The sequence below is a fragment of the Anopheles nili genome, chromosome 2 (genome assembly GCF_943737925.1).
Source record: "Anopheles nili chromosome 2, idAnoNiliSN_F5_01, whole genome shotgun sequence".
Classification (NCBI taxonomy): domain Eukaryota; kingdom Metazoa; phylum Arthropoda; class Insecta; order Diptera; family Culicidae; genus Anopheles; species Anopheles nili.
In genome coordinates this window covers 36,509,846-36,651,078 of record NC_071291.1, presented here as the reverse complement: position 1 = coordinate 36,651,078, position 141,233 = coordinate 36,509,846, and the positions used below count along the sequence as shown (strand labels likewise).

At 47.7% G+C, this 141,233-nt stretch overlaps 12 protein-coding genes across 13 annotated transcripts; 6 read left to right on the top strand and 6 right to left on the bottom strand.

The window, feature by feature from the left end:
- The first annotated feature begins 27,581 nt into the window (after positions 1-27,581).
- On the top strand, positions 27,582-48,682 carry LOC128731454 (alpha-mannosidase 2). The gene is made up of 6 exons (XM_053824578.1): positions 27,582-27,781; positions 39,711-40,029; positions 43,693-43,785; positions 43,900-44,094; positions 45,444-45,555; positions 45,631-48,682. The coding sequence occupies exons 1-6, from the start codon at positions 27,582-27,584 to the stop codon at positions 48,534-48,536; spliced, it is 3,825 nt and encodes a 1,274-aa protein (XP_053680553.1). The 3' UTR covers positions 48,537-48,682.
- Positions 48,683-52,619: 3,937 nt separating this feature from the next.
- On the top strand, positions 52,620-54,282 carry LOC128730274 (electron transfer flavoprotein subunit alpha, mitochondrial). 2 transcript variants are annotated; one of them, XM_053823311.1, is made up of 2 exons: positions 52,620-52,760; positions 52,997-54,282. In XM_053823311.1, exons 1-2 carry the CDS (start codon positions 52,716-52,718, stop codon positions 53,948-53,950), a joined length of 999 nt encoding a protein of 332 aa, XP_053679286.1. In that variant the 5' UTR covers positions 52,620-52,715; the 3' UTR covers positions 53,951-54,282. The 2 variants fall into 2 exon arrangements, with proteins under 2 accessions (XP_053679286.1, XP_053679288.1); XM_053823313.1 differs by having other exon boundaries at positions 52,716-52,754.
- Positions 54,194-55,048, bottom strand: LOC128730275 (putative inner dynein arm light chain, axonemal). The gene is made up of 2 exons (XM_053823314.1): positions 54,335-55,048; positions 54,194-54,229 (listed from the first exon to the last, which is right to left on the bottom strand). The coding sequence occupies exons 1-2, from the start codon at positions 55,046-55,048 to the stop codon at positions 54,194-54,196; spliced, it is 750 nt and encodes a 249-aa protein (XP_053679289.1).
- A 661-nt stretch (positions 55,049-55,709) lies between these two features.
- On the top strand, positions 55,710-56,865 carry LOC128732083 (DNA excision repair protein ERCC-1). Its single transcript, XM_053825246.1, has one exon. The coding sequence runs from the start codon at positions 55,710-55,712 to the stop codon at positions 56,481-56,483; it is 774 nt and encodes a 257-aa protein (XP_053681221.1). The 3' UTR covers positions 56,484-56,865.
- A 953-nt stretch (positions 56,866-57,818) lies between these two features.
- LOC128721409 (RNA helicase aquarius) lies at positions 57,819-97,098 on the bottom strand. Its single transcript, XM_053815161.1, has 5 exons — positions 97,018-97,098; positions 96,122-96,940; positions 61,206-61,746; positions 58,388-61,137; positions 57,819-58,318 (listed from the first exon to the last, which is right to left on the bottom strand). The coding sequence occupies exons 1-5, from the start codon at positions 97,096-97,098 to the stop codon at positions 57,911-57,913; spliced, it is 4,599 nt and encodes a 1,532-aa protein (XP_053671136.1). The 3' UTR covers positions 57,819-57,910.
- LOC128721411 (G-protein coupled receptor Mth2-like) lies at positions 74,657-79,964 on the top strand. The gene is made up of 6 exons (XM_053815163.1): positions 74,657-75,356; positions 75,478-75,776; positions 78,424-78,502; positions 78,595-78,740; positions 78,875-79,297; positions 79,394-79,964. The coding sequence occupies exons 1-6, from the start codon at positions 75,055-75,057 to the stop codon at positions 79,429-79,431; spliced, it is 1,287 nt and encodes a 428-aa protein (XP_053671138.1). The 5' UTR covers positions 74,657-75,054; the 3' UTR covers positions 79,432-79,964.
- On the top strand, positions 91,521-95,030 carry LOC128721410 (probable G-protein coupled receptor Mth-like 5). The gene is made up of 3 exons (XM_053815162.1): positions 91,521-91,755; positions 93,647-93,774; positions 93,855-95,030. The coding sequence occupies exons 1-3, from the start codon at positions 91,590-91,592 to the stop codon at positions 95,028-95,030; spliced, it is 1,470 nt and encodes a 489-aa protein (XP_053671137.1). The 5' UTR covers positions 91,521-91,589.
- Positions 97,099-97,714: 616 nt separating the features above from the next.
- LOC128731220 (cysteine protease ATG4D) lies at positions 97,715-100,308 on the bottom strand. The gene is made up of 4 exons (XM_053824325.1): positions 99,294-100,308; positions 98,884-99,183; positions 98,628-98,824; positions 97,715-98,554 (listed from the first exon to the last, which is right to left on the bottom strand). Exons 1-4 carry the CDS (start codon positions 100,306-100,308, stop codon positions 98,285-98,287), a joined length of 1,782 nt encoding a protein of 593 aa, XP_053680300.1. The 3' UTR covers positions 97,715-98,284.
- Positions 100,309-101,016: 708 nt separating this feature from the next.
- LOC128722311 (HSPB1-associated protein 1) lies at positions 101,017-102,333 on the bottom strand. Its single transcript, XM_053816096.1, has 3 exons — positions 101,638-102,333; positions 101,472-101,582; positions 101,017-101,403 (listed from the first exon to the last, which is right to left on the bottom strand). Exons 1-3 carry the CDS (start codon positions 102,331-102,333, stop codon positions 101,017-101,019), a joined length of 1,194 nt encoding a protein of 397 aa, XP_053672071.1.
- Positions 102,334-103,224: 891 nt separating this feature from the next.
- Positions 103,225-105,848, bottom strand: LOC128722295 (ionotropic receptor 40a). Its single transcript, XM_053816095.1, has 6 exons — positions 105,830-105,848; positions 105,151-105,758; positions 104,311-105,064; positions 103,738-104,233; positions 103,399-103,655; positions 103,225-103,331 (listed from the first exon to the last, which is right to left on the bottom strand). Exons 1-6 carry the CDS (start codon positions 105,846-105,848, stop codon positions 103,225-103,227), a joined length of 2,241 nt encoding a protein of 746 aa, XP_053672070.1.
- A 525-nt stretch (positions 105,849-106,373) lies between these two features.
- LOC128731642 (alpha-mannosidase 2) lies at positions 106,374-110,613 on the bottom strand. Its single transcript, XM_053824773.1, has 5 exons — positions 110,488-110,613; positions 110,317-110,421; positions 108,372-110,247; positions 107,198-108,297; positions 106,374-107,139 (listed from the first exon to the last, which is right to left on the bottom strand). The coding sequence occupies exons 1-5, from the start codon at positions 110,611-110,613 to the stop codon at positions 106,993-106,995; spliced, it is 3,354 nt and encodes a 1,117-aa protein (XP_053680748.1). The 3' UTR covers positions 106,374-106,992.
- Positions 110,614-112,250: 1,637 nt separating this feature from the next.
- LOC128722279 (ubiquitin carboxyl-terminal hydrolase puf) lies at positions 112,251-130,731 on the top strand. Its single transcript, XM_053816094.1, has 18 exons — positions 112,251-112,293; positions 112,481-114,325; positions 114,394-114,451; positions 114,533-115,460; positions 115,544-119,719; positions 119,937-120,911; positions 121,009-122,522; positions 122,593-122,716; positions 122,791-122,978; positions 123,078-123,348; positions 123,413-124,270; positions 124,353-124,543; positions 124,745-125,717; positions 125,785-125,999; positions 126,101-126,224; positions 126,300-126,507; positions 126,590-127,707; positions 130,579-130,731. Exons 1-18 carry the CDS (start codon positions 112,251-112,253, stop codon positions 130,729-130,731), a joined length of 13,962 nt encoding a protein of 4,653 aa, XP_053672069.1.
- The last annotated feature ends 10,502 nt before the right edge of the window (positions 130,732-141,233 follow it).

The window sequence follows — 141,233 nt, the reverse complement described above, 5'->3', positions numbered from 1 at the left end:
AATGCTTCGCCTTGATTCGATGCATATGCTTGCTGAACGTTACGTAAACGAGAGTCTACGTGATTAATTGGTTGTATATCAATATATTTATCGAGCGAACATAAAGTACCTGTCATCGGGCTTGCTTTTTTACGATCTGGATTGCATTAAGAATAACTCCACAGTGGTGTTTTTTTTTTGCTCAACACTGTTAAAGGTGGCAGAAATGTTCGTGGCTTGCGAACAGCCAAAGATAAATATGGAGGAATAAAATTAGCGAGCACTCTTCCGCCGGCGTGTCTCGAAATAACTGATTGGTTCGTTCAAATTCATCGCCTGTCGCGCCCCGACGGAGAAGCGGTTGATGATCAAACATATTTCCCTCAATTCCCGTCCACGATTCCGGGGGTCCATCCGTCAAAGCTGGGACGTTGTTTTTATTTTATTCCATTCCTTACGCCGAATGTGGTGACGAGGACATACGGAAGAGTCTGCTGGCGCCTTGGTTTGTGTTCCGTCCCGGTACGAAAAGCGGTATAAATTAACTGCAAAATAAATCTGTTTACCTGTCGTCGGGGTGTGGCAAGGGACGACCGCCGATTCCCGCCCGTCACGCCAATCGATCCGTCCCGGGAAAATTCACTTCAACGTGCGACTCAGCGCACCGGAAAGGGTTCCATTTTCTAATCTCACTGCCGGCACGAGGAGCCCGCGAGGACGACGGCCTCGTGGGAGACCCAAACTTTCGTTTTTTTTTTATTACTGTTGTTGTTTCGTCACGCTCCGTTGCCGACGATGAGCACAAACGGGGGAAAAGAGGATGTTTATCTTTTTTGCTTTTATTTTTCAATATTATTTTCGGTTCCCGCGGCCGGCCATGGTGTGGAATTTTCTCGGTGAGCGATTTTCCCATTTTTCCATCCCGAGCGCCACATCATCAATTTTCGTTATATTTCAATCTAGCCGAACGTGCTATCGCAAAAGAATTGGAGTTTATGCAAAGTGCGATTTTTCTGAATCTGTGTTTCTAGAAAAGTTTTTTTTCCAATTTTTCTCCCACGGGCGAGTGAAACGAAACGCCACCCAGAAATTGCTCCTCGGTGATGGCAACGAGAGCTCAAAAATCAAACCATTCTCACAACCGAAGCGGGTGAGAATCTGTAAAACAGCTAGTAAAACTAATACAACATTTTGTGAACCAACAAACGTTATCGCATGATGGAAATAGGAAATCGCTTTAAACTACCCTTACAGTGGTTCACGCTCACTAAACACGACACTGACAGGATGTAGTGTTCACAAATCAGGCAGGGAACGAATATATTCGTTTCAGATTTACATCCTGACATCCCGCCGGAGCTGCCGATGGCATGACGCGCGCGTGTGTGTGTGTGTGTGGAAGGAAAATCAATTGGAAACCCTCTCAATTTGCTGTGCTAATATTATGGCTGCGTTTCGATTGTAGAAAGGAGATTAAATTTTACCTTCCGCTACTAGGCTACCGTTCGCTCGAAAACCTGAGCGTCCCCGGGAGATAGTGACGGAGGGAAAATCGCGCATTTTCGAAAACACGTCATTCAATGTCAGCTCTCCCCACACCTGGCGGGCAATTCGTCCTTTTCGCCGTCTTCGATCGCGTGGGCGCTTTGTGTGGAATGCGAAACGGATAGACGAAGAAGCAAAAAAAAAAAATAAACGCAGAGCGTGTCCTTTTCATAACTCGATGCGATCCAACCAGTCGCCACGGGAAATCGTGTTTGTGTATGGCTGCGTTGTAAATACATCCAGATGTTGCGATAGACTTTCGAGCCGGCAGAACCGGTTGATGTCGTTGCGTCCTGTGAAGTTTCATTCAGTTAAACTTGCGTGCGTTCGATCTCGTGTGCGGGGATTACCAAAGGAGTTGAAACCCTGCAGTTAACCGAACCGAACGGATGGAACTGTTACGCACGGCTTCCAGGTGGTGCTACATTCCATGGACCAACGATGGAAATTCTGACAAAAGCGCTTCGACGACATTCCGCCGTCAGCTATTGCCAGTCTAATGGTTCCCAAAAAGCCCGTGCGGCTTGTGGCGCTTGGGTTTTTAATTTTTCCCGTTCACCGCGTGTCGATGAAAGCTCCCAGCTTAAGCATCCACGGTGCATCGGTGGCGTAAGGACAAAAGCCCACCCCTAGAGCCGACTCAACCCTTAAATCTGCCACCGGATATCCTAGCCGCTGGGAGGTGTGAGCTCGGAATTGAAATTCAAATCGGATAAAATTTTAATTAATCGATGTAAATTTAATCCCTCCGAATTTAAAGTGTTATTTCTCACCCCGGCCGGCATCCCCCAGGTGGATGCGCCCTGGGGCTTCTGGTGCCGTAACTGTCTGCCACACCGGCCAGTTGGGGTTTGTGAGCCCCCTTCGGGCCGAGGCGAAGGTCCATTTATCTCCGCACACACCGCCGGTGTGGCGAAACGGTTGGTGAATGTGTTTATTTATGGCATGGAATTAGAACCATCTGGCCGTGGCGGGAGAAAGTCCATCGGCGGTCCACCCGGTGGTCCAAAACCGCGCCGGCATTCGAACGAACGCTGAAGAATGTAAGGATTAGTGAGTGCAGCAGCAGCAGCAGCAGCACAGGAACAATGGCATATGCGGCTCGGCTCGGCTTGACGAACATTTCGTCCATCGGTGGCGATATTTCGTGGCGCTCGTGTGAGTGTGGATTAAATTTATGTAAATGCCTGCACCGGAAGCGGGAGAGGCCTTTGGCGAATATTGGCGCCACCATTGGCAGACCCGGTGTCCGATGTGTTTGACCTTTTGCTGACTCCAATTCGCCGTAGGTGTACCCGGGGTGTGCGCTTGATGAATAGTCTAGTCCTGATCAGCGAGCTCATGTGGTCGAAGATGAGGCAGAGCACATACAGCGTACTCTCTTGTCGTACCCTTGCGGCTGATTTATTGAGATCGAGATGCGCTTCAGCCCAAAGAAAAAGGGTACAGCATATATGAACTAAACCGGACAGCACTGTATCATCTTTTGGGGTTGAGCTTAAATTCTTAATCCCTGTTCTTTCGAGCCCGCACCGACCATGTGGATGTAAATCTCCTCAAACACCGCCCATGTTTCGGGGTTCGTTCATGAAATATGCACTCCGTGAGTGAAATACAATCATCGTGTATGCTTTCACGGTCGTGTTGCGCTGTCAGTATCGTACCGTATCCTCGCGTAAGTACGTACTTATGAGATACGCGTCGATAAATAACCATACGGCTTCCCTGGAAACGCCACAATATGGAAGCATCGCTCACAAGCTCACAAGACATCAAGGCGCGTTTCCTCGTTGCGGTGGAGACGTGCTTTATTAGATAAGGTGAATCCGAACGGAAATACGCTGGTCGGGATCTCATAAATCTACGGTCGCGCTAGGTGATGTGAAACCACCGATAGCATCAGCAAGTCGGGCCCTCCGACGGCACCACTCTCGGCCTGAATGCCGGAATTTATCAATCATACACGGCGTGCGGCACTCGCATAAAGGTTTACCAACGAGCGCACCGAAGCGAAACCTTCCTAAGAAGGCTCAAGAGTCGACTTCAACCGTCCACCCAGGGCCCAAATCCCTTAGTCCCAAATCAATTCTCATTTCTGCAAATACTCGAAATGATAAAATTTGCTTTGCATCAATCACCGGTAGGGTTTGGGCCTTTATTTTTTGGTTCTTTCAGTGCTTGCATTTTTTGCTCCATTCAAAAACATCGTTCGTTTGCGTCCTCCGAAATCGAACTGCAGGTGGTTAAAAGTTAGTTCCCAACAAGTGTGCTATACCGTTTTTTTTTTCGTTTGTGCTTTCACCGTCAAGTCGTTTGCAAGCTAGCGATCGTCAAAGCTCAAAGCTGTAGCTAAAGCTCTCGCAATTTTCATCCCCTGAAGGGAGACACGTGACGACGCCTTTCAGTGACATTGTTCGACCTATAAACGAGTTTTCAGCGTTAACGAAGGATGAGAGTGCGCCAGACTAGAGTCTAAAGACAGTTTTTTTTCGGTTTTAACCGCTCGGCAAGCCACCGAAGATCCCGGTGTGCGAATGGTATAATCTTTGGAAGTGTGTGCATTCCTTGCTTTCATAATATTTTTTATTCATTTTTATTCTTCCACGTCCAGTGTACGCTTGGCCATCGGACCCCCGGAAAAGGGTAAAGTACATAAAAGAGTATGAAATGAAAATCTCATTCGATTTTCTCGTACCCAGCCGCGTGGCGTGTGTGTGCGTGTGGATCGGGGAAGAAAATCGCCCCAGTCGCCCGAGGGTCCGTGTGTGCAGGCAAATAATCAATGATTTTGTTAATATTACATCTTGCCTCGATCTCTGCGATCCGCTCGACCGCCTTTCCTCGTGGCACCGAGCCACTCGTGTGGGCCAATGGAATGAATAAAACAGTCCACTTTCTCAAGTGACTTCAAGTCGACTCCAGTCGAAGGTCTTTCATAGGGCAGCAAGTAAGCCGCAAAGAAAGAAAAAATAACCAAGAAGCTCAAAAATACTCCACCGGGAGAACCAGTATCACACTGAACCACTTGAGAACTCTCAACTCTTGCGCGGGAAAACGACAAAAAAAAACCGGAACGGATGCAAAAGCACTAAAGAAAACCGAGGAGAAATCGTCGCTTTCGGAAGAAATTTAAACTTGCTTCCGTCGGCAACCGGCTGCGGCTTTTGTCGGCTGAAAATGATATGCAAATTAAAATCCTGACCCCGATGCTGTACCTTTCGTACTCTTTTTTTTTTTCTACGCGTCTCGCTCTCTCGCATAGTCGCATTAGCCATTTGGGTAAGTTCATCGTCCTTCCGGGAGGTTCCGTGAACGTGATGCTTGCGGGACAATTTCTGCGAGCAAATCCAACCTCAACGAGTTGGTCCACTTGTCCGACGGGTCGTCTCGAAGGATACAACCCAGGGGGCTTCGCGATGCTGCCGGATCTTACCGGAAGGAACATAGCATCACGTCTTCATCGCCCGCGCATCCATCCAATCATGCCGTCCCGAAACCGAGGAAGCATCTGCCCGAAGACGGGGACGAAATAAGCGCATAACTTTGGCTTACATTTTCCCGCGCCCCATGGGGCGCTTCAGCTTCGGCGAAACAAATTAAAAATGCTTGACCTTAGCCGGGGCAATCCTTCCCAAAAAAAAAGAGCACTGTTTGAGGCAATCCCTTCCCCGGAACACGCGTTTGCTGCAAAGAGGGAATTTCATGTTGCGAAATAGTTCGGCATCATCCTTCTCGTCCGTCGCTCCCGGTGGAATTGCAATTGAAGATGTAATAAAATTTGCAACCACTCGTAACGGTAATGCCACGATTTCGGTCTTTGAGCGGTTGGTCATCATCTCCATACGCTACTATATTGTGCCCTTGCGGATATTTCAAGATGAGCAAACAGCGAACAGCGTTGTCACAATGCTACGAATCGTTGTATCCATCTCCACAGAGGCTCCACAAATCTGCAATGATACAAACCCGCTCCCGGACAAGGGCGGTGGTCTTCTGCACCTTTAAGATCGCGCTCTGTGCCTGTCGGTTTTTCCGTTTTTGGTTGCTTTTCTTTTTGCGCTTTAATTTTGTCCCCCGTGAATCTCATTTATAGGTGGCATCATTTGCTTCTGGTTGAATGATGAGGAATGCGGCAACCCTGGTATGGGACGCTTGGTCGTGAATTGCGCCTACCGAGACGCGCTTGCATTCCACCATCGAATCCACCGTGTCCCCATGGTTTGGGCTTCCGAGGGCAGATAATTTGTCTGCTTCGTGTAGCAGTTGCTGCTGTTTCTGCAAATTGGGCTCGCGACGAGCATCCCGTAGGCTTCTCGAGCGAATCGAGCGCTTCAGGCGCTGATCAACGCTCAGGTTCGCGCGATCTGCGGTCTTTCCGAGAAATCCCCATCGTCGTCATCGTCGTCGTCGTCATCATCGTCGACGCAACAACTCACGGAACGCCACAGAACGGAAGGAATTAAAACAAACAGACACACGTACGCGCGCGCGCAATACGCAGCGAGAAACAAAGAAACAAACAAACAAAACGCAACGGCTACCAACGGCACGAACGCAGCAGTAGCAAATTCTCGAAATTGCTACCGAAATTTTTCAGAGTAATCAACGAGCTCAGAAGCCCCGCACGTTCGCTCACCATGGCCATAACACCACGGGTCCTTTCTGTCAACCACGCGAGCTTGACAAACGCACTCTCATCAAAGCAACCCGAGCCACATATAGCTGTCAATGGTGATCACATCATCAGCCACGGGGCGGATGCCGGTGCATGTGCATATGCCCGTTTGCAATTTGGGTGATTGGCGATGCGATCAAAGTTTGCCATCTCGGCAATTCGGTCTCACCCCGTACGGCCCCGATTGGCATCCGTCTGTTTTGGGGGCAAACGTCGAAAGCTCGCGAATGCCACGTTTGGCAGAAGGGTTTCATTTCAATTGCGATCGCGCACTCGCATGTGGTCACATCAGATGAGCTGTCCCATTGGCTCTCGGCACCCGTTAATGGGTCTCCCTGGTTTCCGGTGCATCGTTGTATGCACCTCCTTGCACATTCCCAACCAGGTCCATGTCCACTTGCAAAAGACGAAGCTGGAGCTGCCGTTCCAAACAATTTCAACATTACGTGCAGGTGGTTGCACGTTTTCGGTGTGTTTTCGGAGCTCTTGGGAGTCTGTTTGCTTGCAGGCTCGCATTCGCGCACTCACTCTGGAGGTGGTTTCCATTCTAAGTGTGTGTGTGTGTGTGTTTAACGCTCACCACGGATGCCTGAAACTTGTTCAGTCACCACCGACGGTGGCGACCTGTTCTAGTTGCATCGGTTACTTCTCACACTTCGGCGTGATATTGCGCTCGATTTGTCGGTCGAAAGTGAGTGAGCGTTAGAGGTAAGAACAATTTGGGACCCATTTTCATTGAGGCAACAATGCTACTGGAGCTTCTTCCGTTTTGCTGCCGCACGATTGGACACCATTATTTGTCCGACCGAACGACGCAGCTCCCCGTGTCGGTTCTAACGGTCCTGCACCAGGTCACGGGTCAAAGCTAACCCACCACATTTTCGGGCGCTTTATGTGCTAGTGACCTACCGTAGAGCCTGGGAAATCGCCTGACAGTGGTACTGTTCATCGACCCGACGGCTGCAACCGGAAGCGTGGAAGAACGCATGGTTCCTGAGTTTCGCCGGTGATAGGTGAAGAATTTATGGTGTGCTGTTTTGTCGCTAGCGTCGTGTTCGCCCCGCAAAGATCCACGATGGGGAAAGGACATAAAACTTCATGATGGCGGCGAGGGCACGATTTGGCGACGTGTTTCTCTCACGTGTTAATTGTGAAATCGTGTACCCTCAATTGTTCCTGCCAACGATTGCGTCGTAACCGGGTGGAACCATTCGGCAAATTAGAACTAATGTCTATTCATTTGAGTGTGCCTTTACATTGTAGCCTATTGGACGGCAGGACTTTGAAACAAATAGGCTTTGAATGTGTGCCTGGCATAAAATAACGCTAGTGACGTGTGAAACAGACCTTAATAAGAAAATTAAATTTTCGTTCCGTATCAAGCACATTACCAATGCTTGTATTTCGATGTTTGTATTATGGCTATACTATCCGCTGGCTTGACATTCTTTGAGCTGAGTCAACTATTCTCAGAGCTTTTACAGTACACAACGGAAGGAAACAATGGTCGTGCCCCATACAAACACTAACACGAAAAAGGTGCAAACGGCTCTACAAAGCAGGGAAAAGTCTACACAACACCGTGTGACCTTGTGTCGGGGTAGGAAGCATAACAAGCTACCACAATTACCCACATTTAGCAATTGTTCGTTCAACACTGTGGCCTTTGCAGAAGCGCCTCACAGAGGCGAGAGATACACTGTTACGGTGTAAGATGGGGCGCAGCAGCCTCAACAATGCAACGGAGCATGGCAGTGGAGCCTCTTCTAAACACACTTGCTGACGTGTGTGCTGATGCATATGGGTCGGAAAACATTCGTACAAAAGATCGGCACCATCCTCGGTTCATTTTCCCGCTTTTCTTGCCGTTCATCGTGTCTGTCCTGTCCTGTACGTGGTACTGGTTGTGAATATTCCCACTCCTACCGGTACATTTCTACCGTTGGTAATTATTCTTTGCTATGTTCCAAACGCTCGGCTTCTTTCTTTTCATTGACTATGGATTTTGAACTAATAAAAATTTTGAATAAGTTTTTTTTTGCTCCTCATATCCTGCCTCCTTGTGTAAGAAGGTTTACGTGTTTGCCAAAACTCTGTTATTCGCATCAACATCATACGGCATTTCGTTGCAGGTAGCACGGAAGTAAAATATCTTTGAAATAGCTGTTTGATTGATGTCTTTTTTGTTTCGCGTGAATTTCGAATATGAACGTGGAAATAGGACTTGACCCATCGACGCAATGAACATCGTTCTGTTGCCCCGATTACTATTGCCGTATTTTTGGCGCTCTATAATGCGCGCAACTTTCGCCACCATTTCCTGTGAAAAGCTGATTCAGATATACGGCCAGTTTTATGGCCGCCTGACAAATGTCGCATAAAACCATCCTGCGTATTGCGCGAGCAGGTATCACCAGCAGGTCCAGCGTACGAGGTCGCAAATGAATCAAACCTTGGCACTGAAGCCGCGTTCGGGCGCGTTTCGTCCTGTCATATTGGAAAAAAAATATATACATACATGTATGCTACGTGTGTAAGAGTCGCTGCGCGCGTGCCCACTTCCACCTTGCGACACGTTTTCCACGGTCTGCCCCATCAGAAAATAGCGCCAGTCGCGTACGAAAAACTAAACAACAACATTAAGCCAAAAATAGCGAACCGGCTAATATTAGAGCGTCGGTGCGGCATCGGAAGCGCGTTCTCCGCGTCGTCAAACGCGTCGACGCGGCCGTCGTCGCTGGCGGACGAATTAGTTCTTATGCTAACCTCTTCTGCTTCTCATCATCATCGTCAACATCGGTCTCTCCCGCCCGTTTTGGGCGGTGGGGTGGCTGGAAGCACTGAAACAAGTGGAAAGCGGTAGACACGGAAAACGAACCGAAACATGTGTCATCTTTTTCGGGGTGGTTTTTCGGGGGTGCTGTCTGGATTTATCTTCCCGGGTGACTTTTATGAGCGTTGGACGCATCGAGTGGGCCACTTCTTTGCTGTGCACCTTTTTCGCGGCTCTCGAATTGTGCACCCACCTCCCACCGTCCACCCCTCCCCCCTTTACCACCGGCCAGGTGAGAGCGAGCTGTTGGGAAATCTGGTAGAATTTCCCAATCTACTTATATACGCTTACGCCATTAGCTTGCAGTCCACCCAAGCCACCCTGATCCAGCCCTTTTGCCCTCGGATGCGAACTAGCGCGTTTTTCTCGCCCACCACCAAAGCCGTCCTCATGGTAGGGCGCGGACCCGTGTTTACTCTGGCGTGACCGCTTTCAGAACGAACGAAGATTTGACCAAGATTGTGTGCCTTATCATTCCGGCTCATTTGTGGGTGCGCTTTCGCCACACCGAGCGCGCCCGGAGACGGTCGTTTGATTCCGTTCCGGATGAACCGTAACCACCCGGGGAGTCGGGATTTGTGGCTCGAGCGACGTTTGCTGGCATTTTGCTTTTTACGGATTTACGGCGCGCGCGCGCGGTCCATTTTCGGCTCGAAGCGGATTTTGGAAGCATTTCCCAGCGCCCCTTTTGCTGCTGGTGGGCTTTTATTTATTCTGCTCTGAAAGTTCTCTCCGAAAGCGAGCGAGCGACGGTGAAAGTTCGTCTGCTAATCATCGCTGCTAGCAGCGGCGGAACACAAATGGAAATTATCTTTTAAGCTAAGTAAGTGAATGCTAGCGTCCTTTCCGTGAGGACCGTGAAGTGATCGGAAAACCCAAGAAAAACGCCGCGAAAAGCTGCCGTTCTTTCGTCGATAACCCCGGCATCAGCCACCTGACCACGGGCAATCCACGGAAAGCGGATTCCGAATCCCAAAGGACAACACATTTGCGACGGATCTACATTTTTGGCACACTTCTTGGGCGTGTGTGCGGCCGAGTCGCGAGCAAAAAAACCCGCCGCCAAAAGCGACGGTGTGCAGATGTGCATTCGGTGATGTCGCAAGACCCGAGTTCGAGACCCATTGGCCGCAAGGGCGAACAAATTTCAATTTGGCCACCGGCCAGCCAGTAATCTACGAACCCGGGCGACGTCCAGCTCTCCGACAACCCGCTCGATACAATCCTGCAAAACCCCGCAATCATCCACACTGCGTACAACCCAGTACCAGAGGCAAACCACAGGGCGACTTTGCCTACCGGCGGTATTTATCATCGAACTCGACACGGACGGGCGAGCTTGTCCGCGTCTGGCAAAATTCAATCTGCTCTCTGGCACACTCTGACCAACCTGTCACTTGTGGGGGTGACAACCGCATGCCCACGCCACGCCATCTCACCTCACCCCAAGGAGGCACACCGCTACCCGATGACGTCAAACCGGGCTGAACCAATTACATCCATGCGCTGCCATGTGTCTCAGCAGAATCAGCAGGTGTCTCGTCCGGTGGCCTCTGCTGCTCGAGGAATTGAATTCGAGACCACGAGCATCGCCTGTAGGCGAAGTTTTGCTCTGTCTGTCCGGCAGCGACATCCTCCATTTCCCGTGCTCCAAACCGTTCGTCCTTCCGTCGGGGGGGTGGTGAGTAAAACTTACCAACTTCTGCAAAGTGCCGTCCGCCTCTGCCGATCCAGCCGTCCAGTGGATCCAGTGGTGTACCGGCCCCGGCTAAGGACAATCTTGAGAGACAAAATCTAATTATAATTCATCCACGCGGGAGTAATTACGGCTCGGCTCCACGGGGACATCCTCTCGGCTGTCGATGCGGGGAAAGAATAAACCATCGTCCTCCGGGTGTTTCCGTTCCCGTGATTGGCCGCACGGTACGGTAGCCATTGGGGTGGTGGGGTGCAGAAGGAGGTTAACTTTCCTTTCCTTTCCGATGGGCACACCGGTATGCTGAAGGATGGCGAGCATAATTTGTTTTTAAATGAAAATTTATTTCCATTATCGCGCACACCGACGTACCGATCGAACGGGCAACTGAATTATCGGACAGTGGGATTAATACAAAACTGGGAAAAAAAGCACACACACACACACAGGTCAACTATCTTCCTAGCTACTACTAGCTGCAACTGAAACGCGCCAAGGACATTGCTCCCTAGCGACGGATGAAAATCAATTTTAAGTTTTCCGTGCGATCTCATCCATCGCCGGCAATTATGCGGTACTGTTTGGACTTGTTTGTTGCATTTTTTTTTTTGCATGGATGTGAACGAGGACGAGAAAACCTCCGCCTACCTGCGACATTCCGGTATCGGAATCCTTCCTACGAGAGTTCGCTTTCTTCGTCGCTCGGTTCGTAGCGCCATCGAACGTTTTGTCGCCTGTTCAGGAGCATAAGTGGTGGAAAATTTATTCTCAACCCCGAGCCGACATTCCGTACCCCGGTCACGTCGTTGGATTCGTTGGAAAACGGGTGTGACGCTCGGTTTTCTCTCTTTCTCTCTCTCGCTCTCTCTCTCACTCTCTCGCAGGACGGCCAGGACTTTCCCAGGGCCACCCCAGGGGACCTCCCGGAGGCTAGTGAAAAGCAATAAAATCCTAAATTAAAGGATGACATTTTCATTTCATTTGCATTTTCTTTCAATAAACGGCACCACGCTGGTGTGAAAAACCTCGCGCAGCAAGACGCGAACAATGTGCCCAGACCTGCACCGCAGCGCGCCAAAGAACGCTCCGGATAACAACGTATGCGAGGAGACGCTTTCGAAGCTGCATCGCTGACGACCGGCAAGACAATTGGCACATCAACGATAACGCCCCAAGCGTGGGGCGACATTTTTGCATCGGCATTACTTTCCATACCGCTGGGTGCCTTTTTTTGCGTTCGTTTGCCACCGATTTCGATCGCTTTTCGTTCCGTTTGACGCAACGAACCTTCGCCTTCGATAATCGTTCGCGCTGCGGGCGTTTTAAATCTTGTCCCACCTGTCGTGTGCTGCGGCTACGTCACATTCCCGTGGGGCCACCGTTTTTCCATCGTGAATCGGTCTCACCCTCCCCCAGCGGGATATGCAAAATGGTGGCCAGTCCGTCCGATGCCGACGACCCCGGGGGTGAGTTGAAAATTGAATTAGCAAAGCGAAACCGGCCGGCAAAGTGCTCGTGTCACGTTCGTTCGATCGTCATGTTAGGCGAGAAGGCGTTTAAAAAAAACACCCGAAGAGAGACAGCCGAAAAAAACGCGGTAAAAATTAAGAAAATCAAACAAGCCTGAAGCGAGAGAAGCAAATTTATTTGAGACTAATTCGTTGGAAAGAAACCCGATACGCATGCATATGCGGGTGGGGGTTTTCCAGCTGCACGAGCAGCCTCAGTCGTTGCTTCCAGATTTTTCGATGAAAGCTTACGACGGAAGCTGATTCTAGGAACAGCTTGGGCGTAACACGAAGCTGAAAAGCCCGTTTGCAGAGGACCCACCGACCGATGGCGATGGTGCAGGCGGCATTTATAATGAAATCAACCAATCGCCATAAAATGGGATTCCTCGTCAAAGCGCCGTGGGCAAGGAATTTTTTTTTTCGCACGGTTTCCCACGCGGCAATCGGCGGTACCTTCGGAAACGGCACCATCGACCGCTCAGAGGGGGTTTTTATTTGAATTCCCTCCCGAACCATTGCGCACGTAACACGCGGGGGCAGTAGGTGTGAAGTAATTTTCGCTAACGAATTCCATTTTGTTCTTTCCCGAGCTTGATGCTATTTCATCATTTCGGTACGTACCATGCTCGTGTTTGAAATGTGATAACTTTTGCACAACATCGGCAAGATTTGCGAGAACCGATGATGGTTTTTAGGGAAATTTACACAACCCTATGATTTTCGCGTCCATCGCCCATGTGTATTCAGACTTCCGAGGCCTTCCGAAAGGGAAAACGCGTCTCGAAAAACAATTTGTCCATCGGTACTGGGTCCGTATCACTTTTCATTCGTCCAAAAAACCACCGCTCCGAGGAGGGAAGAAACCGTAAGCAAACCCAGGGCAGATTAAATCCCGCCCGCTTGCGTACACGGCATTCGTGCCCTTCTAATTCGGTTAGAGAGAAAGGATCCCCAAGTTAATGGCAATGGGCGTATAATTAGATTTCGTTCTCAAATAACTCACCCGAGCTCCCCAGAGTCGGGGTAGCCAAGGGTTTGATTCGCTCACGGTTCAGGATGGGCGAGAAAGAAGAATCCCTCTATCGGTTTGGCCAACTGGCCTGGCCCAAGACGGCTACCTGCAGTAGAAGTCTGCTTCCGGTGTGCTTGTTTGGATTTTCCCACCAGTCAGTGCCACCATCGTAAGGCGCTTTATGGGAGGCGCATTGTGGCTCAACACCCATCCACCATCGATGATGCATCATTCCATCGAAGGGTGTTTGCTATGCTCTTATGCTCGCAGCCTCACCATGCATATCGGCATTTCTCGGCACAAATTGAACCCGCAAAGACCACCCGATCGATCGTCCCAAACTTCCAGACCGAACCGTTCAGCACCGAAGCACACTCAAGCCACACGCGCATTGGAGGCTTCGAGGGCACGATAATGAACGGTGATACTCGTTCGTTATACTGCCAGCTATTTCATAACTGCGTCGACCTGCGTCAAGACCAGGTGCAGCGGTTTCGGCTCGAACGAGACGCTCCAACAGCTTATTCCTTCCTCGGCATCGATGGAAACGATGGGTGGTTTGTTGGAATCTGTGATACGTGTCAGACGTGGTGGAAAAAAATTGTGCAACGTACCCATTGCTGAAGGTAGATCGATAAAAGCACAAATCATCTCATGTGGATAATGTGTGACTTTTGAAGGATGAAAGAGCTTTAACATACAACGTTAGATGAGTGCAAAATGCTATTAGTTTTTCTTTTCCATTCCGACAACCAATGCCATGTAAAGTATAGGAATTCTGTGGAATCCAACTAAATCCTGTTATCCTTCATGAGCGCCACCATACTAAGCCCACTTTTGCCCGTACCTTTCGTAGACAACCTGCCATCGGCATTTAGCCTACCGTCGTCGACGACCTACTGCAAGCAGAATAACAGAAAAAAAAGAATCTCTGCCCTGCTCCGAGGCACTTTTTGTGAGCAGCTTCCTTTGAGCAAAAAGGACAACTTTTTTTTTTTTTTTAACTTGCCGTTGCTCAATCCAACCATCGGTCGGTCGTGCATAACGATGAAAAGGAATTTCTGATGCCCCGTTCTATTACTTCAAAGTGCAAACATTGGAACGCGCGTCATCGTCGTCGTCCAACGGCAGTGGCAATCCCGGTACAAGCGTGCCAATCGCGCTCTCGCAGGAACCAAGCGCGGCCATGTGTCGGGAGAACTGTCATCCCCCCGCGGTCGTCTGCCGACCGACCTGGTGGGGGGTTGCATACTTCATTCTCACGTGTGAGCATACTTCAAAATCGCCCACTCTTCGCACGCACGGCTCAAGTCTCAACATATTTTCCCACCCACCACCAGCCTGGTCGGGTTTCCCAGGCCGGAACGTCGACGAAAATTGTTTTATTTTCGCAACACACAAACACACACACACACACACACAAGCTGGTGTGTGTGTGTGTGTGTGTGTGTGTGTGTGTGTGTGAAAGTGGGTCCTTCCTCCGGCCTGTTTTTGCGTCACTCGCGAGCACCGTGGCACACGTCCGATGTCTTTCGGCGGCCGTTTACACATCCGGCCGTGAAAAATAACGAATGCACGTCGACAAAAAAGCAATCTGTCGTCCGATGCGGCCTTTCGGGTGTTTCGAAAAAGGGGAAGGAAAGCCGTCGGGCATGACGCCAGACGGGTGAGAGGGAGATGGCATCAATTTTACAGCACACCGTTGGTGCGTCTGAGCAGGTCGTCGGGAAAAAAGGGAGCATGTCGTGGGCGTGTGCTTATTAGAGCATATTTCATACCAATTATGATTGGAGCTGGTGCGTGGCGAATTATTTGTTAAAGTATCGTAAACTGTTATGGTGAGCCTGATTTAAATTTAAATTGATCTACGCTCTGCGTCCGTCCGACGAGCGATTGGCGGTTGTGTTCCTTTTTTTTTTTGTTCTTTCTAAAAAAGCATTCTCACCCCACCCACAGCAAATCCTGATCAGGTCTACTGATTTACCGTGCCACGGTGGTCGACCATTTTGGGAAACCAAAACCCATCGGTAATGCATTGCATTAAAGTTAATAAAATTTCTTCGATTACCCGGGGCTCGACGTGACGACGACGCCCGGAAGCTGAAACTTTCGACGGAAGAAACCCCCGGCCCCGAGAGACACCGGCAACCGAAGAACAACCGAGAGGAGGAAAGCGAACCAATAGGGCAGGTTTACGTAACCGAATCGCCATCCACTTTTCAAACCACCACGGACGCCATTTCCGCGCCATTCGGGACGCGCTCCATTTCTTTCAATTCGATTTCAATTAGGAAAATGTCAACGGCAAGATGGGCGAAAGAGATTAAGCCAAACAAAGCGCAACGCGAGCCGAATGACAAAAGGCGAATCACGGGCAGCGTGTGAGGGAAAGTGCCGGCTGGAGATCTCGGGAAATCCAAGAAACACGAAAGCAAACTAGAAAAGGGTGTAAGCAGCAGAGAGAGCAAACACGTCGTAAAACTTGTTACAGCAGCACCGAGCGTGGAGATGCGCCTTCCGGTTTTGCGCACGGACAGTCGAGATGTACCGGCCGGTGCGGGATGGCTCGAGTTTTCTTTCGCTTCGTTGTTTTTATCCTGCCCCCCGAGGTTCTGCCTCAAGTCGCCTCAAGTGTCTGTCCGGCTGCGTTCGTTCGATAGTGTTATGCAAATGTTCGCCACCTTTCGCTGCCACCGCGAGCCACTCGAAAAGAAGGAATGGCGAAGATGAATGGCGGGGAGTGCTTGTAGTTGTAGAAGACGGGGGTAAAAAGGGCCGCTCGCGTTCTAGGCATTTGCCCTTAAAAGGCGAAACCGGCGGTTACACGATATCACGCCGATGACAACGATAATGATAAAAGGATGATGATGCGACTGTCGCCATAATATCAACCGCAACTGACATCACCTTGGTATCGTGTGCTGGCGCTTCTTCTTCTTCTTCTTCTTCTTCTTCTTCTTCTTGGTGCAGGTTCGCCGCTGCCATCGAAGGACGCCTCCGAGAGGTAGCTTAAATTTTATTCCTTTTCCTCCCCGGCAGCCAGCCAGCCAGCCAGCCGGCACAGATAGTCTCGGGAAAGCGAACGCGCGCGCGCCACCGCCCACGGGTAATCGATTTCATTCGCTTCTTATCTGGGCGAGTCGGTTTTATGTGCGTTCTTTTTTTTTTTTGCTTTCTTTCTTTCTTCTCTCTTTTTTCGCCTCCACCATCCAGGCGATTGCGATTGCTTCAAAGACGGGCGGAGCATAAACACCACGAACCAAGTGCGCCCCGGGACGAGATCCGTGCCGTGGGTTCAGATGGCGAGATTGCTCTGGCAAGCCGTTGCCGTTGCCCGGTGCGGGGGAACGTAAAACAGGGGCGGGGGGTTGGCGAGTGCTTTTCGGGAAACCTTCACGGGAAATCCCGCTCGCCCGTCCACCCACCGTCCGTGGTGGAAAGCGTGTTGGTTGTCTCGTGTGAGGGGTTGTGTTTGCTCGCGATCGCCCTAAGAGCCCTTGCCAACAAACCCCTAACCGACCCGGGGTGGCTTTACGCCGCACGGGTATTGTTACATTTTGTCTATCGGAAGCGGGGGTGGTGGGGGGTGGGGGGGTGGGTGGGATCGGTAGGGAACGGAAGCACATTCGCCTGATGACACCATACATTGTTGATGGAGACGCCTGGTCCAAGTCACTTTCCATCCTCCCGACCGGGGGGGCCCGAGTGGATGGAAGAAATTTAAAAAGTAATAAAAATTTATTTCTTACTCAACCTCCCCCATCCTCCCTCTTTCCCTCCATCGCCGGCCACCTACGCCAGTGGCGAGTGAGATTTTGATTCGTTTTCATGACTTCACTGTTACGTGATTCCCATTCAATATTAATCTGATTTTTATTTGTGCGCTCCAGGTGCGGTTTGAAGAGGTGATTGGGGCAGGGGGCCGAACCACCCGGTGGAGAGGTGAGCTCTTCCATGGTTGAGTTTTCGTTGCGTAGGTTTCAATTCAAGCGGCGCCCACCGAGAGCATCCAGCTATCGCGACGGTACGACGAAAAGTAATAATATCGCCCTCGTGTGCCCTTTGGCTAACCTTCTTCTGTTTCGTTCTGCTGTGTGCGCGTTTATCTAGCTGAAGCTTCTCGCGTTTAGCACCCTCTTCCCTGTTGTTTGTTTCGAAAACCTTCCCGTAATTGAGCGGAAGAGAGAGAGAGAGAGAGAGAGAAACGATGAAATAAAACATACTGAATGCGCCTCCATCAAATGGTTAGCCAGCGGAAACGGATCGGAAAAATCTGCGCCCCGATCCGTTGCATTTCCGTTGCGTTGTAAATGCTCGCGCACCAATAGCGGAAAATAGCGCCAATTTGGTTGTGTGCATTCGCGAGAGGGCACAAAAAACCAATCCACCCACATGGGACAATTCGGGATGTGGCTAGCAATTGTTTGACCATCGATGACCCAACCGGCGTGGGTGGCGCAACTGTGCATATATGTCATTCGTTTAAACGCATTTGTTGGCCACGTGTAGAGAGAGAGAGAGAGAGAGAGAGAGAGAGAGCGAAAGAAGGACAATGCGGGAACACTCTAGCTGACCGATGCTCCTCGGGGGGCATTAGTTGCCATTGGCTTTTTTTTTGTTGGGGAGGGGATGGTCGCAAATTGGTTTAAATCTAAATTTGAGCTGACTTTTATTGCCCACTATGGTCGCCGATTTGCCCGCGTGGTCACCGGCCCGTATCCGGTGGCTCGCCCATTAAAATCAATTTAGCAAAGAGCTTTTGCCGTTCGTCCTCCGAGCCAGCAGGCCACCAACGGGGTCAGGTTGGTCGATCCGGTGGAACGAAAAAAAAAAAAGCGAAACGGTCCCGATGCAGCCCACTCAGTGCGGAAATAAAAGCGCCCTTTTTGCAGCCTCCCAACCACAAGACAAACAGCATCGATAGCGCGCCGGTCGTCCGGTGAGAGCTTCGGGGAATCGAACGGTTTCTGTTCATCCTGACTATCGTTTTCTTTTTTTTTCTCGTGTGCTCCTTTGACGAAGGACGTTCGCCGGGATGTGTGCCGTACGATGATGATTTCTGTGTTCCGGTAAACGAAACCTGCGGCTAACCCTCGATGGGTGCTGGTGTAAGACAGCGCGCAAAGGTAATCAAAGGATACGGAAGGAGGACCCCGCCATGCCTTCGTGTCGCTGGTGAAACGCTTGGCGAGGCAAAATGTGGGAGCAAACGCGCAGATTAGCGTCTCTCTCTCTCTCTCTCACACGTGTTTGCCGGTGTTTTCCACGTGGTACCGGTGGTTGTACCGGTAAAGATGCGGTCGCATTCGGGTGGGCTTGTAATTCAATTACACTTACCACAAGATACGGTGTGGACCGTGTGGAACCGGATGTAACGTGATAATGGGAAGCTTTATGGCTAACCATCGGTGGTGTTGCAAGCCGGGTGTGGGCTTGGTGAGGCACAGAGAGAAGCACAAAAAAAGCCAGCCGACCGTCGAATTCGCCAGCACAAGTAGCGTGATAATGAACATGTAATGATGGGTTAACGTGCCCCGTCGGATAACCGGAACACGGAATGCGGGGAGGTTGACGGTTTTTTTTTATCTTTCCGCTCGATGAGGCGGTTAATGGAAAAAACCCCTTTTTTGTGTCTGCAAAAATATCGCGTGCAGATGTGTTTTTAATTGAATGTCATATAATTAATTGCTTCACTGTTTCCACGCTGCATCTTGATATCGCAAATATGTATTGGTAGCTTACATAAAGCTACAAGTACATATGGAATAGCATTTATATAACTCCATAGCAAATTCCTGTAAAAACCAATGCTCTAACAAGCTGCTATAAGTTGATTTAGACGAATGCAATAACTTATCGATTTCTTAAACATAGCTTGACATAATGATGATAATTATCGATCTTAGTATGAGTATTATAATGAAAAACCAGCATTCATGCAAGCATTTCATTAATCCTGCTAATTAGTTTTACCGAATAGAGCAAAAAGCCCGGTTTATAAGAATTCGCTGAATGGTGGATCATAACTGAACGGTCGGGGAGCACAGGACCCATGTTAATTATTATGTTCAATTCATCATCCGATTCACTACAAAAATATCTAATTATCCACACGATGCTCAACAAAAAGGGCTTCATTCGTTCGTGGAAAACACGTGATAGCACGAATCCTTAATCCTTTGCCGTTCAGCCAGCGTTACATACCGTGCGCACGCTGGCAGGACCATTTTGCGCCATTTGCGGAAAATACATAAAGCCTACAAATACATTCGCTACCTTATTCAATATTCAAACTGGATTCACATGCATAGCATAGCCGTCGGTGTACCCGTGGTCGGTTGCGATTAACTCACCCGTTCGGTACGCACTGCACTATGCGTTTATCGTCAACGTTAACCGTGCAACCGGGTGCAATCACAGTCCGCTTAACATTATGGAACAGCACACACATTATGCCAGGCTCATTCGCACGCGGTGCAATTACCATCACCCAAACCCCAAACGTTCACGGACACGGCGAGACAATGTCACCGGTTGACAATGCGGATCGTTTGCTCCATATCTGTCAATGCATACTAAAGCCAACCGGCTGGCGTTGTCAGCGCCGGATCGACCGCTGATGCTGGCCGCAAATCTAGAAATGTCAATAATCTGTTCCACCCAGCTTATCAAGATCTGAAGCTAGCTCACCGTCAGCCCATGCGCCAACCCCATGCGCCAATATCATCTCCTGCCCGGTGGGTGAATTTTAATGAGCGCGTCAATTTCGAGTCACCAGAACACAATCGACGTCCTAATCGTGGGATCGAGATCGTGCCGCCGCTTATGCTTGATTTAACAGCAATTATGCTGCGCTGCCATGTGCCCGTCTGTCTGACCGCCACCGGTGCGCTACAAAAGGAGCCCGGGCGCGTCCGTAACCTGTACCGCGGAAAATCGATCCAGCAGCGTGAATGCAATTTTCCGCCTTCGGATATGAAGTTGTCGTCGGGTTTCTTCTGGCCGTCTCCGGTTCCCGGGGGGGCCGGTTTGGATGAATAATAACTTGCCAAGCGCCGCACGGATGCATCCCCCCGCATCCGCAATTGTGCATTTGGCAAACGAAATTAAATATCAATCAATTGCCGGATTCCGGAATCCGCACCGTCTCGTCGATTTTCCGACGGCGGTTTCGTGACTGACGTGGCTTAGCGAATCGCTGCGACGGAAGACAATTTCCTCTTGTCACGCACGGGTGCTCTCGAGGGAAAACGTTGGGGTTTTTCATCGGGGTGCAGCGAAATAACCCATTTCATCGATTGCTGGCCCGCCCGATGAATGCCCGCGTCTACGCATGGCATCAACCGCACGGTGAGGTTTTAAAGCAATCGTAACTGACGCTTCGAACGCGAATTTCAAATTCGAATTTATGATATCACAGCAAGCCATGCGCGCCGAATTTCGCACGACCTGTCAAACGGATCGAAATTCCGTTTTCCGGTACGCGTTGGAGCGAGTAAACAACGTTGGATCGAAAAAATAATGCAAACCCGGTTCGTGGATCCGTCTCCATTGATCGAAAGACGAGATTTCGTGTTCCCAATTTTTACTCGACGACAACTCTCGCTCATGCCGACAGCTCTGTTAGACCGTCGTCTGCCGACAAACGGTTCCGTCCTAGGTACGGATGCCTCGCTGGAACGCGGAACGAGTGCACCATGGTGAACCGATGCAATTCACGACCCGGTTTCGATTGGCCAATTTGTGCAGCCCGGCTAATGATCTTTTAATCGGCCAACCCCTAGCCAAGCTGCTCCGGCTGCGAGCCACGGCGTGGGTGAGAACATTGATCGGTTGAATCGATCACGATGCCAAGGATTTTCTCGATGGCGTGCCGGCGGATGCCGGCGAACGGGATTCGCTCGTTTGTTTTCCGTCGTGCCGTGAGAAACCGACGCAGTGCGCAAAAACAATCGCAATGAATCGATTTGTCGGTTTCCAGGTTAAGTGGGAATGGAAATCCCAGCCACTGAGTGGGGTTGAAAAACTCGGCGTGATCAAATCAGGGCAATGCGATGGAGCCGTTTCTGTGATGGGTCCACGAGCTAGCAAATGTCCGCACCGCATGTCGAATGTCGTTCAAAGCAAGCATGTTAAAGCATGCTGTTCCGATGTTGAGTGACAATCGAACTGGAATGCATGTGAAATAGATGAAACATACTTTGTGGTTGTATAAATTGTCGTTCCTGTTCATTTTTTTTAAGCGTATAATCGCCGATTTCTTGATTTTTGTTCTTGCATAATGTTTATGCATAATTAAACTACGCGTGTCTTTGCAATAAATTTATTATCAAAAATCATTCCTGCATAAACTTCCTTCTGAATGCAAATTTACTTACACTTTTAAAGCATTCATTAAGTGACTATTTTATGGAAACTCTGGGGACACTCGTTTTGCAGCAGCTTGTTTTTTTCGCATATCAATGTTGCGATAAATCTCTAAAATCAGATGCATCACTTCTCACCGAAAGGAGTTGATTCCACACACCGTTAATCAAAAGAAGGTTTAAAAAAAACAGCTATTTATATATCCTCACCATTCCGGCGATGTTGCTAAGCAGACACATTCTCATCCGCGAGCAGCTTACAATTGCTTTATTACCTCGGTTATTTCACCCATAAATCAGAGTGGCTATCTTTTATCGCACTCATCAGCATAATCGAGTGCGGCCCATCGTATGCTTCCATCACTCATCAACCACGGGTCGTGCTCGTGGCCCACCGGTCCTGGCAACAAAAAAAAAGAAAAACACACTCGCTAAACTGAACTTCGCCTCGCACTTGCATTCACGTGATGATCGGCCACGTTCTGGCCGCCGAATGCCGCCTGCCCAGCTCGTCCTACCGGCGACATTTAATTAGAGCATCGCAGTGGGTCCGTGGCGTCGCGGCATAAATCATGGTTAGACGGGTATGCTCCTCGCGGTCGACCCAGCTTTGCGGTCTCTCGGCGGGTGCAGCAGCGTTGCGCAGGTGAACCGCCGGATTTGGGTGTGAGGCCGGAGTGGTCGCACGATAAGAATAGCCGCAATAGAGGAGGGATTGGTCCCTCCGGATGGCGTGTGAACGCGCCAATGCACAACTGTGTGGCCATACCATCAGGTTGGTGCAGAACGTCGCTGACATTCGCCAACTGCGGCGTGTCTCGCGGCTCCACCGGTGCAGCAATTCAGTGAATTCATACAATTGCTTTAATAATAGAACCAGGCACACCGTCGAATGGGCCGACGATGAAGAAGCGTATGCTCACTTGATGGCATTTGCTCGAAGTTGGGCTTCTTTGAATTCTCATGAAAAAACACATCGACTCACCTCATAAACAGCTCTTCAACTAGCTGTGAGTAATAGGGGCGATCGGAGGTGCACTAACCGCGAAAGGACGACCGCAGAAACGAAGTGATTACGGCCAAAAAAAATGCCAACCGCAGCAGTCACAAATCGGCAAGAGACCAACCTTTCGGGCTCATCAGAAGCTCGTAAGCCTGGGGGCCACGGTCTAGCAGATTGGCAGATGATAAAAGTACTAATGAAGCATTCAGAACTCTCTATTCCGGCACGATAAAGCCCGGAGTTAAATAGAGATGCTCATTAAGATTTAACCATGTCGGGAAGGACACTACATATCCACTCTGTTGGTGGTTTACGCTCAACTGTTGATGTAACTTGATGTGTTTTGAAACTTGGCTGTTTGATGCTGCTCTAAACCACACCTCAAACTAAGATAAATTAATGTGCTTTATGTTTAATTGCATTTAATCTTCCAAATGCATATACACACGCATCAGGAAGCCTCAGAAGTGTGAGCATTCTGTCGTGAGCCTAAGCTCGTGAAGTAAGCCAATGAGCAAAAGTTTCGTCCCGCGGTTTTCCATAAATCAATTTAAACTATGCTTTTCGCGCTGAACTGTTCCAAACCGGCCATGTCAAACAGCTGAACCCGGAGACAATTGAATTTTTCACACGATTTAGAACAAACGTTCGGCTTTGCGCTCACTAGCAATTGGACCGTTCGCCATTGAGCACGTAGCACGTCCGTTGCTTCATCGCGTTTCACAACGAGTCCTCCATTTGCATTTTATGCTCCGCTCGCAAATGCCTCGGCTCCCCCCAAAGGTTTGCTTTTCGTTCTGAACATGGAGGAGTGGGAAAGGACAACATGGTACCTTTTAGCTCGGCGCAACGAGCATAAAAAATAAATAAATAAAAAAACCCTCCCGGGCCGAGCGCGGCGGGCCAAGGGATCTGTTTCGGGTCGAAACCGTGACCGAAGCCAAAAACCTCAAAAACAAGGACCGATATATCTGGCGGAGGAGCGCACGGCGACAGCAAAAAGAACGGCACCGGTCTTGAGCACGGCAGCCGGCTGCTGCTTATGAATTTTAATTAACCGACGAACCCCGGGACAAAGGTTCAAAAATTAGTATTAATTAGCGAAGCCGATTGTGGAGCGATTGTTGTACGTGCGGTGCATAGGTTTGCGTTGGCAGAAAACGGATCCTTTCTCGGTAGAACCAGCAGCCAGCCAGCCAGCCCTGCTCGACAAGAAGGAGTGTTGTTTCTTCTTCCGGGGATTTCGTCCTCTCGCTTCCCATTACTCGTTCAACCGTTGCCGACTGAGGTTTTGGTTTCTCTCTGTCTCTCCCCGTCGGTTGCAATGTCAAAGGGTCAGCAAGCGTGCGCGGGCCGCGTCCAGCAGGAGATGAATAATTGACAATCATCTCGCAACAAGCAACATGTTAAACACAGAGATTTAGGTTGGATTCCGCCAACCCCAGTGCCAGGGAGTCCCCCTTTTGCTCTACGCCGGTATGCAATCATTTAATGAATTACAGCTTGATCAGACGCATGAGTCTTACATCATGCCAACCGCAACCTCATGCAAGCGGCTCGAACGGAACTTAGGAGAGTTCTGCGAGGTTCCGGTTGAGGTCCAATAGACTCGATACAAGGGGTGCTGATTAGCACGCAATTGTTCACCGGAACTGGCGATCTGGTGGTGCTCGTTGTGGGGAAGATTTATCAAAGCCTGCTTAGTCTGTGTTTACTACCACCAGGCTACATACACACACACACACACCTGCCTGGGTGCGTAGGCGTTGCGTTTGACGGCCAAGTACAAAAGCCGATTGAAACGTGATGGGTGAAAACTCGAGACGCTCGATGTGGTCAGTCCCCTCGGTTCTGGGACCGTTCCGTTTACTGTAGTGGCTTTCGGCGGAGGCAATCTAATAACGTGATCCCTTTCGAGTAGGGCTGGTTAGGTAGATGTGGGAGTAAGTTTACTCATGATTCAGGTTTCTTGCGCTGGTGGTCTTTAGCCGTGCGTGCGGAAGCAAATACGCATTTTGGCGTATAGCTAGGGATTGGCATATGAAACCATATTCCATACTGTTTATTAGCTTCTCTTTCCGAACAGGTGAGAAGGAGGATGAGAAACGTCGAAAACTCCGCTAGTGTGCTCTTTTACTACGAACACAAACGTTGCTTTTCCAGAGCATATTTCCTTTTTCATAGTATTATTCATTACATTGCAATCATTATATGATTGCAAGTTTGTTTGAAATACACATTTTAATTAATCAACGATACACATTTTTTTACCAGCTCGATAAATCTATCTTGGCTCAATCCACCTACATGTGATAACAAATTAATCCCGAGACCATTGCAGCGAACAGTTCAATTGCAATGCGTCTCCATGGCAACGTCCGCTCGGTAGCAATCATTTCGAACGCTGTGGGGCGAAAACAATCGACCACGTTCTACACACGTTCACATGTGTCCCATGCCGAGATGACAAGATACCACCGCCTGTGATGCGATGTTGACATCGTGTTCGCGAGAAAATGCATTCGCACCCACGCCAGGTGTAGTGGGTGTTTGCGAAAGCTGCCCGCCATTGCAGGTGGGATTGAAAACTGCAATATTTGTCGTGTCGTCTCATCGCCGGAATGCACCGAATTGGCTGCTCGAGTTAATAGCTTATGCATGCGCACGGATGCGTGCACGAATCACAAACTCTAGGGCTACTTCACGACACGTCAATCACGTGCGCGGGCGTATGGAGAATGTGCTCCTGGGGTAGGTTTTACAATATACTTCCAATTGAGTGTGCCAACCGTCACCGTGCGCGCGCCGTACGGGATGGGATGTCCGCCGTCGAAACGTACCCATTCAATCTATTTTCCCGATTGAGTTAACGAATGGATAAACAAATTGATTCGCGAGCCACCCTGGGGGGGGAGGTGAGCGTTGATCGGCTGTCCAGTTTCCAGTGGTCTTTCATATCGCGGTTTGGACAGTGCCGTGTGCTTTTATTGTGCTGTTGAGGATTCGAACGCATTTGGTGCGTTTTTTTGCCATTCGAAATGGGTTCTATGCATGCACAAATCGGTTGATTGCAACTCACTCATGGCATCACGTAATAGGTTAGGTGCTAGCATTCGGGCCAGTTTAAATATGAATTCCTAATTTCAGATATTTCTTTCAATTTCAATTTTCAAATTAGAGTTTGCATTAAATCAAGCACAAAATTGAGCACAATTCTGTAAAAAGTATCTAAACTATATTTGCAATTCAAACGTTCAAAGCAACCATTGGGGAATGTTTTGTGTTGCTGTTCTCCCCTTTCGATGAAGAAGGACAAACCAAATCATGCTCAGTTAATACCAACCCTCACTTTGCTGTATGGTAACAATTGAATGCATTTCGTACTCGGCTCAACCTTTATCACGAATACTTCGAATGATAATAGTGTGGAAGAAAATCTGCGTTGCAAAAAAATCAACACCTCCACCATATAGCATTAGTTCTTAAATACATCAAGTTGTTGCCCAACAAGTACGTAAATGGTTCCCTTTTATTGCTTGCTATTTGAAGTGCACCGCAAACCGGTGTCACAGTGTCGATGCAGAAAAATTGCCCACCATACCTCGAAGCTGGGATATTGATTTTTGATTGCAAAAAATGTCACATTTTTCGAGCACATCTACCACCGCCTCATGGCGGCATCGAGATCGAAATGATACGTAATTTGAAATCATCCTTTCCCGCTGCTTACTCATGTCGAAAACCCCATTTTGTCTCGCCTTTGACCGTTGTTGCTTTGCAAAGTGCAGCACTCTGCTTGTGCTTTTCGGCGAAGAGAACAACCCACGCGGAGCAGCGCTCAGCAGGATGCATCTGGAGCTGCGCGTGATGCAAGAAGGAAAAAATCATATATATATTCATGATTATGCAGTTTTGCGAATCCCGCTGCTAGAAAAGATCACACCAGGAGCCGCATCCCACGTCCACCGAGGGCGGTACCTTTTTGTGGTGCTGGTAAACCCAGGCGCACGGGTCGGTACGAAGTGAAGTGATCCTACGGAGCCACTCAAACCGATCCCTCATAAACCGGAATCCCACGCTGGTATCTGTTCAAGCTCAGCAGCATTCCCGTGGCTGTGCATTCGGTGAATCGGTATCATTACGTTTGCCAGCTCCCGCCCTAAGCTGACAATCGCAAACCAACTCTCGCCGGTTTGCAGAATGCACCCAAATTACCTTCAGCCAGTCGGCAAATACCACGGGCTGACCTTGATAGAGGTTATGAATGCGGCAGACGACGCGGCGGGAGATGCACAGCGGGAGAGAAACAAGCAACCAGCAAAAAAAATATGGACATTTCATTTATCTCTCGCATGTTTCCTCTTTTGCAGGTCAGCACCATCAGCAGCACCGAGGTGATTCGCGATCTTCGCCCTGCAAAAGGTTCCATCCGTGAGGCAGCAGGATTGTTATGACGAAGGCGCCCAGAAACGTTTCTCAAACACGCACTCGGCAGCCCCCCGTCGGGTCATGAGCCAGGACAGCAGGACGAATCGAACAAGGATCTCAAACCAGACATCACCGTCCAAGTGTAGTTTAATTTGTCGTTACGTTAAGTGTCACGTTTGCCTCCCCACGACGAGGCGGTTTTAATCTCTGTTGGTGCACGCGCGTCGTCGTGAACGAGTAAAGCGCTCGCTGTGGTGCGATGTGATCGGTGATTGTCGAAATTCCGAACGCGGAAGCAAGGACGACGACGACGACGGCTCGACGCGGCAACCGCACGTGCACCGATTAAAGCGTGCGAAAGCTTTATGTGCTCGAGAAGCTGTAAAACGGACTTGGATTAGAAAAGGCAGCGGTAGGTGCGTAGTGCGTGAGTGCACGTGGTAGAAGAAGCAGCACCAGGTGGACCCGATCGGGACAAGTGGTCCATTCGTCCGGACGTAAAGCTCCCCTAACAAAGCTCCACGACGCCAGCAATGACGGTGAAGCTGTTCCGGCGCGGTTCACCGCGATGCATCGGGTTGCTGTCCGCGTTCGTGACGATACTGCTCTGCCTGTACTACATTTCCATGGGTCAACCATCACCGGCTGGATCCGGCCCATCGGCTCCCACGGGGATGGATGGCAAGGACACACCCGGTGCGCTAGCAGGAGGCGGTCCGGCTCACCACAAACGGTGAGTGAGAGTTAAGCCCCGAAGGACTAAAACGCTAACCCGGAGCGAAATCGCGACACAGTCAGAGTCAGTATGTGCTCACGACTTTATGATCCGGTATCGCGGCATGGGCGAATTCTATTCGTCCATTCGATTCTCGATCGGAGCCTACGATGGCCATCATTTTTATCATCACAGAAAGCGAATTTATACCACCAGGGTGCCATAGGCCACAGGGGGTTTCGTCGGTTCGCCAGTAGCCTCGAGATTTCAGCGTGCGATGGCTTCGAAACCCGCTCTTGCGTGCCGGCATCGATCCAACGGTCCTCAGTCGGCTTCCTTCGGTCGGGTGCGGGTCAAAGTTTTATGTTTTATTGGAGGACCACTCTGACTGGCTGGAAGCTGAGAACGGGTCGAGTAGCGGGCGTGCAAGAGGCTTCCACTGAGGCACCCCGAGAAATCGCCGCAGAGTTATGGGAGCCAATTTGGGATTATGGCAGCTCGTGCTTAAGTCGAAATTGTATGACTTTTTGGAATTGATTTTGCTGGCTGGGACGGGTTTGGAGTTTGAGTTTGTGCGTCTTCCTGTCGGACTTCCGTGACTCCGAGTGGGTTCGTTGTGTATTTAGTGAGTCCTGAACCATACAACCGGCACCACTGGGGACTGGGGACGCACATATTGCAGTCATAAAAGTGATACTAACGATCGTTCCCGGATGGCATATTACCACCGTTCAGGGGTGGTTGTGTAATTCAAATGAATGTAACGGCATTGTAGCATGGCGCTTGTAGTCCGGCGAAGCCATTGTTGACAATTTCTGATAAGATTGTCCAACATGACAGCATTTACGGGATTGGAAAGTTGACAATTTACCGACGTGCGGTGACATTAAACAAGTTTAAATTCCACTTCTAGAAACCCCCTTTTCGGTGTGAAGGAATATGACACACAGACACACACTCGTTGATTTGGAAGCATGCGTTGTCAATCAAACATTCTGCCCGCAAAACGTTGTTCTGTTGCATTCGAGTAGAACCGCCCATCTGATAGCAACACCGTTGAGGTTTATCGGATGAAAAAGTGAGGATAAAAAGGGGGTTTTTGTAACTGTGGCAATATTGGAATAGATTGCTCATGCATTCCGTGCACATGGATCAATTTGTTGATTAAATTAAATGGAAGATCAAAAGTGAACATGGAAACAGGCAACGCATAATAATTGTGTTTGATCCGAGTGCCCCCAATCGCAAATGCATTCCTATGGATTATGATATCAGAGCTTATGAGCTGACTCGTGCTATGAAATCGTATAGATAAGGAGGATTTTTCTGTTTCAAACTGTAAATTTAAATACGCCTTTTTTGCCACGCAACCATGAGCCGTCCCGTACAAAAGTAAATGTTTGCCATAAAGCAAGGCCTACATAGATCGGGGTGTTGCCGATAAAAGGGTTGTTTTGTGGCCCCATCAACGGTGGCATTAGACGGCCCCCGCTTGGAAGCAACAATTCGCACCGTACACCAACCGTAAGCAATTCCGGATAAACGGTGCCACGAGATTTATCGCGTCACCAGCCCAGAAGCACCGTATACTTCTTGGGCGCAAAATCTCGGGCACGCGACACCAGACGCTACCCCATTACCCTGACGCGCCGTAATGTGGCTTTTCCGGCCTTTTCCCCGCCTTTGTTTTGCCTTCTCGCGTTTGCGTGAAGGAAACATCACGTAAATCACGTTAAAATTAACCGACTAACGCCTACCACACCGGGACCGGGACCGGGAAAGGGGGCGTAATACGCCCGGAAGCGGAATTTCCTCAGCACCCGGCGGGAACAATTATGAAACGCACACCCGAACGCTCGAACGAACGGCCAAAATAAAAGTGCGACTAAATTGTCACATCGGCACACGGAACTTTGGCCATAATTTTCGGCCATTCCTTCCGGTGCCGGCTAGGTTTTGCACCATTAACTGTCGATACCCTGCAGCCCCTTTCCGAGCAGCAACGAGTGGGGGAAACGACTGGCCTACATTAAGGTAGCGCTTCCTTCCGGTCCTTTTGCCGTTTGCGATGCGCGTTTGCTAATGTCATATTTTTGGGCTCTTCGAAAGTGCTACAACTTCATAGCGTTCTATAGCAGCGCCAGGGTGGCGTCGGCGGTGGCGTTATATTTCAGCACGGAATCGATCGTCCTTCATTGTGGACGCGAGATCCGGAGGGAGGTGGCAGTACTGGGCGGTTCTAGCATGCCTGGATATGTCTGTGTGTGTCTATGGTGCGATGGCAAACCATACATTATCCTCTCGGCCCTCCGGTAATGCCCGCGGCAATGGTTCACCCACCTCGTGCTGGTGTCCTGGAAATGCTTAGGCAGCGGCGTAATGTGAGTGTGTGAGACTAGCGTGTGTTGCGGGTTGGACGATGGCGCAAGCAAGCCTTTATCTAGGAGCAATAAAAAAAATCGCATAAAGCGAGATATAAGTGAGCATAAATATTCCCGTACCGTTCCAACACACTCGCGTACCATGTAACGTACCGCCGGCAGAGGTCCTTCGTTGGGCCACAGGATCGAGGCTCGTTACACATTAAACACGATGTGTCCATGGTTCTGCGTCGGGGAAGCAGCTACTTCGGTGCGAATGGTGGCTAATGTGGAAAGTTCCACAACGCCCCACAAATGCGCCATTTTTCAGCGCAATGCACGTGAGCGGCTCTAATCGATGGCGGTGAAATCTCGAATCCTTTCCCACCGTGTGGCGTTATTTGCGAAAAACCCTCTGGATGGTTTGAGGTAGTTGTGGATGGCTCAGGCACGCACGATAGCCGGGTTATTCTGTGCCGTAACAAACGCCGGCATTTAAAGTAATTTGTTTAGTTTACATGATGAGGTTTTGTGCTCTTTGTGCTATCGCATCGGTGAAGTACAAATTCGTACCGTTTTAATTGAAATTCTCAAACTCATGCGCTTTTAATCCATGATGTAATGATTTTTCAATCGAACTGATTTCCCCATCATTCATCGTGTCAGTGTTTGTTTTTTTTAAATTAACTGCTTCTCAATTGAAAAGTTCGTTTCCTCGTGAGAAGTGCGCTTGAATTGTTTAATCTAAAACGAAGCTAAAAATACAAAAGAAACTCTTTGCCTTGTTTCAGCTTATTTTTATGTTTTTTAACCTGTGACAAATAGTACGTACACGAGGCAGCTTTGCGAGTGGTCGTTGTAGGTGCTTTAATAGCTCCAAATCGCCTGTCCTGCATAAACTTTATCTTCCCACGAGTACGACGCTAATGTCCTAGCGCTTCTAAGTATAAGGCTGAGCTGAGTGATGCCCCAAGCGAATTCCCGGATTGCATCCAGGATATGCGATTGATTTTTAACAACGTTCGTCCTTTTCCTTTCTCTATTTGCCATGTTTTCTCTCTCTCTCTCTCTCTCTCTCTCTCGTTTTCTTTCCTTTCTTACTCAAACTTACTTGCCCAGCTTCCCATGGGCCATGCGAGGAGTAGCCGTGGAAAGCCGTTTCACTCGAATGGGACAAGAGCGTACCGAAGCAATTTTTCCTCCGAGCAATCCTCCCCTGGGGAAAGTCACATTTTTCTTTTCGTTCTTCCCGTTTGCGAACCCAAAATGGGATCCTAGAAAGGGGCGGCAGGCGCGCTTGTTACGTGTTAGCTTTGCTTGGGTGGCTTTCGATTGGTTTCCACTCGACGGAAGTAAACTTTCTTCGGGCGCACATTTGCGTCAGACCCGCCGGGAAGAGGCTCTGAAATGGGACGCGTTTCGAACCCAGCCCGACTCGCCTCGCCTCATCCGAAGCACCCGATTTCAGGGCATTCGAGGAAAGTAAAAATAAACAAATTGTTTGATAGGCAATTACGCGAACAACTGCGGATGACCACGAAGGACGAAAGGGTTTGGCCGGGTTGCCTCTTACTCGCCCACTGGTCCGTCGGACCAGTTTTTTGTAGTGGTTAGACTTAATTTATTGGTGCATGAACAAGCGCCGCAGCCTCAGCTCAGTGAGAGCCCAGAGCCGTGTTTATAAGATCATTTATTTCCTGCTCTATAAATAAAACCGTAAGCTCTCGGCGTTGGCTGTGGCTTTTATTGAGATTAATTTCAATCGCCACCGCCTTCGACGCGGTCGTAAAATTAGAACCCCGCGGTTCATTGAAAAACGATTTTCATATTTCGCCTTCTATCCACGATAAAGTATGAATCTGGGGACGGTTTCTGGCCCCGTCGCTTTTTAATTACTTTTCCGAGCGTCCTGATGAACAGCTACGACGCTAGGCGGAACTTTCCACCCTGGCTTTGTGCTTTCTGCGAAACATCGCTTGAGCGCACCAAAGAAAGCTCGGACGTGGAAAAGGCGTAAGAAACCAGCCCGCGTTCTGTTTGATGGCGTGGCATGGTGGTGTGGTTGTTTGCTTTAAAAACTTTTCCCGATTTCCGTCGCTGATGAAGTGTGCTTGCTTGCGTAGCGTGTGCATCGCAGCCAAAGGCAGTGCCTTTTTCGACGATCATCACCACCCGTTCGGTGCTTTGATGTTTGGTGGAAACGGAATTTCGCATACCGGCTTCGTCCGACCGACTTGCACTTGGCTTTCGAGTGGCCATCTTTCTTTTTTATCCTGCTGCTGCTGCTGTTGTTGTTGATGGTTCCCCAGCGCACCATTTCAACCGGTGGCCAGTGGTGGCTTGTCGTTCTCGGCTCGGTTAGCAATTTGTGCTATTTGGGAAGAAAATGCCACCCCCTCAAAAAGCCGGCTTCCGTGCGGGAGTTGACATGTGGTAATGTAATTACGGATTGCAAGCGAAACTGCACCCGGACAGCTAGCGTGTTGTCACCCGAACTGCTGTTGGCCAACCTCCGGATTATGCAGATTCGATCTAATCCGATTGCAAGCAGCCAGCCAAGTCAGGGAAAAGTGACGCCAGTAGCATCGCGTCAGGCAACACCGTAACATTCTCCGATCGGAGCGGACTAACTCGAGCGCATCTCGGTTTGGCTTTGCTGGAAAATCCTACCCAAAGCCAGCCGCACGATGGCTTCTGCCGGCCGGAAAGTCTTCCGGTTTCTTGAATTTGTGGTGCACCGACATGCTGCAAGTGAGTGTTCGGTTGGACGACGTTTTGCCCACCGATGCCACCGGACGACGCGTGGTATTGCGAGGTGAGATTCCCGTGCTCCAAGCATCCATCCGGTCAGAGCGGTACATTTGCATCAGTATCGATTTCGATGTGGAGCCTGCACTTTGCCCCGTCTTGAAGGGTGCTTTCCCTTGCCGGAACAAGGTGCTAAGGGCGGATAAGTAGGCGCATGTAAATTAGATTCCTTTTTTTCTTGGCACGTGTGTGCGAGCGCTTTATTGCACATTTTCTGTGTAGCTTGATTTATGCGCATTTTGATTCCGTTCGCTACACCTCGTATCTAACACCTTTGAAATGCCGCAGTGCTATTTTCGGGAAGCGAACATTTTTTTTTGCCCCATCACACCCAATTGGGAGAAGATTTGCGAAAAAAAAAAGGTGTTGCACCTTCGCACTTCGTTCCCTAGCAACCTTCGTCAATTTCGATAGAAATCTCGCACTTTTCCATTCGCCTCCTGCGATACAGCTTTTCTGCGCGCGAGGGAACAATGCGAAGCAGAATGAGAATGTACGCTCGGTTGTTCATCACCCGAAGAAGGAGCAGCATTTGCCGAATCTCGTTTGCGCCCATGCACATCGAACGGAATTGGAAGGAAATTCGACGATCACTCGTGACGACGGCACTACTGTCATTGGTTGACGACGACCTGTCATTGACACATCCTACTAAGTGGTGCGTTTCCTCGCGACAAACTGCGGCGACACCGAACGAATGGATCCGCATTGTGGAGCAAATTGGGTTACACACGCTGGTTGAACTCGCCACCGCCTGGCGCTTGGGTGTACTTTTGCTTTTCCTTCATTTCTCCTTCCATGTCTCTGAGGTGCCAGGACCACATTTAAAGCCAGCGCTCGGATGACATCCCACTGGAATTCTGCTCACTTCCGTTCAGCTTTCGAACACCACCAGCGTCGCAAATCGTCGACCATTGTGTGGCACAATGGGCGGTATTTAGTGCACTCGTACCCTAGCGTGTTCCTATCGACAACGGACCTTCGAACGCGGACCGATGCCCTCGCACACGTTGACCATGTGGCGTAATTCTTCCTCGGAGAGTTCGGTGGCTGCTCCCTCAGCGATGTGTGCAATTTGCTGGAAGAAACTTGGCAGCTCGGATCTTGCCAGCGGTGCCTTCCGGTGCGTGCCCAAATGGCTCCCTCGACTTCCGCAATCGAACCAGCGCTATTCGTGTATCGTTTTCACAAACGAAAGAAGCAGCTCAGCTCATGGGGACATCCCATTATGGGACACACGTTCCCGCTTCGGTCGTACATCTCCCACTCGGACGCTAATGGATGGCAAAACGGCGACACAAACTCGGTCACCAGCGCATCACCGACACCGGACGTCGACGGAGCTTGGTTGTGTCAAATAGGACAGCATACATGGCGCAAGGAGGATACAAAAAAATGGCAGAATCATATCCCCAACACCCATGCGTTCGCTGGTGGGCAATTGGATTAGTCCAGTGGCGGAGTTCTCACGGGATCAACCGACTCTTGCTCTCTGGCTCTATCGCTCTCTCTCTCTCTACCATCTCGCAGGACTCCATCGAGGGAAGGAAAAACTCCACGTCACGGTTGCTGCTGTTTGTGTGGCGTGATAGATTCGATTAAACCGGGGTTCCACCGAACGAGCCACCCACGATCACGTGCGAACGGAACAGAGCCAATGCTTCGCAGCCCAATTGCGAGTGTGTGTGCTTGCGCCTAATGAGGTTAGGCGTCACAGACGAGCCACATCCTTTGCTGCAGTTTACGGGTGCGGTTAAATAAGTTACCCGTAGTTGACGCGGCACGAGCCGATGCCGGGCATTGAGGTTAATTATCGGTCAGTTCATAAACATTCTCCCCGCTGCGCAAACATAATAAGCCGGCGAAGGAGGAAAAATAAAACCTCTTTCGAAGCCGGGTGGATATTATTGCGAGAAACGTGCTTGATTTGGTGCGGTAAAGAAAGCTTCCTTCGATTTTGGGGAAGGCGAAATCAAACTTTTGTTGCCGTTACGGGGGATAAAAATCACTCAAAATGCCGTTCCATTTCAATATTGAATAGGTTTTCTAGTTATCTTGAAACACTCTTGGCCATGGAAATTGCAACATCACATATACAAAGGCTCACAACAATATAGTTTTGTTCCGTAGAGCTCAAATGCAAAAAAAAATGAAGGCTACGTGAATAAAAGCCCGCCCGCCAGATGAGCAATGGCGCGAAAGTAACCTCGAAAAGATGCAAATTGTTGTCAACCGGGCGTATCAGCAGCAAACGAGACAACGAGGTTGCGCAACACGTCTCAAAGGAGCTCGCCCAAATCGTCCCCAGGAGATTGGTCGTCTCAGTTACGGCAGCTGAGCGACGTTGCCTAAATCGTGCCGACGATTGAACCTTTTTTATTGCCATCGCTCACTGTCACGTGCTTTCGCCGGGCGTACCGCGTGTCCCGCATGCGATTGAGCCGCATTTGCGCCGATTGACGCCGACAGCCGTAAAGGCACCGGAATCGTTCACATAAACACGCACGCACTCGCGTCATTCCCATGGCTGGCGGCACGTCGTCAGTTCCGCGGCGATGGAGGCGCCTGGTTGCTGACTGTTGACGTGGAATATATGACGCTTTTGGTGCGCGGTTTGAGACCGACCAGGCGGAAACTGCAATCGACGAAACACGGCGAAATTCATTCCCAACCCTGCCCCGAACACCATCAACCTTCAACCCGCGTACCAAAGCCCTCGACTTGGGGCATTGTTTGTGACTCTCCGTAGGGCCGTTACAGCTCGGTATTCGAGCGCGTTTCGATCCCGCCCGCGTGCACCCCGGGGCTGTCGGCTTTTTCGCACCGAAACACGCCGGTGCTTTATTTTCCCCACAAGATATTGAAAATTCACAATTTACCAATTCCCGCTCGAACGGAAAAATCATTCAACAATAAATAAGCGACCGAAAGCATGAGAAGCGCATGAGAGCGAATGGGTCGAAGCAAAAAAGGAAAAAGCACAGCCAACTACGTGGAAAGACGTGTGAGCAGTGTGGAAAAAGCGCAACAGACAGAGAGATAGAGAGAGAGAGAGCGCGAAAGTACCGAAGGGACGCTACGATTGTCTGTACACGGGCCTGCTGTTTTATGTTTCGCCTGCGGTCGCCCTCGTAAGTCATCGGCAAAGCGAGCATCCTTTCGCTCCTGGCCAACAGTTTCTCGTCGCCCCAGGGCGTTTTGGTCTGATCGTTCACCTTTTATAGCGTCTCTCTTTCTCTCTCTCTCTCTCTCATGCGCATACACACACACGCTTGTAATGGTATGTGATTTTATTCGAACGAAACACAAAAATGGAACCGTCCCCAAAGGAAAAACTCACGCCTCCGGAACCCGAGACACACGCTCAGTGCGATTAATAGTGTGCTACACGCGCGCAATTGATGGCTACCGGAAGGGTTGCCTACACGCGCCCCCAAAATTGCATCCTTCGACCTATCGACGTCTAGAGCGGCAATAAAAGTCAAGCGCGGCAACAATGACTCCGCAAAACCGAATGGAATGGCGACAAAAAACAGTATTCGAAAACTATTGTAAAAGTGTAGAATTTCGCCGGCTGGAGCATTTATATTTTCATCCTGCGCGGGGGTGTCCCCGACGACGCGAAATGGCCCATTCCGCGCGGGCGCACGCTTGTAACGATGCCGGTGGTCCTTTGCCGATCCATATATTTTCGCATCATTAAACGCTCATAATAAAATTTCGAATAAAGAAAAGCCCACGATAAAGTGGGCGGCAGTGGGCAGATAAAATGGAAAACACACTCCATGCTGGCCGGAGGGTGCGCGGGTGCCCCTTTTTTGCCAATCCTCCTACCCCCCGAGCGGTCAACAAATGACAGATTGCGGCACGGAATGTGACCGAAAAGGCGATTTTCCACGGATGGTCTCCCATCGAAGGACGGGCCCGATGTTATTTCAGCTGTGGGCCAGTATCGGTGATGGGTCTATTTTTTGTTTTCTTTCGTATGGTTTTTTTTTTGTGTTTTGAATCGGCTTTTACGACCCATTTTCCGCCCGCTGTCCGTCAGTTGGCGAGTGTTTGGTTTAAAAAAAAAAGGACTCCAATACAACTACGACCTTCTGCACATCGATCACGAGGCTTCAGCCGGTGGAATTTCGGTTGGAAAATTTACCCCCCGAAAATAGGTACGCTTTCTTTGTAATGAGAAATTGTCTGCCATTTCCGCCCGTGGCGTTGCCGTCGATTCAATTTTGCGATGACTTCCTGGCACGATCTTTACTCAGCGGCACTGCTGCTACTTTGTGCTCGGAACGGCCAAATTGCAAACATCAAACAACTTCAAATCAGACCCCTAGAAAGGGGAGGGGGCGCATAATGCGTGCTAATTTATTTTTCATACGCCCGCTCGTCCGCTGCTAATAAATCTCAATAATCCTTATCAGCCGACCTCTGGAGCCGGCCGTTTATCCGGCAATCATAACGAGAAAAGCCCTTATGTCACGGAAACCCAGCAGAAACCCCTAGCCGGGTGAAAGTTTCACAAAAGAGTGTGATGTGTGTGTGAGAGAGAGAGCAAAACAAGCAGGGAACATACGGTCGATGTGTAGGAAGTTGGAGCAAACAAACAAACGAAACGAAACAAAAAAAAAAAGGTGCAACACTCAAACCAAACCGGCGCGTAAGAAAAGTTGAGAGGAAAGTCATCACCGAAACGGAGCGAAGCGAAGGGTCGACATCCAGGGCGAAAGTTTATGAAATTTTATGGAATGTCATCAAAAATTACTGTCCAACGGGGAGGCGCGGAGGCGTTTGTTCTTTCTCCAAAGGTTGGTGTTCCGTGCGGAAACCCACCCTACCTTTCTCTCTCTCTCTCTCGCTTCCCTTCCGAGGGTAAAAGGGAAGCGCGAAAGTTTTGTTTGCAGCGCTTCCAAGCTCAACCGGTCAGCAGCAGCAGTCAGGTTGATAGAATTGATAGTGCAGAATAACGAGATGAAACCGGCCGGCGGGACTCGACTCGACCCGGGTTCGGGTGATGGAGTTTTTTTTTCTTTATGTTTTGTGTTTTAGTTTTTTTTTGGGCCCGGTGAAAGTTATAACACCTTTCGGCGAGTGGCGAATTTCGGAGCGAGCGGTAGATATATAAACCCTAGACCCCAAAACGAGCGTAGACCGTTTTCCCAGCCAGTGGGGCAGTCACGAGCGACACACGAGGCAACGGAAATAGAAGATACCTCGAAGGAGATAGAAGCGCTTTAAGTACCGCATCAGCCGGACGGTGAATGCTACATGATTAATAAACCCGCGTAGATGTATCGGGCTCCAATGCGGACGCTGCTCCTGGAATTTCCTGAGCACTGTCAGACGCTACGACAGTAAAGTGTTGGTAAAATTATGCGTGTTTTTATGCTTTCAATTTTGCCGCATTTGACCCGCGTGCTTGATGGTTCAACAATCCTTTGAAACATCGTCCCACACGTCCCACGACACAAAGGGTCCCACGAACCGGGTGCAATATTTCGCAGCATGATTGGGGTTTTTTTTTTGTTTTCCGAACATTTCCCAATACTCCCCCATTTTCCAGTGTGCTTTGTGAAGCTGGTGTTACTACACCCACTACTGTTGTTGAGTACGTAGACTGCGTTTCGCTTGCATCCGTCCAGGGCATCCCTGTGAAAAGTTGCGCTAAAGTGGGAAATAATGTTCCACACTACCCGGCAACAACAAAAAAAGATTGAAAAGAAAGAAGACACGTAGCAAAACTACAACACAATCAACAACAATGGCCATCCGGACCGTCGTCGGTGTAGAAGTGAAAATTAATTCATGACCTTCCATTTGAGCGGCCTCTACGGCTTCGCCAAGTGCGTCCCTCGGTTCGCAAAGCGGGCATGTCCTTCAGTTTGAAGTGTCCGTAGCTTTCCCCGGGCACCAAAAGTTACCCAGCGTTCGGAAACGTTCGTGGAAAGGCCTTTCCCACACGGGTACGTAGGCGTGTGGCTGAGGTCAGCTCTTCGAAATGGAGGCAAATGTTCAGCCTCGAGTGGCTTCTGATACGGCTTTGGCCGCTGTGACAGAGGACAAGAGCACACAACAATCAAACGCCGGCGTTGGAGGCCGAGTGCGAAACAAAAATTGCAACCCACCCTAGTGGTGGCCGTGGGCCAGAGGAACGAAGCTCATGCATAGAACCCCGAGCACTTGTGGACGCTTGCAACCGACCAACGGTTCCAATGAATAGTTTTATGAAAGTGACTGCGTTCGCTTGTGGCGCCACCCTTTTCGGATGCCAATAATATGCAAATCATTGCGCTTACTTGCTGGTTCTGGTCGGCAAACAGAAGGACACCTCCCACTCGCTTTTCTACACACATCACCACAGACACCCGCACACAGTTGTAATTACGCCGGAGAGAATGAAATTTGAATATTGGCATCCCGAAGCCATGGTTAACTTCCGCTCGCTCGCTCGCTGGGTCGAACAAATGACCAGGGCAAATAATAATGAAATAACATTGTTTTCCCGACGCCATTCCTCCTCCCCCCCCCCACCACCTCGCCCGATACGCGGGTTAGGGGTTGTCAATTTGCATCCAACATCCTCCCACGCCACCCGGTCAGTCGTGATGCTTTTCTGTGTAATTCGCAGTTCATCAGCACAGCACAGAAGAGATCCGTCCGGTTTGTTCTATCCTGATCGTTTGTGTGTTTTTCTCTCTCTCTCTCTCTCCCTCTCTCTCTCTCGCTCTCTCTCTTTCTATGTACCCGGCACCTGGCGCCTCCATCGGACAATCGTGCAGCTCGAACGGATCGGGAGCGCAACATACGGCCCCGAACGCCAACCACTCCTGGCACAGCTGGCTTCGGAGCAGCCTGAACTCGATCGGTGGTGGACCGGAAGCGGGTCGTCGTCTGCGCGTGGGCGATCGGCTCGGTGATGGTGCCCGTGGAGGCAGTGATTCCGGGGTCGACGCGGACGACAGTGGTGGAACCGAGGGTGACGAGGGCGGTGGTGGTCCTTTGCCGCGTTTTGGTAGCCGATGGGATGAATGTGCCGCACTGGAAGAAGCACCCACCGACATCACCACCGTGGACGAGTATGGGAAATTCGATTTCCAGGTAAGCCAGCGCCTCCGGTGATTGGAAATTGTCCCTTAATCACCTCGCTTTCTTATTAGTCCGCTCATTCCCGCCCGGGTGGGTGGGAGTCGTGCGCAAACGTACGCGTACCATCGCACACCGAGCTGCAAATATGCAAATATCATCGTGGCTGTGGGGAAGAAAGCTTGGTTAAGCCGAGAGCTGGGAAATATTCATATATGCGCATAAAGCACGTAGCAACGGAGCTCTCGGAAACGAATGCACGGAAAGACGGCGAGCTTGGGTGTGTCATCTTCATCATTACTTTCTTGCCGTCGTACGTTTGAACTCGGTTTTCATCCCACCAGCCGATCAGCGTGATTAGGCAGCGTGGTTTAGAGAATTTCGATGCCCGGGTTTTTTTACCTCCCCCAAAAGGATGGGTGAAATCGTCTCGAAAGGGGAGATAAGAGCGAATAAAAAAAGGGGGAATTTGAAAACTTTTGGGTAGAAATACTCGTTTTCTGTAACTGATTGCAGCAGTGATTGGACAATTTGCTTGCATACGTTACTCGGCTGTACGGCTGTAAGCTCGGCTGAAAACAACCACACAATTTCTACAGAACTCACTGCGTTAATTACGTTAATTACACCACCCACATCCATTCCGTTTACTGACAGGACTTGATACCTTGTTGCATCGCAATCATCTTTCGCAACATTCCAGTACAAAACCTCCTGCAACAAACACAGTAGAATATTTTCATTAAATTGTAGCTATTTTTTTTCAATTTAATTGAAAGCCACTCTTCCGGATTGTTTCGTATAGCGTCACGGCATTGTGATCGAGCAGAATCGACGGTACAATAGCTACACACACTCGCTCATCAGACAGAGTGTTTGAGCGTTTTGTATCGCATGAAAACGTATGAAAGTCAAACTGAAACCGCCCAATAGTTCAAGCTGGAATGCGCAACGTAGAAACGAACAGAAATATAACAGACACGAATCGAGTGAACGTTGCAGGAAAAGTTTGAAAATGTTTATTTTTCTTTCGGAAACAAAAAAACCATGTCGAAAAAATAAATAACATAAATTGAAAACTCCGCCAAAGCAAGCATCTCGGCACTGCTTCTGAGCCAATTAGTGTTCGCATAGATTTGAGAGGTCCGCTTTTTTGGTCTGACCTCCAGTTCCAGCGTATTCAAGGTCATTTTAGTGCGCTCTCTTTCTCGCTGAAGTACTTCGTTAGTTACTTGGGGGGTAATATGTAGAAAAGAGGCGTCCGAGAATAGGAAAAGCGTGCCAAGACCTCTAACGTTGCGCACTCACATCCCTTGCCACTTGGTTATCTGATAGCGAGTACGGTAGTGAAGTGATTTCAAATGGAAAGCAAAAACTAGTCCACACTCAGAGTAAAGTCAACTATTCACTTACCATCGGCAGCTTTCGTTGCCGTTTCGCTCTCTCTCGCTCTGCACCAGAGTGCTTTCGTAGAGGGATAACCACAACCTGCTGACTGCGGCGTTGTGGTTTTTCGGACTCAACGGGCGCGTTAGCCACACAGGGTGCACTATTTTTAACCCCCCGGAGAACATCCGGGAAAGCTCCCTCCACCGGCCACGGGTCCCAAGTGTTGGGCTCTAGATCACGCGAGGGTTTCACAAACCGCCCGATCTACTGGCCCGTTGACTTGCAGCGCTTCAACCGAGGAGCATACTGTGGTCCTCGCAACCGGCGAGCTTGTACTCTCTTAACGGCCACAATTGCCGTGTTCGCGTACGGGTATTACGGTTGTACTTTTCCACGATAAAAAATAACATTCAACCGCGAGCGACGAGTGGAGTGGTACGTGGACATGTACGGGATCGTTTATTTTTCTGCGTTTATATTTTTGTTTCCGGTGCTCACACTCAGTGTTAAGGGGGGCAAAAGAATGAATCGTATTATGTGTGTGTGTGTGTAATTTTTTTTTTGTTAACCTGGAACTGACCCTAGAGAAAACATCCATTTCAAGCATTACAATACTCGAATTTACACTCGCGATGGCTACCGTTGGTATGTTATTATTTAATGCGAACGAACAAATTATTCAATACCAGTAACGCTGGTAATGCTAATAACGCTATAACGCACCTTTATTCAAGTTACATCAATCACCTGCCGAAACTTGCCTCAGGGTTTTGGCTATTTTTAGCGACTTCCAAGCCTTCTGCGATCTTCACCCTTCACTAGTACATCGTCTCTGACAACTATCTAATCTTAACGTCCGGGAGAGGAACAAATCGCCAACAAAGCAATTTTTTCGGACATTAGGGAGCCTAAATCCCCTACCGGATCTTCGGCACGGGCATCCGGTTTAGTGAAAAATTCAAGCCAAGCACATGGGCCTAACTGACGTGGGGTGTTAACATGATGTATCCACCGGACGCCAGTTTTTGATCGAAACTCATTTATCTCAAGTGAGTCCTCGGAAGGGAGGCTGTTTTGGTGCGGGTTGGTTTGCTATTTATACCGGTGGTAAATAATTTAATTCCTTAATCAGAAGGTAGAAGGCTATTATTCGCAATTTTATGCTCAGCAATGTGTGTTAACGTGTTTAAAACAACACTTGTATAATGATGGTGTTTTGTGTTTGCTTTAAAATGGTTTAAAAGAACGTATATATTTAAAACGTTTGAAGCAAAATAACAACGAGCGATAAAGCATAGCTCGTCGGTATGCAAAAGTGAGCAGGAAATTTGTTCCCCGGCGATTATACATCAAATTATATGCGCAAGCTTATCTAAATGATAATCGCAACCACCGAGCGACCTAAATGCTTTCACCGGTGGGATCATCCCCGTTCATCGCATTCAAATAAGGATAATGTTGTGGCCGCGTCGTTATTTACACGCCCGGTGATGTTCGACATAAATCAGCAAGATTGTTACAGTTAGTTCGCTCCCTGCCCGGAGACCCGGAATGACTGACAATCGTTCCCGTGATTGACTGCCGTGAGAAGCCATCGTGTAATTGCGCACTTTTCAGCAAACTACAACCATGCGTACCGTGGGGATGAGCTTTGAAATTGGTCGATTACCAGCCTGCTTGTCCCATTTGAATCCTTCCCCATTTTGTTTGGGCAGCTCTGTGCGTGTGTGTATGCATACATGATCCCTAATAGCAACCCGTGTGGGTGGGGTTTGAGGCTGGCGATTCTGATCGCTTGCTAATTACTGGACACGTTTCGAGTACTATTACATCGGTAAATCATGAACACACGGCCACAGGCAATAATGGCCATAAAACAGGTTAAATGGTTTGCGACCGTTTAACTGGCAATCTGCATTCCAACACGAGGCCTAACTATCGAATGGGTGCGTGAATTTCCACAAGTCGATGCGGCTCCAAGTGAAATCAGGTTAATTATTTGGACGGTTCTCTAAATCAATTTGGCTGTTTGATTCGGATAACGAATATTGCATGTTCTTTCGCGCGCTATTTTTTCAATGTAGTGCGGAGGATATATTCCAAAAAATAAACTATTTCAATATTGCACCCAAAACTTCTCAACTGTAAAACGTTACTTTATTGCTAATTTTACAACTTTACCATTGAACAACGTATACAAAATTCTTTCCTCCAAAGGTGCTGCTCGTTGCTGCTCATCTAATCACTTTTATTTGGTATTTTCTTTCCATTTTTGCTACACATGCCCAGCCCGAGTGGATGAAAACCAAAGAGTACTGGGACAAAGATTTCGAAACTCACTACGAGAAGCTGCAAAAGGACCCCAAAAGACCCCCGCTGAAGGTAAGCAAACAGTCGCCGAAAACGAACCGCATCTCCCTGGGTTCGTGTTGTGAACGTGATTTTTCAACGCTAATTCCCGTGCAATTTTATCCCCCCTCGCTCTCTCTCCGACAGATCGTGGTCGTGCCGCATTCGCATAATGATCCAGGATGGCTGAAAACGTTCGTCAACTACTTCCAGTCGGATTCGCGCCAAATTCTGAACCTAGCCGTGACGAAAATGCCCGAGTACGGCAACATGTCCTTCATCTGGAGCGAGATTAGCTTCCTGCAGCTGTGGTGGGACCAGGCGCATCCAACTAAGCAACGGGTAAGGGATCGTCTCTCCCTCTTTCTCTCTCTATCACTTCATCTCTTGTCTTTCCGACTCCCAGACCAGCCCCAGTATATGGAGGCGAGGGAATTTCCCAGGGCTAATTATATACGGTGGGCCACACGCCGTGAAAGCTAGCTAGGTCGTACCACGAATGCAGCTACAACAAAAAAGTGACCTACATTATCCCAACCTTATCATATTCATGATTGCAATCTCTCCCACCGTGGATGCTTGCGAAACGCGCTTCTAGCTAGCGACAATATTGACAACAACCTGCGGAGCTTACTGCACCGGGTACGGCATGGGAAAATCATTGCCTGCCCACGCATTTGCAGCATGCACGCCGGTTCTCGCCGGTAGTTACGAAGCAAAAACACAAACCTTTACACCACACAGATAATTGATTAGTATGCACACTTGTGTTTGAACGCTCCCCCCGGTGGTTTTATCCATTTGGTGGCGGAAAAAGTTGCCACCCGATGGTAACTGGCGTCAGCAGTGGCCCAGTGGTCCGGGACGGGAATCACCGTATGATGTGAATGATCTGCCGAGGGTGCACAATAAATTGTGTGCCTGAGGTAATTCTCGGGTGGGTACTAACAAACCATTTCATCAAATGACGAGGATATCCCCGTCGGAGAAGCCCGAATGATGCCAGTTTGATGGAAATTCTGTTATTGAATCAAAATGAAAGTTTAAACTCTTTTTTCCTCAGACCTTCTTTTTAACTCATTTATAGGGCGCGGGCTTAAAAAAAGGCTATGCGATTCATTTGCCTTCCTTTTTAATTTACTATGTATAGAAGTGCATTGCACGTTTGTATCGAGTGCATGTTCCTTCCTGCAATTTTTTATCAAAGATTCCGATGGAGCACACGAACAGCCTTATCACGAACATATCCACATGTAATTTCATGTCGATTTTTTGAAAAAAGGGTAACTGATTCAATTAGAAATTGATCCTTTCCAGCATTGTACCATGTACCTATTAGTAAAAAAAATACGTTTATTTGATTATCTCTTTCCATCGTGAGCAATAAAATGCAAAATGTATGGTAAGATTTGTTCGTGGAACAACCATATAGCAGAGTTGTTTTCCGGAAAGACCCGAACGCTGGTCTTTTTTATAATGTGCAATAACGTGCACGCTGCATCGTTACGATTCGTGATGGTTTCTGATCTCAATAGGTAGTAAACCCGTCTGACATGTCCTTGCAGACAATCGGTGAGGTTCCACGGTTAACAAATGCTGTGTCCTTATCCCGTGTTCTCACGCTCCTACACTTGGTAATATTGACTATTCTTCAACGGCTTTCTTTGCGTTCCAATTTCTTCGATTCACAGATACTGAAGAAATTGGTGCAATCCGGCCGACTGGAAATCACGACCGGTGGCTGGGTCATGACGGACGAAGCCAACGCACATCTGTACGCCATGGTTGACCAGCTCATTGAAGGTAAGCAAAACCTGCCGAAGCTTGGCGTGAATCAACACTCACTCATCTTGCTACTTTCTACATCCTCCGTTTCAGGTCACCAGTGGGTGAAATCGAACCTAAACGTCACTCCAAAAACAGGCTGGAGCATCGATCCGTTCGGGCATGGTAGTACGGTGCCGTACCTGTTGGCAGCGTCGGGATTCAAGGGTACAATCATCCAGCGGATCCATTACGCCTGGAAGCAGTGGTTCGCTCGCCACCGGTACGGTGATTTCCTGTGGTCACCGTACTGGAAGAACCCGACCGGAAGCAACGGACGTGACCACACGATCCTAACCCACAACATGCCGTTCGACATCTACTCGATCAAGCATTCGTGCGGGCCGCATCCGTTCATCTGTCTGAACTTCGACTTCCGGAAGATCCCAGGCGAGTACACCGAGTACTCGATCAAGGCGCAGTTTATCACACCGGAGAACATCGAGGCGAAAGCGGACCTGCTGATGGAGCAGTACTCGCGCACGGCCTCCCTTTTCCCGCACAACGTTGCACTCATCCCGGTCGGGGATGACTTCCGGTACAACAAGGAGAAGGAGATGGAGCAGCAGTACACGAACTACAAGAAGCTTATCGATTACATCAACGAGCACCGGCAGAAGTACAATGCGGAGATCAGCTTCGGCACACCGGTTGACTACTTCAACGCGATCCGCGATCGGTACGACCGGTTCCCGACCCTCAAGGGTGACTTTTTCGTGTACGCCGACATCTTCAACGAGGGTAGGCCAGCGTACTGGTCCGGCTACTTCACGACGCGCCCGTACTACAAGATCCTGAGCCGCGAGCTCGAGCATAACCTCCGCAGTCTGGAGGTACTGTTCACGGTCGCGTTCAACCGAGCGCGACAAGCGGGTAGCTCGAACGCGTTCAAGATCTACGAGAAGAACTATGAGAAGATGATCCTGGCTCGGCGAAACCTTGGTCTTTTTCAGCACCACGATGCGATCACTGGCACGTCCAAAGCGAACGTAATGCGTGACTATGCGCTGCGGCTGTTCGAAAGCATCCAGGACACGGTGAAGCTGCAGGAGAAAACGATCGAGCTGCTGGTGCAGCGGAAACCGCACGATCAGCAGCACGGTTTCCTGATCGGGGAGCTTGAGCGGGACAACTTCGGCAAGCTGCCACGCAAAACGCCCATCATCGTGACGGAGGGTCGTAGCACGGACTTTATCGTGTACAACGCGCTCGCCCAGGACCGGCTCGAAGTGGTCACGATCCGTACGCTCACGCCCCGCGTTAAGGTGCTGGACGCGAGCGGCAAAACCATCGACATCCAGATCAACCCGGTGTGGAACATCACGGAGACGTCGTACACGTCGCGCAAGATCGTACCCTCGGACAAGGAGTACGAGGTGATGTTTGTGGCGCGCCTGGCACCGCTCTCGCTGACGACGTACACGGCCGCGTACGACGAGGACGGCTACCAGGGCAAGATGGCGACGCTGTACTGCACCGAGTGTCAGGACGAGAAGGCGAAGGCGACGTTCGAGGTTCGCAGCAAGCAGCCGGGTGACATCCAGCTCGAGAACTACAAGATGCGGCTGCTGTTCGACGAGCAGAGTGGCTTCCTCAAGTCGGTCACGAAGAAGCACATGGGCAAGCAGATCCAGTGTGCGATCAAGTTCGCCGCGTACAAGAGCGCTCAGTTCCACTCGGGGGCTTATCTCTTCAAAACCGACCCGGAGCAGCGCAACTCCGAGAAGGACGTGCTGGAGCAGTACGGCGATCTGACGATCCTCATAACGTCCGGCCCGCTTGCCAGCGATGTGACCGCGATCTATGGGCCGTTCCTGGCGCACACGGTGCGCATCTACAACTCGAACAGCGTGCTGGACAGCGCGATCTACATCGAAAACGACATCGACTTTGAGGCACCGCCGAAGAACCGCGAAACCGAGCTGTTCATGCGCTTCGTCACGGACATCGAGAACGGTGCGAGCGAGAACCCGGAGTTTTACTCCGATCTGAACGGCTTTCAGTACCAGAAGCGCGTCAAGGTGTCGGCGATCGGCGTCGAGGGTAACTACTTCCCGATCACGTCCGGTGCCTTCATCCAGGACGACCGGATGCGGTTGACGCTGTTGACGAGCCACGCGCAGGGTGCGGCCAGTCTGGAACCGGGTCAGCTCGAGGTGATGCTGGACCGGCGAACGCTGTACGATGATTACCGTGGCATGGGCGAAGGTGTCATCGATAGCCGGCTAACGAGGCACCGTTTTTGGTTAACTCTAGAGACGATCGATCCACCGGCAGCGTCCTCGATACCTGCCGAACCACCACAGCCCCCTGTAGAGCCCGGTCAAAACGAGGCCGATGGGGCGGAACGGCCAAATGTGGCCGCGCCAGCTTCCGGCAGTGACCCGTACCAGTTGCCAAGCATCTTTGCTAACGCACTCTCGAACGGGTTAAACTACCCGGCGAATCTGTTCATCGTCGAGCGGTACGATGAAAGCAACCAGCTCGAACTAAACCGTGCCGTGCGCCTGCTTCGGGTGCAGTTCCCGTGCGATCTGCATCTGCTCAACTTGCGCACTCTCACCGAAAGCAACCTGCCGCTGTTTCCCTCCAGTTCAGCGCTGCTGGTTCTGCAACGCCAAGGCTACAGCTGCCGGATAGGAGGCGATGAGGTGATCGGATACTTCTGTGGCAACGCCACCGGCAGCAGCAGCAGCAGTAGCGGCAGCAGTACCACCAGCCCCAGCAATCCTTCCCATAGGTTCAGCGATGGTGATGGCGGAGGAGGAGGTGAGACCGGTGGTGGTGGTGGCGGTGGAACCGAACGGCGGGAACTGCAGCTGTTCCGGCGGTTGCGGATCGACGCGATCGAGGCGACCTCGCTGACGGGTTTACACCGGGGCGAACCGATCAGTTCCTTCACCGACATCTATCTCGAACCGATGGAACTCAAAACCTACAATCTCACGTTCGCGAAATAAGGCAAACGTACCCACGTACCCACTACACACCACATTCCAAGCATTCCACACACACTCACACATACACCCAGATGCTGAAGATCACATAGGGCGAAAAGCCGCATGTAAGGTCCTAGGAGCCAGGGCGCCTGTCTCCAGCGTGTGCGTGTGTGTTTTGTGTTCAATTAGTCATGGTTTAGCGAAATCAGAAGCTATGTTAATAGTGCGCAATGGCAGAACAGTGCCGACGATCGACTTTTGTGGTAAAGTCGAGGAAAGCAAGTGAAGAATCTCATGACATCTAGCGTACGATTTTAAAAAGGGATATGGAATATCAGCTCTCTCTCTCTCACTTTCTACATACCAAACTTTCTCCTACCCCATCCTTCATGGTCTCTCTCTCTCTCTCACACACACATGCATACTTTCTCCATCTCTCTACTCTATCTGGACAGCCTACGAATCTAGTTAATTTATATTACAATTTTAACGAAACGTACTTTAGGTTACACATTCCCGAAAACGCGCGGGAATCGCTAGCACGACACACCCCGAACAAAAAGGGCACCACTTTCCCGGGTGGGAGGAGGGGGTGGGGGGGGCAACAAAGGACACCCCTGCGTCCTCTGCCTACCGTACGCTGCTATTCAGAGGGCTAACATCCCCATAATCCCTAGTCGGGCAGAACGAGAGGAAAAAAAAGGCGGGAACGCGATGCGACGAGAGAATGGATTTAGTAATCTAGGGTAATTAAAGTTTAGCGCGTAGCATAATACGGAACCGGAAGCAGGGAAGATAAAAGGGGAACGGTACGGGCAAACATGTGCCGATCAATGGCACACATACACGCATAGGAACGTTATTCAAATGTAAAAGGAAAATGGGAAATCGAAGGGTACGGATCGGACGAATCGGGCAAACCCAGTACACTATCGTAATTGCACGAGGTAAACCGCCGTACACTTAGCGAATCAAAAATTATCGATAAATGAGAAGCAAGGCGGGAAAGCGGAATGTATCATCCGGCGGGTTTACATGTGCGGTAACGGCACCGGCAGCTAAGAACTGACGAACCAAGAGAGTCGCTCACGAAGCAACCAGAGCTGGAACAAATATGATATTGTAACTTTGATGGGACGACGGAGTAGGCTATACCGTGGTAGCTAAGGGCGACGACGATGGGCTCCTCGAGCGAGATACGTCACAAATTATGGTAACGATGAATGGGTGTGTAGTGTAGAGCTGCAGGTAGCAAGTGGATAGTAGCACGAATAGTATGCACCAAGGGGTGGGGAGGGGGTGTGAGGGGGTGGGTGTTGTAGGCGTTAGGACGGCCAGGACCTTTTGGGAGGGCATTATTTATGTTACGACGTGTCCCGGGGGGTAATTTCCACCCTTCAACGCATGATACTTTTGCGGACCCAAACTGACCCCATTTTGGATCTGTTCTGTAAACGCTCCCTCTCTCTTTCTTTTTCTCTCTGTCTCTCACTCACCGCTACCACTAACGTGTCGGTGTTGCTCGCTTTCCCTTTCCGCCGATGCGAGTTTTTCGACGCGGTTCTATTATCTAGTTTACAATATTGGTCCTGTTCCACCACGCCACACCTTCTGCTGGGCGAATGTCCTTCACCGGTCCGTACCAGGACGCGTGGGTGTCCTGCTGCCCTTGATTTTTATCTCCTTCGATTGTACAAAGCCTCTAGTATTATTACTGATTTAGCTAATCATTGTCGCAATACCACCATGTTGTAGACGTTTTGGAGTGATTTATTTTTGTCTTATATTTTAACTATCATTATTCTTTTTTACACGAACGATATTATGTTGTTTTAAAGTTTTTTTTTTTAATCCTAGGATAAAACACTTTGATATTTTAACTGAATCCTGTTTCGATTCCCACCTCGCGAGTGTCCTTTCCTAACTTCCGGTATTTGTTAACACAGATAATATTAAAGCGGAAGCCCCTCTCTCTCTAGAACAATTGTTGTTACGCTAAAGCATAATGATTTCCACCTCAACGAGGACGAGTAGTAGCGCAGCGGTAGTAGTATCGAAACCGATGCATTATAGTGAACTAATCAAGGAAACGTGAACAAATTACTGAACATTGCTGGACCGCCGGATGGAACGTGCGGGGAGGGGGAAAAAAGAAGGGATTAATTACAACAACTCAACTGTTGTTGCGCGGGCTGGACACGCACGCCAGTGGCATTTCCACAACTGCACAACGGGGAAAAACAGGGAAAAAAGGTCCCGTTGGTTGACCCGTTGGTGTTTTGTTTTTCCTACAGCCAGCATAGTTTTCTCCCTCACGTTCTTTGCGCGGCCAGGAGATCCGGGGTGGGGCCGGTAAGCTAACAAACCAAATTAAGCGAGAAACGAATGTGAATACCAATAATAAAGTAAATGGAACGGCAAGAGAAGAATGGATGCATTAAAGGATATTTTACGAAACATCTGTGTACACCCATCATTACGACTGAAAGAAACGTGATTTTTTACAACTTCTTCTCTCACAAAGATCGGACCGCATTTCTCAATGATGCAAAGGAAAATTCCAGCACGTGCTTTCGTGATATTGGCTGTATAAAATTTATTCCGTTAAATGAGAATGCGTTATGTTAAAATGAAGCTCCTTTTTCACGTGCATACGAGATTCTTTAGTGTATAAAATGAAAATTTTATAAACGAGCCTCCGAAAACCCGCCAATAGCACCTATTTTTCACTCATGGTTCATAAAATCAAATTTTCATCAAATCCAGAAAAATCCGAAAGAGCTCGTTGCGCGGCCGTTCGGGCCTTTTGATATTCAAATATCGCATTTGACCCAAAAAAAACCAAAAAACTGGAGCAAAACCGTGCATAAACCTTTCCCAGCCACGCAAAACCGTCCAATGGCATCCATTGTTCGAAATCACCAGATCCAAAAATGAGAGTTCGCCACGCCTGCATTTTGCCCCCGATCGGAAGAATTTCGACGACGGATTTTGCTGTCCAAAAACCGGCATATAATACCAGGAGAACATGCTTCAAAGAGGCTGCTACCAGCTGGATTCTCCGTCGCAATCGGCGATCTCGCTCTAGCGTTATCGATAACGAGGATCCATATCGCCGCTCTTTCCGGCGCGTGATTATCCGCCTGCTTTCTCTTTCGCTCTTGATCGTTTATCGTTCGTTTGGTTCCCATCGGAAGGGGAAGAGAATCATAGCTGCACTATGGGATCTTGGTGATCGTAAATCAGGCAATGATAATCGGAATTAAAATGTTTATTTGCGTATATATAAAATTTATTTTAAACATAAAATGAAAAAGAAAATCTCTTAGCATTGAATGTTTTTGTTTTACTAAACTATATTTTATCAAACTCATGAATAAAAAATGATGTCCGTTTGTAACGGCATGGAATGAGAACAAGGTGATAAATAGCCTTTCTACTCGTTTTGGGACCAATGTTGCTCTACCTAATTGATCTCCAATTCATTTAAATGTTTTAAGAAGCGCCAGCTTTGCCATGTTAGGGGATTTTCAAAATTATACTAAAAAAGGACGACCACAATCAAGCGGATATTGAAGCCGTACCAGGCGACTAAACTAACAGGAGATCATGCTATCAAAGAGGTAGCATACTTTCGATCTTATCGATAATGAGGCTTTCGGCTCCCTCAACGATCAGCTAGCCATCTCTCGCCACACTGATGAATCGATCGGCCAATATATTTCCCCTTCTTGTTCGAAAACTAAAATAGACTGCTGTGCCTTAAAAATGGTGCCCTATTTAAAATCTCAGCAATTTCAACTTATGTTGTTAATCACTTGTACGTAGATAAAAAGACGAATGTATTAATTGAAAATAGCACCTACAAACGATACCGTTGCATGCTGTCAGTTTGAACTTGCGCTGTACACGTTAGCTTCACAAGGAGTCGAATAAACGTCACACAATTCAGCGTATTCGATGCATGTTCGATGTTAAACATCAACAAAAATACCAGCCATATGGTACTGTGCGGAAGAGGGCAAAGTCCAACTTGAAAACAAACGTCAAACGTTGTTGCATTTCGTCAAGTTCAGCACGTCACAATTGACGACAAACAAATTCGATTAGCCAAATTCGTTCACCCGCTCAAGTGCTCTGTGATTCCCTGTTTCATTCATTCGGTAGTCATTTTTATTAATTTGTTCCCAACTCCGCACAATGTTCGCCCGTTGCTCGTCCTCGCTCGCTCGTCCAACGGTGCAGGTAAGAAGACGTTCTGCCGATGGCCGGAGCTGCGAATTTGCATAACATTGCGCCGCGCGTAGCCAAGGGCTTCGAGCGCGCCCGTGTGAATGATGATAACGAGAGATAACGAGCGACCAGGACGGGGTTGCCGATTCCTTTGCGCTGGAAGCTTCCATTGCCACCCGCGCCCGCCATTGATATTAATTATGTAATTCGCACACACCTCACCCGGTTCCGGAATTTTTGTTCCGCAGGGTTTCCGCCGGTTCCAGAGCACGCTCGTTGTTGCCGAGCACAACAATGAGTCGCTGAATCCGATCACGGCCAACGCAGTGACGGCCGCCAAGAAGCTGGGCGGTGATGTGACCGTGCTTGTCGCCGGTACAAAGGTCGGTTCCGTGTCGGAGGCGGCTGCCAAGCTGGATGGCGTCACGAAGGTGCTGGTCGCTGAGGGTGACGCGTACAAAGGCATGCTAGCGGAAGCGCTAACGCCACTCGTGCTGGCCGCCCAGAACCAGCTCAAATTCACGCACATCGTTGCCGGTGCGACTGCTTTCGGAAAAGCGGTTCTGCCGCGCATTGCCGCCAAGCTGGACGTTTCCCCAGTGTCGGACATTATTGGCGTACAGTCGGCTGACACGTTCGTGCGCACGATCTACGCCGGTAATGCTATCCAAACAATTAAATCCAAGGACCCGGTCAAGGTTATCACGGTGCGTGGCACAAACTTCGAACCGACGGGAACTGCTGGTAGTGCGGCGGCCATCGAGAAAGCTCCCGAGGGTGACTTCGCTAGCAAGTCGACCGAGTTCGTCGGCCAAGAGCTGACGAAATCTGACCGTCCATCGTTGACCGCCGCCAAGATTATCGTGTCCGGTGGACGCGGTATGAAGTCGGGCGATAACTTTAAGATGCTGTACGATCTGGCCGACAAGTGGGGTGCCGCCGTGGGTGCTTCCCGAGCGGCTGTCGATGCTGGGTACGTGCCAAACGACCTGCAGATCGGACAGACGGGTAAGATCGTGGCGCCCGAGCTGTACGTCGCCGTTGGAATCTCGGGAGCAATTCAGCATCTCGCCGGCATGAAGGACTCGAAAACGATCGTTGCCATCAACAAGGACCCGGAGGCACCCATCTTCCAGGTGGCCGATTACGGACTCGTAGCCGACCTGTTCAAGGTGGTGCCGGAGATGAACGAGAAGTGCTAACACCGAGCGGACGGGTAAACGATTCTTTCATTCCGGTTCTCCCGACCGGCCATCCCGATCTAGCTGCTGTCATTAGCTCCGGTTTGTTAAATGATGTATTAGTTATAGGCGCAAAAATTTAGCTACAGTGTATAACATATGTCGAACTCGCAAAACCAAAGTGTTTCATCCATCCGAGTGCGCCCACGTGGAGCCAGCTGCTTATGTTGCTCCTCTCAGGACACCCAGACCGTTCTTGCGTGTTCACTTTTTCGGGGCGATGATACCTTCCAGTTGGGCCTGCAAGAGATTGTGTCGTGTTACGACAGAGACAAACAATTGTCAATAAATACCTCCGTTTTCATAAAACAGATCCCAGCGAGGGCGTGTTGTCCCATAGCGTACCTTGAGCTGAGCGTTCGTTTTCTTCAGGAAAGCGATCTCCTCGGTGTGCTTTTTCTCCTCGGAAGCGCGTAGTTCCGCGTTCCGACGTTCGGCCTGGTCCGCCTTTATCTTCATATCGCTAATCGAGTTCAGCAGCGCTTCCTTCTCCTGCTCGACCAGCTGGATCCGCTCCTGTAGCTTCTCTTTGCCTTCCTGTGCCTGCAGCGCTTTCCGGATGCCAAACGACACCGAGCTGCAGTAGAGCGTTTCGTACGCCTCCAAGGACATCGCGATCTCATCCCTCACGCGCAACAACAGCAAGCCCCGCTCCGTGCAGTTGATCGTGACCTGGCGGATCAGCTCATCGAAGCACTGCGTGTACAGTTCGCGCCGCACCGGACAAATGCCCGTTTCGCGGGCCTGCGTTTGCTGAAGGCGCGTGTCCAGCATCTCCTGCAGATTGATCACGTCCTGCCGGGTGGCGGGTGTGCTCGAGACGGTCTGTGTCCACAGCTGACCATCCTCTTCCCACGTCTTCGGCGGTAGGATGCAGTTGAGGATTTCCTCCGTCTCGCGGGGGCTATCGATGACAACGGCACCGCCCGATCCGGGACGGCCTGCTTGCTCTTTCGGCGGTGCGGCATCGCTCGGTGGTTTTTCCACGTGTTTCACCACCAGCACCGGGTTGTTGTACCGCACCAGCGTCGTTTGTAGCTCCACGTTTCGGTCCACCATGGTGGAATGTAGCGACCTACCGATAACTAGCTTCCAACCTATGGTTGAGTAGCTTTGGCTGCCTTCAGGAATCGAGGGCACCGTTTCTCATTGATGGATTGTGTGACGAATGCAAACAGCGAAATTGGCTTTCCATGGCAACCCGGAGCCGTGCGAGTTGCCGCAGGTTGCTAGGATCGTACATGGAATCAACAGTTTCAACAAGTTGTACCTGCTGCTGTGGAGATAGCGATGCAATGCAACGATTCGAACGAATTTGAATCCATTTAGAAGAAATTCTAAGTTTTAGAAATTTGATTCCGATTATTGCATTGCGACGTTGGGAAAATTACTTTGTTTCTATGCTTAATATCTGGTAAGGATTCAAGCCTTATTTTTGTATAACTGATTACATATTGCTGAAAGATAAACTGCCTTTGTTAAAGACCAGAAATGCTCATAATCTAAGCTATACCAAAATGATGTAAAAATTAGATTTATTTGAATAACGGCTTTCTTTTGAAACATGTTCAGCAACGCTATCGCCATAGCATAAGTCACCTATCCTGACCATCGAATTCTTCTGTCAAAAAGGTTGAAAACAACAACACCTTTCATTCGACACTAGAATTGCCGGTATACGGAGCGTAGCCGTTTGCAAGTGTTTCTGTAATTTAAGGCTATGGACGACGACGACGATCTTTTAGCGGCAGTGCAAATACCATCTGCAGAGAAGCTTATGGCTGTAACGGACAGTAAAAACACATCCAACGTGTCTGGAACGTCGAACAGCGGCGGCGGATCGTCCAGTGGCACCAGCGGACCACCGGTCGTTGTGGCGAAGGTCAACAAAGGCAACTGCGTACTGGTCAACCCGAAACAACGAGGTAATCCACTGCTTAAGGCGATCCAGATCATTCCTTGGGAGTACGATGACATCGTGCCGGATTACGTGGTTGGGGCGAGTTCGTGTGTGCTGTTCCTGTCCCTGCGCTATCACACCCTGAACCCGGACTACATCCACACCCGGCTGAAACAGCTGGGCAAGATGTACGAGCTGCGAGTGCTGCTGGTACAAATCGACGTTCCGGAGCCGCAGAACGCGCTGAAACAGCTCACTCGCATCTGCCTGCTAGCCGACCTGACGCTCATGTTGGCCTGGAACCCGGAGGAGGCCGGCCGCATCGTGGAAAAATACAAGCTGTTCGAAAACCGACCCCCCGATTGGATCATGGAGCGGGCGGAGAAGCATCCTCACGAGAGACTGATCCGAGCGCTCACCACAATTAAGCCAGTCAATCAGACGGATGCGATGATTTTGCTGCAAAATTACGGCACACTCGGGAAGCTTATCAACACGAACGAGGACAAGCTCAGCATGTGCTCTGGGTTGGGGCCGAGGAAGGTGAAAAAATTGCACAAAACGTTTAGCGAAAATTTCCGCAAACAGAACTGATGAAAATGTCGTAGATGGTTTACAAATATCGTTCGTTGATCGAAGAATCGTATGTTGCACAGATGAGGCAAAACATGATGAGGGAACAGGACAGCCCCATGGTCGATAAGATCGAAAGCATGTTAGCTTTTTGCAGCATGATCTCCTGTTAGTTTAGTCGCCTGGTACGATCACAAAATTCGTTCGACTGTGGTGGCATTTTTTTTTCAAAGTATGTTTGCGTAAAATCTCCCCGCACACGAGCAGCGCTAGTGATAATATTTAAATAGATTGTAGAATAACCCGGTAGAGCAAGATTGGTCAAAAAATGTGCAGAAAGCCGTAATAAAGGAATAACATTTTTTTCATGGTTATGATAAAATATGGTTCAATAGTACAAAAGTGCTTAACGATATGAGGAACAATGTGTTATGTCTCAGAAATTTATTTCCTATATTTTCTTTTTTATTTTATGTTTAAAATAAATTTTATATATACGCAAATAAACATTTTAATTTCGAATATTATTGCCTGATTTACGATCACCAAGATCCCATAGTGCAGCTATGATCCTCTTCCTCTTCCGATGGGAACCAAAAGAACGATAAACGATCAAGAGCGAAAGAGAAAGCAGGCGGATAATCACGCGCTGGAAAGAACGGCGATATGGAACCCCGTTATCGATAACGCTAGAGCGAGATCGCTGATAGTGGCGGAGCATCCAGCTGGTAGCAGCCTCTTTGAAGCATGTTCTCCTGGTATTATATGCCGGTTTTTGGACAGCAAAATCCGTTGTCGAAATTCTTCCGATCGGGGGCAAAATGCTGGCGCGGCGAACTCTCTTTTTTGGATCTGGTGATTTCGAACAATGGATGCCATTGGACGGTTTTGCGTGGCTGGGAAAGGTTTATGCACGGTTTTGCTCCAGTTTTTTGGGTCAAATGCGATATTTGAATATCAAAAGGACAAGAAAATAAAGGTTTGTGTTATTCTTATAGGTTTTAGAGCTTTTTTCTGATATTCTGTAAATAAGGTTGCATGAGAGCTTCGACGGAGCCAAACCTTGCCAGTAAGAAAACAAATAAGTACCAAGTTTCAGCCAAATCGAATTTTATTTGTATTTTAAAGATGAATATTTACGCACAGAAGATAACAAAATTAAAAAATCCAATCCAACGTTGAGAATCCATGTGGCATGCTTGGAGCAAATCGAGTTCTTTCTTTTTTATGGAATAGCTAAGAAAACTCAGACCAGATGAGAGAGTTACGAGAGAACAATTTATTGATACAAATTAATAATACATTTTATGAATACAAATAGTTCACCGAGTAGAATCCGGCGAGAGAACCATTTATTGATACAAATTAAGAATACATTTTATCCATACAAATTGTTCACCGGCGACAATGCAACCCAAAAGCACGCATATCCTACAACAGCACATGTCCTAACCCTCGGTGGGGGTATCCTTTTCTTCGGCCGGTGACTCCTTCGACTGTTCCTCCACTTGTTCATCCACCTTTGGTTGTTCCACCTGGGATTCATCCGTCTGCTCGGTTGTATCAGCTTCGTCCCCATGCTGCTCCTGCCTCTGGTTCTCCGGTTCTTCCTCTTCTACGGCAGCTGGTCTTTTCTTGCCACGCCGAGATTGTCCGCTCGGTGTTGCCACCGGTTCGCCCGCGTCAGCTATCTCGTTCCGAATTGGTGTCGCCGTAAAAGACTTCTTAGCTGCCGCCTCGATCCGCTTCTGCCTTTCGGCTTCCTCAGCTTCCGCATCGGCCATTTTAATCTGCTCCTCCATCTTCTCCTGCTGCTGCTCCTTGCGCTGCTTCTCGAACAGGCTTTTCATTTTTTCCTAAAAAGAGAACATAACCCAAACAAGTGACACACGGGTACGGAATCGCAAACGACCGGTAATACTGACCATCTCCTCCCGGATCACGTTCACCTGGCGCATGTACATGTGGTACACGAACTGCGCCATCTCCGTCATGTCCTTCACCGTTTTCTGGGTCGAATTGCTGCTTTCAGCTTCCTGACCCTGCTGTTCCGGATGTACGTCATCCGCAACGACAACACTCTTGCCGTCAGGATACTTTTCGTCCGGTCTCAGCTGCAACTCAAGCGGTCGATTCATCAGCAACCGGAAGGCCGGTTGCAACTCGACACAGTTCTTAAACAACGCCACCCGCCCAAAGATGTACAACCCAAGACGGGCACGGCTCATCGCCACCACGAGACGCCGCACGTCCCGAATATGACCGATGGTTTTGGTGCGCACAAGCGACAACAGAATGTAGTCGTTCTGCTGGCCCTGGTACTTGTCCACTGTCGTGACTTTGTGCGGTTTACCGAACATCGGATTGGCGGTGCATCGCGACTCGATCACGTCCCGGATCAGGTGCTTCTGCCCGTTGTACGTCGTCAGGATGGAGATCTTTTCCGCCGGGTAGCCCAGCAAGCGCATGTACATGAACACCGCCACCACGTACTCGGCCTCGGCGAGATTCTGATAGAAGTATGGGTTCGGTTCCGTTTCACCCACCCCGTTAAAGTCCTCCACATTCACGAGCTGGTACTCGAACGCGAATCCGGCGTTACCCCGGCGATACTCCGGCCACTGGTGCACGTGATCGAGATCACCCAACCGACCGTACCGCCACTTGTACAGCTCGCAGATGCTAGATCGAGCACGACCCTGCCCATCCAGGTCGATCGTCGGTACGCCCAACCGGACAAGACGCGTGAACAGTGACTGCTCCATGTTGGAGTACTTCTGGAACGCCATGTTTTTGATCACCGGCGGCAGCTGATGGTGATCACCGATCATGATCCACCGCTTCAACCGGTTGTACCCGTCCATCGGGTTCTGCAGGAGCAGCGGAATGAACGTCTCGATCTCGAGTATCTGAGCGGCTTCCTCCATCAGGATGTTGTCGTACTTGAAACCCATCGTGACCAGTTCCTTCCGCTTGAGGGCCGCGTGTGTGCACGTCATCGCGATGATCTTCGCCTCCTTCACGAGCAGGTACTTGGAGCGATCTAGTCCGCTACGCAGCAACTCGAACGCTCGGAACTCCTCCAGCTCGGCGAACAGATGCGACACGTACCGGAAGCAGCTGTGTGCGATGTCCATGTTCTCGGCGTGTGTCGTCCCACTGAACAGGGGTTGTGGTGCGTCTCGGAAGAACCGCACGAACGGGAAGTGTCGCTCGAACTGCTCCGCCGGTGTCTGTTCGCTCAATCCATCCTCGGTCCGCTCGAACTCGCTCAGGAACTTCTCCCATCGGGCCACCACGTGGTACAGGTAGAAGTGTCCCGCCGTCTCGCACGTGTACGCCACGTCTCCAGTGACTCCGAGGGACTCCTGCAACCGTTGCACCTGCCCCAGCAGATCGATACGCTTCGACAGTACGTAGTTAACGCGCCCGTACCGGCTGTAATCCTTCTCCGTCTCGAGTGACTCCTCACCGTGGCCAAGACGCAACAGGTGCCGCTCGTCGATGTCAAGCGCCATGATCTTCTCGAACAGTTGATTTAGCGCCTGATTGGAGTGCGTTACGATCAGCGTGCGCTGTTGCGGGTGATTGTGGTACAAGTTCGAGATGATCTGGACAGCTACATCCGTCTTGCCAGTACCGGGAGGACCCACCACCAACGTCAGTCCCGGTTGCATTCCAGCCCGGATCGCCTCGATCTGCGTCGGTGTGAATCGGATCGCATTCTTCTTCGGTTCGTTGTACTTGTACGGGCCACGGCGTGGCACTCGGTACGGTTCTACCCGGATACGCTTCGACAGCGACCGCTCGTTACCCCCCTCTGGCTCGGGGACATCCTCGAACGTCAACCGGAACGGTGGCTGCAGGTTTGTGGTGGATGCATCCTGCTCCACTGGCACCACTTCATAAGCCGGGAAACTCCCGGCCACATGTCCATAGTCCAGAAACGTGTCGTTAAACTCAAGCACACGCGCCTGCTCAGCCATACAGCTGTAGTGAGCCGCCCCAGGGTCACCATACCCAAGCAGGATGTCGTGCAACCAGGGTGGCACCACGCACTCAGTATTCATGAGATGGCGGATCGTCTCCAGCACCGCCTTGAAGTTGTTCTCCTTCGGTTTACGGCGCATAATGATGTTGAAGCCCTCGTACACGTCCTCCTGGCCGGAAGCGTCCTGTGCCAACGTCGCCCCATCCATATCCAGCCGGTACTGGTTCGAATCGAGCCAAACCCGGAACGTCCGTTGTTCACCAGCTAACTGCGGCCGTTGTTCGATACCCTCCTCGATGACACGTCCGTTTGCATCCAACATGCCCTCGATCTCGCATCCTCGCACGTGCACCAGCCCGACCTGTGGCACGAAATGCGCCCGGTAGTCGTACTTAGTGCCGATCGGTTGCGTTGGCCGCACTGTCACCAGAAAGCAGACGTCGTGTTTGCGCAGGTTCTCCCACTCTTCCTGTACCTCCTTGCGTACGTTCAGTGTCACGCTGACATCGGCCCGGACGCGGGAAGGCTTCTTTTCGCCGATATGTGGCTTGGACACCTCGACCACGGCGAAGGATTGGATCGGAAGCGCCATCCGTGCCCATCCGCCGAACACCACGTCACCGTCCTCAGACTTCCAGGGCAACATGCGGCTGACGGCGTCCTCAATGTCCTGCCGGATCTCATCTACCGGAAAGAGAACAAGCGGTTAGAGTGATGTCAGATTCCACAACACGGTTTCCCGGTGAACTTACAGGTAGACTCAAGCCGGAACAGGTTGAAGTTCCGCAGCAAGTAATCATGCAGGGTTAGGAACTGCAGGTTCAGCTTCGGAAGCGCCAGACAACCCTCCCCGGAGTAGAACTCAGTCGGGACGACATTCTCGTTCCAGATGACGTCCTCGGTCGGGTAGAGTGGCATCTCGTTGAGGGACTCCAGCTGAGACACGCGCCGTTCGTGCCGGGAGATGAGCAACTCGCGCAGAAACGGTTCATCCACGCGATGCCACTCGAACGGAGACTTCAGCTCGTGTGGGATCAGGTTGAGGTAGCGTGCGATCTCTCGCAGACTGTCGCAATCCAGCGCCCCAAAGTGTTTCTCGAGTGACTCGCGTGTATCGACCGTGGCCACGTTTGAGAGCGCGAACAGCCGCAGGCTGGGAAATTTGGCGAAGGCCGCCTTCTGTAGGGACTTGATCTTAGCGTAGTGTAGCTGCGTCATGTCGTGGTCGGTCAAGGGATCCCCAGTTTCATCGTTTATTTCGAACCGGGCGTAAAACTTCAGCATATCTAAGAGCTGCGAACGAGAAACGAGAGCGAAACAACGAAACGTTAGGCATGCGAAATTCCAAAAAAGTGTCTTAATGGAGCGTCTTATTTATTGCGGGAAAACCCTCTCAAACGATGGGAAACTTCAAATATGAGTCATACCGGCACGGATCCAAGCATCTTCCGAAACCAACCGAATCCCCACCATTGTAGACACCTCAACCCGGCGATGTAGATTAATATAATTCAATTAATTTCAGCCAGTCAAAGACACAAAGTAGGCTATGAAGTGAACGCTAAACCCTCGAGCCACGGATCTAACACAGCTTCATCGCCCAAAAACAAACCCCCGGAAGAAGTGTTCATAAATCTCAGCGTGGTAAAACGATTAGGTGAGTGCTTTTGTTTGTTTTGCTCACAATTTCCACCCCAAACGCGTATCGATGGTTATCAGCCAACGCGTCAACATGTGTATTTCGTTGGAATTATGTGGCAAATTGGCGTAATCGTGCCACACATGGCTCCGCCGGAGGCATTTCCGAGGTGGTTGGTTTGGAAAAACATTCAAACACAGCAATCAGGCCTTGACGCAGCGGAATGTAAGAAGCTCACAAACCAGCAGCTACGCTGGCGTGGATGGTGTTGTTTTACCAAACATTATTAGGTGACCTCTGCACCGCAATCGGGTGTAGCTGCGTGTCCTAAAAGTCCCGGCCTTGATGGTGGATCAGCTCTGGATGGTGGATTGGTTTCTGTTTTTGAACCACTATTTAAATGGGCTACAGGTTACAAAGCCACGCAACAAAAAATCCTCCTAGTGTTCTCGTTACTCCATGTTGTGGTTTGTTTGCCTCGTAGAGTTCCAATATTTTAAGGAAAATACAAAAAGGCGGGATGATGCAAATGCTTGTTATTTTGCGGTACAGAAACGAGTGATTGGAATACTTTCCTAATCAGCTAGTTTGTGATAGTGGCGATCATTTTTGATACTGTGTGTGTTTTAAAGAATGGTACTATTTGCTCCCCCTGGTTGCGCAGATCCAAGGAAATTGGGTGGTTATAGTCCTCCAAAACATTCTCTAAAATCCACATGCGCTTATCTTGCTCTGTGTTGCAGGAAACAGAAGAACGTCATTCCCGCATGTTGGAAAAAAACATCTAAAAACGATAACAACGATGATGTTTGAACCAGCTAATTCAAAGAAAGTGAAAATAGCAGGACATTTTAACGACACTTGGAATAATGTGATGTCAACTTTTGATATCATTTCATTTTATAAGCAGTTATCCGAGTCAGCCAGGGATAAGGCACTCAGCGGCTTTTGCGAGGAAATGCCTTTCAGCTCACAAATAATTATTCAAATCTAAATACGGCCAAATCGTCCTTAAACAAATAACAATAACAACAATAGTTTTATAAGTAAATCTTTCGTACAACGCACAGCCCAACTTTATTTTTGAATATTTTATTATATAAAATCGAGTTGAAGAGATATTTTACTATCAAGATTTGGAGTTGTTAACTCCATTCGTCTGAGAATTTTTTTAAATATATTTCTGTTATAAAGATTTGCACCACTGCCGACAAGCAATCTTTATTATAGAAATATATTTAATCCCATTGCTGTCGGTTCAACGTGCTATGATTGCGAATCAGAACAAATTCGGTTGCTATGGTTATGGTGGTTGCAATTAAAGCTGCAGCAAAAGAAACCACATGGAAGCTAGGGAACCATTTCGTTTATTGCTTAACGAACGAAGGAACCAGATGCAACACGTTTCGGCACATTCGAAAAGAGGATATTTTGAGTCGACAGACAAAATGCACGAATGTTTTATATCATCGTATCATTCGATTGCATCCTTGATTGCACCACAAAGAATAGCGTTGTGGCATTCAAATCTAACCCACTTCAACCGAACCACTCTTGCACGAGTATGGTATTATCGCACACAAAAAAAACTCCACTTCAGACTGTAATTTATGGCACCCAACCTCCGAAGCAACATCCAAATGTTGCATTCCACACAAAAACACAACACGACGCACCCCCACCAGTGTGTCTATTTTGGTCATCCAAAACGGAGGAGTCTTTAATTTCGGCAACAAAAACACCCGATGCGCATCCGGATCTCAAGAAGCCGTCGAATTGTAATAAATATAAATCGCGAGGCGCATTCGAACCAAGCGACGAGTCGAAGATTCATTTGGCCAATGTACACAGGAACGGTCCTGAGATAACCGAATCGACATTCCGTCTCGAGGACTCCATTAATCGCGGACTCCATCTCCATTTCGGGTGGAGAGTCGCATTAACGTGCCAGTTCCGACTGCCAAGTGCTCGATAAACACACCGGCAGCAGAGCTTCCCCTGAGTGATGATGAGAGATGTTCACTAATCGTCCAGTGCGGCTGTTTGTTCAAGATGCTCCTCCAGCCATGAAGGCACTCCAGTGCCAGCGACATGGGTGGAGAAAAAACAAACGCTCCGCTCCCTAGAAGTGGATTAAAGTTTTTAATTCATGCTAAACACAACGAATGTGCTGCCGAGCTCGGTTCGGTTGCTTAATCTAACGCAAAAGTGGACCCGCTGGAGAAAAAGGAGATCAAGTTGGCCACTGGCAGGCGGTTCTTCGTCGAGTTCGTCCTTGGTCCTTTCACCATCACGCTTTGTTTGAGGCCGCGAGGCACCACAACGCTTATTAGGCACTGGCAAGGATATTCGCCAGTGTGCGCATTGCCGTCGGCGATATGACATCCGGAAATCGCAGGAACATCCCGACAGCCACGGCTTAATAGCGTCTTTCTGGTGTCTGTCCAAAGACCGGAGCCTGCTGGTGGCGGAAAGTAAGTCAAGCCCCTTCGGGGAGGAGTCCTTTTTGCGTCGTTAAGCCATAACGAGGTAGTGGGCAACTTTTAGCAGCTAGTGAGCTCGTGATTCTTTTAATTTGGGTTCTCTTTTGCAAAGATTCCGCATTCAAATTAACGAGACCATTTTCACTGAGATGCATTTTGGTGAGCGTACGTTCTTTCAGAATAATTTCGAAACGTGAAAAGAAGCTTTCAATACAGTGGAAAACGTCACGAAAAATGGGCTTTTTACATCATGCAACTTTAAACTAAATCGTATGAATTATGTACAGGTACGAAAAGGAGAAAAAGATTCGGCCCGTCCCAAATGCCACTTCGCGGCGAGGCAAGGGAATTTGAAGTACACCGAATTGGGCAGCATAAATAACACCCGGGCGGGCTACTGGGATTACACTAGCGTATAAATCAACGGCTCAGTCATCAATCACGCACGGTGACAGAAGGAAAGAGGTTCACGTCGCAGTAGGCCGTAGAACTGGGCAACAACATGAACCCCCTTGCATGCTTGCCATGAGCATGCTACTCCCCACCCCTTCTCGGACATCTCGGGAATCGCAGGGATCGGTCAGTGTCGAAAGGATTTTGAGAAATCCGCCAAAAGTGCTCGTCTAATGGGATGGGGGTTTTGTGTGTACCTTTAGCACCGTGAAATTCAAATTTTACCTCTTTTTGACACTGTTTGTTGAAATTCCAAATCATGCTTTCGATGCAATAAATGAAATTCAAATTTTAACAACCATTTGATACTGTTTTATGAAATTCCAATTCATGCTTTCATTGTTTCATTTCGAGTAGCAAAATTTAACGCAGCATCGGGCATCGTTTTGCAACTGTTTGATTCCTCCATCCAGTTCGTTCGATTCACAGTGAAAGGAAGGGATTACTTTTATTCAAAACTTTAAGCCATGCATTTCAGTTGACCAGTGGGGCCCAGGGACTGGCTACAGAGAGAAAACTCTCTACTTGTGGATAGCTCCTTGGCATCGAAATAAAAACGCAAACTCCTGGGTGAAAATACGGAAACCAACGTAACATAAATTCGGAGAAAACAAAAATCAATAGCACATTGTCTTCAACTACTCATGCATTACAGAAACTTCTGCTATCATAAAACGGGAAACGTCTGACGGGATGAACCAAATATCCCAACATTGTTGAACAAAAAGGATCTACCATTTGAATGGGAATGGTGAAGCAACTCTTCTAGATAAAAATGAATCTTTTATTATGAAGCGCAAGGTAGAACTCGTTGACTCTTTGCAAAACACAAATTAGTATTAGCATAGTTAAATTTATTTAACACGGTTTAAAAAAAACACAATTATTTACTTTTGAAATGGAGCAAACATCGCTTCGTGCCTATTAGGTATGGGTGTGCATCAACTCGTTAACGTTATCGCGGTGAACATTACTCACGCACAACTCACGTCGAAGGTGCGTACTGCACACACGCACACCACGGATAGGAGCATCGGACGAAAAACCCAAAATACGGATGCTAAACCAGCGGGAAAGCGCTAGAAAAACCATTCGTCTTTAGAATTCCATGGTGAAATATCCCTACCAACGCAGCAGCAAGTAAACACGCGGTACCTATACCGATTTGCCGTCACTTGGCGACATGCGTCCTCGGAAGTGAGGATGCGATAAACTATGCATTCGCGCAGCTGTTGCAGACCATGTGGCTAAGTAGGAGGGAGAGCAGGGGGAGGGGGAGGGGGAGAGAAAGGAACACCCAATCCACCCACTCGAACGTGCCGGTCCGCGCGCTTCCCGGTCGAACCGCTATCAGCTGTGTGTGATGCTGAAAAGACATCCGCAGCCGGTACACGGTCGGTTGACGAGAGACTGTGTCTAGAACGCGCAGTACGCCACTTCGTGTGTTTGTGCGTCCGCGCACACCATACGCACCATCGCGCTCCACACCAATGCCGTTGGAGCTCTGCCCCAAAAGCCGGTCGAGAGGCGTCGTTGTCGGTGGCGAACCGAACCACCCGAACCCGTGAAGCCGAACGAACCCCCGTGGAGCCATAAACGAACCTACCAACCTCGGGCTGGGTTTCGCACGCTGTCTCGTAGTTTATCTCTAGCCGTTGGTCCGAACGGATGCAAACGCGGATAGTGTAGAACCGCGTTAGTCTCGCTGTATGTAGCCAACGATACCGGGGTGCGTACCTAGCAGATGGCCGAGTGTCTCTTATCGGTCGTTTGACCGTGTAACCAGTACCAGCGTAAAAAGTGACGCACTCGTCCCCAACCGTGCTGCAGCATCTTGATCGCGAGTGATGAAGTGTGCGTGGCGTGGGAGAAGGGGAGAGAAGCTCGATCTCGATCAATCGATCGATCACAGCCAAAACACGCTGTCAAAGTGATGCTCTGTGTGGAATTCCGCACCGTCAAAGGATACCTATCGACACACACACACATACACACACATACGTGTCCGAAAGGATCTTGAGCTGTTTGGTGGCTTTAAAGCACGACACGGCGGAAAAAACCGCGTGTAATACAACAAAATGGTGCGCGAGTCGTCTACCGCATATCGAGAAGTGTTTCAACGGATTGTGAAGCCAGGGCATGTTGATTTGGCCTCATTCTTATCAACCGACGCGACATACAGCACGACCCGTAATGACGCCAAACGATTTGTCTTTTTCTGCGTTTTTTTTTCCCGCCCCATCCACGATAAGGAAACTACACTACACGCGATATGACGTACACTACGACGCATTCGGCCCACGGTGGTGGAGATAATGCACGATGCATACGCTACCGATCGCACATCGTACGTCAAAGACCACAAGCATGTGAATTTTAAATACACCCTTTGAGCCCTAGCTTCGCGCGCTATGCGTTGGGGAGCTAGAACTGGATTACAACTAGCGTCCCTGTCTCGCTGGGCGTGCATTCCATTATTCCCTACCATATCGCATGTGTTTCCCACACGAAGACCGGTTGTTGTTATTTGAACCAAACACAAACAAACAAGATACGGAACCCTGCGACGGGGTGGGGCACGTACCGATAAATCGCGCCGAGATTAGGCGAAACAAACACACTCACTTCCATTTGGCGGGCGTGTTTTCCGGGGAAAAGTGGAGGAAAACTTTCTGCTAATGCTTTCATTACTTTGGGAAGCGCGGGAGACTGAGAAAAGCACGACTGGATGGCAGTGTGGATAAATCGTCCACCCACACTTTGTCTCGGAGCTTTTAATTACCTACGCTTGGGAAAGTTTAACCGGTTCGCACCTTTACTCGCGCCCGTAAGCGGAATGGAGACGGGCACTTTGTGCGATTGGTTCTGGTGCGTTTAAGGAGTTTTCCAGGTGCGGTAGAAGATGATGATAAAAACCCCGATCGCTTGAGTCAGTAGATCCGTGTCCTTTCCGAAGCTGTAAAGTGGATTTATGAGAAACCGAGGAGCAGGTCCCAAGCCGCTATTTGTGACCAAATTTAGGGACGAAACAATGCAACCGTAGGCTCGAAGGCTGTAAAACCGTGGTGCCGGGTTCTACTAAAAGGACAAACGATGTGACCCTAGAAATGGGGAATGGATTTTGTAGGATAAATATTTCATAAACAAATTTCGCCAAGCAAAAGCACACAGACAAGACGTGCGAATGCCACTTGGGTCTCAAGCAATCGAAGCAACTGTCACGTTCCCATTTTACGATGGTTAACTGAGTTTTTTTTTGTTTGTTTTAATACCATATATTTCAAAAGGGTTCTTTCGCACGTTGGCCTCATATCAGAAATACCGCCGCCGCAGGGCAACCAACGTTTAGAGAACCCTTTCCAAAATGGCTGAGAGACGATTGTCAATTCGAAGGTCGAAAAAAAAATCGAAATAAAAACAGGTCCGCGTATGAGACCGATCCTTGCACACGTACGTTTTGGTACCACTAACGGAATGGAAAATGTGACACACTTCGAGGCAGTAGGCTATCAATAAGCAATTGACTAACGAATCCCAAACAAAAACCACTGACATACACACTACCAATCCTTGAGGGTTTCGTGTTTGTTTGTTTGTTGGGGGTTTCGAATCGATTAGATAACCGACTGTCTGCGTTTGGCGTAGCGATTGACGCTGCTGATACTGTCGACATCAAAGCAGGCTGACGTTTTCCACAAAAGTGAATACTCCACACTCCATTTTTGGGGAGCAACTGGCTTGCTTCAATCTAGTAAGCACTGTGTGAGCAAAGTTTGTGTTGGCTTAATCGCGCACAGCTGACCGACCAACCCACATACATGCTGTGTTGTAATCGTATGCGAATGAAAACTTGACCCGAGCCAGAAAGGGATTAGATGAGAGCCTTCGGATTAGATGTGAGTGGCGGAAAGGACGATGATAAGCTTCCCCAATCCCGTACCGAGGTGCCATTTCAGCAAATGCGAGCAGATTCACTGGACTTTCTACACTCCACCGTACTATTCCCGAGAAAAACGATTTCGAAAAATACGAGCGTATTTGTTATGGCTGCTTTAAAGGTTATCTTTCAACCATGCAGCACAAATGCACGAATGCATCGGAATCGAATCGCCTTTGCCCGCTCCACCCTGCCAAATCGGAGGGTTGGCTTATTAGCATCGAATAATAATTTACGAACAAACAAACCACCACCACCAGGCGGTTGTTAATTAGCGTTGACCAACGGACGTTGACGAGGACGGCGCAAAATTTCGGTTCTTTGTGTCTGGCACTTTGAGCGGGATCAACTTTGCTCCCTCGTCTGGGTCGGGGTTGACAGAACAAAAAATGGAAGCTAATGCTACACGTACAAACAACAATCGATTGCCGGCACCGGGAGCAGACGTCCTCGAACGAAATGCTCATTATCATTTTCCCACTAATCACCACAATTTTGGCCACTGCCGGCCAAAGTTTTGGGTGACTTTCTTCGATGGAATGTGTCCACCCACGAGTTTTGGAGAGGGGGTGAAAATAAACACCGGCACTAGCGGTTTACTTTTTGAAGACACGTCGTTTTCAAACGTATCGCAAAGTGTGGGAGTGTGTGAGAGAGAGGGATTTTTTTGTGCTGTTTAAAAAAAATCAATCATGCAACGAACGTCCCAGGATTGCATGTTGCCTCGGAATGCAAATATCCAAGGCTCACGGTCCGGAAAAACACAATTTCAAAAGGCACAACACACAATTTCCGCAAACAAAATCCCATACAGTGAGAGCCATCGTGTGCTGCATTTATTATAATCAAATTTCTCGGATTTATTTCCCGTTTTCCTTCACTACGGCTGCTCGGTCAACTGCCAGCTGTGTTGGCGAATGGTTTCCGTTTTGTTCCGAAGTACTCGCATAACCCACCCAACAGGCCCACTCCTCGCTCCTTTTCCATGACGGTTGGTGTGGGCGTTGGGCCAAAAAAAAAAGTTTTCGTTGGGCTGCAAATTTTCACGGTCACATGATGGTTTTTTTTGGGGCACTTTGTCGGTGATTTTTCTTTTTTCGACCGTAAAAATCGCACCAAACTTCGAAACCAACCCGGCGGCCTATGAAGGGCCACCTCTTTCCGTACATTCGCGGCAGCCACCGGGAGTTTCACTCTCGGACAATGTTCTCGAGCCGCTCGTCTCCTAAAAGCCACCCACCCACCTCCTATCCTGACCCGGTGTCGGCATTATTGAAGGAAATATTTCCATCAAACTCTGGCCGGCGCAGGCACTCGCGAGGACTCGCCGAGCAGGGAGGAAAAGGACGCTCAGGAATAATTGAACTGGAACACATTGGCCGAGATAAAAGCGATCCGAGGGGTTTGTTACGGGTCAGCGCATCTATTGGATGGATTAAATTTTATAGCCCGTTCCACGAATGCTGGCGCCTGCTGAAAATCGCAGCTGCTGGGCATAATTGTTTTCCAGCATGTCAGTCATGAATGAATCCTTGATCCTGTCGCAACATGCAACTAGCGTAAGCGAGTTGTCCCCATTTAGAGCGTTTTTTTTTCTCGCATCGATGGAAAGCAGTTTCAAACGAAGAGCTCGTTTAAAACTGAATTAAACATGCTTCTGAGACCTACGGAAAAACTAACCAGACGGATTTTCTCTCATGTCGTCCAGAAATGGCCCTTCTTGCGGTGACCTTCCTTCCAAACACAATCGCCCCGTAAGCATTACGCGCGGCTAAATCCCTCCAAATTGCCCAACATCGTCCAGCATCGAAAACAATCTTACGCGCCGAAAATGTGCCAGTGTCCATCAATTTGGGTGCCCATTTTCCCTTCGCAAGCTCCCGAACGCTGTCCAACTCAATACACGTTGTCATTTATCAACGCTCTTCCGGCTTCGGGGGGCAGACGAGCACAACAACTTCCGTTTTCCGGCATCGTCCAATCGCGTTCTGTGCGCATGCAGGACACGCGTGGCAAGTTGCGCCACGTAAGCACAAAAACGGTCGTCTCCTTTTCGCCAAACCGCAGCACCAACAAAGTGGCCGCGTGGAAGGACCGGAAAAGTTTTGACCAAAATTTATACAAACACCAACGCCACGCGTGATCGCGTGCTGGAGAACGATTCATCCGAAGCACACGACGCCACCAGGCGTAAAGGAAAGGTGGCTTTAGGCGCTGAAACGTAACACAATCCCTCAAGCTCGCGATCTCGAGCCATTCACCTGTGGAGCGGTTTTTTTTTGCGCAACCAACTCTGATGACTCATGAGGTCGGTTTTCAAGCGAAATCCGATCAACGACAAGCACGTACAGTGGCCCAAACAACTCCAAATCAAACGTCTACTCGACCATGGCCATGACCATGAGGGTTATGTGTTAGGATTCGCGTCAGATCGCAGATCGCGTCTCTCACACACAAAAATTCCCAGCATCCGTGTTCCGATGTGGTTTGTGATGTGACGAGGAACCAAACCCCACGCCACAATGGTAAGATAAATCACTTACCACGTGCCCTTGAATGATCGACATCGACGAACCCCGGCCGCATGTCCTTGGGTCGGCATGGCGTAAAGGGCGAACAGGCGTAAAATGGCACGGTCGTCCCTCGAGAAAGACTGAAGGACAACAGGGTGTCGGCTTTCTTCCAGTGGTTGAAATCGTGGAACGGAGGACGGACCACAACAACGTGAATGGATTTCTCGCCGGTTCAAGGCGATGCGGGCCAGCTCCAAATAAGTCATCATCCGTGCCACATCCGGAGACAATCGTTTTGCGCGGTTCTCGCTCCAAATCCAGCCAGATCGGAACCGGAAAAGGGAACTCGCCTCAAGAGAGGACACAGCGCGGAAAGGCGAAGGATATATTAAATTCATTATTCCCAACTCAGGCTTCGTGTCGGGATGATGCATAACCGGGAGAGCTTACCGCGGATGATACAGAGGTGCGCACAAATCACGCCCGGATGTGGCCGGGCAAGCTCATTTCTCATCACTCCTTCTCGGTTGCCTCTCCGTGCTAGCAGCTCGAATTATAATTCCAGCATTTTTCACAAGACAAATCCTCGCCACCTAAAAGCCGGAAACGGTTCGCCCTGAAGGCGGACGACCGAACCGGCACCGGGCACATTGGTCGGTGGATGATGATTCCCATAGTCCTGTGGGTAAAAACAAAACCACTTGCGCTAGTAGCTCACCTAGCTCACCAACCGTTATGCATCTTTATCGACATCCTGCGGAAGGAACTCCTGCGCCGGAAGCAATTGACATCCTCGGTACCGGTACCCGTCATGGACTTCGTTTCAGTTCAGTTTGTCAACCGAGGCGTAATTGTGTGAAGGCAATTAAATCTTCGCTTCACGTACACTTAGTCTTTCGCAGAACCGACGCAGCCGTCGGCAGGACGTGGAGCGAAACGCTAATTAGCAGATTTGGAGGAAATGTACATGCTTGAGAAATTGCAACTAATTTCCTGCTACAAATTGGGGGGCGCGTGTGCTCGCGTGTGTTAACGCTACCGTTCGTTAAGATAGAAGCATCAAATTATGCTTCTATGGTACACGTGTTCTTGGTGCCTTTCCAATGACTAGAGATCAGACCAGAACCGAACCAGATAAAACCACAATCGACGAATGTGTCTTTCAGAAATGGATCGGCCACTTGAAACTGGCACACCGGAAGGTAGAAGGCACGTCAAACCGTTAAACTATAGCTCAGTAGCAACGAAAACTAAGTGACTGGCTGTTTTACAAACTCCATTATTGATTGCACTTTTCATTTGGTCCAATATCGGATCCTTTTCGTACAACATTCAGAAACCACGACGCCCGCCTCGCCGGTGCAGCCAATCTTTTGCTCTCGTGGAAAACTTCACACCCACGTGCCGGGATTCCGTTGAAACCGGCCAACCGGCGGTTCGAGAGAAAAGCTCGGAATAAATTCCACCACCGAGCGCAAATAACTTTCTTATTATATCACGGATAAACCTCTCGTTGCCTCGCACAGCACCATGCACCAGCCGTGTTGCGCGAACCGGAAGTGGCCGTTGGTATCGTCGAATGCCAAGAGTTTGTGTGGATTTGTTCGAGACCAAAATAACAAACTCCATCGCCGGGCTGGATGGAGCAGCAAAACGAGAAGCCCGTTTGGGGGGAGGATTTCGAAGCAATTGCGAGAAACGCGATTCTCCTGAGGAATTGGGACTCTAAATACCTCTGTAAGACCTTAAGTAGCTGCATGTACGCGGATAGGTTTATAAAACACCGTCACATGGTAGAGCATTGAGCCATGATATTGACATTAAATAACTCACAGCGCTTCTAGAGAGGATCAACTCCGATAGATCGATTTATGGATAAAACTAATCACTCCACAACCTATGAAGATCATGTTTTTTTCTGGGACAGCCATAAGTTATCATAAATTCAATCAAAGCGCTCATCAAACACTGAGTGAATGGTAGCAGCATAACCCCCACGGTTCAACTTCAGTGAGCAACCCCTCCATCGTACTACACGGAATGGTATATGGTATTTGAAAGTGAATCAAGCAAATTTATACACATTCACGTTCATGCAAAAAATACGAAACAAGCGAACGTTAACTGAACTGTAATTTAATGCATAAAGCCGTAATTAATATCGATTCCGTCTACCAGCTCGACTGAAGTACGATTCAATGAGCTTAAACCTTTAAATCCCGCTTGATTAATTGCGAAACGAGTACAACACATTGTGTTCTGTTCTCTCATGCCTAGCAAAACCCGGTTTGATGTTCGAAGCTTTTTTTTCAATCTCTTCCGACATCAGTTAGGCTAGGCATCAGTGTCCTTTTTTTTCAAATCCACTGCTTTGTGTATATAAAACTCTAACAAAATTGTAATTCATCGAGCAATCTGCTACCTCCCACGGCAAGAAGCCATCGAGAGGCATAACTTAAACAACTTTGTGCGCAAAGAATCCGCCGAGCAGATCCTCCCGTCTCTTTTTGCACTGCCCAACCCCACACGAACCAGCGAACCGCGAGGTTTGTGTTTCTTTTTTTTTGTTAAGTAGACTCATCCTTCTTGCTCCAAGTAGCAAGCCACAGCGTGTACATGGCATCGATCAGCCTCTGCTAAACACCACCACCTCTGCCAAGGTGTTCCGAGGCTGTTACCTACCATTAATTAAATTCCTTTTTGCGAAAGAACGGCGGTTCCTTCCTTCTTTCCAACCGACTTTTCCGGGTGTCTTCATTTCCCCCCGTGCTGTTGGAAGCAGAACTAACAAAAAAACCCCTTTCCGCCATTGCACACACTCACAACACCGAGCGGAGTCCAATCCGTAGACCACTGGTTGAGTTAATGAATTAACAATATTTTTGATACGGCTAGCATTAGCCGTGTCGCCGGCTTACCAGAAAAAGCCCCAGGGCTTCCCCAGTGAAGACAAGAAAAGGTGCAGAACCGTCTGGTGTGCTACCGTATTCCTGCGTCAAACCGTCAGACCCCATCTCACCAGACTCACACAATCTTTCTCACTCTGTCAAGCTGCTCAAACAACCGACCGGAAATCGTTGGAGCGGAACGGAACCACAGCACACTTTAAACGGTTCCCCACGGGCACTGCTGTGTGCAAGCAGCGTTAATGCATTAGCCAAGTGCATCCCGTTTCCGTTCTTCAGTGCATGCAACACACAGTGCGAAGGGGCCTTTTCTTATTGCAATTGCATTTCCTCCGCCATTCATTTCGTTTGCATTCTCAGTCGCCTCCAGTGTGGATGCAATCACACGCGCAACGACGGAACCAGATTGCAGCTGGAATCTCACACAAACCGGAAGTGACGGAAGCACACCGGAAGTGGAGCAAAAATGGTGGCGACCGGCGACTGGTGAGTGGGTGGTTTAAAAAGTGCTAAAAGTGTGGCGTAAAAAGCAACCAACCCGAACAAAGCGAAAGTGCGCAAATAAAACTGGCAACTGGCTGGTCGGCGATTTGGACGGCCGGTGTTAATGAAGCAGGCGGCATTAGTGTGAAGTGTTGCTGGTGCAAAGTGTTGCGAGAGAAGAAAAAAAATGACGCTCTTGGGTGACAAAACCACCCTCCTCCTGTTGATTGGGTGCGTGCTGATCCTGGGAAGCGGTGTGGTGGGAAAATTCATAACGACACACGACGCGAAAGCCTCCCAATGCTGCCAGGAGTCGTACGGTGTCGATGGCAAGGAGCAGCGGTGCATCCGCACGGACGGTAATTACTCGACGGAAATACCTCTCAACTGCACCCACAGGTACATGATCTTCCGCGAGGTCGAACAGGAGATATACGTCGACGAAGCTGGCATGTTGGTTGACGGTTATTTCCGGATCCAACCGAACGAGTAAGTACTTCCGCGACGCTCGAACCCTCGGGGGAAATTCCGACGAGGGGAGGGGCGGAAAAAAGGACGCAAGGACTCGCAGTACACTCAGCTCTCGGTTTCACTTCGGTTTTCTCCACAGGTTCTGCCTTGGCCAGACGACGGAGGATGACCGATTGCAATCGGTGTTTGTGGTGTGCTTCAACATGGAACACATGGAAACGTTTTCCACCATGTTCGTCAGCAAGGGCATCATGATGCTGGTCTCCGTCTTCTTCCTGCTCGTCACGCTCTACATCTACTACATCATTCCGGACCTGCGGGAAACGCAGGACAAAGTGACCTCGGCCGCGGTCGCCTGCCTGGCGGTGTTCATGTTCCTGCTCAGCATTATTCAGCTGTGGATGTCCCTGTCGCAAACGCTCTTCTGCAAGGTCATCGGTAAGAGTTTGGGGGAAAGAAAAACCCCACGCCAGCCAACTGCGCGAAAGAGGCGCCAATTTCGGAACGGAAACCAATTCCGCGCCCGAACGACGCGTCTCGAGGGGTGGATTAATTTCTGGGAAAGTTTTTCACACGCTCCATCAACCAATGCGCCCCTTCGATGCGGTTAATTGAAAGCTCCATCATGCATGCGCCAGAAGTGCACTGCAGTGGTGCCTCCGGAGGCATAACGCCGTTTTCGAATGCACTCCTGCATTTCACTCTCTCTCTTTCTCTCTCTCTTATTTTTCCACGGATCCGCTGATCGGTCGATTTGCTTTTCCACCACCGATTCGAATCGATCGTCAGCGTGCACTGTTGGTGGGTTCGTAGGAATGCAATCATTCTCGGTAATTTGATCCGCAATCGATTGAACGGAAGCTGCTGGACGCAACGGACGAATGAGTCCGCGCTAGGGGGATTTGCTGTCAAATTGCATGATGACGGCTCGACAGCTGGTCGGTAGTGGCGCGGACCAGATCGGGTTGATTTGCAATTCGATTTCCGTTCCGAATCGACCGTCTCGACTGGTCGTTGATTGCTGGACAAGTGAATTAGGACGACTTTTAAATACACAGTGCAGGGGTTGCCTTCCAACGCAGTGAAGCTCTTGACGAAGGAAAAATCAAGGGTGTTTTAAAAGTGCAAAAGTGCACGAAAATGTACAAAACACGACGGTCACGATGGTTTTGTTCAACTTGCCACAGAAATCGATCACAAGCAAACGTTACAGTGAAATGAACAATACTGTCAATCAGCATGTGATGAACTACTCATTATAATCGTTCCTATTTGTTGGTATCTGTTGGTGTCTCTGGCATGCCACATCTTTCGTTGCTTTCATAGGAAAAACTGTAATTGCTCCACGAGCCGTATCGTGTAATTATCCCGCGATAACCCTGCACCGAACCATCACCTTGTTCCAGGCCGGATTCGGCGGAAATGGCAAAAACGAAAACCAGTGATTAAATTATCCTTCGCGCTGAGCGTGGTTTGTTATGCAAACAACAAAAATGCCATTACACAGATCTCACCGCCACGACAAACGACTCATCCTGGCCAAATGCCAGACACCTTCTTGCACGTCCATCGAACGAAATCGAGAATTTCGCATTCCAACACGAACCACGACGAATGGAGGCGCCTTGTTGCGCGCCTAGGTTGTGGTGGGTAAATTAATTAACTCCACCCTTTCACCGATGTACCCCGCCGTTCGAGCTGGGAGTCGATGGGAAAATTTAACCACCTTCAACCACCAACATGAACATATGCCCTCTGTTCTTCCGATCGATCCAATTGTCCCCAACGAAAGGCTGGATGAAGGAGCTTCACCGGCAAACGCGTATCGATCCCACACCACACGGAAGGTTAAGATACCGGTCGATCGCATTCATTGTGCGTACGGAATCGACGAAAAGGTCGACGGAAGTTGGTAAAATTAGATTGGAGCAGGGAACGAACGAAAAAAGAACACAAAAACACCCGCACAAAATACGAATCGGTGCCACGTCGTGGAGGTGACGAAAGGGCCAATGCGTAGAATATAATTAGCATGCTAATGAGAATGAGAACGTGATGGACGTCGCGACCAGCGGGCATAGAAAATCAAAAGCGAAAAAGAAAAGAAAAAAGGTCACCATCAACTGGTCGCCATCAACTGGTCGGCAGAGAGATGGATGAAAAGGTGACAAAAACCCGCCGATTCTTGGAAACCGGCCGGATAAGAAAATTTCACTTTCGCCGTACACGCTGGAAAATGCCGGAAAAGTGCGACTACATTCGAAGTGTCGTGTTGAGATTAAAAAACTTTCCCCACGGACCCAGCCTGATGCGGTGCTGATAAAATTTGATTGCCCTTGGCAGTCGCACTACCCTGTGTCGCGTTCGAGCTTATCGTTATCCCCGGTTGAACCGGCTGGCCTGGCCAAGGATGCAAGGACCTAGTGTCGTGCTGACGCATTTTGCTCAGATCGTTCAAGAACGCGACCGGCGCGAGATGGCGATGGGAGATTTGATGGATTTAAGGACACCGGCCGCGTAAGGCGGATGTCGGCATTAGGCCTCCGCAAATCCAATAATTCCGTCCTCCAGCTCCGGGACGCTTAGCTAACCACCCGGAGACGGAATCGCGGCTTTCAAGGGAAGAAAAAAGGAGCATCGCAAGAATGTTTCCTGCGAACTCGGAGCCGAACTACGAAAATGCTTCCTCCAAAGGCAACAGCAAAATCAAAAAAAAAATACCGAAATAGCGAAAGACACAGCAGCAAAAGCCACATTTCGGTCACCGAAACGCCGGTCACGGTCGCGGTGGTCTTTCCCTATTTGTTCTCAGTCATGTCCTTCTCCCCAACCACCGGCTACTAGCTAAACCGCACGTTCACAGGACCGTGAAAACAGATCTAAGGATAATGAGGCCACAACGCTAATTTTCATCTCTAGCCGGCTTGTGTCCAAGGTTTTCCTGGGGAGCATTCCATGGGGCTTCCCACAACGATTTCCCTGACCCGCTGGCAATTCTGCCGGTTCGCGCGTTGCCAGTGGGACACATTTTGCGTTAGACGATGCCATTCTAACGGTTCGTTCCGTAAATTCCGCTTCTTTGCAGGCTTCCTGATGTACTTCTTCCTCATCAGCTACTTCGCATGGTTGAACATGGTCATGGCTAACGTATGGAAATTGACGGTGTAAGTACCGTAGGAACCCACGAGCGCGCGACTGGAGCTTTTCATCGATTAATCGGTTTTTGCCATTCAACGCGCTTCCCTTTCTCATGCAGCGCCCGTCGGTGGAAGATCAAGGAACGGTCCTGGTACGTCCTGAACCATATCTACGCAGGCACGGTCGCCGTCACTCTGACGACGATGGTCTACATCTACAACACCCGGTATCCGACGCTCGGGGAAGATTCCTGCTGGTTCCGAAGTGAGTTTCCATCCACCGGCATTCCCTCCCACCGTCTAATGGAATTGCTTCCGGGGAGAGGAGGGTTTGCTGCCAAAGCGTCACGTCACTTCAAACCACCCACAACCTTTGCTTTTCCCGCAATTTTCACGCAGCCGAACGAGAGCAGTCATACTTCGTCTACCTGCCGCTGAGCGTAATGCTGAGCATCAACATTTTCCTGTTCGGCTGGACGAGCTTCCATCTGCACGCGAGCGGAGATGACATCAGCCCCGACCGGCAGAAGTCGCTCCGGTACAAGTGCATGCTGTACCTGAAGCTGTTCCTGCTGTCCGGGCTCATCTGGGTGTTCGAGATCCTGTCGTTCCACATGAACAAGGACCTGGTGCCGCAGTCCTGGTTCTGGATCGTGGTCGATGCCATCAACTGCCTGCACGGGGTGCTCATCTTCTTCGTGCTGATCGTCTGGCGGCAGCGTATTAAGCGCGAGCTGGCCAACCGTCGGTTGTTCTGCATGAGGACTCCGGCTCACTGGGCCGAGCTGAAGGACGACGAGCAGGAGCACCTGCACGACGAAGGTAAGAGGCGGGTGTTTTGGGGACCCCGGGTGGGTGAAACCGGAGATGACGGTGGTCCCATCATCACGATTTTTCTTTATCGTTTCCATCACGCAGGTCGCGATACGGGAAAGTACGACCTTATCATCAAGTAAACAGCCACACCCGGTGGCATCGCGCAAACCGCTGACTTCATCTCGGTTCTCAGATATCGTGTGACCTCGTTTGCACGTTGGGTCACACCCGGACAGTAACACACCCTCTCCGCGACAGAGAACGGGAGAAAGATAGTCCCTTCAGGGAGGGCGATCAGCCCGTCCGCGCCTCCATCAAACTACCTTTGCTACGAGCGGTTTCGCAACGAGAGTCCTTCGAGGAGCGTGAAAAGGGACACTTTATATCGTGGTTCCGTTTGGGGTCGAATGGGCCCCCGCGTTACGCACAATTTGTTACGGATAGGTTACATTAGCGTTAGGAGTAATATCGAAGTCGAAAGAATTTATACTATACACACATAATGGCGATACGGTGGTTATGGCAATTGCGACAGAAGTTACCCACTCTTATCTACTTTGCTACTGCTGCCTTGGGACGCGCGTCGCACTGTGTGCGGTGGCAGACCAAGTCTGTTGATGAATTTACACGCGGCCAAAAGTTTGAAACAATAAAATTTGAAAACCCACTTACGCGCGCCAATACCGCCATTTCCATGCCGATATTATCCTTTCATATCACAGACCAGAAGAACCCGCTCGACGCCATTATTTAGCAAACAAACACTCGACGCAAAAGCGTGGCCGTGTGTTGGCATCAATATTATTGCTTCCGGCACCATTGCACAACAATGCCGCAGGAAAACAGGGTAGCTAACAAGCGGCAACGGCATAGCCGTGTCGAAAATTTCCCGAAAAGTCAGGCAAATTTTCAGCCCGCAGTAACATCACACATGTTCACATCGCAGCGAACGGGATTGGATTACACAATCGTGGCAAATGGGGGAGTTTGGTGTTGGTTTCCCGGTTGCCCGACGTGCCCGAACGTTTGCTCTGTCAGCTAATCCTGATTTAGGCGCTGCGCAATAATGCTATTTCAATTACACGTAAACGGCATTCCAGCGTTTGTATCTCTCTTCCGCAGGACACGAGCGCGATGGTTCTCGCATTCACCTTCTAGCTTGAATTGAACGGAAACAATGCCCATGGTGCTTTGAATGATATTATTGCATTGCATTCTGCATTCCACGGCACCAGCAGGCGACAATAACCGTACAGCGCGTATTACATTACATTCTTTCATCGTCTGGATAATCTCAAATTTGTTTTTTCAACTGTAAGTACCGGCAATATCTATCCAGCACACCAGTGGTAAGTAATGCAGAAATATTGATAAAATTGAGTAGTAGGAGAAGTTTTCTGAATTTAATCACGAATTTTGTTTACTAAACTGTTTCAAATAATATACGAATTACGTGCACATGCTTCCCTGAGCTGAGACTCCACATAATAGTGGAAATAATACTCAATATTGAGTGTCTGAAACATGGCAGGTGGCTGAAACTAATTAATCAATTCGTCCCATTGTACAATGCAATTATGCATACGAGCAATACGATATCCTTCACAATGCATTGCAATAAGAACCAGCGTGAAACGCAAACATTGTTGAATAATGATAATGAGCAAATCAAGTGCATTTCAAACGGTTTGTGATTTTAATTTCATCAACCAACAATCGAGCTTTGACAAACCAACAAATGCAATTAACTTCACAAACAGCTTATAAAAAAAAAGCTATTCAAGCAGTTCAATCAAGCATGAAGGTTATTGTAAAATAAACATCATACTTCCGCTCACTTGATAGAGATCGATTATCGATATTAAAACGCTAGTATTCTACTATGATACATATTCACACACGTTTGATTCAGTTCAATGTAATACGTAAACTATACATTAATGCTGTGCTGAAACCAACGCCACCATATGCATGCTAGTCCAGAAACATTATTAATGTAAACCGTATGTTGATTGAACATAAGCGGTGATAGAAAAACAGCCCCATTTTATAGCAAAGGCATCACCGATAATTGCACTGGTGGGGAAAATACCTGAATTGGAGATTATCGAAGCGCACCCCGTGTTTTGCGGTGCCTTTAGCGTGTTAAAGCACAATCGTAAAGCGACAGCTTGGGGATAATGTACTTTAAATCCTGTATAATCCACTTAAGTAAAAGTACCGACATTGGAAGCCGATGACGGGTGTTAAAAATACAACAAACCCCGGTGGATTACGCATACTTCAAGTGTTCTGTCGCCGTTGTACCATGCCCAACCACCTACTTTAAGAACACTGATAAAACAATACAAAACAACGCATTGCTTGGCTTGGCTTTTGCAGTAAATTTGGTTTCTGATAAAACCGGTCGTAAAAAGTATATTCAACGCCTCTGATTGTAATGATTAGCTCGGCTGTGTAACGGCTGTGTCTATCGAGTGTTTCACGCCTTTACTCATTTGAAAAAGAACTTTGCCCGCTGAATGTCACAGCGCGGAGAACAAAAGTCATCTAGAAACGTCACGCGAAACGTCAGTGCGTACGCGTTCGGTTTTTGTACGCCGTCGCTAACCGCTGAGCGCCGTTCGCAACGCCATGCAAACGTCAGTTTCGAGAAAACAAGCGCAGCGATCGGATGGTAATAATTGGTGAGGCGTATGCTCGGTCGCGAGTTCAACAAAATTTTGTTCGTGTGTGTTGACGCCTAAATCGTGCTGCTTGCCGGTGAGAAAGAACGGCCATTTCTCTAGCATTTATATTATAGTCATATCCGAGACCATATAACCGACGCAGCATTTTTCGCGCAGTCAACGAACAGTGAACAAACGCACGTCACAGGCAGTGAGCCAAGACCGTTTCATTCTCCACCGGTGGGTTGGTGTTGGGACGGATTCCGTGCTTGGTGGTACTAAAACGGTCGTATATTCTACTTTTCGGCTACGAAAAAAAATATATTTTCCACAAAAAAAGCAACCCAAATAAAGCTAAAACAAAAACGCCAAAAACTATAACACGGCACACACCAGGAGCGGTTAGCGAAGACATAACGACGTGGACGACGGCTTCCCCCCGGGTATGGTGTTCGTGTGCCGGAAAGAGAGCGATCGCGTCTAGCTTGGCCACCCAGGCGAAGGTGCGCGCAACAGCGATGCTTAAAGTGGGTTTCGAGGCACCGGTTTTTCCTCGCTTTTTCACAGTGCTGTGGTTTTGTGTGGCATCTGGTTTTTTGGAAAGGAAACGCATAATGAAGGCGCACGCCACGGTGCCTGCCTGCGTGCGCCTGTGGGTCAGGTGTATACGGTGGAGGGGGGATAGCGCTGGGTGTGATGTGAGAGCTTAAGGGAATCAAAAAATATGCTCCAGTGCGCCGGTTTGTGTGAAGAGAAAAATCAATTATGCTAAAAAAATCTGTAAACGACACAGTAGTGCTTCAAACAATGGCAACAGCACAGCAAAAAAATCCTCAAATCCGACGATGATGGGTGACATATCCGGTGTGGAAGGGTTATAAAATGGCACAAAAATATCCATGGCAAGAAAACCCCAAGTGTAGGTGTGCCTCACCACATCTAGTGACTGCGGTAGAGTGAAGCACGAGACAGGAAGTCGGCAGGTTATTCGTGTTTGCTCTTCGATGGAATTGCACGGTCCAGTGCAAAAACACATACACGTAACGAGTTACATCCCAGGCTGAGTGCGTGATTCAATCTCGCCAACCAACGCACATGTTGCAGCTGTTTCTTATTTTTTTCGTTATTTGTGAATCCAATCCCCACCGCACACCTGCCAGTGTTCCAGGTGCAGATGACGCATTAATGTTTAATACCGAACCGGTTCCGCTTGTGTTTACCAGCGTGAGTCATGACGTCATGCCCATTTGCTGAACGTAGCCGGCCACCCGCGCGAACGATTCATCGCTCACGAGCGGATCCAAAACAAAACGTCAGTAACGATTTAGTGACTGGCGACAATCACGACAAGTCGTCGCAATATCATCGCCGGCAATCGATCTCGTTATTGGTTCCACAGCAACAATCAATTTGTGCCCACGACCCTTGTCTAGCGCGTTTGTCCAAGGATTTTCCCATAATAATACCTACAATAATGCATAATAGCTATTCTATTGTTATAATACACGCGACTCCATGCACACAAGTCGCCACAGCAGGCCATGGAAAGTATAAACGCACCGTAACATAAAACCGGTGACGTTTATTACACGGAAAATCCTTTCAATGTGTTTACATAAACCCTAGGATGGATCTCTGATAGGAGGATACGATGATGCACGAAATACCTTATGTGCATCGGGTCCAAAATCGGAAGCAAAATGGAAATTCTCCTTTTTGTATATACGCCTTTCAACACTGACCGAACACGGGTGTGAGGAAAACCAGAAGCCATCCTCGCATGCTCCATTCCTCGATCGGTAGGATGTCATGGTGACGCTGAAGAACGTTGCGCTTCCGGTTACGGGTTCCGAGCGACATTTTTTTTCTTGGCAATAGATATGGTAGGGGGACCAAAAACGATGTAAAAAGATATTGTTGGCGAGAGATGCATTTTCGAGCTATTTCTTGTGGAAAAATCTGTTCGTGGGCCTCTCACAAGTGTACAACATTTATGAACTTCCTCTTTCATTCCTCTGTTTATTGTCATCGTACGTAGGACACGGGATTTTATGCCAGACTGAGTACATTTTTGTGGTTCTACGAAGCCCTAAAATGGCTTCTTTTAAGAACTACCAATACAGCTGACGCCCTTGAGGCAATCGAAAAAGCTGGCAACGATGGTAAATTTATTGAAGATATTCTACCTTGTCGCCAATTCTGTATGAAAAGCTATTCCACGTTTAGTAAAAATTTCAAAAGAAAAATGAGTTGTTTCTTAAAGATATTATTAAAAACGAACTTTTACATTTGCAAAAAATGTATAAACAATTCATATTGATTGATCCTATATTCAGTTATATATATATATATATATATATATATATATATATATATATATATATATATATATATATATATATATATATATATAAATATATTTCTTCTTGTGAAGTGTATGTTCATAATGTAGAAGGAATTCACATGATTCCAATGGAAAATATCATGTTATGTATGAGTCATAATAGAGCAAATGATCTTAGGCTAGAGAGAATTCATAATTAAATCTATTATCGAACTGATGCCTCCTACAATGACTCATGTTTTTACAACAAACTGCTCGTTACTAGCCGAATGAGACAAACTGACTAATAACTTTGCATTCATCTCACTCCGGCTGTTTATACCGGCCTGTGAGATGGCACTGTTGATGGGCTCTTTCATAAAAAGTCAATTGCAAGTTTAGTACCAAGCACTATCGTCTACTTTTTGGCTTTTGAATTGCAGATTACCCCTTCGAGCTCATGAGATACTCCTGACTTTACGATAAAAGGCAAAACGCGAATGCTTTTCGAATGGAAGAAGCAAACAACGAAAAAGTTTTTAAATGATCGCACGCAAACAGCGCTACCGCCGTGCGTTAGATGAAAATGGAAATAGAACCCTCGTTATTTGCACACCCCATATCTCGACGACAGCAAAAAAAAAGGCACCCCGACCAACTTTTCCAGCTGCGGTTGGCAGGTTCCTTTTGCTCAAAAACCAGAAAGAGTACGCTGACAAAGGACAGAAGGCAAAAGCAAAAGCGAAGTAATTTCGGGTGCTGCCGTGTTCGCCCTGCGGCTTTGATAAATACACAAATATACCGCACATATGCGCTTCCGCATCTACCGGGTTTGGGTAACCGCCCTCTCTTTCGCATGCAAAAAAGCAGACCGTAAACCAATTTTCTCTTATTTGCGCTATATATGTTACACTTTTTGGTGCTCCTTCCCGTCTGCTAACCCGTTTTGAGAACATATACTCTGACAGTAAGAGGAAGGCTACTAAATGCGACTATAATCCCCCGTTTTTTTACAAAATTTTTATAATTTATACTTTCTGGCGGATGGTTTTTTCTTGTTATGTTTTTCGCGCTATTGTATATATGTTTTGCATACCTTGTATGTATGTTATAATGCTGATTTATGATACAGGTAGAAAGGACTTTTACAAAATATATTCGAAATATATCATAACTTGAAGAAAATATACATTCAAAAACACACCGTCGATGACTAAAATAAGCGCCAAAACAAAACCTGACGTAAAGTCTGTGCACGCGGACATTTCACCTGCTGGCTGGTTCGCCGAATAACCCCACCGACGGGAATGGGAATGTAATATAATCTGGCGAGCGTTATCAAGTGCGTGACATAACTTCAAGTAATAATGGCACGGCACCCAGACGGAACACAGCGCTCTACTTTCACCTGGAAACAGGATCAGAACCGGAGGGTGATCGGTAGCAAACAACGAGGGCAAAACCAACGTAAATATCGCCCTCCCACAGTCACGTGCAGTCGTCCCGTGATTCAACCGGGGGGATGCAAATAAAAACGCAAACAAACACCACCAACCACCGCCACACACCTTTTCTACCTCTTGCAGGACCGGAAAAGGAGAAAAAAAGAGAATGAAAAAAAGCGCCATATCCGCGGTGATGCGGCGTGACCTAACAACAAATGGTACTGATGAAAAGGTGCTGCTGAGCAGCCGCAGGATGGAATGAAAAACCAGCACCACCGAGAGTCAGTCGGTGTGTTTGGTCGCCGTAAAGCAAAATAAATTGTGCCGATGCTAGCTATTACGGAGCGCGTTGCCAGCACATGGTAATGAAGCAGCTCTGGTCCCTCAGTTCCCAACTATTCGGTACAAAGACACACGCGCAAATGCAAGCGTACCACCGACCGGAGGCTTTTCCTGCTTCCAGCGCATGAGATTGTTATTTTTCCGCCCGTTATTACATTAAATCTTCAGCCTGTCTAGGCACCCAACGGTGGAACAGCTTCTTTAAGTACGTTAGAATGGTTGCTAGAGTATGGCGAAAAAAAAGGTTGCTCTCCCAAAAGCGGCAGTCCCCCATCAATCGACCCCGGATGGTGGGTGGGTGGAAGAGAAGGAATGGCACAAAGCTCGCACACGCGACACCATTTTTATTTTGCTAGGGATAAAATATGTGAGAGGTCTCCCTTCCGGAAGCGCGCTGCTGGAGAACGTGGAAAAGAAAAGCAGAGCACAATCTAATTTCCACCTTTCGTTATGGTTCGTCTTTTATTTTTTTTACATCAAAAAAGAGCGCACATTCCGTGGGTGGAGTCACGATTTGGCGTCCAAAAGGACGTAAAATATCCCATGTCGAGGACGAGAGGCTTTACCAGCGCTGCCGGTTCTGAAAGGAAACGGTTTCCTGTTTTTCGTTGGGGAAACAAAAAAATTTCATGGCGCACTTTCGCGAAACGAGGCCAATCGGGGTGCGGCTGGAGCCAGTCCCTTTTGCATGCGTGAGATCACGTGGCCACGCAACGCGCCCAAATCCGGGTAAAAAAAGCTGTGAGTCGTACCGATCGGTTGCAACCGCGAATTTTCACGTAGCAGAAAAGCGCGACACCAATGAAGATCGTCGGTGGAAAAGCGACAAAGACGCCCTCTGCTTGTTTGATGTAGCGAAATTTTTCACAAAATGCAAAATCAATACTAACCCTCCCCGTGTGCGTTCGTTCCGATAACCGGAGTCTATCTAAATATCATGACATGAGAACGAAAGCGATCGCTCTCCTCGACCTCGGCGCGTGCTTGGGCCCAAATGATAAGCGCATTTTCCAAATCATCAACCCAATGAAGGGAGGCAAAGACGAAAAAAAAAGACGTCCGCAAACAAAATGTTCGTTAGCTGTGCCGCTTTTGTGGGCCACCCTAGGGCCACAGGACCGTGTGGTGATGGAAAACTTCATAGATGACGGCTCCATACAATACCCATTCCGTGGCTGCTTTTGCATGCAAATGGCTCTATATGTGGCTTTATTCAGGCCGTTGCTTTTTATGAGTGCACCTCGCGCGCACCAGCAGATCCGCACAATGTTTGCATTTGTTACAGAGGCTTTGGGGGAGAGAAGTACGTCTGCATTGGAAAGAGTAGTGTACCCATTCGACCCACGACACTCCCGGAGACTTCTGAAGATGGACTTACTTCTAGTGTTGGCGAACAAAGTTATGCCCACGAAAGGCAAGCGCTATTTTTGGGGTGACCCACATGGAGGTCGAATGTCGGTGGAAAGTATTCTTCCTTCCGGTCACCATTACCAATTATGTCCACTAGAGCAGCTGCCTCTTGACGACAGCGCACATAATCACGGCACGCAGCAGCACGAAGGACCCCCACGTATGGGGAGAACAAACCGGCGACAATTAATCTTCATCAGGCTCGAAAAAATAGAAAGGACACACGTGCTAGTGCCCGGAATTCTAAGCATAACACGCTCGGCATTTTTGCGTAGGTCGTGCGTAAAAGCTTCTAGGCGTGCTGGAAAGGTTTGCCCTAAGTAAAGAGAGAGAGAGAGAGAGAGAGAGAGAGAGAAAAAAAAACAGCCACCTAAAACGTTCACCATTTATAAAAGACCAGGAAGATTATTGCTCTTCCCACTGCCGACTAGGATGTCCCGCGATGCGGTGTGTGTGTTTTATGCGTGTCTCGTTCCGAGATGTGCAGCAAGTAACAAAAAAAAAGCAAAACGATAAAAATCACTTAGAATTTATGATACCGGCAGCTTCTCCATGCTCCAGGCAGCTTGAGAATCAATACACCGACCTAGATGCGTTCTACTTTCCGGAGTCCGGAGGAGGCGTATCAATATGAGCAATGCAGAGAGATGAATATTAATGTTTCAACATTTATGGGAAACCTCATTTGCATTTTCCTCCTGTCAGATCAAACAAGTCTCCCCCGAGGGCTGCGCGTTGCTCTGTTTAACACTTGAAATAAACCGCTGGCCAAAAACCAACACAATTTTCATGCGAAATTTTTGGGCTACCAATTTCGAGCAGACAAGACTTGAGCGGTTGTCCTTTTGCACGAAAGCTTCTTAATTCCCGACCCAGACTCAAGTTGCTATCGGCAAAGTATCGTTCGCATTGCCGGATAGTAAAGAACGTTCCCCCCCGAGGAGGGTACGATAAGTATTTGTGAAAAGCATCCGGCATCCCAATCGAAGCAGGTCACCGGTTACTGTTATTATTAACTGCCGGGTTTCCCGACCAGCCGACTGGTACTTGTTCGAACCTTATCAGGACAGACCCTCGATGGAAAAACCCACCATTGGCTCACCGCCACGTCCGCCTTATGCCAGAGACCCCCTTGGGAATGTCCCTTCACAAGGCGTCGTCACTGGGACACCAGGTTTCTTCTTGGTGCGTTTCTTGATCCTTCAAAAGTGTCAGGTCCTCCCCGGTCGGTTGTCGTTGATACCGTGGCTCGGTGACGACATCGGTGCGGTTCTTATCATCACGTACGCATCTCTTTCGGGTCCGCAACGAACCGTTGGAAACCCAACCCGTGTATCGTAGATACCGGTCAATCGGTGCGAAAGATAAAAGAAAAGAAATGCCAAAAGCATGCAGCCCAGAGACGAAGACGCTGCTGCAGAAGCTGTAATCGAAGGGACCACAAAATAATAAAAACGGTCGAATTAAGAATGGGGCGAATGACACCACCACCAATAGCAGGGTCTGTGGGGTGGAATTTCGATTGCCAGGCATGCACTGATTCCATGTTTGGGAAGCGGAATAAATAACGGTTCGAACTGAATATTTTCAGCCAAGCCGGTAAAGGACCAGCTTCGGAACGAAGAGTCGCGGCGGGAGCCAAACTGCTAGTAGATATCGGTTTCTGTGCGCAAAAAAAAACGAGAAAACAAACCATCCACTCTGACAAAAGAAGGATAAAGGGAACGTCATCAAATTACGTAACCGCCGCTCATCATGATGCGTCGGAGCAGCCTAAACGAGCCAGTTCCGGAGCGAGAAGCGTAAAATGAACCATATAATTAATAGTCCACGATATTCAGGAGCCGTTTCTGCGAACGCCCGAGCTGGAACATAAATAACTAATCACTGTGGCCCTCCACGTCTAGGGAGGGTTTGCCCTTTTCCTTTGAATAATCATCCTTCACATAACCACCACTGAAATAGGCGAGCAGACCAACAAATGCGTTTCTCATCAGCCTGTACCAAACTCAAGTGTGGTCGCATGCAAGACACGAATGCTCAACCGCCAAGAATCCTTCCGGATGCCGCGAACGGCCACGAATTGTGAAGGAAGGGGACCGTATTTAGATGAGCGAACACGCACACGGCCGGGCCAAGCTAACGATGACGAGCAAGTCCCACCCGGCCAGACTGGGTTCCATCTAGTCAAGATGCTTGTTTGAATTTGCCAAGTTGGTGCGTGTACGTATGATATTTGATTTTGCACTAACCAAAGTAAATCCAACCGATGTGAAGATCCTTTCAAAATGCACTACAATCAGACGCCTCTTGAGCAGAGCAGAGAGAGCGCACGTAAAAGCGTTTAATTATTGCTAATTCGTCGCAAGTTTGTTTTGTAAGCGACCATTCGTTCCCAAAACGCCACTTCAATGATCAATGACGAGCTGGTAAACGTCAACGTTTACCAAATTAAAGCACGTCCACTAGGTCCTGGAAAATGTTTTCCAATTTATCCATGCGTTTTGCACGAATGTTGGGACGAGATTCGATTGTATTCGGAACATACCGAACGGTCGATCTCTTCATCGGTCTCAAGCGCAAAAATATTGTACGAATCCCCACGTCACATCAAGCCATGCATTAAGGGTGCACGGTTTATAATGCGCCATCACCATCCGCTACTGCTCAAACGGCTTAATCGAGATCAGCACAAATCCGCCGTCTTTATTCCTATTAGCGAAATCGACGTGCAATCACGGGCATGGCTTTGTAAAGAACACAAATTCGTCCCCGAAGCCATGGACCACCGAGTAAATTCTTCAAGCCTGCTCGTTTCCCCCCAAAAAACCGCATCTTATTTTGATGGCGATGATAATGTGAATCACTTATTCCATAATGATCGCAATTTGTTTCTCCACGCCAGGCGCGAGGGTGTGGTTCAGCGAAAACGATGAGTGGCGGGTGACGACAGGAGTAAGAGACGAATAAGACGACACCACATCCTCATCACACACACACACACACATCCACCGACCACAAGAAGATGATGTGGCTGACGACACCACCGACCAAAGACGGGGACGAGATGGTTCTGGGAATAGTAGCTATAGCTGTGCGGACGAGCCCGAGGTGGCTTTTTGCTTACCCCCGGGGAAAAGCATAAATAAATGAGAAATTGCTCCGCACCGTAAAAAGCCGGTGAAAAGACAGCACCACCATATCTCACCAGCCCGTCGAGGGTGCCCTTTTTCAAGAGACAGTTACTGGTGCTGCCAGTTCCGAGGCGTTATGCAAAAGCATCCCTCACGCATCGCGAGGTTTTTGGGTTGGTTCTGTTCTGTGAAGGCATGCGTGTGAATGCTGTGGAATTTTTGCATCGGCAAAACGGAGACGACGGACTACGTGCCTTTTAATGAGTTGTCTGTTTGTCTTTGCTGCGATCCTGCGTCCCGATCGCAACGATGATCCGCACAAAATCTACCCACAGCCACATTTAGTAGCCGGCTTTCTGTACAAGAGAACTGAATGCAAAAGACGCTCCTGATGTTTGTTTTTCAGAGGCACAAGTGGAAGTGAAAATTGTGCTTCCTCGCTCTCACACAAACGGCGTGCTAATAATAAGGGTGGGCTTCACATCATTAAACTGCTTGACGTACGATTCTCGGCGCGCTGGGGGAGGAAGAAATAAATCAAGATTTCCATCGTTATGATACGTCGTCGCGGGACTCAGCTCGGTGCAAACAAATCTGAACATTGTCTCGAGTATCGTGGTGGCTTTAGTAACCGAGTAACCGAGTGGTCGTTTGTACCGAACCAGCATCTAGAACGTTTACTTAAAGAAATCGTGTTAAATCGTTATTGTTTTAACTAAGGCAAACACAAACTCTTCCATTTTTTCTTTTTTGTTCCAGCCGTGGAACGAAAGCAATGAAGACACTCAACAGCTAACACCCGACGACGTTCCGAAGAGACGACGAGTTTGGGTTTGCAATCCGCTTCAAGCATCTTCGCACCGCCTCCCCCCTGAGAAACCTCTAGAGACGTTCTGCTAAGAGAACTCTACGTTGTCAGCCGGCACCCAGAATTTCACCGTCTTTAACAAACCCCCCACCCGTTGGCGCGGGAAAATGGCACCCTCAACGGCTGACACTGTCCTTGCCATTATCGCCCTGTGTGTGGTAGGGTTGGCAAATTCGACGACGACGACGACGTCGGTGCGGATAAACAAGTGTTGCGAGAAATTCGAAGTCGTGTACGATGGAAAGTGTACGGTCGCCACCACGGTCAACGCTAGTGAGTACTTCCTTCCAAATGTTCATGGCTATGTGCCACCATCCGTCGGGCTTGTAGTACGGTTTAAGTTCGGAAAAGGGTCCTATAGCGAAAGAGAGCAGCTTGCGGTGCGGGAATGGCAAAGTAATTAGTTTTTAAAACGCCCTGCATGTTATTTCGGGCAGAGGATGGCACATTCCGAGGGACCGTTTTGTTTAATGGCACTCAATTTAGATCCGAGGGAAATCTAGCCAGTCCCCTGTCATATGCATGCCTTCTTCTATAGGGACACTGTGCCTGGAAGCCTGAACCCACATGCCCTTTCTTTTCATTTAAAAAGCCTTTATGTTTCGATCAAGTTAGTATCAAATTAAAAGTTAGCCAGTGGCAAATTCCTTCCAACGATCCTTGGTTCGTTCGGGCAGAAAGAGGGTTGGGTTTGAACTATAATAAAAGGCTGTTTTTTTCTACGTCTTTACTTGCACAACCAATTGTCTTTAGCCTTACAAGAGCACGTTGCTGTAAGAGCGTTTAATTTTAATTTAGCAGCAAAGTAATGAAAGTAAATTTCTTCTCGACGAACATTTCCTTGTTAGTGCGCTAGATGCAACCCCATAAGTCCTACGCCCACGACAACGTTATCAAAATATCATTTCACCAGAAATCATCAAAGAATGAGGATTATTTTCCGATTGTTTGCTTCTCGCTTCCAATTCGGTGCACTCGGTGTTGTGCTTCGTCTTGGGCGAAAAACGAAAAAAAAAGCTCAAAAAGCTTGTGCTCCAACGATAGCAAAAGGATAAATAGGGCACATTTCTATGATTGAGAGATATTCGCCAACACTCACCCAAGGACCAAACCTGTATTCCGAGCTCAAGCATTTCTCGTTAAATGGATGGGAATTTATTTCATTGCCAGTTCTTTTCCCCCCGCGGTATCATTATCTCGATATCATCATTATGCTATCCTAGTATCCGTGCTGAAATTCTCAAGGATGAAAGATCGGTGAAATCCAGCGGAAACGTACCGAAGGCCCTTCCAGCTTGTTGATTCATCAATCAAAATGTTCACCACTAGTGGCAAGATCTTTGAATTATGATTTTGTTGTCTACGAGAATTCAACCGAAAATCAACGATTAGCTTGCAGTATCGTTTTTCGAGATGAATTTGCGTATCGATCAAGCCGGACAAATATAAGCTCGCGAAAGCCGAAAGGTTTATAAAAGCGTATATTCATCGGATAGCAGCGGACAGCAGCATGGGTTCTTTGAATCTTCAAAAGTGATAAAGCCAATTCTTTCGGCAGCTTCCGATCCCATCCGAGATAATATTCGGAAAATATTACCTCACACCAACACCGCGAGGTAAAATCAAAATCTCATTTCACCTGGCTAACCAGCGCTTGATTGCGTCGGGGATCCATAATCGATTCCACCGGTCAGTCGTACGGTTTCTATTGAAAGGATCCCTTTCCTTGGGTTCGATGGGTATGATGGTTTCAAACGAGAAAGCGATACCTATCGACCACTTGCAGGAAAACTCGTTTCTTTTCCCATTCAGCACTTGAATGAAACATTTCATTCGCAATGGATGGTCCTTACAAAAGAGGGATAAAAAACGAGTAAAAGCGAGGACACGCGCTGATGTTGTAATGTTAGGGAAAAAACGAAAAAAAAAAATACATCTCAACATTCAATAGTGCAAGTTAAGTGCAGCAAAAGAGAGATCATGCAATGTAATACACCTGACCGGCCATGGAAAGCCCTGTCGTACGTGACAGCACAGAAAATAGAGAATCAGGACTACTCCGTATACGTGCACGAAGCTCGTTGCTATGTGCAATTCGCACAAATTGCTGGAAAAGAATTTTCAGTTTTTTTTTGCTTTTATTTTCATCCTTTCCTGTTTTCAGCCGTGTGGAAGCCAGAATTTACCGGACGAAAAGGTGAGCGAAACGTGCAAGTTGATAATTATCGTTTCATCATTGGTCTGCCGGATTGCGGAACGAAGCAAAAGTTCAACATTTACGAGTATCACGATGTAGGTATAGATGAGAACACAGTTCATGCGAACGCATCAAATACATTCAACATTTTGTTCGATTTTCCCAACATTTCCAGAGCTACGACAAATTGAATCTTTTCCCGGACGGGCAGCTGCGACATGCCATTCTGCGCCATCAGAGTTCCACTCGGGACAACGTTGGAAGCTACCTAGACGAAGACTACGTCGATGGCGGAGACAATAACGTGCCGTTGCTCAAGTACGACTACTCGCCGGGTCTATACTGCATGGACCGTGCCATCGGCAGCGGCGGGGATGGTGGAGAACTGATGGAGGGCCTGATAGCGAAGGTGTGCTCGCCTAAAGAGGACATCCATTGGACCGACAGCGACGTAATGCTGCGCAAGATCATCAACCCGATCTGCCACGGATTGGCGATCATTATTCTTCTGGTCGTGGCAATAATCTATTTTGTCCTGCCGACGTTACGCGACCTCGTCGGCAACATGGTGACGACGATCACGATGTGCCTGATCGTAAGCCAGGCGGCCGATCTCGTGCGCATCTTCACCGAATTCAGCAACCACGTGAGCTTTCTCATCGCGGATCTGTTCTTCTACGTCAGCATGCTTGGTGCGTTCTTCTGGTTGAACGCGATGGGCTACTACATCTGGAAGATGTTCCGAACACGCAACGTCTTCCTGCGCGTCAGCGATGGTCGCAAGTACTGCTGGTACTCGGGCTACGCCTGGGGCTGCACGGGAACAATGGCGGCCATCGCAGTGTTTGCGCACTTCTTCCTCGATCTTCCCGGCAGTGGTGGCAACACCAGCAGCGGAGCCAGTGAAAACCAGCACCACCTGGGGGGAGAAAGCGTTTTCGAGGGCCAAGACAACATCAGCTGGCTAGGAATTGCCGTGTTTTTCATGCCCATAGCGTTCATTATCATCGTGAACATTTTCTTCTTCGTCACGACATTACGATTCATCAACCGCATGCATACGTACGGTCGAATTCACCATAAGCTACGGTGCAGCTTCGTCATGTTTACGCTCATCTTTGCCACCATGAGTGTGGCGTGGCTCTTCCTCATCCTGTCGTGGCTGCATTACGACGGGCTGCTGTACATGCACATTATCGCAAACGCGTTGCAGGCTCCCTGCATTCTGTACATCTGCGTGCTACGCCAGAAACATGTCACATTCCTGGTAAAATCGTGCTTCCGAGACCAAGCACCACAAACCACCGAATGGGGCGACGAGATGACTTATATGAACGGAGGTGATTACTAGGACAGGCCTAGACAACAAAACATGGCCAGAGAGAGAGAGAGAGAGAGAGAGAGAGAGAGAGTTCTCATTCCGTGGCGTGATATTTGATTTCAACTTCCAAGTGCACCGAGAATCTCAAGGCAAAATTCTTCCAATATCCGATAGCTGGATAGTTAGACAGCACACGCGGAAAATAAAAAGGAATCTCAGTGAGCAAGAGTAATCGAGAGAAGAATGTATTGCATCGTTCATCGATAGTCTGAAGAAATTGTCATCTAATTAGGCTTTTATTAGGAAGGATAAAAGGACGAATATGAATTCAACCATACTTCCAGGGATACAAATCATCTTCAGTTGCATGTATAGGTTAGGTTTAGATAGTAAGTATAGTCTTGTAGGCGCAATTTTTGCGACTACTTCCTCAGTCATAAAATTTAACAAATGGCTTTTTTCGCACAACGAGTACAGAAAGGCGGTTGCAAGCCTTCGAAGCTGCGTAAGGTCTTTGACGTGAATACAATTCCTCAACTCGAAATTAGTGTGTAGATAAAGCGAAACGACAAAGTATTTGTAAAAGTACGATAATTACTTAATTTAACTACCGCAGTTGTACTTCAAAATAACCGACAGTGGCTTACCGATTCTGGATATGAGATAAACAAGTTAGGATAACCAAGCGTGCGTATCAATCAAATCTCTTTCGTATGAAAATAAAATGGTAAAAAAGACATCGTACAAGGCTATTGGCGTAATGAATACGATATACATCAATAGAACCACTAGTTTATGATATTTTTCACTGACCATTGAAGTGAAACATATCAATTACATGATTGAGCTGGTAAATTTTGATTCGACACAACGATGTTTTTCATTTATTATTGCATGCATGCAATTTGGCATACATGCATTATTCGCTGGCCAGCAATTAACGGAATGGCTCGGGCTATACCGAGAATTTATCTACAACGACCTTGTACACAACGTTATCTACTACGACCAACGGCTTGTAAAAATCAGCACAATTTGGATGCTAACGGAGCTAGACTTTGTCAACAATCAGTAACATACCCAAATACAAAAATGTCTACCAATCAATGTAATCTACTCACCTGGGCGAACAAATTTCCTTCTTCTCGACAAACAAGCGACGAAATGGAACAGCGCACAACAACGTGACAATCATCCATAACGGTGTTGAAAAAGCGTCTGGTAGGTAACAACGCTTCCAAATCGATCAGAAACTCTATGAACCTTTCACAGTAACGCACCGTTTCTTCACAGACTGGCCCCTCTATCGGAATGCTTTCGAGAATGCGTATGAATTTAATCATTAAATTCTGCAAAAAATGGCGCTCCCAACTCAGCGTGGCTTTCCTTTCCGAGTTCTCGCGTTTCTGCAGCTTTTTCCAAAACTTGCGCCACTCGGGTATTTGATTCAGCTCCTGCTCACGTCGTTTCGGTTGCAGGCAGCTCCACATGGCCAGCGATACGAGCCGCTTCGCCTGGTTGCGGCATATCTCCACTTCCATGCTGTTGAAGCAGTGGTTCAGAAACACCAGAAGTGCCGTTTGTTCCCGCATGATGGGCGACGTTATAGAGCCCTCTTCGACGCACGCTTCCAACACGCGCTGGAAAAATTCACCAAAACGCTCACTATTCTTTTCAAACACTTTCCACACTTCCACTTTTTCGCGAAATTTTTCATTCACCATCGCCACTATCGACATCAGATGAGCACGAGTTGATTTTTCACCCGAAAAGTTGGGCCACAGGTAGTTTTCCAGGTACTGGCTAAATTCCAGCATCATAATTCGTCGCAACGAATGCCGAGCGTCACATATCTCCTTACGATAAATATCCTCTATTATTCGAGGACTGAACGGCTCGTGACTAGCGGATGTGTCCGGTGCCCAAAAGCGATTGGCAAGCTAAGGAAAAGTGGATTAGGCATAGATAATATTAACGATTCATACTCATCCCGGCTATAAGTTGCATGGTTACTCACGAATGTTATTTCATCGGCGTTGATTTGAGAAATTGTAATCGCTCCTTTTAATACCGACTGCGTTTCGTCCTGTGGTGCCATGTTGCATGAAGCGAAAGCTGATCAATAGGGCGAAATATTCGTCGCAATAGCTGATATAATTCGTAAAATATGTTCTACCGGCCGGTTTAGACGAAAACTAGGGAAACCAACGCGCTGCGAAATCAAAACAAACTGCATCTCGCGGTTTGACAGTTCCGATTTTAAAGGATGTTGGGGCCGTCTGCTCTGTTTCTAAGAGGAATTATTGGATAAGGATGCTAATATCAAGGAATATTGTGTGCCCCGACAAAGTGCCAAAAATCCTGTAATTGTTAAGAGATACTGTTTAAAATTCTTACTACAGTGATTTGACCGTTGATTTTGTCTATATCGTTGTTTTTGTCTATATATGTATTTATATATATATAGGACATTAATTCCAGAAAAACCGCGTGGATGACAAGACAGTTTTTTTCGAAATTCTTTAAAATTTTGATGTTTTTAAACATATTAAGATGATTGCTCAATTATTTATCGCTTTTACAGAACTAACTTTATTATGAATAATAAACAAGATGATATTATTCGCAGAAAAACGACAGCTGTTCCGGATTATGACCAATTTTCATTTTATTTTGTACGAAAATCTAATATAGTCTACATGATAGATTGTTTTCGTAACAGTTTTTCATAATCTGCCAATAAGTACGGATACAAATAATGACCCAGGTGGTATTTGAGTAAAACAAGATTATATACTAAATGATACAAATCACTAAAAAAATAAATAAATTTTCTATTAATAAATGTATTGACATACTTATAGTACACATATCTTCTTCAGTTAGCAGTTTTTAAGCTTAGTACCAGTTTGTGGGGCTGGTTATAGTCTTTTTCGAACAACTACAATCTTCTGAAAGGCGAATCAAAATTTCTTAAGCTCGCACACTTCATATTTGTTTGCCCGAAATGATTCAATCACATTATAAGTACTGCGTGATATTTCGTGCATTGCAGATTTTTTGCTACTAGTAGCTATTTTCTGAAGCACTTTTTTGTTTTGTTCTTGTCGTATCATACACGTCAAGGGCCAAATTTCATTACCGATGGAATGTTTGGCGCTAAAGGTAGGGCAGGAGGCTTACGCTATTATCTATTACCTCTCAAAAGCCCTATCATCGACGCCCCGATCATCGGCGAAACACATTAAGGAATCGGGATTCGTATCTTCCGCCAAAAGGCATTGTTATAGAATGACAAATTCTATTGCCTCATCCTCATCATCATCGTCGTCCTCATCATTGCTGGCGTTGGCTGATTGAGGTATGGCCGTCGGAAGCGATCGATAAGCTGCTGTATGGGGATAGTAGTTGGCAGAATTTCCGTGAAGGTCTGCTCGCTGTTCGCTGCTCTTTCCACGACAAAATACAAACATCGGATAGCTAACGGAACCCGGTGACGATGCGGACGGCATGTGTGCCGTCTCATGGTTCGGTTGATGAACGGGTATGAGAAACTACAACAAAATATCCGATACAATAGCAGTTCAATTTAAACGAACCAGTCAACTGGCAAATCAAATTTCTTACGGGTTTCACGCTGTCAATAAATTTGTAGAAATCCTTTTTAGTTTCGCAGTAAAACCCAATGCAACAGCTTGGATCCATTTTAGTGAGCTTCATCTTTCGAGGTGATTTGCAATGAAACGATGCAACCGGAAAATTTTCCTGATTAACGTCGACCATATCTTGGCAGTAATGTGGATCGAGGTGGATGAGTTTGTCTTCTGCAAAATTGATAGTCGTGAAAGTAACAGCTATAACCCGCAGTAACAAACCGACAAACCTTGGTATCCGACGAAGTACAGAGAATGCTTTGGACGACCGCCAATGATGCCGATACAGTAATCTAAGCTGAGCATCGCCTTAAGGCATTCGTTGTAAATGGGATTTAGTTTGTCAGCACCCAGTCGAAGCGGTACAAGCAAAATCAACGATTTCCAATGGGTGGTCTGCGTCTCCTCATCTGCATCCACACAGGGAGAGGATCGCTGTTTGTTTAAACTAATGGTCTCTTTTTTCTGCCACGGTGCTCCCGCCGGAGTCGCTGGAACCGTACATTCGTCAAGAATGTCTTGTATGTAAACTGAAATAAAGGAATACGTATATATAGAATGCTTTTACGCTTGTTGAATGTTAGTTTTAATACTTGTCGTGAAACAAGGAAGAATAATAAAACGCTTCTGTAAAACTTACCAGCACAATCTTGTGCAACGTAGACATTTATTCCATCTAGATCGGTAATCTCCTGGGCCGCTAGCCGCACTGCTTGTCGTAATAAGTGTGCCACCGCTCCCGGTCCGTACCAATCACCTGGTTTTTTACCAGATTCCTTCCCCAAAGCTACCAACGTATGTATCGAAAAAGGACTCGTCTTCGAAGAGGTGTCTCCAAACCACCGGATCACCTTGCGATGGATACTTTCCTCGTAAATCGTAAACAACGAAACGTCCCATCGCCAGCTACGACCGAGAAAATGAGCTACCAAGCCTTGCGCTAGCAACATTTGACCACTGCGTATCATGCAGCCCCAACCACAATCGGAGGTGTAATTTGAATCGTCCATCGTTTGAAACTCCCGTCGGTACGTCATCCAGATACGCGAAATGAAGTCCCTTCGGAACGCGTCAATACCTTCTTCTTCGACGATCGCTTCCGGGCTGCTGTCCTCGATGGCGTCCGTACCCGTTTCTTCTGGCGGTGAGTTGGAACCCTCTGCCAGGTAAACAGAGGGAACATTTTGGAGCACCAGCTGCCCGTCCGGACCCGAAGTTCCGAATTCGATCGAGCTTTCCATTGACGGCACGGGGGTTAACTTTTGATGGTAACATCGGCCAAGCAGCCACAGTGGCTGATCTTTGGAGAAGTTTGTCTTCATTTTGTAGCTCCACCCGAACTTCATGTTGTTCCACATTGTCAGTAATTTCGATTCCACCTTGCCCTTAAACTCCTCACCAGAACCTCCGGGAACAAAGTTTGACCCCGAGGCACCACGCATTGGGCTCGAAGATGCGGATACCGTTTCATGACGATGTGCCTGAGGTGGAAGCGATATTTTCCTTCCATGAGTTTTCGTGCCATCGTCGCCGTGATCCACAGTCTGGGATTGGTCACGATGTCGAGAGTCACCTTCGGACACGCTGCGAAAGTGCTGTGGCGTTATCGCCAGCTTGTTGAATCCAGTACGATTTAATAGCACGTCGTAGTTCATCGTTTTAACTGTAGCTGTAGTTCTCGGATTTCAAGTCGAGAAATCGTTAGGGACAGATCAAATTACGATTCTCTGCAATCGAAACAATTAGCATACTGAGAAAACACCGTTCTTTAACCTTGACCGTTCTTTAACCGTTTCTCCTGATGCCAGCTAGCACCACTCGAGAACAGAACAGTTTTAACTGGATTCTCTTCCTTTGGTACGTACGATTGCCAACCATCAGGTGACGGAAAGCAAACAAATGACTGTGAATTTACCATTTATAAAATCCCCGAGCATTAAGTACACTTTTCACATCGAGCGCGTAACCTGTTGTGCGTGAGGCAAGAATTTACAAATTCTTGACACCACGTAGAGCTTGTAATAGAAGAGAAAACAATTACACTTGCACTTTTTCGTTCCGACAAAATAATCCTTGCATTATGCATTTGTTTTAAATCATTGTGCAAATACTTGTCTATTTTTGCTTAATTAACGACAAAAAACACGAAAAAGAATGTTTTTTTCTTCATACGATTGACATTTTTTTTTGCGTAGGCATCTAACGTCATAATAACAGGGTGGTTCGTTGGATATTTGAAATTTCATTCTTTATGTTAAATCATGATAGTACGTAAATCATATGGTAGTGCTAACATAAAAATGCATTTAATTTGAATTATGTTAAGTAAACCAACACTTTAACAATTGACGCCGTAATATATTTCATTTAAAATCTCCATTCAAGAGAGCTGTTTTTATCGTATTTACTAATTCAGGATTGCAACACACGTTGATAAACTTTTTCAATCTTTCCAATTTTTCAACTTCATCATTTGATATTGTTCTATTGGTTTTATCATCAATTTCAGGATTGTATCGCAAACTGTTGCGAGAAATAATGCTAAAAAAAGCACTGGGTGAGATATGTTGAATCGGCTTAATAAACGAGGCGTTGTGTTTGATTAATGCATTGAAAACATCATTGCTTAAATAACCAAAAGGATAGCGCTTTATATCCATGCATTGGCGCTTATTGCTTTGTTTCTGTAGCATAAGATAGTGTAGAATGCTGAACGATTCTTCGATCCCATGCGCAGACATTGATAAATCCTTTAAATAAATGGAAAATTTCATAATTTTCAGATAAAATACTTGCACATCGTTTGTGTTATAAGTACCTCGTTCGGATTTATGATATTCTTTCTGACATTCTCTGTTTCACCATTGCATATATCTTGTATCAGCAATTTTGTGATGCATTCCGAAATTTGTGCATCAACGTCGTCTTCCTGCAAAGCATGTTGAATTACTAAATAAACCCATATCATCTCACAATATACCCACCACACCCAGCCATGTGTTAAAATTAAGTGACGGTTCTAATGTTTCCACATAATGCCACCATCTCGGAGGTACAATCAAAGCCATTCCAGGTTCTAAAATTATATGATACACATGGTTTTCCACTTTGGCAAACGAGCCAAAAGACGCGGGACTGTAAAAGTTTTGCTCGCAATAAACGCTCGATTCCTCAAATGGGACTCGCAGAGTTTTAAGCTTCGCTTCCGGTGGGAGTAGAATCCAGGATTTTCTTCCGTAAACTTGCACCACTATATTGCAACCGTACGTATCGTAATGGCAGGGAGTGTGCGCTTGGGCGGAGCTTATCCAAAAGGTAATATCGTTGTCTACTTCAGGAAATCCGAAACAAGCAAAATTGATACCTCTACGGCACGCTTCGGGTAATTCGTGTATGTTACGATAGCTGAAAGTGTTCCAACGTTTTTTGGCATTCACATTGAATTTGCAAAGGTCGCTCATTCTCATCTTTGCCTTGGTGCGTTGACATTCCCATTGTGGAGTACTACCGCTTTCTACAGAACATCCTTCAAATGGAATTAACTCTCGTTGTATTCCATCATACATCTCACACCATTCCTCAAAAGTTTGCCGAAAGCAATCCCACGGAAGATGTGCATTATGCACAACGTATGGCTGACGTGCGTTCAAAATGATATCCCTTAGCTCGGTAGGATCCATTTTTTCGATAATAATGCATATTTCCACGAGTGATATATCCTTGTTCTTCACTTCATTCCGACAGAGCATAAATATCAAGCATTTACTAAACAAAAATTAAATGTCGCGACTGTGTAAACAAACAGAACTGCTCAATCAGCTGACAATCTAAACTGATTGTCATTCGTATAGTTAAGGGCTGCTGAAGACTCTGCAAAACATCAAACGCATTACTAATTGGTTATTTGACTGCTCTCAATCGTTGTAAATTTTAACAGCTTAAATCATATTTATAGCGATGAACACGGGTAAAATGAAAAGAAAATTTCGAGTTTGCCAAGTGGCAACGGTACAAACTGCTGTGTATGAAACGTGCGATGCTACGGGAAACAACACCAACAACACGTCGCTGGAATCCGCCAATTTGCAGACACGAGATCAGCAAAATGTAATTGCCACCAAGACCCAGCTTGTTCCCCAGCTTAACAATTGCCTCGGAAACATTACATCCAACGTTGCTGACGCTCGGGAGAAATTTTACGAAGAGTGCAAGAAACGTTTCCAACCTTACCGTACACGCCTGGACCGGTTGATGGAGGAGACGAACCAACAGTCATGCACCAAGAAACTTAAGGAAGGCAGGCGAATGCTACAAGAGCAGGATCAAAAAGTTTTCGACATCATGCAATCTGCTTTTCAAGATGAACGGGAATTGGCAAACAAAGACAGGGAGTTTATGGAAGAATGGAACAAACTATCGTAAGGAATTGAAAATGTACTTGTAAATATTCTTGTATGTTTGCAAATTCAAATATATATTACAATCTATTTATCCACCGATGGCTATATGAATCACACCTGGAACTACACTAAATTCTTGTAAGGGAGGTGTTGCGTAATCAATGTATCTCTTCAATGTCGACGAATAAATATACGCTTGCCTCTTTGCCAGAATCGGTTCAGGGCATTACTGTAACAAACTATCATCATCATATGCCTTTCAACAAAAAGACACACTCCTGCAGAAAGTAATATGAAAGATCAGTTTCAGCTCATTTTAATCGATTGTGCGAGAGTTTGACTTACCGCCCAATAAATGCCCGCAAGCCAGAACCAAAAACGCGCCCTGAAGCATTCTTAAATTCATTGGTTGCAATTTGTCGTTAGAATCCGACTTTCTCTTACCACCTGGCCCATCCATATCACTGCAATCAGAATTGGATTTCGCCGAACGGAGTGTTTCCTCGGCATGAGAAATGCCACCTTTTTGTCGCCCGAACATTTGCTCGTATTCTGCAATGGTAATTTTCTCCACAATTCCTGCCTCAAAGAGACGCATTATACTAAAAGAAAACCACACACAAAATTATTGGACATGTGCTAACGAACCATGTGCACGTGTTTCCGACATCCTGGCAAACTCACACTTCGTTCAAGCTGTCCAAAAACGGACACCCAATCTGTACCGCAACGGCCGAGTAGCGAGTGTAAAGCTTCTCGCTCAATTGGAACCGATTTGCACCGTACCGTTTTGTGTTGAAGTAAAGCGTTTCGCGGCCTCCAAACACTGCATGCTTGGGGTCGTTCTGGAGCACCCGAATGCCTACCTCTACGGAAGTGACCAAAAATGAGTCGTTCACCGAACGCTTCCGTGTTAAACGGTACAACCGTTGCAGCACACCCGTCGAATTTACCAGTGCAGCGTGAAATCCACTCTGCCGTTCGACTAGCAACTCGTAACCGTCACGTGCCATGCGGTACTCTAGCCGCCCAAGCGTATTGATTGGGCTTTCACGGGCCGGTCGAGCTAACTGTGAAGTTAACTGGGCGGAATAAACATCTCCCAGCACATAGGTGGCGCATAACCATAGTAATATGGAAAAGAAACGTGCAAGGTGTCCATCGTACGGAATGTTGGCCGCTGGTGAGCGAAAACGAAAAAAGGATTACGCTGGGCTGGTATCGATTGGTGCCATTAATGTAAAGGCAGCTACTTACATTGGCGAAGGTACACGTTTATCGTATACCAAATGCACCGGTCCAAGCTTGGAAAGTTATCATTTTCCCTCATCAGGCGCGTTTGGCGTGTTGCGGTGAACCGCGTGTAGTTCATTTCTTCAATATACCGCATATTATAGAATGCAGGCTTACGATTTCGAGCCGCCTTGTACCGTTGCAAAATGCTGCCCTTACTTGGCTCACGCGGGCTTTTCCAACGAAACGGCGTCGATATGATGACGTACAATATCGGACCGGATATGATAATGGTAATTATAACCGGTGGCCAAACCGTCACCTGGAACGGACGGACAAGAGCTAAAGCTTCGTTCAGTTTGCGCGGGGCATGCGTTACAAAGGCAGCTGAATCGGCCAGTGTGAAAAAGGAAAACTCGACCGCCTTCATCCGTTCCCACGTTACGGCGACATCGCCAAGGTACAGGTCTGCTTCTCTTCGCTGTAGCATGCCCAGGGCGCCGGAAAAACTCGCATTTCCCTCGGAACCGAGGGCTATGCCTTGGATTTTTTCGGGCGGCTCCACGTATTGAAAGCTAAAGTTCATCCGGTCGGCAACCAGTTGCATGAGGTTGTGATCGCGGCCTCCTTTTACTGTGAAATAATTGTCGTCTGTTTCCACCGTAACGTTGCGTTCTAAATCTAGCTCAAAACCAACGTCGTCGCTGTTTGAATTGTTGGTCATATACTCGGCGTTGCCGCTTGCGTTTCCATAAACGATAAAGTGCCATGGTGGTTTCTGAAAACGGTTCATGAAATTAATGACACGTATGGCCAACAACAGACATAACGAAGAAAAAGCCATCTTCGAATATCCGGTCTCACGTGTATCACTGGAATGGTGAAAATGCGCCCTTGAAAATTTTTATACACTTTTGTCGGTAACGGAAGCAGTGGCATGCGCTTGAACGTCATATCATTTCCATCGAACCAGTTGACGCTTCGCATTTCACCTCGATTATTTGGTAGAGCTTGATTGTAAAAAATACGAAAAATGTTTCGTCGTGGATTTGTAATGATTGCCACGCGCAGGGGCTCCCTTAGCAGGGCGCTATTCAATCGTGCGGGAGGTTGCGTTGCTCCCCAGTAGAAGATAAACAGGCTGAGCCGGTGGGCCAACCGTCTGTCGGTCATGTCCTGCAGCATGTCTTCCGGGTGGCAGAATATAAGCGATGTGATTTCGAGCGATTTCTTGAGCTTCTCTTCGATTAGGTTGAAATATCCTTCCAGGTCGTAGAAAACACATGTCGGTATGTTGTGATGATGGATCATGACGGTCAATTTGTCCAGGCGATCGATTTTGGTCTCATTTTGTACCAATATAACCAGCGATTTTGGCGCCAAAAGATTGACCATTTCCGATATGCCCCTGATCATGCCGGACTGGTTCGATCTTTCGTAAAGAGCTATAAGATTTCGTCGTCCTTGTGTCGCTGGTAAATCTCAAACGAGGAAAGTTCATTGCTAAATTTCACTGTTTCGCTAGATTAGGCCAACAACTTACCGCCATAAACCAACAACATCGGAACAAGTAAAACACCAAGCGTAAACTTCATCGGTTTGGTATTTATTTCAAAGTAGGACTGTAGACCAGCGCAAGTTCGACTTCGTCTTTTATACGGATTTATTACGAAACCAGCGGAAATTCATTTAGGACGAATGAAATATTAAATGTCGAGCGCATCAAAGACACACTACTCACTCACACATTACACAACGTGTCTAAATGTCTATCAATCAACTCGGCGCGTGAGGATTGCAATTATTTCAAGAAGACTGTAAAAGGATAGTGACCAAACTGTAAAAGGATAGTGTCCAGTTTACGTCGTAAATAAAAGCCAGTACTTCAACGTGTGCCTTACAGGAGATGGTGTATCAATATGTGTCTTTTCATGGATATCTAAAAATAGTCGATCTAGTTACTACAGTACATCCACGTTTTGCAAGTACACGTAGTATAACACATCTTAAATAGTAAAATAAAACAAGAACCTTTTTTTCGTGTTGAATATTTTATTAATTATCTACAGTGTAGGATTGATGGGTGTAGTACTTAATTCTAACACATTCGTTTCAGGGATCCACTCTATGATCTAAGATCGTGCCCGTAGTTGGGCGCGATCTGTGTTTTTCGTAACGCCAAAGATTACGCAAAACAAAGTACATAAAATCAATTTTGTGTTCATTGCCCAATACATTATGTACGGCCGATGGAAACCGCTATGAATCATCTTAGATATATACATCACACGTATAAAACCAAACAATGGTCGCTACAATCAAATCGTAAACCAAATTCACAAATGCGCACAAATACACTGCCGATAAACCTCCTAGCTTCCTTCATTGGCCTAATATCTAATAATTGCAAACAAGAACTACATAAATAAGGAAAATTGCGACATTTTTTCACAAAAAATAACGCCATTGTACATTGTTTGTTGGTATGTTTTTAGCTGAAGAGTTTGCACTCCATTTCAGCATTGGAAAGAAAGTATGGTGTCAGGATCGGTATACCCCAAGAGCGAAACTAAAGCTGTGGACGTTATCGATTTTCTTGCATACCTTACATTTGCATGCGCGTTTACATATGCACATTAATTGAACAAAATTACACAGGAAGTGCTGCTCGTGAGCTATGATATTCCTGCTTCGAGTACCATAATCTTATCGTTTCACGATATATGCTTTGGCATCCATCGGACAGAGGCTGACATCATCCGATTGAATTAACTCCAGGGGCTTCAGCAACGTCAAACGGGCAGAAAATATGTCGTGCCCGTCGTCCAGGTTGAGAAGTTTCTTTATATTCAGCTGAAAAGGAACCGATCGTGAAAAATCAACAGAAAAATCGATACGACGAACTACTTACCATGCCTTCCATGTTCGCTTCCGAGCCGCAGTCTTCAAAGTTAGTACGATGAACCACCAGCCCCAGAGGCGGACCTCCGGTCGTTCGACCGAATTTTACGTGCGGAAGCTCACGCATGGCGACGACTTCCATGCCGCGTTCTAATGGTTCATGCCGAGTTCCGAACCCTTCCGGCAGCAATCCCGTCCAATCGTTCTCATTGTAGATCAACTTGTCAAGCGGATGCAGAAGGGTCTGCAACTGCGAGTACGCCGGGAGAGTAAGAAACCCGGAAGGATAGTCGGGATCTGGCTTGGTGCAAGAATCTCGCGACTCTAGAACCACGCGAAACATGTGCAATACCGGCTGGTTATCCTCCACGCCCTGTCCAAGTCCACGATCGTCATCCCGTGTCAGGCGACGATCTTGCATAATCTCCATCTCACCTGAGCTGAGTGACGAGCCACCAAGTGGCTGTGCGCCAAGCAGCGTCAGGCGGTAGGAATCGTCTTCAATGAACATGGTTGACGGGACGGGATAATAGTTTGCTTGCAGCGGCAGTTTTTGGAAGCGCTTTCGCTTAATGATTTGCATACCGTTCAGATCGGTGTAGAACGTTGCACCACTGTTAATGTTCGTCTGCAGTCGCATTACTATTTCAGTGTTATCTCGCCGCCCAATATCAACCAGGTTCCGGATCTCTATGTTATCGTCACGTAGTATCGTTTGATGTACGGCAAACGGTAAACCAGTCGCGATGCTCACTTCCAGCGGACCTTTCATGATTAGCACGATCGGTTGTTCGTACGTTAGCAGCGTGGCATTTCCGGCCGGATGAAACAGATAGGCACCGCTTTTACCCGAGCTAAGTTGCATGCCGTAGCGGTACCATTCTAAATGGACCGGCACTGTTGCCTGATTGTTCTCGATTGTAATTGATTTTAGCAAGCCCTTGGCAGTAAAGGCGGCCCCTGGAGTACTACCCTCCTCGACCCGCAATGACACTTCGCTGGGTAAAGTATGGTCTATGTCCTCCGGATATCCGGCAGCGAGGCTCACGGTAAAGGGTGATTTCGATTGTATAATCACCTTCGAGTACGTTACGCCGCTAGAAGAAGAGTGTCAAACGGTATAACATTTTGAGAAATTTTGGCAAAATTTATAGAAAATACTTACATTGAATCTTCAACGCTATTTCGCGAATTGATCGTATACACACTCAATCCCATGGGGGCAACGTTTGCTCTAAACAAAAGCCGGAACTTAGTGTTGGACGGTTGAGGTTGACTGATGCCATCAGTACGCGTATGCCATGACCACACGGGCGCAATCTGACTCGGTACCGTAGCTCCATTGCCATCCGTCACTGTGACAAACGGACTAGCAACATAAAATTCAACTATCTCGGACCGAGTGTATGGCAGAGAGTTATGCAACACCACCTGTTTAGTCGGTAGCTCTTCGCCAAGGATGATCGTCGGTCGCACACTGTCCGAGCCGTTAACGGTCCGCGAGTCATCGATCGATAGGTAATGGAATGCTGGATCTGGATGATAGACGGATGGTTTGGTTAGCAACCGATACACGGCCTGCTGCATCACAAATTTGCAGTCTTCGATAGCACGGGACATGCGCCGAGCATAGTCCTCCATAACATGATCTTTTGCCGTGCCGGTGATACCGTCGTGATGTTGGAACAGCGAAAGCTGTCGCCTCGCATACTCCAGACGATCAGCTAGTGGTTTCCAATCGCTCGCCGGCTCCCATACATTCCACGCGTGCAACATTTCCGCTGAGCGGACGTAGTGCAGCAGGATGCGATCCTGACGCTTGTGGAACGGTCGCGACGTGAAGTAACCGCTCCAGTAATCTTGATTGACATCGGCATAGGTGAAGAAATCCCCTGTCAACGATGGAAACTGTTGCATACCGTCTGAACCGCTAGTTGCTCGTACGGCGTCAAAGTAGTCTTGTAACGTGGCAAACTTGGCCTCCACATTGAGCGACGGTTCGTTGTTGATGTAATTGAACAACTGTTCGAAATTGACCCGCTGGGCTTCCCATTCGTTGCTCGTCGTGTAGCGGAAATCATCGCCAAGAGGAATGAGCACGTTGCGGGTTCTGTAGAGGACCGACTTTTTGCGCCACTGATCAACAATCATTTTTGCTCGCTCCTCCACGTTGTGATCGTTGATCGGTCTGGGCGGTACGTTCCAAGGGCAGGTGAGGCCCATGCCCGGGAGGCGCTTGAAATCGAACTGGCAACAAATTTTCGGATCTGGCCCACACGTATGCGGTACGTCGTAGGAATAGAACGGCATCATGTGCGTAAACAGATCTGTATCGCCACGTGTATCCCACAGTTGCCGCCAGCGGAACTCTAGCTGTTTCTTCAACGCAAGGTTCTTTTTTACAATGTAATGCGTGCGCTGGATAAGCAGGTTCTCCATGCCGGACTGCTTCAGAATATATGGCATAGTGGCCGACTGGCCGAACGGATCGATTGACCAGCTTGAAATTGGCGTCACGTTGAGCCGTGTCATGAGCCAAGTCTGTCCCTCGCTAAGTTGCAGCAGCATCGAGTACCAGTGTGAGTTGGCTTCGTCCGACATTACCCAGCCACCAGTAACGAACTCTAGTTGATGGTTCTTTACAAGCCGCTTTACTAAATCCTTTTGTTCTGCAGCAAGCTTATCGTACCATTGCGCAAAGTAGCTTATCTCCGCCCAAATAAACCGAAGGCGTTCATTTTCGCCCAAGTGCCTGAGCATGTTTGCAAAAATATTTTTTGTTGAGCGTTCGTAGTACTCATCAAACGTTTGAATCCACCCGGGGTCATTGTGGCTATGCGGCACGACAAACACGTGCAGTTTGTGATGGCTATTCCATTCGCTTTCATGATACTTGATTGGCCATCCCTGCTTCCATGCGCCTCCGTCAACATTTTCAAACGACACCTGATCGTACAGCTTCAACATTTGCACGTCTGGCTGAGGAATGGTATCCATGCGTAAGGCGCAAGTTCCGACACCACCACCGTTTGCATTTATAACGGATTCCTTCATCATTTCCTTGTCACCCAGCAGGGGTGCCTTATCCAGAACTTTACTGTCAGCATACGCATCCTCCGGACCGTCTACCGCGCCACGAATGGTGTCGATTTGCTTGCGAATATCACCAAATTCTTGGTGGTGTTTACTCAGTCCACTTTCGAGTTGTTTTATTTTACTTTCCAAATATGTCAAGTCCGAGTGCGGCTGAGTGAATACAAGTTAAGAATGAAATGGTGAAGATAATAACAAACAAAACATATTTAGTAATTTAATACTTACAGCGCGTTCGGGAACGGAAAAGTTGAGGACGACGTAAACGATCAAAAGTATAAACAAAGTCACGCCGCACAGAATAAAGGCGGATTTTTTTCGTATCCGAACCATATTGGCACGTCATCAGCAACCGACCGTGCCAGTTGCCTACTGGTTGGTATCGTGTTGCTGCTGCTAAAATCAACAAGAATACAAGTGGACTATCAACCTTTTCGTATCAGTCGGCCATCCCTTACCTCCCGCCCACCCACCCAGTATATAGCCATTGTCTAAGCCGAAAGCGAATTCCTACCCTTATTGGCTTGTGCACCTGTCCGCACTTGTGCAAACCAACGAATTAATTGCAAAGATACGTACAAACGTGATAACTAGCAAAAAGGCGTTATAATGTTCTATTGTTTGTACATATTCCCCTTTAGGTACCCTTTCTCGTAGAGCCGGTAAACTTTTGTTTTGGTTATTTTAATGCTTACCTTTCTTTGCCAGGAGCAACACAGCAGCTTCAGGACTACTGCTTATTGTTTTGCACCCTCAAGAATGATGTAATTCTGCAAAAATGGTTTCTGCAGTAAGATAGTGAAAATATCAAATAATACAAAATTTTCACCAAATCCCATCCAGGCGAGCGTTTGAACGAGACTGTTTTTTTTTTCGCAGTATTCGTGACAATGAGAAACGTCACTAATCGTCAAGAGAGCAGAATGGAGCAGGTGTGCAGACTTACAACTTTGTGCGCCGTTTTTTCAAAAAGGTAATTTCTAAAAATTATTTTTTTGAAAGCACGATGTTGTAGAAGAGATTACTGAAGCACAAAAAGGCAAATATATATATGCTTTTATACCAGGAGTATTTGTTATACATCATGGAAATATTCATTATAATTCAACGAGAGGTTCCCAACGATTTCTTATCCTATCTGCAATTTGGCCCATAATCTCCATAACGTAGCACATAAAAAATACAACAAGGATAAAAACATGCATCCAAATACATTGCATCATGAAAGAAATTGTAATTGTAAGGATTATTTATTTACGTTATAAGATATTTGACGTTTACTTTTACGGTAAACTGAATTCAAGATGAACGGTGCACCGAAAACGATAAAGATTGAAGGAAGACTGTTGTCAAATTCAACTCAACTCTGGAAACGAGAGCGACAAGGCCAGCCATACTACCAATTTCTCACTCGAGGCAGAAAGAAGACTATAGGTGGAGAAAAAGGTTCTAAAGAAATTGTCTTGCCATCGTTGTCGAGAGTGTTAGTGCGGTTAGAAATGCTTGTTTCGGTGCGTTTTGAATGAAACTTTGATTCTCGTTTAGTTTAGGCCACGGAGATTGTTGCAACGTTGTTCTCAGTATTCACGAGAACTGACCAAACTTAAAATTGCGTACGGATCCACTGGCCACAAATCTGTACAACGTCGTCAGAAAGTGCGAGACGAAAGCAGCGGTCGGTACAAAGCGCGGCGACAAAGACGACAGCGACTACGACGGTGGACGGGATGGGAAGCAAGTAGCCGAGAGTTTGACAGCAAACATGACAGCAAATAGCAAGAAAGAAAGTGGTGAACCATCTCCTGCTGCTGCATAGTTTTGGGGCAAAAAACAGTTTTCATTACGTTGCAATTTGCGTGCATTGTGACGAAAGGAAGTGCACAAAAGAACGATCGGATGGTGCCCGGCGACGGAGGAGCTGATTACGCTAGAAACAAGCCACCGTTGGGCGAAAACAAGTGGCTGCAAAAATGTGCGATGTTTGCTCCGGTTTCCTAAATCTTCTCGTTTCGTGTAAGTATCGCACGCTCCATTCTTTGACAGCTTGCTCCGGTTGACGGTGTTGGTGTGCCGAAACCGTCCCAAACACCCGGGGCTTGCCGTGGATGGCAAAATGTTTTTCTGTCGCATTTTGCGGCCGCATGGAGGCGCGTTTGTCATGCTTCGCTCATGTTTTCCAATGTGTTTGCCTGTTTTTTAGACGAGTCCCGATTCAACGGTAGCCATGACGCCAATCAACCGGTGTTGCTACAAAAGCGCGAGGTGGAAACCGTCCTTAGCTACATCCAAACGTGGCCCAACAGGCAGTGTATGTGCTGCTATCGGGATGCAAAGAATTTCGAACGATTCAATCTGGTCGTGCAAGGCATCATCTGCTTTACCGTGCACCAGCTAAACAACATTCGCAAGCTATTGGCCCAGGACCAGCTGCAAGCTTCACCGTATGCGGGTCTTGGCGTCCAGGCTGGTTCAACGTCCTCGGAATCACCGGCATCGGAAAAAGACGCCTCGACTGCAAGCATAGCCGAAGATGGGACAGATGAGAGCAGTGATAAGGCTGTGTCAGGTGGCCAGGATCAATCTCTTAAGTCGCCTACCGATGTCAACGATCGTGCGGCTTCCATGGGTACAGGTACTATTATTGCAGAGGTTCGTACCGATAGCAAAGATGACTCGCCGACATCGAGAGGAGGCAGCAAGCAGCAAACCTCGATCACGACCAGTCAGTCTTCAGCGGAAGAAGTTTGGACGTTGCTGGATGTAGAAAAGCTGCTCATTCTGGTGTCGAAGGTATTTCTGCTCAACTTTCCACTGTACGTGGCCTACAAGCACAGTGTGCACACGCGGATGGAAGAAGTTTCGCCACAGGAAGTGCAAACGCTGAGCCTGTTTTGCGACCTGCACGAAACGGAAATTTCGGCCTTTCTGCTGCGCAATGTCTCGCTGTTTTGCAATTACGCTGGCTTTGAGGCGATGATGCAGTGCTTTGATCAACCCGGACTACCCGTTTCAACAGCGCACGCCATAACCGCCACGAGCTCAAACATCAAGCTGTGGATAAACTATCGCTCGACCGTACAGCTGTTTATTCCACTGCGCGTCAAGGTTCTACAGTACATGTGCCGGCTCTCCGATCAGGATCTGCGTTCACCGGCTACAAAATCGATGGCCGATTTCATGTGGACGGCTATCAAGGATCCGTTCGATTCACAGATAACGTTTGACACGGAGGGATTGGCGTTGGCATTCAAGTACTTCACGTCCTCGACACTAACGATGCGGTTGGCCGGAATGGCACAGATAAACGCACACATCAACATGTTTAATGATATTTGCACGTCAGAGACGGTATCCGAGGTTGAGGCAGTAGGGCTTAAGCTGGCGAACTGGCTGTCCGAGAACCAGATTATATCGCATCTGTTTGGGCCGAACCTACACGTCGAGGTCATCAAGCAGTCCCACATTGTGCTCAACTTTTTGGCAGTAGAAAACCAAATCACCGAGGAACACATGACGCTAATGTGGCAAGCGGCCCAACTCAAGCACTGCTCTAAGACTATCTATGATATACTTCCGTCGCTGGTCAAAAACCTCGCGCCGAAACCGGCTACCCACCTGTACACTTTGCTATGTCGGTTGGATCCGAAGGAGCACACCGAACAGAGCATTTACATTGCGTCCGCCCTAACAAAGCTGATTTGGATGCGTGACTGCTCGCGGCAAACACTGATGGATATGAGCAAGTCCGGGGCAGGAGCTACCATAAATGATATTGCGACGGGACGTGGGGACTATAACGAGCTGCCGTCCAGCTCCGAAAACAGCGTTAGCGTGGATGGTACCAACAGTGAGGACGAGCATCCCGAGGATGATAGCTCCGATCCCGACGTACCAACAGGAGCACCTGTCGTTGTTGCAGGCGGCCGTAAGCCTTCCGGTCCGCTGTTGGCGATGGGACCAGATCGCGAAGCGAATGAATCCGACAACGGGGCACCGCCTTGCAAACAGGCGCGTCATAAAATATGTTGTGATGAAACCACTGATGGTAAGTATTGCAATAGCATAGTTCGCATCACATTATTTTACGGTGTTGATTGTATTTTCGAATTGCAGATGGCATAAAAGTAGAGCCGGATATTTACAATGTTCACCAGCGGATGAAAGAAAAAATGTAAGCCATAGAGTAGGGTTGAGTTGCATGTATAGTGGATTTATGTAATCTTCTTTTACTTGTAATTTCTTTACAACGCAGAACAATTCCAATAATGACTCGTTCTATCGCTGGTTTCAACGAGGAAGCTACCAGTAGCGACGAGTGCATCGATGTAGATGAATCATTTCTGATGCGAAAGAAGCTTCGCAAAAAACGCCGAAAAATAAGCGGACTAACACGCAAAGAGCTTCACGAGCTGCAGGAAAGCGTTTCCGACGTAGAAGACAGTGATTTGCTGGCCGCAATGATGCCTGACAGTGATTGCAGTGACAACAATTTGCAGACGTCGGTGTTGCGACATATTCAACATCAACAGCAACACCATCACCATGGTGGACCTCTGGGGCCAGGTACAATCAACGATCGACAACAACTCGAGGTTGATCGTGCTGGAGCTAACCTACTAGGAGCCGCTCGAGCAGCAGGTCTCAACGATGATGTATCCAGTTTCATGGGCGCGATGGGCGATGGACATTTGATAAACTTTCTACACGCGGCGGAAGCGGCCGAAAACGATGGTAGCTGTTCGTCGCCGATGAGCAACAAATCGGAAAAGAATATGGCCGATTTTGATGACGAAGATTCGCCGTGTGAAGAGGAACTGGCACAGCTGGCAGCCCGTGCAGAATCGCTCCATCAGGGGTTTCCCATACCGCGGCCTCGCTCGATCGGAACGGTCGCTGGACCGTCACCGCTTAGAACGGGGGTTCCGGGAATGGGTCTTCTGAAACATTCCCCATCACACCAGCACCAGGCGGGATTGCATCGGATGGGACCAAACAATGGGACCATTAAAATGGCCAAGGGTGCGTCCACAAAAACAAAGGATATTCTGCAGGCAACAGCCGCAGCTGCGGTTTCTGCCGGTCCCGTCGGTACAATGACGATTGGGACCACTTATCGGTTTCCCAACGTGTGCCAGCCGGGGAACACTTTACTGTGGGATCTTCTTCAAGATGATAAAATTGTAAGTCCATTTTTAGCACGAAATAGTTCAACGTTTAGCGCAAATTTACTGTAAAAATTTCTTTCGTTCGCATTTATTCGTAGGGTCAATTGGGCCAATTGATTGCGCTGGAAGCAGAAAAAGTGCTTGGTACGTTGCTTTGCTTCCACACGGATAAGCACATTCGTACGCGCTTCATCGAAGGCTGTCTGCAGAACCTAGCCGATAATCAAAGTGTCGTTACGAGCTTAAAACTGCTACCAAAGCTGTTTGCTTCCTTTCAGCAGTTTCGCGACGTCACTACCCATCAGGTGGTTCTGTGGTCGGAACGCCAACACCGTATGATGTTTCACTTTTTCAACAATCTTAAACACTACACGTCATCCGTGCGCAGTGGTGCTGCTGAATTGATGGCTCAGAACGGAGCGACACCTCCATTGTATGCGCACGTGACGCAAATCCAGGTCCGGCTGCAGTTCCTTACATCCGTGTTTAGTGACGTTGGGTCACCGCGAAGCTTTCGCTTGACGTTGAACCAGGTGGACAGTCTGTGGGCGTGCCTGGCCAACGATCCGGAGTGCAGCGATTGTCTGTTTTCGTGGCTGCAGGCTCAGGTCAAGGGCGGAGATACGCACGCACTCGGGCTGAACGCAATCCAGCATTTGTATTTGAAGCGGCTGTCGGAACTGAAACCAGAAGGCATATCGATGGTGGCGTTGGGATTGTTCCAGCAGCTCTTTACCTTAGGCCGGGAGGAGCTGGGATTTGGTCAGTCGGTGCCAGGCGGTGAGCGAAATCGCGAGACGGACACGGTGGGCATGGAGCACCTGTGGAAGATCGCACTCCGAGCAACCAACACCGACGTTTCGTTGTCCGCCATTCAGTACATCAACACTTATTACATGGAAAAGCAACTAAAGTACGAACATCAGTTTGTTGCCCAATGCATGAACCACTTGTCGCAGGCCGTCGAGGAACTAAATCAACACTCCGATGATAATGGCCCGGCGACCGAATATGCCTTGCTGTGTGTTCAGCGTGCATTAATGCTGCTTAACACCCACCTGGACACGTTCCGGCGTCGTTACGCGTATCATTTACGTCGTTGGGCGCTCGAGGGCAACGACATTGGGGCGCACAGTGCTCTGCGTACGGAGGGTCCTGGACCGCCGATACGTATCGTGTTGCAGCCGGCGGGCGTACCGGACAAATCATTTCTCAATCTGAACGCGAGTGATCTAGTGGCCGATATGAAGGCTGAAATCGCGAAATGGTGGGAAAAGTTTCAAGGAGCCACCCAAGCTTCCAAACCGGCACAGTCCGGTGGTGTCAGTGGCAGCGGAGAAGGAATCAGCGGCGATGGGTCGGCCCCTGTTCTCGGGCTGTTGCTCAACGATGGACCACTGCGCATTATTACCCAGGGCCAGGAAATAACGGCCGAGTACGATGAGCGCAGCCTGGCCGATGTGGGCTTCAAGGATAATCAGATGGTTTACGTGTCGCTGGGAGGGCGCAGCGGTAGGAGACGCGAGTTGGACGAGAATCCATCGATGCAACCACCGCCACCCAAGGACTGCCTGCCGACTCTGCTACTGTTGAGGCCGCCGTACTTTGAGCAACTCTTTAGACTGATGCAAACCCTGGGGGATATGAAAATTAGCACCACGGGAGAGCGCTGCCAACCAAACACCAAAGCGCAACTGCTTTCACGCCGTGTTTGGGACATTCTCGCCATGCTTCCGACGTGCCCGTCGTTTTTCAGCACGTTGAAGAATCTTTCTTTCAAGTGTGCCACTAAACCATCCAGCCATCGCTACAACATTACCGAAAAGAAGGCAGAAGGCAAGGAGGAGCCAAATGTGGACCCCAGCAAGAGGGAAGATCGGACCGAGGAACAAAGGCAACCCGATGCTAAAGACGGCGAGTCGTTGCTGGGAGATCACTACACGATGGAGGAGATTTTGGATCCGTGCAACTTGCAAAAGTTTATGTACGCCTTGCATATTGTCGAGAGCCTGTGCAAGTCGAAATTTGTTGGAAACTGTTGCGGTAGCTCTTCTGCCGGAGTGGTGTTGCACGCGAAACCGACTCCGTTTGGCGAGAGTGGCAATAATCGTGTCACCATCGGTGGTGCTAGCACGAGCTCCAAGTCTCTTTCGGTGAAGAACCAACTGAAGCTTAAAATTTCTTCGTCCAAATCGCTTAAGATGCAACACCAAACGTGCATGAGACAACAGGGGTCAAGTTTGGCTCAGGAGTCTCAGACGGTCGCAAGTAGCAACCGGTCTCCGCCGAAAGGTAAACGTTTGGAATTTGTGCCGATGTCACCGGGGCCCGGTGTTGTAAAGCCCACGCCACTGTCCAGTCAAGAGGAGCGGGTGGATACGTATTCAAACGAAACAGCGCAAGGTGCGGAGAGTGAGAACAAGGAAAACAAACCAAACCCGGCGGTGCAAAACACACAAACGGAGAATCCGTGCATCAGTAAGCAGGATAAATGTCAACGATCTGGGGATGAAATTCTTGTGACAAACCCGCTTGAAAGCCAACAAGAGGCATCGATCGTGGCAAATACGCGTTCGGGAGGATTAGAGGAAGGTTCAGAGGAAATGGTTAAGCCCGATGTCCATCGAGAACTTGCACACGACGATACCAACGACCCCAGTGCCAGTAGCTCCTCGAGGGTGGTAGAATGGAGCGATGAGTTTATGAGATGTGGCGGGCTGGCGCATCTGTATCGCATTTTCCTATCCGGTGTGCTGCAGAAATCTGCCGACGGTTCGGACGAAGGCGAGCTAAACGAGTGGCGCCATGATTGTTTGGCCTCGTTGCTACGCATCATGTGCCTGCTGGGGATGGACGAGCTCAAGTCAGCAGAAGCCGAAGGAAATGCTATCATGATTCCCCCGCTCAACCGCGAAACGCTGGCATTGTTTGAGCCGCGCCCAACCCTCGAGCGGATTGCGTCGATCCTGAACGAAGAATCGCTTCCGGTTAACCCGAACCTGTTTAAAACGGGGCTGTTCGGTCGACCGCAAGTCATTCACTACGCCATGAATTTGCTCGTCTGCTACGCGCACTCATGCAAAGAGGTACGACGGATGCTGTGGACCATCGAGGCGAACGCGCACTGGCTGCAGCGTTTGATCCTGGACGATCCGGAACCAGCGGTACGGCGGGAAGCGTGTGCTGCCTTATACCGACTGTGTCTGGGCAATGCGCAGACATATTACGAGCTGATGGCTCCTTTGCTTTCCAAGTTAGTCGCGCTTTTACCCCTAGCGGAAAACATGAAACCACAGGCACTGGTCGGTGCGACTGGCGGTGGTATCTACGGGGCGCTGCTGTCGGCGGGTGACGAAGGCAAAGAGCCATACGGACCAGCATGCAGGGACTATTTTTGGCTGCTGTGCCGACTAGTGGACGCACTCTCACCCGAGCTGTTGCGTGATAATGCCGGGAGCACTGTGGCCGATTCTTCGCAGCCACGGGATGCAATAGGTCTGGATGCCATGTGCCAGCAGGTAGCCCGAAGCATCCTGGAACGAGACTACTTGGAAAGCCGGCACGGAAGCCCCGACGATGGACTGTTCGGATTGCTGAATCTGATGGCAAATTTGCTCAAGTTTGATCCCGCCTTCAAGTACAGCCTGGCTGGACAAGAGTTTATGGTGAGCGTGTTTTGCTGCCTATTTGAGTTGCCGTCGCCCGAGGATCGCGACAAGCCGAAATGCAAAAGCCACGCTGCACGAGCGGCCGCCTACGATCTGCTGGTGGAAATGTGCCGAAATGCACCAAACAACTATCTGCTGCTTCATGGCAAGCTCATGCAGCAGCATCGGGCAGGACCGCACTCACCGTACCCGTGGGACTACTGGCCACAGGACGAAGGCAGATCCGAGTGCGGATACGTCGGACTGACGAATCTGGGTGCCACGTGCTACATGGCGTCCTGCATCCAGCATCTTTTCATGACCCCACAAACTCGTGACGCCATTCTGGCCATCTCGAGCGATGCACCACACAAGCATAAGGCGACACTTTACGAGCTGCAGCGCATGTTTGCCTACCTGATGGAGTCGGAACGGAAGGCCTACTGCCCGCGGTCGTTCTGCCGAGTGTACCAGATGGACCATCAACCGCTCAACACCGGAGAGCAGAAGGATATGGCGGAATTTTTCATCGACCTCGTCTCGAAGCTCGAGGAAATGACGCCCGATCTGAAGAGTCTTGTGAAGCGCATCTTTTGCGGCGTCATCAGCAATAATGTTGTGTCCTTAGTGAGTTTTTGGCATCCCGCACGGCATCCGAGATGGTAACTCAACTCGATCTTCTCGCATGGTGGATCGAGTTGATGCCGCATCCTACCTTACACTGTTGTAGTGCTTCCGGACGCTTTGGACAGATGGTCCAAACTCTGATCCGCTGCTCCGATGCACCACCATCACAAGCTATCGGTTCTAATCGCTCGTTATATCGCTTTTGTCTCATTCACAGGATTGTGGGCATGTCAGCAGGACTTTGGAGGAGTTTTACACCGTTCGGTGTCAGGTGGCGGATATGCGCAACCTCCATGAGTCGCTCGACGAGGTCACGGTTAAGGACACACTGGAGGGGGATAACATGTACACGTGTTCACAGTGCGGCAAAAAGGTGCGAGCCGAGAAACGCGCCTGCTTTAAGAAGCTGCCACAGATCCTGTGCTTCAACACGATGCGCTACACGTTCAACATGGTGACGATGCTGAAGGAAAAGGTGAACACGCACTTTTCGTTTCCGATGCGTCTCGACATGTCCGGGTACGTCGAGAAAACGCTCATGCCCCACCACTACCAGGAGGAGAAGCGGAAATCCCAGATGCGTCGATCACATTCGCGCAACGTCAGCGAATCTTCCGCATCGGGAGAAGCGGTCGGTACTGGCACCGGTCCTGCTGCGACTCTCCTATCTGGTGGTGTAAACGATGAGTGTAGTAGCAGCAGCAGCAACAGCAGCAGTAGTGCTAGCAGCAATAACAGCAGTAGCAGCACAGGTATCATGAGTACGAGCAGTGATTGTAACGCGGCCGAAAGAGCCAACGGGGTAGCGGCGGGATCCACGGGCAAGCCGGTTTCTAGTGGTGACGACGTTGATATGATGGGAGGACCACCTGAGGTCGGGACGAGCGGGAAGAAAACTGAAACGACAAACGGTAACCTCAGCGATGGCAGCAACAGCGATCTGCAACGTCAGCAGCAGACGATGGATGAGAAAGAGTCTGAAGACTTTAACGAACATTACGAGTACGATCTGGTCGGTGTGACGGTGCATACTGGGAATGCCGATGGCGGGCACTACTACAGCTTCATTAAGGAGCGCAACGAGGATGGCGATCCGAACCACCAGGAGCGTTGGTTTCTGTTTAACGATGCCGAGGTGAAGCTGTTTGATCCATCGCAAATAGCGGCGGAATGTTTCGGTGGCGAGATGACGGTAAGTTGCCAACACCACGCAGGAGGTGAATGTGGCACCACGCCTCTGGACGAGCGAGACGATGCTAATTTACCTTCTTTTCTATGATTTTGTGCAGAGCAAAACGTACGATTCGGTTGCGGAAAAGTACTTGGATTTTAGTTTCGAAAAAACCAACTCTGCATACATGCTGTTCTACGAGTGGCGATCCAACAAGGGCAAGAACGTGCAGCGCGACCAAGTCGATCAGCAAACAAACTCAGCGACGGGAGCAATGATTGCGTCGGAAAAACGGACCACTGCTGTTGGTTCCGATAGTGATAAAAAAGCTGCATCTATCCTTCCATCCACCAGCAGCCCAACGGAGGGCTCCGCAAGTGTTAAACACGCTTCAGAAAAGCCTTCCAAAAGCACCACCACCAGCGTACCGGCGGATGTGCGAACAAATACTAGCAAGCAACAGGGTTGTGCAGTATCACCGTCATTGGAACCGGTGCAAGCAGCACCACCGACGGTTGTAAGTCTCTCCAGTGGGCAGGGTCTAGTCTCTGCTCAAAGCGCTTCAAATGCCTCCGACGATGCGTTGGAATCTGTGGAATGCACGCCGTCGCCATCACAACTGCCATCGCCATCGAGCAGCGATTCGGTAAACATTGCTGCTACTCGAAATGATGTGAGTGTCGTTATGCCGCCGAGCCTGGGATCGCCAGCAGAAAGCCATCGCCCAACCGGCACCGAAACAGCGGGTCGAGAGCACGCAACTAACGAACGTGATCAAGAGACTGAACAAATCATCCAACAACCTAGTGAAGTAGCTAAGCAAAATAATAACCCAAGTATATGTGATATAGATAATAAGCATGCTAGCAGTGCTAGAACACCATCGAAAACAACATCATCACAGCAGCAGGAAGTCGGATCGTCGTCAACGAGTGTGATTAGCCCTGCCCCGACGTTAGCATCCCTTGCTAGCACTGCTTCGCTGTCGCCTGCGTCTACCACATCGACCGTGTCGGCTCCTTTGACGATATCCGGGGCCACGGTGGTCCTTGCACCCTCGGCTTCGCCCCTGCATCCAATGATGGTACCGCTGGCGGGTTCAACTCTCGGTCCGGGATCGTCATCGGTTGCGCATATGGGTGTTTTGTCCGGTGCCGGAACGGCGTCCACCTCGGTTCTGAGCTACCAGAGCTCGGCCGGTTGCTCATCGACTTCCGCCGTAGCTGCCGGTGCTTCCGCCATGCTGCACGACGTCGTCACGGAACCCTCGCCGTCATCCTATTCGTCGATATCGTCTCTTTCGGCTCTGACGGCCACTGTAGGCGGTAACGTCGGACTACCGATGGCGGCCGTTGTAGGACCGGTCAGTGGCGGTCCACCGGGACCATCGCTGCACGCCGCGTCTCACGTTGTGCTGCCGTCGGCATCACCCGGATGCTCGAGCAGTGCTGCGGGTGCTGGTAGTGGAAGCAACACTTCCGGTGGTACAGGCCTCGTTTTGGTCAATCGAATCAGCCATTCGAACAAACGGTTGCGCCGCCGGCCACTATCGAAAGAGCTGGAGGAGTGGATATGGCAAGATAACAGGCACTTTCTACAAGACCGAAACATTTTTGAGCACACGTACTTCAAGTGAGTGAGCGCAAAGCTAGCTGGAGGGGTCGCATTTTAAACTAACACGTGTGGTTGCTTTTATTTTCAGCTTCATGTGGCAAATATGCGGCCATATACCGCAAAGCCTACTGTCACTGCCAGACATTACATGCATTGCGGCACAATTGTCCGTTTCCTTTTTTATCGAAACATTCATCCATGCGAAGGAAAAGGTACGAGCATTAATTCCCCACTGAAAACTGTAACAAACATTTAAACTGAACTGAATATTATCTCTCTTTTGCAGCCAACGATGGTGCTGTGGGTGGAGCTGCTCACAAAGCAGTTTAATGCGAGCCAGGAAGCATGCGAGTGGTTCCTGAGCCACATGTCCGCGGAACCGTGGTGGCCCGTCCAAGTGCTCATACAATGTCCCAACCAAATGGTTCGCCAAATGTTCCAACGACTTGTGATACACGTGATTCAGCGCCTGAGGTGAGTATGGTTGTTCAAAAACGTGCACGAGTCAATCAATTAGGGGGACGATTGTTGATTTGTACGTTTGTTGGCTTTTGGCACCGCTCCATCTTGCAGACAAAGCCATTGCAGCCTGTATCTGAAAGGGGAAACCGACATTGACGGGAATGAAATAATCGGCAACGTGTCGTGCGTAACGCGTTTCATCAAATCGCTCATCATGCTGATGGAGCACGGCGCGAAGGCACACTCGAGGCACCTGTCGGAGTTTTTCGGGCTGCTGTACGAATTTTCCCGCATGGGCGAAGAAGAGGCGCTCTTCCTGCTGCGCATCAACGTGATTCGTAGTGTCGCCGATTTCTACCTCGGCCACAAGGGACAGGAATGTGTATGTACTGATTGCACGATGGAAATGAATGAGCTTCGCTGATCACACACCTTTGCTTTTTCAGATTGATGCGAATTCGGACAATGAGGAAAACTCGTCGGATGAAGCGTTAACCGTCGATAAATCGCGACCGGCCTCACTGGACAAGATGATTGCGTTGGTCGCGTCCCTGGTGGAACGGTCCCGTGGGCCGGATCTTAGGCTACATTTGTCCGCCCGGGACTACAACGCTATTGCCGGTGGTAAAGGCTTCCCGTTTCTCTACCAACAGATAAAGGATAACATAAACCCACAGCAAACGCGCCACCTGATCCACGCGCTGTGCCGGTGCGACGAGCGACTCGCCAGCCAAATCATAGCGATGTTGTTTTCCGCCGTTACCAAGCACACGGAACTGTGCGGACCGTTTTTTAAGCTGATAACGCTGCTCACCGAGTCCTCGGGTGGCCCGTCCGGGCTTCCGTGTTTCTCACAGCTCGTGTTGCAGCGCGTGTGGGACGCAGCCGAGTACTGTCCCCAGTCCGCCCTCGATTGGCTGGCCGTGCAGGCACCGCGCAACAAGATTGTCCACAGCTGGATCCTGCAGTCCGCCGACAGCTGGGTGGAGCGGTTTCTGCTGGCACACGGAAACGCGCGGGTGCGAAATGCGGCCGCCTACCTGCTAGTGTCTCTAGTGCCTTCGCAAAGCTTCCGCAACAACTACCGAGCCACGTCGCACCACAAGCTCTCGATACACGTGTTTCAGCATCGTGAAATTTCCTGCGAAGCGCAACTCATCCTGCACACCATACTCAACCTGCTGTTGTTACTGCTTCGCTCGGCACGAAACTACACCGACATTAACGTCCACGGGACGAGTAAGCTGACCGCTTACTTCAACCTACTCACGTACTGTTTGGTGTCGAAGACGGAGAAACTGATGGTAGGTGATCCGTTTGACTCGTTGGTCAGCCAAACAAACGATTCCTAAACGGAAACTAACGCTAGCTGTGTTTAATCTTTAGGTTGGCCCCCACCTGAGAGCGCTCTGGGACCTGTTTCATCCACGGTTATCCGAACCTGCCGTACCGGCACACCACAACAAGCAGGCCTTGCTGGCGTTTTGGTATCAGAACACACTGGACTGTCCGGAAAACGCAAGCCTCGTGGCGAACTGCGCGGACATAACGAGAAACATTGCGTTTAACTATATTTTGTAAGTCTTACGCGCAGCTTAGCATTTTGATGATTGGTTTTGTTTTACCAGCAGAATGCTGCAATCCATAGCTATGCGATTTAATCCGCAATTGTAGGGTTTCGATCGATTTCCTTACGGGTTGGACCAGTCTGCTGTGTCATAGAGCGCTGCATTGTAGTAGATCAATGCTCTTATTCTTTCACTTTCTCTATCTCGTAGAGCGGACCATGACGATACGGAAATAGTGACGTACAACCGCGCAATGCTCCCAGTGTACTATGGTTTGCTGCGAATGTGTTGCCAGCAAAGCCGGCTCCTAACACGCCAGCTAGCAGCCCACCAGAACCTACAGTGGGCGTTCAAAAACATAACGCCCCATCCGACGCAATATCCGCTGGCCGTCGATGAGCTGTTCCGCTTGATGACGCTCTTTGCCCAGCGTCATCCGGACGCAAGCGAGGCCGAACAGCGCGAGGTGACCATCTTCCGACGCACCACACTGACCGCCTATCTGAACGGGTTGGATGCGCGTGTTTCCTGGAGCACATTAATAGCGGCCCTACGCATTCTGGTCGAAAACGACGACGATCGGTTGTACGTGGTGCTGAACGGGGGTATAACGCTGTGTTTCGACGCGTTGCACACGCTCCACTCGATGTACCACGAAGCGACGGCTTGCCACGTGTTCGGAGATCTGCAGGAACTGTTGACCGAGGTGATCCTGCTGATCAGTACGTTGCGTGCCAGCAGCCGTGAACAAAAGAAACGTCCACAGCCGGCCTTGATGAAGGGCCTACCGGATGCTGTTCGTCGGCTGGCAACGCTGCTCAACACGTTCAATCCACCCGAGATGCGCAACCTGGCGCTGGAAGTGCTGAAGGAACTGGTCAAGTGTGCCCCACCGGATATCATTACGACCGTGCTGGTTCCGCTGTTGACAAGCTGCCACGCACCGCACGTGCACCATCTCGTCCATCAGGCAAACAGTGCCGCTGGAACGGCAGCCTCGTCGGGTATGGCGACGACTCCTGCAGTGGCTGCGGCAACTGCTGCTTCCACCATCGGTCCGCTGGGTTCGTACTTTCCGCGGCGTGGCATCAAGGCGGCATGGCCTCCGGTTTCGAAGAACACTCCCCGCCCACCGAAGGCTATGATCCAGATGAACATTCCACAGTCACAGATATGTGAAAAGGTTGGTAGTGCCACTCCGTCGTAGGGTAAGCGTTGCGCTATTACACGTGTTTTACACCTTTTCGCAGGGCATGGACAAGGATTTCGATCTTGCGCTCGAGCTGTTTTACCGGCCGTACCACGAATTCCTCGACATCATGTTCCGGGTGGCGGTCACATCGAATCACTTTAGCGAACCGTTGGTGCATCTGTCGTTGCTGACCGGCATCGAGGCGGTGGTGCTACACTTTAACATTTTCGCCAAGTTCTGGGTCGGAATTTACAACAACAAAACAACGAACCGGTAAGTGCTTTCTGAGTGCGGACCAATCGTACCTCATGCTTTCTTGTTGAGTCGACAAAAGAACCTCACATTTCATGTGCCCTCGGGCTTCGTCTTCACAGGTATACGGAGATGCTTATCAAGAATCCACTGCTCATCGATTACATTGACATTGTGCTGAGAGACGAAAGACTTTCGCTGAACGATCCCATCATAGCGAACTTTATCGAAATCTACTATCCTAAGGTTAGGCCTTGACTTGTGCCCGAACGGGTAATGTGTGTGCGGGTAATGTTAAAGAATTGCTTTACCTTATTGTAGATAAAATCTCGCCTGATTGTGCCACGGCTGCTGGAATCCATCTGCCAGCTACTGCCGGACAAAGGAAACCTAGAGGACATCTGTGGCGATCTGCAGGCGATCCGCATTATCGGTCAGCGCACGGGCATCCCGGCCAGCGTAAAAGGCGCGCTGCAAAACTCGCTCCATGCCGTGCTCACGAAGTTTAAGGATGAAATTTACAGTGATGGTAGGTTTAAGCCCGATAGAGCTTTCTCTTCGCTACGATCCACACGATCCATAATTCCGTTTTGTCGTGTGTATCTTTTCAGAAGAAATACCAACGAAAAAGCGAAAAGTGACGATACCACACATAACGATCCATCCCGTGCTCCGTTCGCCAATGGTCGGAACGGGCGGAACCGGACCCGCAGGCATTGGGCGGGCTTCGGAGAGCTTCCAAGCAACGGCTGCGATCGCGACCGGTGGTTTGCCGGAAGGAACGTCCCTGAAACCGACGCGGCTGAAGGAAACGATACCGGCGTCGATCGAAATAACCGTACAAAGCAAAACGACCGTCCCGACGACGACGACAGTGGTCGTAGGCGGTGTCATTAAGCCACCAAGCAATGCCGAGAACGTCCCCAGTACTAGCGATGATCGAACGCACTCGACATCATCGGGGTCGTTGGTGGCATTAGATGGTGGAGAAACACCCGACGTCAAGCAACAGCACGGGCATTTGAGTAGCGGCAACGAACGGGAGCATCGGGCGAAGTGTGGCGAAAGTAGCGAGAGTGTCGTCGATCATGCACCGGGTGAGAGAGGGAAACATGGCCCGGAAATGACGGGTGAAACCGTGGGACCGGTGGGAATGGAGGGTTGTCTCGCAGGCACAGAACAGAACCAGCTGCAGCATCAGAAGCAACAGGAGCAGTACTTGCGGAATTTGGTAAAAGACATCGAGAGCCATATCGAGCTGATATTCGAGTGTCTGGACGACGAGGATGGCGACAGTGTTGACGGAAGCGTGGAAAAGTCACACCCGCAGCATGCTGAGCAGGACCAAACGATGAAAACGGAGGCAACGTGGATCGCACCGAGAGAAAGGACGAGTGCAAATGCTATGAAACAGGCGTCAGCTGGCGGGGAACCGGTGGCCACCGTTGGTAGCAACGATCCGGCAGCGTTGGATGGTGCTACGATCCGGCACACCGGTGGTCGGACACTTAGCGACTGCGAGGAAGGACAAGGGAAGCAGCAGTGTCCTAGCCCAAGCAAGATACAAAAGAGCAAGGTTGCACATGACGATCCGGTGAAGGAAACTCCCGCCGACGACAGTGCCGGTAGCAGTGATCTTCAGGCGGAAAGTTCACAGAAGGCGCAGGATCTCGCCAAGGAACGTCTTGCGGGTAGCCAGGATGAGCCACAGTTGGGCGATCCTGACACGGTTGACGGTTAGGAGATAAAACGCAGAGAGCAAGAGAGAGTCAGATAAATGGAGAAAGAGCTAGGAGAAGGGTGGGAATGAAGGAAGGATATTAAGCCAGTGGGTTTTTGTTTAGTTCTTGAAACAAGCAAGCAAAAACAACAACAAAAAAAGGAGCTATAAAAACAAGAAAAAAGGTGCTGAGGCCTAAAAGTGTCACTTTTGACAGCACCACGAGTAACGGCGATTTCGTTGAAAAAGCCACACGTTATTTAGAGTGCTCATTTGTGTGAGCCGTTCCAGAGCGGGCGCGGGATTGGCGCGTGATGGCCAGCTATCGAACGAAATAAGTCTGTTTAAGAACGTCGTTTAACTTCATTTTGTATCGTTTAAGTTTTCCTCCGTCTCACTCGAGTGCTATCTATCTGTTGGCAAAGTGGTGATACTGGATGGCATTCACCGCCATTCGCGTCGTTATCTCTTTATGGCGATTTAGTATTGAATAATGTTGGATTAATTGCGCTACGATTGAACTATGAATAATGTTGAGCATTAGCGCAACGGTGCGGCAAATCACATGAACAAATGCATCACTAGAACCGATCACTGGGGCGGATCTTCGGTTCAGTCAGGCTATGAAAGACCTTTTCGTCGCGTGGATAGAAGTTGCTCAAAAGGGTTTGAGCGATGCTCAAAATATGAGCAAATGCCTCGTGGGAAAAAACACAGTAGGCGGTTTTTCCTTCTCGTACGTGCAAGAGCACATCATTCTACCAATCGCAGGAAGCCACACAATGTGATTTAAGGACTTAACCACAGTGCGCCATCGGATTGAAGCTCCGGGGTGGTCCAAACGACGGTTTGGAAACGTTGTAACGTGATTTAGACGCACGTGCGCAGAAGCGAGCGCTTCACAGGATGAGAGAATTGCGCCAGATCCGATCCGATCGAGGGAAGATGTGTACGACGCGAAAAATCATAATCCTCGCCCCCTCCCAACATCGTAATGTAAAACAGAACGTCCTTTATATTCTCTCTCTCTCTCTCTCCTGGTGTGATACGCGTGCGTCGGCACGAGCACGTGATCAACAATTGTTTTGTGAAATTTGATGTAAGCTTCTTTTAGCCCTACCCCCATTATATTTACTGTTATTGGATTTACGTCTCGAGCGTTATTTTTTTTTTTTTGGGAATTGTGTAGCTAGGCAACGGCGTATGCGTACTATAATCAACGATCGGAAAAGAGAGAGAGAGAGAGTCAAAAACCATTTATCTGGAAAACATTGTACGAATTATTTATCAATTTTCACTGTAACTTTGGTTTTTGCGTTCTCTCTCTTCTACCAACGTGCGTGTATTGCGCCTGCTCTCTTGCGGTCAATGCACACGGAAATGGTTTGGGCTGGAGAAAAAAAATCGTACAGAAGAGTAATTAGATTTTTTTAAACGGTGGTAAACTGCGTCGAAAGGTACAGCGCCTGGATGAGGAGAGATATCGTATTTATTATTAAACTAGCTAGTCTAAAAATTTCCTTTTGTCTTTATTATGCGCGTATCAAGCCCCCTTTTTTTATTTTCAAAAATAAAGTTTATTATCGCAAATCGATGGTAAAACATGACGGTGCATCTGGCAGTGTTAACGTGTATCTATGCTTTGATCATGTCCGAAAGCCGATAATGCATGTTGTGTGTTCCTTTTTTTGCGATGTCCGCCACGGCCTCATTATGGATGTATTGAGAGAGGATTCCTCAGCGTTTGGAGTGGTGTTTTTATTGTATATTTCCGAAACAGAATGGAATACTATCATCTGATCAGATTACGGTATCAAATTAGCTTAACAGTAGGTTTTTGCTACATTGCTAATTCTAAATATTTTATGCAAAGTTGTTTCAATAAAACAATGGCAAGCATGTTACAGATTGAATTTGGCAGCGTGCAAAACGAAAATAAAAATAACGGAAAACAAAAATCACGAGTTTCACGAGCGATCAAAATAGTGAAATTTTTAAGCAAAAGTAACAGGAGAGCATACGAACTAAGAGGCGATAATTTGCTGTGTCGAACTGCCGCGATTTAAATTCTGTACTAAAAGATCCGACGTTAAAAATTTTATCAATAGATGGCGCTGTACATTCAATACTGTGAAATGTTTCAAAAGATGAAACGTTTCCCGGTTTCAAACAGCGCCATCTATGAGTGAATATAAAAAGTAGTTTAAAAATTTCTCCTTAACGCATTGTTACTCCTGTTACATTGTATCTCCTGTTACTTTTGCGACAAATTTTCCATTTCTGTTTCTGTGTTTTGCCGTGCACGGGTTGGATTTGTTTTCCATTGTTTTTCCTTTCTGTTTTGTGCGATGTTGCATTCGTTTTTAATGAGCATGTTCTTTCCGAATTGCTTTTTATTTTAATGTTCAGCGAAATATTACACAGTTCTTACACGTGTATCATATTTTTTTTTTAATTTCGATACACCGATCCTACCGATGGAAAAGATAATAAAATGGGTAAAAACTCAATATATACCCCCTTTTTTTCGACAGCATCCTGAAAATTGGACCCATGAATTGGTAACATGTATAAACAAATGGGTTAGCTCAAAGGTGTTTTGTTTACTTTTATTCAACTAGTAAATAAAATCATATGACTTGCAAAAACGAAGAAATCAGTAGTTAAATTGATTAGTGTAATAAAGTGTCTATGTTTTTATTTTAATCAGACGCAATTTCGAGGATTCCTAAAAATATTTAAACGTGTTTTGAATGGATAAATCTCGACATTTCAAGATTACCGGAACCCACGGTTGGTCTCTGAACGGTGTAAAAAAATCCATTAGCTTGTGTTATGAGATGTCGTGGCTTGTATTGGCAAAAACTATTTCCGTTTCAGACGGAAATGAGTGCGTTGCTGCTGGAGAAGCTATACGTTACGGGCGTAATTCCGACAAAGTGGGATCTGGAGCGCATCGTCGTTCTGGCGCCGGAATCTTTTGCTCGTGCTGGAGGATTTCGTAAGCTGGGTCGACAGTTCGACAATCCGTAAGCACCTGCAGGAGTATGACGATATGCGAGACGATTTTGAAATGTGAATAAATTGAGCATAGTATATGCGAGTTGTTTTTAACTAATCAAGTGCTGTCCTCTGGAGAAAATGCTGAAGCCTTCTCTGTTTTGAAAATATCCATTATATTTGTCCATTTCTAGTCAGCCTTCGAAATCAATATCTAAAACAATCTTTCTATAAAAAAATAACTGTAAAATTTTTGATATTTTTCAGTATATTTGAGTCAGTTAATATGATGTAGTTCTACTTCAAGCCACTGCAAGTAATAATTCTTCAACAATTCCATAAAATAAACGTGTAGTTGTTGGTAATCATATTCAATAAAAATGAATAATATCCTTTTGAATACTTTTTGCATTGCCATCTACATCTTTTCGGGGTCCATACACTACTAGTTATGGTGTTAGATTCTCGTTGACCCTTACTGGACATTAATTTGTTTGTTGTTGTTGTAATTTGTCATTAATAGCTGTTGTCTCTCTTCAATTATAATTGATTTTAAAATTGATCGTCTGACCGTTAAACTGCGTTATTCATAATACAAAATACAATACATAATATAAAATTCATTCCACAGTTAACAATTCTGAATTTTCGAATTCCAAAACTCCAATTTTACAAATTCCATGGCTGGTGGGCATATCCTCCCATCAACCGTATGGATTGCATTTTATCCCGGGCGGGGAAGGTTAGTTTATCTATGCAATTCTGCTGGACCTATGCTATTCCTCTCTCCTTCAGAGGACGCTTTCGAATTGCTGGCCCTGTTGTTCAGACAGTTTGATTTTTTCGGCCTCCTGTCCTGGATTGGAAAATTTGAAGGTATTTAGGATATAGGGAGAAAGGGAGTCAGATGCAAACCGATGAATTGCTCTTAAAAAGCTCACGAATAGGGATCTTCTTTAGCCTTGGAATAGCCTCAATTGCGCCCAATAAAGCTCAAGGCGCGATCCACATTGAGGCCGTAGAACTAAGGTCTGGTGGAAAATTTAGGAGGGATTGAATAAAAGTACCTGCCTAACTCGTCTGTATCCCATGCAGATATCCCTCTGAACCCGCAAATATTCGTGGGGTAGGATTGGACTGCTAAAAACGACCTGCATCCTTTTAGCCAAAATATCTGCATTCTCAATGCCGGGAAATTCGATCCTTTCAGCTAAATAATCGATGTTATTACTTGATAATAGAAAAATTCTTTCCAAAAACTCATGATTTAGCACGCAGATCATGTAAAAATTTTGCAATGAGCCACCGGTATTCATATGAAAATACCACGTGACGCGCCACGCTCGCTAATCGAGAGAATTTCAGCGTCGGATTTTGAACGCCAAAATCGCCAAATTTGAATTCGCTGGTAACGAGAGATCATGCGTCGAAGAGGATACATGTACCAGCTGGATTATCGCACTAAATTTAATGGATTTCCCCTCCAAATGTTATCAGTACATATCGTCGATCTTTCTGGCGCACGATAATCAGCATCCCATCTCGCATCTGGATTATCGCAAGCATGTGCCATGGCCTTAAAGATTACTGTTTCGGATAACGGGAGCAGCACGTGAGAGTGCACTATGGAGTGAGCCGTGTTGACTGGACACCGTGTTTGATAAACCCGCTAGTTTCATATAGTTTTGTGATAAAAAGATGCTTAATGATATGGAGGACGATGGTTTAAATAACAGTAATTTATCACACACCGATTGCTGCTATGTTTTGTATCCTAAGAGCATTTAATGTACACAGCCACCCAATTTATTATTACCGGCAAAATACTACGACCGAATTTTGACCGGCAAGATACGACACTCAATAAGATCCTACAGTGTGCGTAGAATAATCCGATCGATAGCAAACGAGATGGGATGCTGATTAGCATGTGCCAGAAAGATCCACGATATGTACTGATAACATTTGGAGGGGAAATCCATTAAATTTAGTGCGATAATCCAGCTGGTACATGTATCCTCTTCGACGCATGATCTCTCGTTACTAGCGAATTCAAATTTGGCGATTTTGGCGTTCAAAATCCGTCCTCGAAATCCTTCCGATGAGCAGCGGGCGTTCAAATCGTTCCAATATTGATGGCTAATCGAATTAATTTTTGTGATATCGACGTGCGCGAAAACCACGCGCAACGACGCCACATTTGGCACTGCTGATAAATGGCGTGTGTCATGGGCTTAAAGATTACTATTTCGGATAACGGAAGCAGTACGTGAGCGCAACAAGGACAAGCTACTATATTTTGTACCAGGCGAGCTTATGACGTGGTCATCATTCCTTGCACTATGGAGTGAGGCGTGTTAGCTGGACACCGTGTTTGATAATCTCGCTTGTTTCATATAGTTTTGTGATAAAAAGATGCTCAATGATATAGAGAGCGATGGTTTAAATAGCAGTAATTTATCGCACACCGATTGCTGCTTTGTTTTGTATCATAAAAGCATTTAATGTACGCAGCCACCCAATTTATTATTACCGGCAAAATACTACGACCGAATTTTGACCGGCAAGATGCGACACTCAAAAAGATCCTACAGTGTGCTTAGAATAATCCGATCGATAGCAAACGAGATGGGATGCTGATTATCGTGCGCCAGAATGATCGACGATATGTACTGATAACATTTGGAGGGGAAATCCATTAAATTTAGTGCGATAATCCAGCTGGTACATGTATCCTCTTCGACGCATGATCTCTCGTTACCAGCGAATTCAAATTTGGCGATTTTGGCGTTCAAAATCCGTCCTCGAAATCTCTCCGATGAGCAGCGGGCGTTCAAATCGTTCCAATATTGATGGCTAATCGAATTAATTTTTGTGATATCGACGTGTGCGAAAACCACGCGCAACGACGCCACATTTGGCACTGCTGATAAATGGCGTGTGTCATGGCCTTAAAGATTACTATTTCGGATAACGGAAGCAGTACGTGAGCGCAACAAGGACAAGCTACTATATTTTGTACCAGGCGAGCTTATGACGTGGTCATCATTCCTTGCACTATGGAGTGAGGCGTGTTAGCTGGACACCGTGTTTGATAATCCAGCTTGTTTCATATAGTTTTGTGATAAAAAGATGCTCAATGATATAGAGAGCGATGGTTTAAATAGCAGAAATTTATCACACACCGTTTGCTGCTATGTTTTGTATCATAAAAGCATTTAATGTACGCAGCCACCTAATTTATTATTACCGGCAAAATACTACGACCGAATTTTGACCGGCAAGATGCGACACTCAATAAGATCCTACAGTGTGCTTAGAATAATCCGATCGATAGCAAACGAGATGGGAAGCTGATTATCGTGCGCCAGAATGATCGACGATATGTACTGATAACATTTGGAGGGGAAATCCATTAAATTTAGTGCGATAATCCAGCTGGTACATGTATCCTCTTCGACGCATGATCTCTCGTTACCAGCGAATTCAAATTTGGCGATTTTGGCGTTCAAAATCCGTCCTCGAAATCTCTCCGATGAGCAGCGGGCGTTCAAATCGTTCCAATATTGATGGCTAATCGAATTAATTTTTGTGATATCGACGTGTGCGAAAACCACGCGCAACGACGCCACATTTGGCACTGCTGATAAATGGCGTGTGTCATGGCCTTAAAGATTACTATTTCGGATAACGGAAGCAGTACGTGAGCGCAACAAGGACAAGCTACTATATTTTGTACCAGGCGAGCTTATGACGTGGTCATCATTCCTTGCACTATGGAGTGAGGCGTGTTAGCTGGACACCGTGTTTGATAATCCCGCTTGTTTCATATGGCTTTGTGATAAAAAGATGCTCAATGATATAGAGAGCGATGGTTTAAATAACAATAAAATATCGCACACCGTTTGCTGCTATGTTTTGTATCATAAAAGCATTTAATGTACGCAGCCACCCAATTTATTATTACCGGCAAAATACTACGAACGAATTTTGACCGGCAAGATACGACACTCAATAAGATCCTACAGTGTGCTTAGAATAATCCGATCGATAGCAAACGAGATGGGATGCTGATTATCGTGCGCCAGAATGATCGACGATATGTACTGATAACATTTGGAGGGGAAATCCATTAAATTTAGTGCGATAATCCAGCTGGTACATGTATCCTCTTCGACGCATGATCTCTCGTTACTAGCGAATTCAAATTTGGCGATTTTGGCGTTCAACATCCGTCGCTGAAATAAAATCCTCTCGATTAGCGAGCAGGGTGCGTCACGTGGTATTTTCATATGAATACCGGTGGCTCATTGCAAAATTTTTACATGATCTGCGTGCTAAATCATGAGTTTTTGGAAAGAATTTTCCTATTATCAAGTAATAACATCGATTATTTATTTAGCTGAAAGGAATGAATTTCCCGGCAATGGATCGATCTTTTGGCCAAAAATTAAGGCGCCATTTTTAACAGTCCGCCCCCAAAAATAATCCTGTAGCGCGGTTTAGAAAAAAAAATCATTTTTATGTGAGGTGGCGCAAGGTGGCAGCAGATTTTGTTATAAAATCAAAGATAAATTATTGTACTACATCCTGTGCTAGGCCATTGTTTGAACTTTTAAAGCTTTATAAAAAAAATCAACTTTTATCAAAAAAATATGATTTTACATAGTATTTTTCGTACATTTCCATTTGTTGATATATTCCTTAAAAAATAAATTTATTTAATTAAATGACAATAATAATTGAATAAGCTATCCAAAATGGTAAAAATGTTGAATTGCTGATATTTAGTCAAAGAGAAAAAAAAGATTAGTCAGCTTAAAAAAATTGAAAATTTTTCAATTTTTTCACTCATCTTCGACATTGACAGGCTGTTACTCCGTGAATGTTGGACTTAAGCCCATAATATTTTGGTGTTAACAAAGTTTAACCGTTCAGTTTCAGAATATAACAACAGTTTTTAAAAAAATCTCAAATTTCTTTTTTTGACTTTTATCCCGGCAATTGCCCAACGTGCTTCGCCACCGTCAGGATATCTGGCTCACCATACAGCTCAGCTAGCTCGTCGTCGGTGGAACAACGCATCCTAGCTGTTTTACGTCTCGTTGGGTGCCAAGACAAAGTGTACAGCCGCCCCTGACATGGCTGGTTCGCGCCGCTCCTAACCTGGAGAACAAACGCTCAGGGATGAACTACTTGCTAGTACCAATCTAATCCCCCTCTCAATTCAGCCTTATCGTCCATCCGCCCAAGGGGGTGGGTTTCCCCGTATACCCAAGCTTGGATATTTAGACGACAAGTTACCGTTCTGTACGTCGCGGACGTATTGAGTAGGAGTTGGGAAGGAGAGCCTATAGTAGCCTTCAGGAGGCGTCGGATCCAACCCTTTAAAGAACAAAAAAATATTATGCCTGCGTGCGTGTATGCGTCTGTGTCTGTGTCTCTCTATCTGTATCTCGCTTTGTCCTTCTGTTTGTATGTGTGTGCGTGCGTGCGTCTATCCCTCTGTGCCTCTGTGTATCTGTGCCTCAGTGCATCGGTGGCTCGGCATCCGTGCATCAGTCGATCAGTGCCTCTCTGCTATCTGTGGACATCAGACGATCAGTGCCGCTGTACATCTATGCATCAGTTTTACTATACCAGTGTACAATCCAGTGCACCCGATACCTCTGTGAAACTGTGCCTCTATGCATCGGTGCTCCTGTTCTCTGTGCCTCTATGCAACTGTGCTCCTGTATCTCTGTGCCTCTCGTGCGTCTACGCTACTGTGCCTCTGTGCATGTGTGTATCTGTGCCTCAGTGCATCGGTGGCTCGGCATCCGTGCATCAGTCGATCAGTGCCTCTCTGCTATCTGTGGACATCAGTCGATCAGTGCCGCTGTACATCTATGCATCAGTTTTACTATACCAGTGTACAATCCAGTGCACCCGATACCTCTGTGAAACTGTGCCTCTATGCATCGGTGCTCCTGTTCTCTGTGCCTCTATGCAACTGTGCTCCTGTATCTCTGTGCCTCTCGTGCGTCTACGCTACTGTGCCTCTGTGCATGTGTGTATCTGTGCCTCAGTGCATCGGTGGCTCGGCATCCGTGCATCAGTCGATCAGTGCCTCTCTGCTATCTGTGGACATCAGTCGATCAGTGCCGCTGTACATCTATGCATCAGTTTTACTATACCAGTGTACAATCCAGTGCACCCGATACCTCTGTGAAACTGTGCCTCTATGCATCGGTGCTCCTGTTCTCTGTGCCTCTATGCAACTGTGCTCCTGTATCTCTGTGCCTCTCGTGCGTCTACGCTACTGTGCCTCTGTGCTTTAGTGCTCCTGTGCCTCTGTCTCTCTATGTCTCTCTCTGTATGTGTGTGCGTACGTGCGTCTATCCCTCTGTGCCTCTGTGTATCTGTGCCTCTGTGTATCTGTGCCTCAGTGCATCAGTGCATCAGTTTTACTATACCAGTGTACAATCCAGTGCACCCGATACCTCTGTGAAACTGTGCCTCTATGCATCGGTGCTCCTGTTCTCTGTGCCTCTATGCAACTGTGCTCCTGTATCTCTGTGCCTCACGTGCGTCTACGCTACTGTGCCTCTGTCTCTCTATGTCTCTCTCTGTATGTGTGTGCGTACGTGCGTCTGTGCATCTAGGCATCTGTGGAAGCGCAAGCATCCATGAGCAAAAGCGCTCGTAAAAAAAACAAACTATGGAACGCTATTGTTCACTCTTTCTCTCCTTCAAACCCTCATGCAATGTAACGCCTGGAAGCGCAAGCATCAATGAGCAAAAGCGCTCGTAAAAAAAAAAACAAACTATGGAACACTATTCTACTCATTCAAACCCTCATGCGATGTAACGCCTGGAAGCGCCAGCATCAATGAGCAAAAGCGCTCGAAAAAAAAACAAACTATGGAACGCTATTGTTCACTCTTTCTCTCCTTCAAACCCTCATGCAATGTAACGCCTGGAAGCGCAAGCATCAATGAGCAAAAGCGCTCGAAAAAAAAACAAACTATGGAACGCTATTGTTTGCTCTTATGCTCCTTCAAACCCTCATGCGATGTAACGCCTGGAAGCGCAAGCATCAATGAGCAAAAGCGCTCGAAAAAAAAAACAAACTATGGAACGCTATTGTTCGCTCTTTCACTCCTTCAAACCCTCATGCAATGTAACGCCTGGAAGCGCAAGCATCAATGAGCAAAAGCGCTTGTAAAAAAAAACAAACTATGGAACACTATTCTACTCATTCAAACCCTCATGCGATGTAACGCCTGGAAGCGCAAGCATCAATGAGCAAAAGCGCTCGAAAAAAAAAACAAACTATGGAACACTATTGTTCGCTCTTTCACTCCTTCAAACCCTCATGCAATGTAACGCCTGGAAGCGCCAGCATCAATGAGCAAAAGCGCTCGAAAAAAAAACAAACTATGGAACGCTATTGTTCGCTCTTATGCTCCTTCAAACCCTCATGCGATGTAACGCCTGGAAGCGCAAGCATCAATGAGCAAAAGCGCTCGAAAAAAAAAACAAACTATGGAACGCTATTGTTCGCTCTTTCACTCCTTCAAACCCTCATGCAATGTAACGCCTGGAAGCGCAAGCATCAATGAGCAAAAGCGCTCGAAAAAAAAAACAAACTATGGAACGCTATTGTTCGCTCTTATGCTCCTTCAAACCCTCATGCGATGTAACGCCTGGAAGCGCAAGCATCAATGAGCAAAAGCGCTCGAAAAAAAAACAAACTATGGAACGCTTTTGATCGCTCGTTTACTCATTCAAACCCTCATGCGATGTAACGACTGGAGACGCAAGCATCAATGAGCAAAAGCGCTCGAAAAAAAAAACAAACTATGGAACACTATTGTTCGCTCTTTCACTCCTTCAAACCCTCATGCAATGTAACGCCTGGAAGTGCAAGCATCAATGAGCAAAAGCGCTCGAAAAAAAAAACAAACTATGGAACGCTTTTGATCGCTCGTTTACTCATTCAAACCCTCATGCGATGTAACGACTGGAGACGCAAGCATCAATGAGCAAAAGCGCTCGAAAAAAAAAACAAACTATGGAACACTATTGTTCGCTCTTTCACTCCTTCAAACCCTCATGCAATGTAACGCCTGGAAGTGCAAGCATCAATGAGCAAAAGCGCTCGTAAAAAAAAACAAACTATGGAACACTATTCTACTCATTCAAACCCTCATGCGATGTAACGCCTGGAAGCGCAAGCATCAATGAGCAAAAGCGCTCGAAAAAAAAAAACAAACTATGGAACACTATTGTTCGCTCTTTCACTCCTTCAAACCCTCATGCAATGTAACGCCTGGAAGCGCAAGCATCAATGAGCAAAAGCGCTCGAAAAAAAAACAAACTATGGAACGCTATTGTTCGCTCTTATGCTCCTTCAAACCCTCATGCGATGTAACGCTTGGAAGCGCAAGCATCAATGAGCAAAAGCGCTCGTGAAAAAAACAAACTATGGAACGCTATTGTTCGCTCTTTCTCTCCTTCAAACCCTTATGCGATGTTGCTGTAAAGATATTTGTAAGATGTATATATGATATTAGTTTAAATTAGTTATGAATACATTAATATATATAATATAATAAATATAAATTTGTAAGGTATATATTTGATATTAGTTTATATTAGAATAGTTATGAATAATAATGAATCATAATGATATATATAATGAATGATATACAATATAATGATATATAAATAATGATCATTTAAAAAAGGGATACTCCGAACATCGGTTTTACAAATTCACAACTTCATCAATAAATTAGATGCTAATTTAACTGCATATGTTGCCGCTCACGCCTAAATTGTTGAAGTATGAATCGAGGATCAACATAAAACTGTATACTATGAAGTAAAATAGTACAAGTGAACTTTATGTCATCACATGTAAATTAGTTATGAATATATTAATATATATAAATTTGTAAGGTATATATATGATATTAGTTTAAATTAGATAAGTTATGAATAATAATGAATCATAATGATATATATAATGAATGATATACAATATAATGATATATAAATAATGTTCATTTAAAAAAGGGATACTCCGATCATCGGTTTTACAAATCCACAACTTCATCAATAAATGAGATGCTAATTTAACTGCATATGTTGCCGCTCACGTCTAAATTATTGAAGTATGAATCGAGGATCAACATACAACTGTATACTATGAAGTAAAATAGTACAAGTGAACTTTATGTCATCACATGTAAATTAGTTATGAATATATAAATATATACAATACAATATACATAAATTTGTTAGGTATATATAACATATTAGTTTAAATTAGAATAGTTATGAATAATAATGAATCATAATGATATATGTAATGAATGATATATAATATACTCCGAATACGAATACTCCGAACATCGGTTTTACAAATCCATAACTTCATAAATAAATAAGATGCTAATTTAACTGCATATGTTGCCGCTCACGTCTAAATTATTGAAGTATGAATCGAGGATCAACATACAACTGTATACTATGAAGTAAAATAGTACAAGTGAACTTTATGTCATCACATGTAAATTAGTTATGAATATATAAATATATACAATACAATATACATAAATTTGTTAGGTATATATAACATATTAGTTTAAATTAGAATAGTTATGAATAATAATGAATCATAATGATATATGTAATGAATGATATATAATATACTCCGAATACGAATACTCCGAACATCGGTTTTACAAATCCACAACTTCATCAATAAATAAGATGCTAATTTAACTGCATATATTGCCGTTCACGTCTAAATTGTTGAAGTATGAATCGAGGATCAACATACAACTGTATACTATGAAGTAAAATAGTACAAGTGAACTTTATGTCATCACATGTAAATTAGTTATGAATAATTAGTTATGAATATATTAATATATATAAATTTGTAAGGTATATATATGATATTAGTTTATATTAGATAAGTTATGAATAATAATGAATCATAATGATATATATAATGAATGATATACAATATAATGATATATAAATAATGTTCATTTAAAAAAGGGATACTCCGATCATCGGTTTTACAAATCCACAACTTCATCAATAAATGAGATGCTAATTTAACTGCATATGTTGCCGCTCACGTCTAAATTATTGAAGTATGAATCGAGGATCAACATACAACTGTATACTATGAAGTAAAATAGTACAAGTGAACTTTATGTCATCACATGTAAATTAGTTATAAATATATAAATATATACAATACAATATACATAAATTTGTTAGGTATATATAACATATTAGTTTAAATTAGAATAGTTATGAATAATAATGAATCATAATGATATATGTAATGAATGATATATAATATACTCCGAATACGAATACTCCGAACATCGGTTTTACAAATCCACAACTTCATAAATAAATAAGATGCTAATTTAACTGCATATGTTGCCGCTCACGTCTAAATTATTGAAGTATGAATCGAGGATCAACATACAACTGTATACTATGAAGTAAAATAGTACAAGTGA

Excerpts from the sequence above, each read along its gene's own strand:
- LOC128731454 (XM_053824578.1), top strand. The coding sequence starts at position 27,582 with ATGACGGTGAAGCTGTTCCGGCGCGGTTCACCGCGATGCATCGGGTTG. Across the intron at positions 27,782-39,710 it reads GGTCCGGCTCACCACAAACG|CTCGAACGGATCGGGAGCGC; the intron begins GTGAGTGAGAGT and ends ACAATCGTGCAG. Across the intron at positions 44,095-45,443 it reads CGCATCCAACTAAGCAACGG|ATACTGAAGAAATTGGTGCA; the intron begins GTAAGGGATCGT and ends TTCGATTCACAG.
- LOC128730274 (XM_053823311.1), top strand. The coding sequence starts at position 52,716 with ATGTTCGCCCGTTGCTCGTCCTCGCTCGCTCGTCCAACGGTGCAG. Across the intron at positions 52,761-52,996 it reads TCGCTCGTCCAACGGTGCAG|GGTTTCCGCCGGTTCCAGAG; the intron begins GTAAGAAGACGT and ends TTTGTTCCGCAG.
- LOC128730275 (XM_053823314.1), bottom strand. The coding sequence starts at position 55,048 with ATGGTGGACCGAAACGTGGAGCTACAAACGACGCTGGTGCGGTACAAC. Across the intron at positions 54,230-54,334 it reads AAACGAACGCTCAGCTCAAG|GCCCAACTGGAAGGTATCAT; the intron begins GTACGCTATGGG and ends AATCTCTTGCAG.
- LOC128732083 (XM_053825246.1), top strand. The coding sequence starts at position 55,710 with ATGGACGACGACGACGATCTTTTAGCGGCAGTGCAAATACCATCTGCA.
- LOC128721411 (XM_053815163.1), top strand. The coding sequence starts at position 75,055 with ATGACGCTCTTGGGTGACAAAACCACCCTCCTCCTGTTGATTGGGTGC. Across the intron at positions 78,503-78,594 it reads AACGTATGGAAATTGACGGT|CGCCCGTCGGTGGAAGATCA; the intron begins GTAAGTACCGTA and ends TTTCTCATGCAG. Across the intron at positions 78,741-78,874 it reads AGATTCCTGCTGGTTCCGAA|CCGAACGAGAGCAGTCATAC; the intron begins GTGAGTTTCCAT and ends ATTTTCACGCAG.
- LOC128721410 (XM_053815162.1), top strand. The coding sequence starts at position 91,590 with ATGGCACCCTCAACGGCTGACACTGTCCTTGCCATTATCGCCCTGTGT. Across the intron at positions 91,756-93,646 it reads CGCCACCACGGTCAACGCTA|CCGTGTGGAAGCCAGAATTT; the intron begins GTGAGTACTTCC and ends TCCTGTTTTCAG. Across the intron at positions 93,775-93,854 it reads ACATTTACGAGTATCACGAT|AGCTACGACAAATTGAATCT; the intron begins GTAGGTATAGAT and ends CAACATTTCCAG.
- LOC128721409 (XM_053815161.1), bottom strand. The coding sequence starts at position 97,098 with ATGGCACCACAGGACGAAACGCAGTCGGTATTAAAAGGAGCGATTACA. Across the intron at positions 96,941-97,017 it reads ACGCCGATGAAATAACATTC|CTTGCCAATCGCTTTTGGGC; the intron begins GTGAGTAACCAT and ends ACTTTTCCTTAG. Across the intron at positions 61,747-96,121 it reads AAGGAAATTTGTTCGCCCAG|CTCTTAGATATGCTGAAGTT; the intron begins GTGAGTAGATTA and ends TCTCGTTCGCAG.
- LOC128731220 (XM_053824325.1), bottom strand. The coding sequence starts at position 100,308 with ATGAACTACGACGTGCTATTAAATCGTACTGGATTCAACAAGCTGGCG. Across the intron at positions 99,184-99,293 it reads CGTTGCACAAGATTGTGCTG|TTTACATACAAGACATTCTT; the intron begins GTAAGTTTTACA and ends CCTTTATTTCAG. Across the intron at positions 98,825-98,883 it reads GTACTTCGTCGGATACCAAG|AAGACAAACTCATCCACCTC; the intron begins GTTTGTCGGTTT and ends TCAATTTTGCAG.
- LOC128722311 (XM_053816096.1), bottom strand. The coding sequence starts at position 102,333 with ATGGATCCTACCGAGCTAAGGGATATCATTTTGAACGCACGTCAGCCA. Across the intron at positions 101,583-101,637 it reads TTAACACATGGCTGGGTGTG|GAAGACGACGTTGATGCACA; the intron begins GTGGGTATATTG and ends CATGCTTTGCAG. Across the intron at positions 101,404-101,471 it reads ATATCATAAATCCGAACGAG|GATTTATCAATGTCTGCGCA; the intron begins GTACTTATAACA and ends ATTTATTTAAAG.
- LOC128722295 (XM_053816095.1), bottom strand. Across the intron at positions 104,234-104,310 it reads AAACGTGTACCTTCGCCAAT|CGGCCAACATTCCGTACGAT; the intron begins GTAAGTAGCTGC and ends TTCGCTCACCAG. Across the intron at positions 103,656-103,737 it reads TTGGACAGCTTGAACGAAGT|TATAATGCGTCTCTTTGAGG; the intron begins GTGAGTTTGCCA and ends GTTTTCTTTTAG.
- LOC128731642 (XM_053824773.1), bottom strand. The coding sequence starts at position 110,613 with ATGGTTCGGATACGAAAAAAATCCGCCTTTATTCTGTGCGGCGTGACT. Across the intron at positions 110,248-110,316 it reads TCGACACCATTCGTGGCGCG|GAAATGATGAAGGAATCCGT; the intron begins GTAGACGGTCCG and ends CTGGGTGACAAG. Across the intron at positions 107,140-107,197 it reads AAGCGAACATGGAAGGCATG|CTGAATATAAAGAAACTTCT; the intron begins GTAAGTAGTTCG and ends GTTCCTTTTCAG.
- LOC128722279 (XM_053816094.1), top strand. The coding sequence starts at position 112,251 with ATGTGCGATGTTTGCTCCGGTTTCCTAAATCTTCTCGTTTCGT. Across the intron at positions 122,523-122,592 it reads TTTGAGCACACGTACTTCAA|CTTCATGTGGCAAATATGCG; the intron begins GTGAGTGAGCGC and ends TTTTATTTTCAG. Across the intron at positions 122,979-123,077 it reads CACGTGATTCAGCGCCTGAG|ACAAAGCCATTGCAGCCTGT; the intron begins GTGAGTATGGTT and ends TCCATCTTGCAG.